General features: G+C 43.8%; 10 protein-coding genes and 1 long non-coding RNA gene across 39 annotated transcripts; 4 read left to right on the top strand and 7 right to left on the bottom strand.

Moving 5' to 3' along the window:
* Positions 1-11,772: 11,772 nt before the first annotated feature.
* Positions 11,773-23,510, bottom strand: LOC110506578 (calretinin-like). The gene is made up of 11 exons (XM_036964393.2): positions 23,175-23,510; positions 18,101-18,177; positions 17,708-17,797; positions 17,411-17,491; positions 16,540-16,596; positions 16,297-16,374; positions 16,143-16,198; positions 15,998-16,037; positions 15,329-15,382; positions 13,467-13,538; positions 11,773-12,471 (listed from the first exon to the last, which is right to left on the bottom strand). The coding sequence occupies exons 1-11, from the start codon at positions 23,266-23,268 to the stop codon at positions 12,355-12,357; spliced, it is 816 nt and encodes a 271-aa protein (XP_036820288.1). The 5' UTR covers positions 23,269-23,510; the 3' UTR covers positions 11,773-12,354.
* A 2,140-nt stretch (positions 23,511-25,650) lies between these two features.
* On the bottom strand, positions 25,651-34,072 carry LOC110506577 (purine nucleoside phosphorylase-like). 2 transcript variants are annotated; one of them, XM_021586304.3, is made up of 6 exons: positions 33,928-34,072; positions 30,615-30,784; positions 29,739-29,842; positions 29,167-29,342; positions 28,512-28,702; positions 25,651-27,319 (listed from the first exon to the last, which is right to left on the bottom strand). In XM_021586304.3, exons 1-6 carry the CDS (start codon positions 33,948-33,950, stop codon positions 27,123-27,125), a joined length of 861 nt encoding a protein of 286 aa, XP_021441979.3. In that variant the 5' UTR covers positions 33,951-34,072; the 3' UTR covers positions 25,651-27,122. The 2 variants fall into 2 exon arrangements, with proteins under 2 accessions (XP_021441979.3, XP_036820369.2); XM_036964474.2 differs by lacking the exons at positions 30,615-30,784; positions 33,928-34,072 and having other exon boundaries at positions 29,739-30,175.
* Positions 34,073-57,829: 23,757 nt separating this feature from the next.
* LOC110506576 (cap-specific mRNA (nucleoside-2'-O-)-methyltransferase 2) lies at positions 57,830-65,062 on the bottom strand. Of its 6 annotated transcripts, none has more exons than XM_021586300.3 (4): positions 62,936-63,173; positions 62,297-62,481; positions 60,327-61,591; positions 57,830-60,031 (listed from the first exon to the last, which is right to left on the bottom strand). In XM_021586300.3, exons 3-4 carry the CDS (start codon positions 61,572-61,574, stop codon positions 58,961-58,963), a joined length of 2,319 nt encoding a protein of 772 aa, XP_021441975.3. In that variant the 5' UTR covers positions 61,575-61,591; positions 62,297-62,481; positions 62,936-63,173; the 3' UTR covers positions 57,830-58,960. The 6 variants fall into 6 exon arrangements, with proteins under 6 accessions (XP_021441975.3, XP_021441977.3, XP_021441978.3 ...); XM_021586302.3 differs by having other exon boundaries at positions 63,059-63,173; XM_021586303.3 differs by lacking the exons at positions 62,297-62,481; positions 62,936-63,173 and adding an exon at positions 64,859-65,062.
* A 9,904-nt stretch (positions 65,063-74,966) lies between these two features.
* Positions 74,967-84,648, bottom strand: LOC110506232 (putative sodium-coupled neutral amino acid transporter 8). Of its 3 annotated transcripts, XM_090222402.1 has the most exons (12): positions 84,526-84,648; positions 82,428-82,541; positions 82,204-82,290; positions 77,252-77,450; positions 76,927-77,083; positions 76,699-76,803; positions 76,489-76,546; positions 76,220-76,334; positions 75,823-75,970; positions 75,532-75,734; positions 75,341-75,392; positions 74,967-75,155 (listed from the first exon to the last, which is right to left on the bottom strand). In XM_090222402.1, the coding sequence occupies exons 1-12, from the start codon at positions 84,631-84,633 to the stop codon at positions 75,053-75,055; spliced, it is 1,449 nt and encodes a 482-aa protein (XP_090078528.1). In that variant the 5' UTR covers positions 84,634-84,648; the 3' UTR covers positions 74,967-75,052. The 3 variants fall into 3 exon arrangements, with proteins under 3 accessions (XP_090078528.1, XP_021441313.2, XP_021441314.2); XM_021585638.3 differs by lacking the exons at positions 82,204-82,290; positions 82,428-82,541; positions 84,526-84,648 and adding an exon at positions 78,501-79,012 and having other exon boundaries at positions 76,687-76,803; XM_021585639.3 differs by lacking the exons at positions 82,204-82,290; positions 82,428-82,541; positions 84,526-84,648 and adding an exon at positions 78,501-79,012.
* A 1,448-nt stretch (positions 84,649-86,096) lies between these two features.
* LOC110506105 (dynein axonemal assembly factor 1) lies at positions 86,097-90,655 on the top strand. Its single transcript, XM_036964323.2, has 10 exons — positions 86,097-86,617; positions 86,724-86,859; positions 86,956-87,047; positions 87,246-87,467; positions 87,804-87,970; positions 88,173-88,294; positions 88,413-88,579; positions 88,779-89,485; positions 89,713-89,778; positions 90,009-90,655. The coding sequence occupies exons 1-10, from the start codon at positions 86,491-86,493 to the stop codon at positions 90,309-90,311; spliced, it is 2,109 nt and encodes a 702-aa protein (XP_036820218.1). The 5' UTR covers positions 86,097-86,490; the 3' UTR covers positions 90,312-90,655.
* A 739-nt stretch (positions 90,656-91,394) lies between these two features.
* Positions 91,395-94,802, bottom strand: LOC110506575 (neuritin-like protein). Its single transcript, XM_090222401.1, has 3 exons — positions 94,534-94,802; positions 93,403-93,550; positions 91,395-93,130 (listed from the first exon to the last, which is right to left on the bottom strand). Exons 1-3 carry the CDS (start codon positions 94,718-94,720, stop codon positions 92,821-92,823), a joined length of 645 nt encoding a protein of 214 aa, XP_090078527.1. The 5' UTR covers positions 94,721-94,802; the 3' UTR covers positions 91,395-92,820.
* A 4,469-nt stretch (positions 94,803-99,271) lies between these two features.
* thap11 (THAP domain containing 11) lies at positions 99,272-100,901 on the bottom strand. The gene has a single exon (XM_021586296.3). The coding sequence runs from the start codon at positions 100,899-100,901 to the stop codon at positions 100,068-100,070; it is 834 nt and encodes a 277-aa protein (XP_021441971.2). The 3' UTR covers positions 99,272-100,067.
* Positions 100,109-112,279, top strand: LOC110506572 (uncharacterized). Of its 19 annotated transcripts, none has more exons than XM_090222393.1 (17): positions 101,276-101,480; positions 101,961-102,064; positions 102,245-102,374; positions 103,085-103,241; positions 103,382-103,475; positions 103,593-103,729; positions 107,176-107,242; positions 107,338-107,489; positions 107,859-107,940; positions 108,036-108,187; positions 108,413-109,245; positions 109,426-109,930; positions 110,106-110,450; positions 110,530-110,629; positions 110,718-110,885; positions 111,113-111,217; positions 111,330-112,279. In XM_090222393.1, the coding sequence occupies exons 2-17, from the start codon at positions 101,976-101,978 to the stop codon at positions 111,460-111,462; spliced, it is 3,249 nt and encodes a 1,082-aa protein (XP_090078519.1). In that variant the 5' UTR covers positions 101,276-101,480; positions 101,961-101,975; the 3' UTR covers positions 111,463-112,279. The 19 variants fall into 19 exon arrangements, with proteins under 19 accessions (XP_090078513.1, XP_090078509.1, XP_090078514.1 ...); XM_090222392.1 differs by having other exon boundaries at positions 109,426-109,939; XM_090222390.1 differs by having other exon boundaries at positions 109,396-109,930.
* A 3,878-nt stretch (positions 112,280-116,157) lies between these two features.
* On the bottom strand, positions 116,158-119,956 carry LOC110506571 (uncharacterized). 2 transcript variants are annotated; one of them, XR_016492278.1, is made up of 2 exons: positions 119,510-119,956; positions 116,158-118,063 (listed from the first exon to the last, which is right to left on the bottom strand). It is a non-coding gene; the product is annotated as an uncharacterized LOC110506571 (long non-coding RNA). The 2 variants fall into 2 exon arrangements; XR_005039847.2 differs by having other exon boundaries at positions 116,158-119,250; positions 119,510-119,786.
* gfod2 (glucose-fructose oxidoreductase domain containing 2) lies at positions 119,774-128,769 on the top strand. Of its 2 annotated transcripts, none has more exons than XM_021586286.3 (3): positions 119,774-120,202; positions 125,522-125,875; positions 126,772-128,769. In XM_021586286.3, the coding sequence occupies exons 2-3, from the start codon at positions 125,623-125,625 to the stop codon at positions 127,692-127,694; spliced, it is 1,176 nt and encodes a 391-aa protein (XP_021441961.3). In that variant the 5' UTR covers positions 119,774-120,202; positions 125,522-125,622; the 3' UTR covers positions 127,695-128,769. The 2 variants fall into 2 exon arrangements, with proteins under 2 accessions (XP_021441961.3, XP_021441962.3); XM_021586287.3 differs by lacking the exon at positions 119,774-120,202 and adding an exon at positions 125,171-125,277.
* A 900-nt stretch (positions 128,770-129,669) lies between these two features.
* On the top strand, positions 129,670-132,981 carry LOC110506569 (uncharacterized). The gene is made up of 3 exons (XM_021586288.3): positions 129,670-130,248; positions 131,691-132,155; positions 132,344-132,981. The coding sequence occupies exons 1-3, from the start codon at positions 130,005-130,007 to the stop codon at positions 132,781-132,783; spliced, it is 1,149 nt and encodes a 382-aa protein (XP_021441963.2). The 5' UTR covers positions 129,670-130,004; the 3' UTR covers positions 132,784-132,981.
* The last annotated feature ends 303 nt before the right edge of the window (positions 132,982-133,284 follow it).

Genomic DNA, 133,284 nt, shown 5'->3' with positions numbered 1-133,284 from the left:
GGGCCTGCTTTTCTTCAGCAGGGACAGGGAAGATGGTTAAAATGGATGGGAAGATGGATGGAGAGAAATACAGGACCATTCTGGAAGAAAACCTGATGGAGTCTGCAAAAGACCTGAGACTGGGACAGAGATTTGTCTTCCAACAAGACAATGATCCAAAACATAAAGCAAAATCTACAATGGAATGGTTCAAAAATGAACATATCCAGGTGTTAGAATGGCCAAGTCAAAGTCCAGACCTGAATCCAATCGAGAATCTGTGGAAAGAACTGAAAACTGCTGTTCACAAATGCTCTCCATCCAACCTCACTGAGCTCGAGCTGTTTTGCAAGGAGGAATGGGAAAAAATTTCAGTCTCTCGATGTGCAAAACTGATAGAGACATACCCCAAGCGACTTACAGCTGTAATCGCAGCAAAAGGTGGCGCTACAAAGTATTAACTTAAGGGGGCTGAATAATTTTGCACACCCAATTTTTCTGTTTTTGATTTGTTAAAAAAGTTTGAAATATCCAATAAATGTTGTTCCACTTCATGATTGTGTCCCACTTGTTGTTGATTCTTCACAAAAAAATACAGTTGTATATCTTTATGTTTGAAGCCTGAAATGTGGCAAAAGGTCGCAAAGTTCAAGGGGGCCGAATACTTTCGCAAGGCACTGTATATACAGTATATTCAAAATTATTCAACAAATACCTTACCATCTAACACTACACTCACAAAAAGTAGTAATAAATACCATAGTCCACTATTTAAATATATTTAGTGCGACTTCAGGCCAACAGCCTGAAAGGATGGGACACCACCACTTAACACACCATGTAATTCTTCTGATGTCATAACTCGCACACCCAAATACCTCTCTACAGCTGCTACCACAATCTCTATTTTGTGCAAATTACATTCTATCCCTGCAGTACAGTGGATAACCATTACTATAAAGGGCAAAAATCCAATCTTACTGAAACATATATCACTTGTTATTTTATTCCTCTGTACTGGTACACATCTACTACTCACACCAGTCCTCTCAGGATCCCTCCCCCTTGACCGCTCTTAACTCTACTTTCTTCACTGCCTCAGCATATGACAACTTCTGCACTACTCTAACCCTGGAAACCTCAACCTGACTCTCTCCCATTGGACAATTCTGATCTCCAGCCCCATGGGCACCCCTGCAATTAACACATACCACTACTTTCCCCAAATGCTACGCATTCCTTTGTCTCATGCACTTCTGCACAATTCTCACACCTAGGAACCTCCCTCCTACACACTGCTGCCACATGCCCATAAGTTGAACACCTGTAACAACGTAATGTAGTCGGCACAAAAGCTAGTACAGGATAACTCATATATCCTAACATCACTTGTCGGGCAAAGACTTAACATCAAAACTCAAAAGTACAGACAATAACTCACTCACACCACGCTGTCTGCGACACACCAAACAACGAGCATCACATACACCGGGAATCTTCCCCTTCAGTTGGTCAGCTTTCACATTTACTGCTACCCCAGAAATCACTACTTTCAATGGCGCCCTTTTCTTGAGAGCAAAACAATTCACATCTCTTGCCCCCATTCGTTTAACGCCTGCTCCCTCTGGCCAGCAGAAGACCACATCTGGTTGCCCTCACCAATTCCACAGCACCCAACTCTGTTTTCACCTACCCTGAAACATCAAATGGATCAGCCAAAAGGCAAGGGTCCACTTTTTCCAAAAACTTCACTCCTACTGTCACAGACTCATCCTTATCCTGACCATCGGTGCAAGCCTCGGGCTCCGAGAACTTCACCACACCTACCACCTCCAATACTTCACCCTCATTCACTTCCATTTCTCCTCCTGTCTTCAGCTCACTCTGCTTACACTTTCTACCATTCTTCTTTAACAAACCATCTCCCTTTTTTCCTCCATTTTTAACCGACTCAGGCTCAACCTCTTCCTCCCTCTCTCTCTTAGACCTCCTCTGGCTCTTTTTTTCCCCTCCATTCCTCCTCCTTATTCCAAGTATAACTCTCCTTATGATAATACTGCACTTCTCCTGACACATCTTGTTATTGCCTTGTCAAGTGACGCCATTTAACCGGCTGTCACAATCTTCATACAATCAGCATGAACTCCTCAGGATGTAGCGCTCAACAGTGCATCCCACTTGTAAAGCCAGGGGGGAAAGTGCTCAGGTTTTCTTCTTCTATGGTATTTTAGCGGTCCGCCAACAAATGTTAGAGTTGTATGCCGCCACCAAATGGACGGGGGTGAATAAATTCAATCGCCACTGTAGAAGAGTAGTGTGTTTAAAGTGGAGGGAGTACATGGCTTAGCATGTCTCTCAAGGAGGCTAAAAAGAGATTCTGGCTTGAAAAAGTTTTATATTTTCAGAAGGAGTCAGGTAATTGGTCAAGGGAGGAGGATTGGAGGTAAAGAGAGAGGAGGTTGAAAAGACTGAGGGTGGCGCAGAGGATGGGCTTGAATCTGTTGAAGCTAGCAATAACAAGGGAGGGGGTATGTCGATGAAGATTGGTGCCAAGTTCAAACAGAGTGAGCCGGACGCCACTTCGAGCTCTGGAGGTGAAATGGTAGGAGTAGAAGGTCATCTGAGAGGCTCGGAGCCTACATTAATGGACATGGTTATGATACGTTTTGTCCAGTGGGAGTGATATTTTTAAAGAGGGCGGAACCAGGCCTTTTGGCTGATCTATGGGAGGTTGCAGGTTGGGTAGAAAAGTTGGTGGGTGCTGTTGAGCTGGTGAAGGTAACCCAAAGTTGACTTTTAATGTTTGTTTATGTTTCATCAGAGGGAATACCTTGGTATATGTTTTTATTTATCACACTTTTCTGTAACCTTTTATGGGGTGGCAGGGTAGCCTATTGGTTAGAGCCTTGGACTAGTAAGCGAAAGGTTGCAAGTTCAAATCCCCAAGCTGAGAAGGTACAAATCTCTCTTTCTGCCCCTGAACAGGCAGTTAAACCCACTGTTCCTAGGCCATCATTGAAAATAAAAATTTGTACTTAACTGACTTGCCTAGTTAAATAAAGGTTAAAAAAAATACAGGGCCAACATACAAGTTCCTTACTATTTTGCCCTTCTACTTGCCTCTTCCATTTTTGTGGTAATGCTGCAATTAGTTGGTTGTAATTTTGGGTAGAGCAGACATTTCCATATGTCTGTGTTAGCTGTGTGACATAACTCAACCTGTCCTATTTATGATATCATTCACTAAAATTATACCTTTTTTAAACATTTCTTAACCCATTTTATAAGAGATTCCCCAAAATGGAAATGTTCTAGGCATTTATATATAAACTCCAGTCGTACTTTATCAAAAGCCTTTTCAAAATCAGCTATGAAAACCAGGCCTGGTGTCCCCGATATTTCATAGTGTTCTATTGTTTCCAGTACTTGTCTTATATTATCTCCAATGTATCGTCCATGTAAAAAACCTGTCTGATTAGGATGAATAATATCTGACAATACTTTTTAAATTCTATGTGCCAAGCATTTTGCTAGGATTTTTGCATCACAACACTGAAGTGTAAGAGGTCTCCAATTTTTTAAATGGACTGGATCTTCATATATACCACATATACCACATATATATAACTGTACTGTTAGTCCTTCAATTTCCTTTGTTAATATGGACTCTTTTGATCTAAATTGCTTTTGTTTTATAGATGAGTACTGAATTGCACTGCCTCCAAAGGCACATTTAAAAGTGTCCCATACAATAAGGGGATCTGCTGTACCTATGTTATGTCTGAAAAAGTCAGTTATAAATTCTTCTGTCCTAGTTCTAAACAATTTATCATCTAGTAGGCTTTGATTAAATTTCCAATATCCTCGCCCACATGGAAATTCTGTAAGAGTAATATATATGCCAATTATGTGATGATCCGACCGCATTCTGTCCCCTATCAACACTTTTGGTGCCAGAGAGAATGGCATAAGAAACTAGTCAAGACAACTAGCTTCATTAAGCCTCCGCCATGTATATCTCATTAGGTCAGGGTATTTAAGTCTCCATATATCCACTAATTCCAATATATCCATGACATTCATGATTTCCTTAAGTGCCTGAGGGTGATAGTTTGTAGTGTGATTTCCTTTCCGATCCATAGAGGTATTTAAGATGTCATTGCTATATTAGTAGATAGACTGTAGCCTATTTACTCAGTGTGTCTTCTGTAAGTCTCTGTGTACTGTGGTGGAAGAATCAGAATTAGTTGTGTAACATAGATAATTAAGATGTCTTATCTGCATAATATGCTTATGTGATAGAGGGGAGAGGTCAGGCTTGTCTTTCACATGTCCCTGGTGCTATGCAGAATATCAGAAGGGAAGAGGACAGGAGGGAACATTGTCTTCATATGTGAATGTGTCTACTTATTCTTATGATTAATGGGGAACCAATTACTTGTCCTGTGCGCCAGTCACTCCCTCCTTTGGCATTGGGGGATGTGTGTGGTAGTGTCTGGAACCATTGTATGTCATCTCTGATGTTGCACTTAACCTGGGGTAGTGTATGACCTAGAGGCTCACTCCCCTCAGTGAGCTTGTCCAGGAGTGAAGGGGTTTTACTTGAGATGGGAGTATCTGGAGTTGACAATTGATTTATGCCATTGGATGAGTTGGTGTTTTTGTGCAATGAAGTACCAGGAACGAGATTGGAACCTCGTCTTAGGGACCAAACTGAACGATCATTTATAGCGAATGCTATCTGGCTACGGGACACTCCTTTCTCATTTAAAAAGTCTCACCTTGTGACCCGTTCAAAACATCTGTGGTTTGTTATGTCGACTAGGGGGTGGATCTTGGCTATAAAAGACCTTTGTACTTTTGTCTCGCCGCTTTCAACAAATCATCAGAGGCGATGATTCGTCGACCAGCCATCGCATGTGGTCATGTGTACGTGCATGATTAATATTTATGCACAATTGTACTGTCCTGTTTAAATTACATACAGTGGGGCAAAAAAGTATTTAGTCAGCCACCACTTTAGTCTGTAAACTATTGTTGGAAAAATTACTTGTGGAGTGGTTGAAAAACTAGTTTTGATGACTCCAACCTAAGTGTATGTAAACTTCCGACTTCAACTGTATACTGTATACACACCATCATACACATATATTTATATTCTGGCATTGCTCGTTCTAATTAATTTAAAATGTTTTGATTTGCGTGTATTGTTTTGTATTGTTAGGTATTACTGTGCTGTTGGAGCTAGGAACATAAGCATTTCGCTACACCCCCAATAACATCTGCTAAATATGTTTACACAACCAATACAATTTGATTTGATTTAAGCTCATTTTTGCATACTGTTTTTATGCATGTAACATCCAAGACTTAGAAGCAGTGGTGGAAAAGTACCCAATTGTCATACTTGAGTAAAAGTAAAGATACCTTACAGTTTTTTTCGATTGCTAAACGACAGTGGGCACAACTGGAGTCACATGTGCAAAACTCTAACTACAGTCTGCACTACCAACAGTCACCTAAGCTAAACAGTTCACATCACCTGCAAAACTCATTCCAAGCAACACAACTCTTAACACATGGCTCAAAACACGCTCAGTGCAGCCAAACACTATGCACAACCCTCACTGAGATAACACACACTGTCAAACACCAATACAGAAAATACACACTTTTCATCTTTACAGTTTGAACAATTTCAGTGACTTCATACAAAGTAATATTTTCTTCAAAGAAAAGAGTGACATTCTTTCACATGATTTATTAAATTTTTTAGAACATAACAATTCTTTAAGGTAAATTAAAATTAGCAGTTTGCTTCAATAGTCTGTAGTAATTTACAGAATTACAGTAATGAGAAAAAAAAGGTAGAAACTAAAAGTACATACTGTAATTCAAACAAATAATTGAGGGGCTAATCCTGCCTCTCTCTATCATCAGGCCACAGGTTTTCTTCAACATCACATCTAATGTTTTCTCTTGCCATGCACCTGGGGAAGAACCTTCTGGAGTGCCTTATCCATCCCTGGCAGTCCTCTGGACTCGTGTCCTCACATCCGGCACGCATGGCTTCCAAAAGAGACATTTGGTCATGTGGGTGGTGACCAAACACTTTCCACCTCCAGGCAGAGAAAAACTCCTCTATTGGGTTGAGGAAGGGTGAATATGCAGGCAGGTACAAAACCATAAATCTGTGATGTGCTGCAAACCAATCTGTGACAGCTGCAGAGTGGTGAAAAGCAACGTTATCGCAAACTATGACAAAAACTTGGGGGTTTCTTACTGGCTCCCCCTGTTCTGCTGGCACTAGCTGAGCATAGAGCTGTTCTAGGAAAGCTATAAGCCTTTCTGTGTTGTATGGGCCAATGAGTGGTGTGTTGAGAAGCAAACCATCATTGGCCATTGCAGCACACATGGTGATATTTCCCCCCCTTTGGCCTGGAACCTCCACAGTGGCCCTTTGACCTATAACATTCCTTCCTCTGCGCCGTGTTTTGGCAAGGTTAAATCCAGCTTCATCGATAAATACAAATGAATGTGGTCTTTCCAGTGCTTCCACCTCCATTACTCTCTGAAAAACAGTAAGTGCACAGTTTTACTGTAGAAATGCTAGTGTTTTTTTTTACTGTAAATATTTTGTATAGCTGTGTACGTAACCTCAGACGTCTTACCTGGACATATTGGTATCTTTGCTCTTTTACCCGTTCACTGTTTCTCTCGAACGGTACAGTGTATAACTGTTTCATTGTAACTTGGTGTTTCTTTAGGACTTGAGCAATAGTTGTTTTTGCTGACAGAATTAACATTTTCAAATATATCATTATCAGCCAGCACTCTATCTTGAATCTCCCGCAGTTTTATTGCATTGTTGACAACAACCATGTCAACAATAGCATTTTCCTGCGCATCTGAAAATATTTTTCCTCTTCCCCCTGTTGGGGGCAGCCTTTGGGTCCTGTTGTAAAAATATATTTTACAGTCAAACTTACTGTAATATATATCTGTGTAAATATTCTATAATTGCAATGCAAAATAGATTCCTGTAATGTTTTCATTTACTGTAAGGATGTAACTCTCACCTGTTTGCATGATGGAAAATTCGCATTACAGATGCCACTGTGGATCTTTGCAGATTGGGTTGCACCCTCAACCCTGCCTCTCTCAATGAGAGACCATGGTTCACGACATGGTCTATAAGTGTAGCCCTTATTTAATCTGAAATAACAGCTCTTTGTCTTCTTTGTCTTCCTCCACGCATCCGCCCTCTCCCTGCCACCCTTCTCCCTCCACGAACCCATCTTCCTTGTTCCATTTCCAAAATGAGTCTTTCTGAGCTCTACCTATATATACTGTAATATGTGTGTGTGTTCACTAACAAGTCTAAAACAAGACACCTGCTTAGCCTTTCAGCTGAAATTGCAATCAGCAGTGTTTGAAAGGCACAAGGCTGAAATCTATTCCGTTTTGAATGTATGGTTCACAGTTTTGACAGCAGTGTGTTAGCATTTGAACAAAGTGCTGTAAATCCACAGTGTTGTGCAGGTTGTGGTTAAAGTCGTGGGATAAGTGTGTAGAGTTTTGAAAACTGTGTTCAAGCAATGAAAAACGAACTAGAGTTTGGTCCACATGAACTGCTGCTGTGCAGACTGTAGTTAGAGTTTTGCACATGTGACTCCAGTTGTGTCCACTGTCGTTTAGCAATCGAAAAAAACTGTAATAGAAAATGACTCAAGTAAAAGTTAAAGTCACCCAGTAAAAATCTACTTGAGTAAAATTCTAAAAGTATTTGGTTGACAATATACTTAAGTATCAAAAGTAAAAGTATAAAAAGTATTTCAAATTCCTTATATTAAGCAAACCAGACGGCACCATTGTCTTGTGTTTTTTTTAATTTACGGATAGCCAGGGGCATGCTCCAACACTCAGGCATCATTTACAAACTAAGCATGTGTGTTTAGTGAGTCCGACCAGATCAGAGGCAGTAGGAATGACCAGGGATGTTCTTTTGATAAGTGCGGGAATTGGACCATTTTCCAGCCCTGCTAAGCATTTGAAATGTAAAGAGTACTTTTGGGTGACAGGGAAAATGTATTGAGTAAAAAGTACATCATTTTCTTTAGGAATGTAGAGAAGTAAAAGTAAAAGTAGTCCAAAATATAAATAGTGAAGTAAAGTACAGATACCCCCCAAAAATGACTTAAGGAGTACTTTAAAGTATTTGTACTTTACACCACTGCTTAGAAGTATGTTGTGGCTGCGTGTATTTGCTCTGGGATGAAAAACACAGTAGTTACAGGAATGGAGGTCTGCTGTAGCAGTTCGTCAGGGGAGAAGCTGATGACAGGACAGGATGGAGAGAGAGAGAAGAGAGGAAATGAGAGGAAGAGAGGAGGAAACAATAAATGAAGAGATGGAGGAGGAGTGACAGAGACAGAGAGAGGGGATAGAAGCAGGAGAAAATGATGAGAGAGCAGTGTTACTGACTGTAATGCTGAATGACATTTGAAAGCCTCCCCTGATTAGGGGTTTCCTTGAGCACCATGTCAGACAGGCTTTCATAAAACCCACAGTGTGTGTGTGTGTGTGTGTGTGTGTGTGTGTGTGTGTGTGTGTGTGTGTGTGTGTGTGTGTGTGTGTGTGTGTGTGTGTGTGTGTGTGTGTGTGTGTGTGTGTGTGTGTGTGTGTGTGTGTGTGTGTGTGTGTGTGTGTGTGTGTGTGTACGTGTGTACGTGTGTGTGTGTGTGTACGTGTGTACGTGTGTGTGTACGTGAGTGTGTGTGTGTATTTGTGTGTGTACGTGTGCAAAGCCAATTGCTTGCAGGGAATGCAGCTGTCAAAAAGGGGAAAGGTAATTATAGGGAAAGATAACAGATCATGTTTTGCCCCCATCCGACACACACACACCCACACACAGACAAACAGTTCCCCATTGTTCCTCCACACCCAGAGGTGCAGTGTTTCTCATGGAGAGATTCAGGCCAGTTTAATTACACTGTAATGCGTTGCTGTGGAAATACTTTTACCGCGGAAATGAGAAGTTGTGGCATTGTAATTGGACAGCCATATGTAAGCACACAAACACAGAAGTGGGCCAGGGAGAGTGGGACACTCTTTTGCAGGAAATCTTGTGTGTGACAAAGAGAGTTGATTGAGAGACTGTGGCTACAGTATATACATTTTTATGGGTGTGTTTCTGTCAGTGTATCCTTGCTAGTGGGGTATTTAAACACATGCATGTATTTTCACAGAGGAAGCACAGCCAATGACAAGCATTTACGACTCCAAAGAATAATAGACAAGCAAAGCAACAGAAGAAGACAACATATTACTACTACTGGTACTGACAGCTGTGAAAAATCATGCATCCATGTGTGTGTGTGTGTGTGTGTGTGTGTGTGTGTGTGTGTGTGTGCGTGTTAGTATCTTTGACTCTCTTCGTCTCACTCATTTTCAGAAATGGAGATTAATTTCTCTGCTGAATAAATGGATTAGAGACAGAAACAATGGAGGGAAAATCCAATGAGTGTTTTTTCTTTTGCCACCATTTCAGAAATCAGGGATTAGTGGCACATTGGGACTGTGCTGAGCAGGAGAGGCCTGTGTTCCAAAACCCATCAGAGATTAGTGGCACATTGGGACTGTGCTGAGCAGGAGAGGCCTGTGTTCCAAAACCCATCAGAGATTAGTGGCACATTGGGACTGTGCTGAGCAGGAGAGGCCTGTGTTCCAAAACCCATCAGAGATTAGTGGCACATTGGGACTGTGCTGAGCAGGAGAGGCCTGTGTTCCAAAACCCATCAGGGATTAGTGGCACATTGGGACTGTGCTGAGCAGGAGAGGCCTGTGTTCCAAAACCCATCAGGGATTAGTGGCACATTGGGACTGTGCTGAGCAGGAGAGGCCTGTGTTCCAAAACCCATCAGGGATTAGTGGCACATTGGGACTGTGCTGAGCAGGAGAGGCCTGTGTTCCAAAACCCATCAGGGATTTGACAGCATCTGTTCCCCTCTCTGCTCCGGCCATGTCCATGACTCACCGAGAAAATTCCTGAAAAGCTTTACAACTGTTTGCCTTATCCAGCCACCGCAGAGCTGTCCAACAACACTTAGTGGTGTGTGTGTGTGTGTGTGTGTGTGCGTGTGCGTGCGTGGCTGTGTCTGTATCTGTACTGGACCAAAAAGACAGCAGACTTTATAAGCCCAAACTCATTTCTAAAAAGACCCAACTTTTCTACTTGGTGTGCCGATAACTCTTTTAAATGTGTTTGTGCTACGAGGCTGCAACCTTGCCTCATCCTCTGACTCAGCTGAAGCTGTTTTGGTGTGTTTGAGACAGAGAAGCATCTGACGTTTTCTGTTATTAACATCTGTTTGTTTGTGCCTAATAATGTTTCTAGCTACATGCACCTCTCGTGTGTCTCTGTGTGTGTGTGTGTGTGTGTGTGTGTGTGTGTGTGTGTGTGTGTGTGTGTGTGTGTGTGTGTGTGTGTATGTGTGTGCTTGCATTCATGCGTGCGTGCGTGTGCACCTATCCCTTTTGTTTGAAGCAATAGCAATTCTACTCAGGGGAGAATAGCTAAATATGGACCCCAATCTTAGCAGCTTGTCTTTCCCCCATCTCTCGCTTCCCTCTCTTCCCTTTTTCTTTCTGAGTGAGGAACCAATGTGGGGGAGGGAATCAGAGCAGACTCTATTTCTCCTGTACTGTTGTCAGGAGAAATAGTGTGTGTACGTGTGTAAGTGCGAGGTTTGGTGTTTTTTTGTGCTTTAAGAAAACTAATGCGAGTTTAATTAAAGATTAAGATTAAGTGCGGATGATTAATTGATAGAAGTCAGACTGTTCCATTTGGTACTAAACCAGGGATGTCCAGACCTCTCCATACAGTGAAACATATGGACAGCTCTAAAAGCTTGTACATACAATTAGATGTATTACCCAAGAAACTGAAGGTTTTCACAAAAATATATATTTAAAAAATATATGTGCAACAACGTAATGATTACTGTGTTGTGTGGTGTTGTTCTTTTAAATCTTTAAAGACCAAAAACAAGCCTTGTGCATATTTGTCATTCTCTTTCAGGACTCTGGACATTCCCATGTATATACTGTATATTACACAGGGAAATGTGTCCACCAACTGGAGTGCCCTAAATTGCTCTGGCTGCAAATTCGGGATGTGCATGTAAGTAGTGAGGCTCAAAGGCTCAGATGGAGCTGCTGAGGCAAAAAAACATCAGGAGTTTTTCTTGTAAGTGACACAGTAAGTAAACAAACTCATTGAGAGTTTCAATTCCCTTGTGATCTCAAAGGGTTGTTAGGCTGTTATGGTAGGACTAGTCGACTAGCAGGTGTTGGAGAATGGCTGTTTAACTCCACTCATATCCCTCCCCTCGGTCACACATCTCCTCCAGCCTTGACCCACTCAGTGTTCGTAGTGTGCCATAGAGACAGATAAGTACCTCTGAAAGTTCTCATCTATGAAAAATGGAGTGTGCAGGCTCCCTTCATCAAGCTGGCTTTCAACTGGAGATTAGAACAGCGAGAGTGGAGTGCTCAGGGAGATAACGCGCCTGCTCCCAACATCTGTATTGGAACTTTTATCTTCACAGGAAACACATTATGCTGGCAAAGAAAAATAGCTCTCCTTTGCCTGGCCAAGATTAAGTCTTCATAGAAACAGATTTAACTATGCATTTATAGAGATGTATAGGCTGATATAGAAGTTTAGCAGACTGAGATCCCATGGTTAGGATAGAGACAGTTTGGCCCTGTGGTTGTGAGTAAGGCAGAGACATAAGTGATCATCAGCTATATTTATTGATGCTCTCAATAATATCTCCACTAAAACAGTACGAGCCTAAACCCAATTCAAAAACAAGGCAACAGACTGAAACGAATAGTGCGGGAGTGGGCATTGAGATTAGAGGTAAATAGAAAAAGAGAGAGAGAGAGATTTACAGGCGAACTGTAAAAAAACAAAGAGTAGGCTAAGGGAGTACAGTATGAAGGACATTCAGGCTAAATGTATATGCATTCAAATAAATAGTCATATCGTATATTCCTTCTATTATTTCCATATGTAATGGTTAACTCACTATAGAATTGCATGTAAAAAAAAAAGAACAAAAAAGCTGCGGACGCTGATGACATCATCAGGTAGCGCCACGCTGCGATAAGGGGGGAGGTGAGGTGGGACATAGTAAGGGACAGGTAGTTAAACAGAGTGGGGCAGTTGGGCTGAGGGTCTTGCTTATGCCTTCAAGTGGACATTCACTTTCACTCTACAGATGTTGGAGTGGAGGAGGGGGGCATACATGCACCTAGTAATGCCAAGATGGGGGCAGTGGGGGGTTGTCAGGGGTCAGAGGTGAAAGATCACAGTGTGGAGTCGCGGCAGAGGACAATCTCCAGCTCGGTGCGGTAGAGCTTCCCCGCGTCGGACAGAGCCATGATGCTCTTCTTATAGCCCACCAGACCGGTCGAGTCCAACTCCTACAGCAAACAGGGAGAGAAACAGACGCGCCTCAACCAATGATATCATTAACTATGGTGTCTACCCTGTAAACAATAATGAGCCATTAGGACGTCCCCAGGACTTCACAAAATGGTCGGCTGAAGTCGTCAGGACATTGTCTCATGGTCCCTTGGAGGTTTTGTCTAGTTCCCGGTTGGTCCCAGGAACGTCCCAATGACCACACACACAGAGAAATCTACCCAGGGCACACGCACACCCTAGTTTCATTGCACATCATCTTTTGATGCTGTTGTCAAGCCTATCAAGGCCCTGATTGGTGAACCACTGATCCAGTCACAGCTGTTTGTATTTTGGCAATGCAAGGGATTTACTTATTTCATGACACAACGTCCCAAGAATTTCCTAAAAACGTCCTTGGGGACATCCCTGGGACAAACTGGGAACTAGACAAAACCTCCAGGGGGCCATGACACAACGTCCCAAGAACGTGCTAAAAACGTCCTTGGGGACAAACAAGGAACTAGAACATTCAGGTGACCTTCAGGGGACCAAGAACATGCTAAAAACATTCCCAGGTCAAGCCGGGAACTATAAAACGGTCCCACAGAGAATGTTCCCTTGGGCCCATCATTCGACGTCCTAAGGACTAGTAAAATGAAAGTCCTGAGAATGTACTGAAAAGGTCCTGACATGGTCCTCAGTGACATCCTGGGAACTAGAACATTCTCAGAACGTCAGTGGGATAACGTTGTGCCTAAACCTTTAAGGGACCTAATGGGAAAGTCGCCAAATATCCTCAGGACGTCCCCTGTTTGCTGGGTATGGCCCTAACAGTCAATGCAACACCACATCCTGATCCAACAAAAACTCAGAAGACCATAACCTGTACCAGACCACAACGTTCTGGCAATCATTCTGATCTTGTAAACACTCCAGGTGCAGTATGACATAATCAACCAATCAACTAATCAAAAGATGAGTCAGTAAATAAGTGAAGTCTCTTGTTCTTTACCATTTTGTTCTTGTCATGGAGGTCCTTCAGCAGTGCATCCAGCTCCTGCTCATCGATGTAACCGTTTCCATCCTAGTGAAACAGTGACAAACAGTGAAACAACAGAAAGGGGCTGGGCATCTTATATCATATTCTCATTAAAAGAACAATCAAACACTCAGATATCCTCCCACTCAGAGTATACACAGATCAATCATTCACAGACCAACTGCCAATTCAGTCATTACAAAGACATTAGTATGAGACTCCTGTACTGTACACATCTTCCCTACTGTACTGTTTTCTTTGTGGAAGGTTCAGTGGCATGTATTCATGGATGCCAAGGGAAGCCAGGCTTCCCCAAAAAGTTGACCAAGAAAAAATACATATTTCGTCGCTCTGTGTTTCATAAATTTCCTTCAATTCACAAGAGGCTGAAATGAATATATCTCACCAGAGAAAGCATCCGAGCAAACCAAACAGCTCCCCTCTGTCTCAGTATGTGTAGAGTATCTATCTGATGCTCTCTGGTCAGAAAGAGTATGACATTGTTGCCACCCATAGCATTGAATTCAAGGGAAGCCAGCGAGCATTTGGCCTCCCTTGATAAAAAATACATTCAATAATTGTCAATCAGCTTTGAGCTATACTGAGTGAGCTCAGCTGTGAATGGTGCTAGCTCACCATAAAAAAAAGTGTCAAGGGAAACCAGTTTGGATTTGGCTTCAGACCAATCACATCACAAGCCAAAGCCAAATGTCATTAATGACATAAAAAAACTTGAATTGTTGCATCTCGTTGTGTTCGGCCCTTTCCTAAATTAGGGATTTGGACTTGTGGTTTTACTTAATTCTCTGTACTGGCCAATGATTATAATGGGGATTCTGATCCATCCATAAATTCATACATTGTGCACCTGACCTGAGAGGATGGAAGTTCAACATGTAGCTAGATGTACACTCTTAGAAAAAAGGGTTCCAGAAGGGTTCTTCGGCTGCCCCCACAAGAGAACTGTGGAAAGGGTTCTACATGAAACCCAAAAGGGTTCTACCTGGAACCAAATAGGTTCTACCTGGAACCAAAAATGTTTCTTCAAAGGGTTCTCCTATGGGGATAGCCGAAGAACCCTTTTAGGTTCTAGATAGCATATTTTTTTCAAAGAGTGTAGTATGCTAATGTTAACTAGCTGGCCTGGTGTATTGTTGTCTATGAAAGGAAGCTAGCGAGCAAGTATTTTAGCAAGATAGCCTAGGACAACAAAAACTAAAAGTGTGTACTGTATGACAGAGTCATAGACCGTTTAGGCACACACACACACACACATAAATCAGTAACATTGACAAGCTGCTCCTGTTTTCTTTGATCTTGCAATAACTCTCTGTGGTTCCAAATCAATAGTTGTTTAGTAGTCCAAAAATGTCGGAAACAATACCTTGCTTGACCATGCTGTAGGTCATGTAACTGTTACATGCAATTTGTTCTGTGGACAGATGTTGCTCTCCGGTTTTGTAATGAAACAAATGTGTGGTTGAATTTATTCTGCCACTGTGTCTTATTATTGTCTCGGCATTAGACCTATATATCATGATGTCAAGGCATGTGAACTAACAGGTTATAGAGCAAACAACGCAGTTATCACAACACATAGGTTGTAATATGGCTTTTTTTTCTGGATTGGCTTCCCCCTTCATTTAACCCATGCACCGCTACTGGGAAGGTTATCAAGGTAACACTAACAAAATAAATGATACAGACGCAGGTGTGTCTGGAGTATTTACCTGTGCAAGTGACCATTTGCATGGAGCTTGTAGCTTGAGTGACAGGGATACAAACAATCTCTCTCACACACCCTCCCTGCAAATATGTCTACTGTGCTCATTTACCTTGTCATAGAAGGTGAATATTATGTTGAACTGCTCTGCTGAAAGCTTGCATCCCTGGAGAGACGGAAAAAACAGTGAAAGGAAAGGAAAAATATAATATCTATTGTACATGATATATATACACTGAGTTTACCAAACATTAGGAACACCTTCCTAATATTGAGTTGTAGCACCCTGGGAATGCCTGCATCTGTTCCTCACAAACTGGAGTCTAACTGGTTTCATTAACGAGCCTGCAGAACTGACAGACAGGTGTGTGTGTGTGTGTGTGTGTGTGTGTGTGTGTGTGTGTGCGTGCGTGTGTGTGTGTGCGTGCGCGTGCGTGCGTGTGTGTGAACATGCGTACTTGAGTGCATTACAAGGACTTTTAAGGGTGTCGATGTGATAGTCTAGCCAGGTGCGGACTCAGTAAACATCTCCTGTGATAAACAGTTTAATCCTCGTACAGTGAAAGCAATAAAGCTGAATTGTACCATAGATCTGCCGACATACATATTGTATGACCTTTACCTTAGGGTTATAGTCAAGACTGCTTTAATTCACATAGTGACCGACTCTTTCACAAATGACTACATTGCCCCAATTCCTAAAGGATTTTGTGTGTGGGGTGGGGTAGGGTGTGGGGGTGGGGTGGGGTGTGTGTGTGTGTGTGTGTGTGTGTGGTCTCACCTCGAACTTGAGCAAGAAATTTTCCTGAACCGGCAGCAGCCTTAAATGAGATAAAAGAAAATCATTCACATTCAGATTCTTTACTTCAAAATGGATTTAACTATAACACAGAGTCTCTCGGTGAACAAGACACACATACACTCACCTGGCCATTTCAGACAGGCCCAGTTTCCCATCACCGTTCAGATCAAACATCTTCAGCTGGAGAGTGAAATGCAACAGTGAGTGGCGTAACATTACTACACGGTGTTAAACCTTTGTGTCTGTGTACACATGTACAGTATGTGTGTCACACTCACGATTGTCTGTGTGTACTCGTTGAGTTTCTTGTCATCGTAGTGTCTGTTGGCCTTCTTCAGAAGATCTGACAGGAAACCCTGAGGAAGACAGATCCTCGTTACCCCACTGGTAACTGGCTCAATGACCCAACATTAAAGTTTAAGGATGAGTGCTCAGGGGTCCTCCTCTGACAACAAGCACAAGTCCTTGGAAATTGACTAATGAAGGTTATGAATGTTTAAAAGCTTGACACATTTGTTTACCTTCAGTTCATTGGCTTCGATGTATCCACTGCGATCAGTGTCATACCTTCGCCATGCCTGTAGACAGAGCATTTTTAACATTTTATTACAACACAGTACACATGCATTTAAACACAGAGATTAAGAACTCTAAAGCCTTAAAACCCTCTTTACTTTAACCACAAGTAGAAAAGTAATGATGCTATAATCGGTAGAGAGAATGTAGCCAGACAGAGATAGAAGAGGATGAGAGTGAGACAGAAAAGTATATAATTTGTGTTATAATGTTATAATCTACCAGCTGACCCGTGTCTAGAGTGAAACCTTATCAAAGATGGATGCCCAAACTACATCACCCCCCCCCCCCCCCCCCCCCCCCCACTCTCCTGCAGTAAGCCTGCAACCAATCCATAATGTATGGCAGACTGAGAATAGCTTCAGTGTTCCCCTCCCCCCTCCACTGTTAACACAGGGTAGCCAGCACACTGGACCACTGCAACACACCTTCCTTCTGTCTATCCTCTCTTCTCCTTACTTTGCGTGTCTCCACCAACAGAGAACAGTTAAAAGGAGCCCCCCGCCCTATCTCTCTTTCTCTCTCTAGTTATTTCTAGATATAAAACACTTTAGACAAGGAGATGCCTGTTTCCCTGATATTTCTAAGCTCTCTTGGAATTGATTCTGTGTGTGTGTGGATGGATGTGTGTTGGTTTTTGTGTATGGAACGAAGTGATCAGACTTAGCAATACACCAAAAAGTTATCTGTATCGGAGAGCAATGATACCAGGATGTACTGTACAGTGCAGTGGGCTTACACACACACACACACACACACACACACACACACACACACACACACACACACACACACACACAGACAGACAAAACTTACCGCCATGAATTCTGCACTGGATCCCACAAATGTTCTGAAACAAAGCAGGAAATTCTCCTCTGTGGGCAGAATCTGAGCTAACTGGAGAGAAAGAGGGAGAGAGAGAGAAAATATAGAGAGAGAGGATTAGTACACTTGGCTACCAACTCAATATTAAAGCGGATTTCAACAACAATACTGTGTACAAAACAAATAACGTACAGTATATGCAGATATAGCATCAGAGGTAAACATAAAAAGTAAGAAGACATTTCAACAGAGGAGTTTGAATGTGCTTGTGTACAGTATGCGTCTTACTTCTGACATCTCGATTCTTCCGTCTGCATTCTTGTCAAATTTCATCATGAATGCCTTCATTTTCTCTCTAAAGGCAGCATGTGTGGGATCCTTGAATAGGCAAACACACACACAAACACACAGAATAAATCAAAAATGACTAAAACAGAGACTTCCTACCTAACGACTCTCTATGATGATGAGTTGTTGTAGCATATAATATATCAAATTGTCTAGTCTATTAGCCTATCTAGAAGCCTAAATATACCATGGATGATGACAGTCAAGTAAAAGTGGACCATTTTCTCATTAAATACAATGTTTAAGGTTGCCTCGACTAGGATGGAGTCAGTCACTCACTTTAAGGCAGGAAGGAAGGAAGGATACATTTTCAAAGTATTCAAATCCACTCACCACGCCTGTTCCTCTCCGCGCAGTCTCTAGCTGCCGGAAGAAGTTCTCCAGCTCCTTTCCCTCGATGTAGCCATTTCCTGTAGAACATACCCAAGGGTTAAAGGTAATTCCTGGGATCAGTGAGATGGGGATTACATTGACTTTTGAACCTGTGGAAAACATAATAGTTACATGGCACTTTCTCAATTTATCTTTCTTGTTTCCTCGCATTCTCTCTCCTCAAATCCTATTGGAGAAAAAAGTAAGGGGAGGGACATTGGACCTTCTTCTCCAATACAGCTGATGTGAATTGAGATAGAACCCTGGTATGTAGTGTGTGTTTCATTATTGTAAAAAAAAACAGGGTTCAATATGGAGGCATTTTTTTAAGCCATTTGCTCAACAAGTAGCTCAATGAAAGTCCAGAACAACGAGTCCACAAGGAGTCCAGAGATTCAAGTGTTGTATAGCACCACCATGACTGTTTGCATACTCTAAATGATATGGAAACATTTTGACAAAAACACTCTCATTATCTAGCCTAATGCTACAGTCACACGATATTGTCCATCTGGCCAACACGACTCCCACAGGAGTACAGTAGCATAACATTGAGTCACATATTTATATCCAACACACACACACACCCTGCTGAGCTCCCAGGTCCTTACTAGGATTAATCTGATATCCCAGCAAAACCATCAGGCCCAGTATCTGATGGGAGGATGAGATTGAGGGAGGAGGAGAGAAATGGAGGGTAGGTCAGAGGGAGGGATCTGAAAAGGCAGGGGCTTAATGTGACTTATTGTGTCATAGCACCATAGGAATAAAATGATAGCTGAATTCACGGGGAAGAAAATGATGGTGAGGGGAAAGAGATTTGATACTTGATAAGTGTGTGGGTGTGTGTGTGTGTGTGTATGTGTGTGTGTGTGTGTGTGTGTGCGTGTGCGTGTGTGTGTGTGCACACTGTAGGGGCAACCCACATGCTGTAGATACTTAAGGCTGATTGAGAATATAACAAGCTCCAAATTGTCTTGGCCGATCACATCTCTAACAGTTTGTACTCTGTGAGTTCCCCCAGGTCTGTGCTCTGTGAGTTCCCCCAGGTCTGTGCTCTGTGAGTTCCCCCATCGGGGAGATGAGAGAAACACTCAGAGGCCATCAAACACACACGGGAGAAAAACACATCACACACCACCCTACAGGCAGATAGAAAAGGAGAAACAGAGAGAGAGAATGGGAAGAGATAGCTAAGAGATGCAGCAATAGAGAGAGGGGGGGTAAAGAGAGGGAACTACATTATTGTAGTTAGCTCAATGTTGGGAGAAGGTAGGGGTTCTGCATTAGTCACATGACCAAAGTACTGCTCGCATCTGGAAACTTTAGGCAGATCAGGGTGGCATTTCCGAATGGGAAGTGTGGAAATTCTCTGGTAATGTTGCCACAGAATGATATTTAAAAACAGGTATCGCCTGCAGCTCAGAAGGCATTAGAAACATATTCACAGTGGAATGGCTTTGTGCCTGGGGGATTGACAGTGGGGGGTCAGGTAGATGTTTATTGGGGCACTAGATATTCTGTAGCAACATTCACAAACATGACAGGCATGTGACTGGCTACGCATGGTGTACAGCAAGTTTGCTGACAACACGATAGTTGTAGGCCTGATAACCAACAATGACTAGTTCACCTATAGGGAGGCGGTAAGTGAACTGGCATTGTGGTGACATCATGACAACAACCTTTCCCTCAATGTCAGCAAAACAAAAGAGTTGACTGTTAACTTCAGGAAGCAGAGGAGGGAACATGCCCTGATCCACATCAACGGGACTGCAGTAGAGAGAGTTACTAGTTTTATGTACCTCAGCATCCACATCACAGAGGACTTTTCTTGGACCAACAACACCACCACTCTTGTCAAAAGGGTGCAACAGCACCTCTCCTTCCTAAGGCAGCTGAAGAAATGTGGCATGTTGCTCCAAATTCTACCGCTGAACCATCAAGAGCGTCCTGAACGGTTGATTCACGGCCTGGTATGGGAATTGCTCCATCCACAACCGCAAAGCCCTCCAGCAGGTGGTGAAGATGGCCGAGTGCATCACTGGGACCATGCTTCCACCCATCCAGGACATCTACTTGAAACTGTGCCTGAGGAAGGCACTCAGCATCATCAAGGACCTCACACACCACAGCCACGAGCTGTTTTCTCCCTTACCTTCAGGCAGACTGTTTCGAAGCATGTGGTCTAATACCAACAGGCTCACTTTTTTGTTTTTATTCTTATTTTTTTTACTGTTTTTTATTGTTGTTGCATTGTAGAAAAGGAACCTGCAAGTAAGCATTTCGTTGGACGATGTCTACAATACGTATCCCGTACAACTAATAAAAGTTTCAACGTAAAACTTTTAACTTTGTGTTTTGTATTTGATAGGTAAATCACCATCTGTGCATCGGCTCGGCTGGTCTTTGAGATGTAAGCAAATCACTGCAGAAACACAAAGCTTTGTGTATGTAAATAAATCAGCCCATCAGATGGAGGGACTGAGGGCTGTCTCCTCTCTATATCAACATGTCATCACTCCACAGAAGCACAACTAAACATATTCCTGTACTGTGTGGGAGGGAAGTGAATGAGTTGGCTGGTTAACTGTGTAAAGAAGTTTCACCAGAGACATGGATATTATGCTAGATATGTGCAGACCATCACAAACAATCCTAATTGCTCTTCCCAATGTGAGGATTTAATGTGAATTATGCCCATGTCTTTACACAGGGCCGGACTTGGGCATGGGCGGTTTGTCTACGTCCCCTGGCCGCTAGGGGGCCCCTGACCCAAAAAGGAACTAATTCTTACTTTTGAGAATTTGAACAGCAGAATACACAGAGCGCAATTTCGAAATGTGGTTGTGCATCAGCAGTTTTCCTCTTGTTATGTCAGTCACCGACAGCACTCAATTAGCCCGAGAAGCTACGCATTTTTAGATTGGTAAATTAAACTAAGGGCATGTGCATAGGGGCCCTGCCCTTTAGGGGGCCCCCATTGATTTTGTTTGCCACTCTCACTCACAAATCAAATTGCATGAAATTAGTTAGACATTTGCTATAGTTTATTTTTCGCCAGTTCTAGTCCCATTTTATCATGTATGAGACTATGGACACAGATTGGCACACGGATTCGGTTTGACAGACTGACACAAACCCGCTTGGCCGCAATATGTTTCTGTTAACCACCTCTGCCTCTCACAGATGGATCACTGGCACGACATCCCTGAAAAGCCTTAGATGCATTCATGTATTCACAGCGAACAGTGAGACCTATTTGTCTCTATTTGTGTGTGTGTGTGTGTGTGTGTGTGTGTGTGTGTGTGTGTGTGTGTGTGTGTGTGTGTGTGTGTGTGTGTGTGTAATTGCACTCATTCCTCATCCCTGGCTCTACTACTTCTAGGTCCATTCCAGCCCAGTGCACGCCAGGGATGCGTATGGCTTAGTTGACCCGGTGGGCGGATTTAACCCTCGGCTGGGGCAGTGGAGTGTTTGAGCCGCTCGGAGAATCCATGCGCTTGCTCAGGTGTGACTGTTTACACGCTCTAGGTGAGAGGCTGCAGAGCTCAGAGTGAGCGCTGTGGGGCGGAAACATGTCAAGCTTGCACAATGTCACAGACTTTTTGACACATCTTTACACACTTCAACAGGCACTTGTTTAGTAGAGCTCTCAGTAAGTCTAAACGGGCCTAGCCCAGCGTTTTGTTGCCAAGCAGAACGTCTCCAACGGCCCTAAGGGACCACCATGGGATGGGGGAGAAGGATTCAACATGCTTTGCGCAGTGCAGAAATGAATGCATGGATGGATTAAAGAAAGAAAACGCAGTGCTATACCATGAAATATATTCAAATCCAAAAACGTAAATGAGAGATACTGAGGGTCATGGGATTTAGCAACTCGTATAGCTGCTGTTATAATCACTGTTTATAACCTTTCATGATCACCTTTGAGTGCTGTGTGACGGAGACCAGCTCTAGCGCACAGTGACGCACACCATACCCGCGACTAGGCCATCGATTTGCAGTCAGTCACACCCATAACCGCCCAGTATCTAGTGCTTGCACTACCCCCCCCCCCCCCCCCCCTCCCGCTCCACTCCTTCCCATTCCCAGACCGGACACGGCAAGCTGCCTGTCAATACACCGCGCCTGGCAGAAGCCCCGTTGATGACAAAGGCTACTGTAGATTCATTCATGGGAGACGCGCGGATCCGGTTGCCTCGTTGGGGTCGCTACAAGCCAGGCACATATATAATTCACAGCGAACAAACAGCGCTAAAAACATTCACTCCGTTTTGCACACACGTCACCACTCTATATAATAAATGATCTAGCAAGAACAACGCATGTTTACTCTCAAAGAATGTAGTGCTGTATTAGACTTTCGTGTTTTACGCACAGAAAATAGTGCCACAAATGTGGTCCAAAGCAGCGCCCTTCTGTTCCACAGCTTGGCGCGGTTTGATGCGTAACTGAGGAACTAAATTAAATTATGAATAGCAAATATGGTTATAGGGGATTATATGTAGCCTACGTGTCGACTGAAATCTCATATAACGCTCGTGTGGGAAAAAATGCACAAACTAAACAATTTGAAAATGCTTTTCTACTTTGCTACTTCAAAATATGTTTCCTTACCTGACAGTTCTGCAACAAATATCTACAAACCCCACAAATGCCCCTTTATACAACTTCAATATGCTAATTGTGCAATTAAAGTTAAAAAGGAGTGTCAAGTTTAAAATCTTTCCATTAGTGCATGATCACGGAACAGGGTACAGGGCACAAGGACCTCTGACTGACAATCACAGCCAAGATTCCCAAGACGCTGTATAAATAACAACCCATATGCTCCTCTGTCCCGCAGTACAACACACAGGACTTCCTACCCTCATCTATCACATCTGCTCACTTTCTCTGTCCCACCAAGCACTAGCCTATCAATTTAATAACTATCCAACCATTCTGAATTTACAACCAGCTTACTCCTATGATATGCCCATAGTCCAGTCCTGCCCAAGTTTAACCCCCTGGCCGTAGCAGTACTGACCGTCTGCGTCGAAATGTTTCCAGATGTCGAGAAACTGCGCCGCGGTGAGCTCTGCCAGGTGGAGATGAGGGGGCTGCTGTGCTTGACTCGCCATCGTTCAGTCGCTGCTGCTTTTTCTTCTTCTTCCCGAGTTAACTTGTTCCCAGTCTGATCCAGAGCCTCTCCAAACTGTCAGCGGCTCGCACTCAGCCGGGGCTTTTAAACCCCCCCGCGGCGCATGCACTTTTCACGCTGACAGAACGGGGGCGCAGCGGCTCTGAACTCGCATGTACTCTGAGCCAAGGAGTGTGAGAGCCTGCAGGAGCTGTACTGATCTGTCACTCCCCCCAGAAGGATGAGAGATACTCAATGGCACTGTCCATGCAGGCTCTGTCCATACAGAATAACACGGGCAGTTCTCTCTGTTGATTGGAATTGTGGAAATATAATCATACAGAGAAAGGCCCCATATACTGGCACTCATGAGCCAAAAATTACATCAAAGCATTCCATCACATAGTCTGTCCCATCAAACAGGCCAACACCTCAGGAAGACAGTAGGAATCCAACTAAGTGTGTGTGTGTGTGTGTGTGTGTGTGTGTGTGTGTGTGTGCGCATGTGTGTGTGTGCGAGTGAGAGTGCGTGTGTGAGTGCGTGTGCTCTGGTAACGAGTATTTATCTCTCTGCTCTACCAAATTCCTCACCATTGATCTTACTGTACTTATCAAGTATCACTTTGAAAAAAGAGTGTACTATCCCCTCTCTCACCATTCCAAATTGACTCCCATTTTATCCCCCCATCCATCAATGCATCCCTCTCTCACTGCCTCATCTCCTGCGCTCTTCTATCTGGTCTGTTTAGATTTAAGTTTCTCCTCAGACTCCTTGGCCATTCAACCTAATAGTTGGCACAAATCATATCACCCAGTAGGACGACTTTATTGTACTGCCACTAAAGTATAATAAAGCGTCTTTAGGCTCTGGTATGGGGGATATCCCCACTCCTCCTTTATCTATTTTCTTCTCACTTTTCTCCCATTCTTTCTATTTGAGGCTCCAGCAGCTTCGATAAAGCCTGAAGGTGCGTGTGAGAGAGAGAGAGAGAGAGAGAGAGAGCGAGAGAGAGAGAGAGAGAGAGAGAGAGAGAGAGAGAGAGAGAGAGAGAGAAATTTCAAGGGGGAAATGGAGAGAGAAAAACATTTTATCTCCACATAGCAGTGTTGTGTATTGATTAGAGTGAAATTAAGAGAGATAGAGAGAGAGCAAGAGAGAGAGTGTGTGTGTGGACCCCTGTTGTGAAATCTATACTGTATGAATAATAATTACAGACCGTGTATATAGGAGTTTTTCCCTCTGCTCTGATCTCTCTGGGGAGAGGAGAGAGAGAGGGGGAGAGGAGAGATAGAGGGGAGAGGGGGGAGAGTAGAGAGAGAGGGGGAGAAGAGAGAGAGAGGGGGGAGAGGAGAGATAGAGGGGGGAGAGGGAGCGATAGAGAGATTGGAAGAGAGAGTAGGGTGTAGTAGTTAGAGTAGATGGACCACTGATCAGCTCTCACGTGAATATGTCCCTTAAATCCTCACGCAAGGTTTACCTGAACACAAAAATATTCCCACACACGCATGTATGCATTCACTAACACACATACTGTACAGTGATCCTCAGACCTACTCCCTTTATTTAACCATCCGGTCATCAGAAAGGCCATTACATTTCATCTGCTGATAAGGTGAGGGTATTATTTTATCTCTCACTGCACCCTCCATGGATCATTTGAAAGTAAATTTTCAATCAGGGTAACGTCCTTAAAAAAAAGTCATCTGCATATTTAGCATTTAAATGTAAATTAGAGTGAGGATGAAATGGCTAGAATGTGATAGATATTAATAAAAAAATGATGTGCATATTTTAACACAATAGGGGACATGGGGGAGGGGGCATAAAGGAGGTGGGCAGGTGTATAACAGGCTTTCAGACCATTTTAATTTCATTTCTGAAATTGATTTTTTTTTAAACTCCATAGCTGGGGTAGAACTACGTGGGATGAGAGTATGCGTGACGTGTGTGTGTCCATTAGGCATGTGTGTGTTTAGGGTGGGTGTTCAGGGAGTTCATCCTAAAGCAAGAGGTCATATTGCTTACAGTAGATCCTGCCTGTCATCCCCTCTATGCAACTGCAATACTCTCCTTTTCTCCCTTCATCATTTCTCTCTAGTTCCTCACTATCTTTCTAACTCCCTCCCTCTCTCCATTTGGTTATTGATCCATGTTATTGATGACAATACCTTTCTTGTCTTCTGTAGTTTCACCAGAACATCTCCTGCTTGGATCAATGAGACTTACTCTAGCATCTTTCCATCTCCCCATTCCCACTCTTCCTCTCTTCCTTCTCTTTCTATGTAGCATGATCAGAGAAGCAATACTGGTTTAACTTACCAAACCATTTGATCAATAGATTGATGAATTTAAAGTAGTTGAACATAGAGGTAACACACATGATTGGAATGGTGCCTTTTATTTCACCAGAGTGTTTCAGAAGAGATGCAGGGTTATAAGCAAGGCAACAACAGCAGAAAGAGGCATTATGTTCATAGAATAAAAACTTTTATATGAATAAATAAAAACTGTCAATACTGTCAGTACAATAACAGATAACAGTACTATAATATAATATATTCATTTATTTTTAGAAAGATAGTTACAAAAAGGACTTTTGACTGAATGGAATATCAGTGTCAGCTTTTTCAAGAAAATAAGATATTACTTAAGAAAGAATAATCAGTTGTGGACAATAATAAGGTGGAGTTGAGTTCCAAGTCCTCTCAATCTCAGGCACATATTAATAACTCACAAATACTGATTTGGAAAACAGGGTGTGGAATCAGATACACTCGTATCTCTCTGATTCAAGCTGTCCTTAGTTTTTATTAAACTGACAGTATTGGATGGTTCTGACTTAGAATATGTGGACAACTACAAATACCTAGGTGTCTGGTTAGACTGTAAACTCTCCTTCCAGACTCACATTAAGCATCTCCAATCCAAAATTACATATAGAATCGGCTTCCTATTTCGCAACAAAGCATCCTTCACTCATGTTGCCAATCATACCCTCGTAAAACTGACCATCCTGCCGATTCTCAACTTTGGCGATGTCATTTACAAAATAGCCTCCAACACTCTACTCAGCAAATTGGATGCAGTCTATCACAGCGCCATCCGTTTTGTCACCAAAGCCCCATATACCACCCACCACTGCGACCTGTGTGCTCTCGTTGGCTGGCCCTCGCTTAATATTCGTCGCTAAACCCACTGGCTCCAGGTCATCTATACGTCTTTGCCAGGTAATGCCCCACCTTATCTCAGCTCACTGGTCACCATAGCAGCACCCACCCGTAGCACGCGCTCCAGCAAGTATATTTCATTGGTCACCCCCAAAGCCAATTCCTCCTTCGGCCGCCTTTCCTTCCAGTTCTCTGCTGCCAATGACTGGAATGAACTGCAAAAATCACTGAAGCTGGAGACTCATATCTCCCTCACTAGCTTTAACCGCCAGCTGTCAGAGCAGCTCACAGATCACTGTACCTGTACATAGCCCATCTGTAAATAGCCCATCCAACTACCTCATCCCCATACTGTATTTATTTATTTATCTTTCTCCTTTGCACCCCAGTATTTCTACTTGCACATTCATCTTCTGCACATCTACCATTCCAGTGTTTAATTGCTATATTGTAATTACTTCGCCACCATGGCCTATTTATTGCCTTACCTCCCGTATCCTACCTCATTTGCCACCACTGTATATAGACTTTTTCTACTGTATTATTGACTGTATGTTTGTTTATTCCATGTTTCTTGGCCAGGTTGCAGTTTTAAATTAGAACTTGTTCTCAACTAACCTACCTGGTTAAATAAAGGTGAAATAAATCAATAAGAAATTGAACATCACTATCAGATAGTGTGTGTATCTATATTCGGGCCAGGAGGTTGATGATGAGTTTCTGCAGGTCCTGTGTGCGTCGCTGGGTGATTTCCAGCACCTCCTCATGGTTAGCGCGGTCCTGGCTGCCATACTCTGACACCACGCGGTTGGTGATGAGAGACAGGCCAAACACACGCAGACCACAGTGACGAGCCACAATCACTTCTGGCACTGTACTCATACCTGAGTGAGAGGGCGCGAGAGACAGGGAGCAAGACAGAGTTAAAAGGGAGAGGTCAGAGGGAGACAGAGGGAGAGAAAGAAAGTGATATAGGAGGGTGTGGGTGTGTAAAGACAGGGGATAAAGAGGGGAAGGGAAAGATAGGGGGAGGGGGAGACCTAGAAAATTAGATATGTCAAAGGATAACATGTACAGCTTCCTCCCTGTCAACCTGTTACCCTCTAACTGACACCACTCGGGGTTCAGATCAATTGAACTGTGACCCCTGAAGCTGACACCATTGGCATAGATACCACACTGGACACAGACGTCAATTCAACGTCTATTCCACGTTGGTTTCATTGAAATTACGTGGAAACAATGTTGATTGTGTGTACCCAGTGGGATGTCACCTGATGTTGTGTGTTAGAGAGAGAGGAGCACCTGACGTTTTCTGTTAACATCCGTTTGTTTGTTCCTAATACTGTTTCTAGCTGCATGCACCTCTTCATGTGTGTGTATGTCTGTGTTTTATTGATGGTGTCATTGGTTAGATAGTATTACAAAATCCAGTGACTGGTATTAGCACCTCACAACCCTGAGCTTCACACTCCACTCCCCATCACCCACAACTGGAGCCTTAGAGTCTAGGGGGCCCCATAAACCTGCCTTTCAAACTCTCCCTGACCTGTGTGAGATGTGCCCTGGTTGGTTGCTAGGGAGGTTAGTAGGTGGCCGGACATTTGCCCATCCTCTTGATGATACAGGTCACACAATACTTGCAGTCTCCCTTAAGCAGGTATCTGCCCATCAACAACTGGACTCAATAATATCTCTGGATTTGTGGGATGGTGCGCATGCCCAAAATCCACTACCATTCCACAACCTCACCCCACTTTTCATCCCCATGTACATCCCCAATATGCATCCCTATATTCATCTTCCTCAGTGTGTTTAAATAAAGTTCCTGTGTGTTCGTTCTTTGGCTGCTTTATTCCCCTCTTCCCGGGGGGCGGTGTCAGTGAGTCACAAACCAGTAAAATATGTAGAGCCGGATCGCTCTCTTTCAGAAGGAGTGCTCTTGGGGAGAGCCTTCTTCATTTCCTCAGTCAGAAGACAGTATACATATCAGATGCCTGATGTGCTCCCTGAAGATACAAGTTTCCCTTTAGCACAGATCTGAAAGCTGACCATAAATCAGTGTTTTGTACTCACCCACAGCGTCTGCCCCCAGGCTCAGCAGTATCTTGCTCTCTGCCACTGTCTCGAAAGCGGGGCCGCCCACATTGCAGTACACCCCCTGTTGGAGGAAAGAGGAACAGCCCTGCTCCTCCGCCACCTCTCGAGCCAAACGGCCCAGGTCTGCATCATACGCATCCGACATGCAGGGGAACCGCACACCAAACCTACACTCGCGCACACACACACACACACACACACACACACACACACACACAGAGCAGTAGACTTAACACACACACTGAACCCTCTAAAACATACACCACAAAACCTCACATGCTAAAGTGTACTTTTTTATAGTCCACACATACCTTCAACAATCAAAGCACCTAATGATGGTAATAAGAGCTCATCACAGCGAAATGACTCATTATCGCCATAACTCCATTTAGGTTATCGACATCTCATTATCAGTGGCTTAGTGATGACTGCTGAGAGGCACTTGAATTGCTAGTTCAGACTCAAACATGACAAATCTCAAATTACACTCTATTCTCAATATAGTACAAAGTGCATAGGACAGATCCCCATAGAATAGGGTGTCATTTATGGTCATTTGGCCTCAGTGTTTGGGTGGCTCACTGATGATCAAAGGGACCTGTTTGACTGTCTCATAGTTTAGGTGTCTCACCTGTCATCGTTGTGTCCCCTCAGAGGGTTGATGCCGGCCAGGCCAGGCATATTGATGTGGTCTCTGATCAACATGATGTCACCAACATTGAACTTAGGGTTCAGTCCTCCTGCAGCGTTGGTCACTATCAACGTCTCCACCCCAAGCAGAGTAGACACACGCACCGGGTACGTCACCTGCACAACACACAGAATATACAGTACTTCAGCAGTCAGAGTGGACCTACACCATTACAATGTCTTGGAGTGACAGAGAGCATCATCACATTAATCAGCTGTCTTTACTTAGGACTCAGCAGCCCCACTGCTGTCCCAACTATAATGTCATCTGCCAGCCCTGTGGTCATAGTCTAGGAGCTTCATGTTGGACAGCGACACAGCAAACTCCAATACAGTACTATGTAACAAGCTCATGTAACTGATACTGTCTAAGCAGGACCTATGTTTACTGCATGTCTTTATTTTACAGCAATTTGTCTTCAAAATACTTTTTATGGGAAGCATAGCAATCACAGCATGGTATGTACTGTATATGTGTTGCCTTGTGTTTCAGAGCGGAAGAGGCAGTCTAACCATGGCGATGCTGTAGCCCTCATAGTAATGGAACCTGCCCTGCATACAAACACAGGCCTTCCCTTGCAGCTCCCCAAACACCAGATTCCCAGCATGGCCTGACACTGATAGAAAGAGGGAGAGAAAACGAGAGCGATACACAAATACGTGCACGGCACAGGAGGCTGCTGAGGGGAGGACGGCTAACAATAATGGCTGGAATGGAGTGAATGGAATGGTATCAACAACATGGAAACCATGTGTTTGATGTGTTTGATACCATTCCATAATTCCGTTCCAGCCATTACTAGGAGTCTGTCCTCCACAATTAAGGTGCCACCGGCAGCTTGTGGTGCACTGGCACATTCACACTAAAATACACCAACTTCCTTGCCAGATTTGGATCCGACGAGGTGTTGCACACACACACGCGCACGCAAACACACACACACATACATACACACGTATGTTACCCTACATGGGATGGGATTAAGGCAGACAGATGAGGACAGGGGGTCAAGTTGCAGGACAAAGCACTAACAGACCAGTCTACCTGGTGTGCAGTATGGTGGAGTTTGGTGTGTGTGTTTAGTAGGTGGGCCTCTCCCTGTGTGTCTCATCAGTGGCAGGGCCAGTTCCCCTAACCCCTGAGGGGTGATTAAGCCCTGTACCCCAGAGCTTACGTCTGAGTAGGAAAACAACCCAGCTACCCCCCACCCCCCCAACTACTCACCATGTTCCCTCATTAATGATGTCACCTGGGACCAATGTTGATGACATGGCGTTAGAACGTTATTATGCAATGTAGTCATGTGAGGTGAAGAAGATGTTAAGCTACAGACTCACAACACAGTGTCAGAGATAAGAAGTCCTCAAGGTTGTGTGTGTGTACTGTACCTGTGCTCTGAGGGAAGTGAGGGATGTCTTTATAAGGGAAGGCTACACTATTCTCCAGTAAGTCTGCCAGCCCTCCCAGTCCAGAACCACAGATGATGGCCACCTTGGGCATGTGCTGCGTACGCTCCAGCAGCCAATCAGCTGTCTCCTTGTACTGCTCATAGGTGTACCTGCGAAGTGGAGAGAGATAGTGAGAAAAAGAGAGAGCGAGAGGGAGAAGAAAGAAAGGGCCAACAATGAAGGGTTAGGGGCAAAGGGAAGGATTTGGGGGGTGTAAATGCAGTTTTGTCCCACTCCTGCAGTGGAGCATTTAGCTCAGGCCCTGGGCAGGGTAACTTGGCAGGATGGTGATGAATCACAGTCTGAGAGGCCTCCATAAGCAAATCCACTGGAGCACAGCAAGCAAGCCGTCCCTTACACACACATCAAAATGCGATACTCAACACAAGCGTGGGTGGTGATGTATGAGTGTGTGTGTGCATACACACACATGCACTTCCAACAAGTGGGCCCTGAAGCCTGATCGGAGGGTTAGAATGCGTAAATAAACCCCCATCCCTCTGGCCCAGTCAGCCAGCAGGGATAAACGCGCTTGTGATAGCCTTGGTCATGGGTGGTGGGCAATTCATCATGCTTGAGCAATTCATCAAATTCAATCAATTCAATTCACTGGGTGAGTAGACATCTCTCACTCTGTCCTGAAGGCAAGGACAGAGAGAGAGAGAGAGAGAGAGAGGGAGACAGACAGACAGACAGACAGACAGACAGACAGACAGACAGACAGACAGACAGACAGACAGACAGACAGACAGACAGATGGTCTGTGGGGATGGAGTTCTCTGACATGAGAAGCCATTGAAGAGAGCAATCAGTGTGGTTAATGCTCTCCCTCTCTCTCGGTGTATAGAGCTCTTAAAGAAGGTAATGGGTCAGTGTGGTTAATAATGCTCTCCCTCTCTCTCAGTGTATAGAGCTCTTAAAGGCAGTAATGAGTCAGTGTGGTTAATGCTCTCCCTCTCTCTCGGTGTACAGAGCTCTTAAAGGCAGTAATGGGTCAGTGTGGTTAATAATGCTCTCCCTCTCTCTCAGTGTATAGAGCTCTTAAAGGCAGTAATGGGTCAGTGTGGTTAATGCTCTCCCTCTCTCTCGGTGTACAGAACTCTTAAAGGCAGTAATGGGTCAGTGTGGTTAATGCTCTCCCTCTCTCTCAGTGTATAGAGCTCTTAAATGCTGTAATGGGTCTGTGTGGTTAATGCTCTCCCTCTCTCTTGGTGTATAGAGCTCTTAAAGGCAGTAATGAGTGAGAGGTTGCAAGAAAAGGTAGCTAGAGGAAGTGCTATAGGAAAGGGAACAATGTTAAGGTGAACTAAACAAGTTAAGGCGAACTAAACAAGCAAAAGAAGCAAGTAGTATATTCTAGTATAGTTCATCCTATAGAATGCAGTAATTGACATTCAGGCCTCAAAGACATTTGCCCATTGGGCAAGTCGGTAATATATTTTTGTTGCCCAAAGATTATGATGACTTGCCGAAAATGTAAAATAGCTATTTTCCACTACACACAGGGAATGCACACACACAAACACACATACACTCACACACATCACCACTCACATGTGTGTTGAACCAGAAAGACCAGACTACAGGAATTCTTTGCATCTAGTTATCAGTAAAAAAAAAATCACCTGCCACATGGGGCTTCCACAGGCTCAACTTGCACGACTGCTCATGTCTGAGAAACCAGAAAAGTACTAAGAAACTAGAAAACAAACAATGAGCACCGAGTGTATTACAGGGTAAACTAGATTGCCCAAGATCGCCCCATGCCTTCCCTCCTACACAGAGCTGTCGAAGGTCCTGACGGTCGCTCTGGAAAAGTCCCTGTCCCTTGCGCTATGAATACAGAAGAAGGACCGACCACAGCACAGCAGCCTCGTTCAGAGCATTTGAATACCAAACAGGCCTAGCCTAATGTAGGCTACAACGAAAAGCCCTGATATACAGTATTTCCTCTCAGGAGCAGCCTAGAGAGGCATGTACTCTGAATTCTAACCTCTCCCTAGCCTAGTCCCTCCTGTAGCTGTGCAGGAAAACAACTCCAGTGACTGATGAGTTTTCAAGTTGGCATCTTGAAATTATGCAGGGGAATTCTGCATGTTTTAGCATTGTTTTTTGTAGGGTGAGCAGCCTCTGTAGTTTGTATGCTAAATAGACAGTTACACTTTAATACGGTCCATATTCAACTATTTATAAGGTATTTACAAAAAGATTGCACACTATTAAGGATTATGGTTAGGTTAGGGTAGGTAAGGGTTCCAAGTAGAACTGTTTCGGCTTCCAGGTAGAACCCGTTCTACAGAGGGTTCGACATGGAACCCAAAATGGTTCTACCTGGAACCAAAAGGGTTTTACTTGGAACCGGCAAGGGACAGTGGTGGGAAAAGTACCCAATTGTCATACTTGAGTAAAAGTAAATATACCTTAATAGAAAATGAGCCAGTAAAATACTACTTGAGTGAAAGTCTACATGTATTTGGTTTTATATATACTTAAGTGTCAAAAGTTAATTTAATTAAAAAATATAAAAATAAAAATATAAAAAGTATAAATAATTTCACATTCCTTATATTAAGCAAACCCGATGGCATCATTTTCTTGTTGATTTTAATTTATGGATAGCCAGGGGTACACTCTAACACTCAGATACCATTCACAAACGAAGCATTTGTGTTTAGTGAGTCTGCCAGATCAGAAGCAGTAGGGATTATCAGGGTGTTCTCTTGATAAGTGTGTGTACTGGACCATTTTAAGTAGTACATTTAAGTATTTTTACTTAAGTACTTTACACCACTGCCTATTGGGTCCCCCGAAGAACACGTTTGAAACCCTTTTTCTAAGAGAATAGGTTTATAGCCTAATATTGTGCCTGCATAGCCTGCAGTGTTTTGGCTGCAGCGTGGTTTTATTGTGTTCAATATAGGTAAACTCTCATCGAATTCAAACTGGCTATCTGTAGTCTATTTCCTTCCATCCACCTTGTATAATATGGGAAGGACGTTTTGGCCATGTTCCTGTCACTTTGACCGGGGCCGTTATGAGAAACGAGAGCTACTGCCGCCACATAATTCTTGCGCTTTCTCACTGAAATCTCAAATTATCTACCAGGAATGATCGCCGTTGCTATGGCAATGATCTGGTTGTGCCCGAGTTAATGGTTAATTCGAATAGGCGAAACATGTTTATAAGAGGTGATAGATTAAGGTTTATTCCTTCTGACCCAGCCTAATATCATGTATTCGTTTATTTATCGTACCTGCTCTCGCTGGTGGATGACATGTCGGCGGCGGTTGAGGAAATTGTTAGATTTATTTCTCTCGCTGTCTTGATGCGAAGTGATACAGCTTTCCGCTTGAAAGATGGGGGTGGAATGATTTGCTCACGGGGTGGATTGACAATAGTGCAGCACGTGGACTGGTTTGAGGGCCATGGCCGGCTTAATGCAAGGGTTTACCGGGGCTGAAGCCCCTTGGCCCAGGCCTGTGGGGGCCCCAAGAGGCCACAAAAAATATAAATAAAATAAGTAAATATATATATGTGTATGTGTCGAACTGCTTTGCTTTATCTTGGCCAGGTCACAGTTGCAAATGACAAGTTGTTCTCAACGAGCCTACCTGGTTAATAAATAAAGGTGAAATAAAAAATTAAATATATATATGGTTCATACACTGCTCTTAGAATGCAGGAAAATACGACTTCACTCAAGAGGATACTACTTAATCAATATTAAAAACACCCTTTTCTCGTCATCGTGACATTAAAATACCCGACAGTGTTCATGTCACGACTTCTGCCGAAGTCCTTGTTCGGGCGGCGTTTGGCGGTCGACGTCACCGGCTTTCTAGCCATCGCCGATCCACCTTTCATTTTTCCATTTGTCTTGTTTTGTTTTCCTGCACACCTGGTTTCAATTCCCTCAGTATTAGACGTGTACATAACCCTCTGTTCCCCCCCATGTCTGTGTGTGGAATTGTTTGTTGTTTCGTGTATGTGCACACTAGGCTGGTTACGCTGGGTTATGTCAACCCATATTGTGTTTAGTGTTCTTAGTGCCGTGTGTTTTGTTCGCGGAAATAAAAGGCTCCTTTGGCTACCCAACTTCTGCTCTCCTACACCTGACTCCCTTACTGCCAGTTACGCATACCTAACAGTTCATCAGTGTGTTGGTATTACCTTTGTTAACTTGTATTTGACTATGCTGTTACTGGAAATGCATTATTTCATTGTAACTGGAGCTAGTACAAGCCGCTTTCAGCGGAGTTGTTCTCCTCCAATCTCTGCTAATTTTACAACTTGGAGATGAGTTTCTAGTTTTTTTTCTGCGGTTTGGACAATTCCTCATCAACCTGATCTATATGTTATTTGAATCTATGGAAGTCCAGCTTTCTATTCCTATCACCCCGATTCGCCAATCTTTTCAGGACATTTTTCTGTGGCAATTTAAAGAGAAGAAGTCGAAAATACACCACGGAATTTGAAGTTCCTGATCGTCGTGTGAGTTATTCTTCAATTGTAGATTGTTTACCTTGTATGTACATATATATTCACCCACAGTCATATTTAATATTCTGCAGATTTCAGATAGAAAATGTACTGTGCCCATTAAACTGCTGCCCTGAAACTCAGAGCTAACAGCTTAGCTAACAAATTAAATTCCAGAGGTGCAGCATTCGAGGATGCTGCCCAGTTTTCGCTTTTAGTGATTAGTGAAGCGTTTTTTACAGTGTTGCAGATGGCGAATATGTAGTAGTTATGTTATTTAGAAAAATTTGTCACGGCGGTCAAATATGAAGAAAGACAACTTTCAGGTGTCTCATCCATCAGGAGAGCTTCCCCTGTTCTGATTTCCCGCCCCTCGTTTCCGCCCCTCGATTCGGCTCACACCCTCAAATCACATACAGTCCTGTGTTGATCGCTGCATTGATTGACAGCGAATTGGATGCGTGTGTTTGAAGAGTAATGTCTTCTTGCACTGTTTTTTGACAATCAACTTTCTGAAATGTTTCCCATTCATTGACCCATTTTTTAAAATAAATGATGGGCTATTTCAGTTTTGCTCCTTCAGAAAGTATTCATACCCCTTGACTTGTTCCACATGTTGTTGTTACAGCCTGAATTTAAAAAAAAATGTCAACACACAGTAACCCATAATGACATTTATTGAAAATTAAAAACATAAATATCTAATTTACATAAGTATTCATACCCCTGAGTCAATACATGTTAGAATCACCTTTGACAGCGATTACAGCTGTGAGTCTTCCTGAGTAAGTCTCTAAGAGCTTTGTACACCTGGATTGTACAATATTTACACATTATTATTTTTTTAATTCTTCAAGCTCTGTCAAATGGGTTGTTGGTCATTGCTAAACGGCCATTTTAAAGTTTTGCCATATATTTTCAAGATGAACTAAGCCGAAACTGTAACTAGGCCAGTCTCTCCAGTGTATATTTGGCCCCTGTGTTTTAGGTTATTGTCTTGCTGAAAGGTGAATTTGTCTCCCAGTGTCTGCTGGAAAGCAGACTAAACCAGGTTTTCCTCTAGGATTTTGCCTGTGGTTAGTTCTATTCCGTTTGTTTTTATCCGAATAAAACTCCCTAGTCCTTGCCGATTACAAGCATACCCATAACATGATGCAGCCACCAACATTCTTGAAAATATGAAGAATGTTACTCAGTGATGTATTCAGGACATAAAGTTAATTTCTTTGCCACATTTTCTTTCTGTACAGGCTTGCTTCTTTTCATACTTTCAATTAGGTTAGTATTGTGGAGTAACTACAATGTTGTTGATATCAAGGCTCAGGAGAAGACCCAGATGCAGACAGTTTCGAAGTAACAAAAGCTTATTACTAAACAGGAGGGCAGGCAAACGACAGGTCAAGGGCAGGCAGAGGTCAGTAATCCAGAGCAGAGTACAAAAGGTACAGGCTCAGGGCAGGCAGGGGTCAGTAATCCAGGGTGGTGTGACAAGGTACAGAACAGCAGGCAGGCTCAGAGTCAGGGCAGGCATTATGGTCAAAACTGGGAAAACTAGAAACAGGAACTAGAGAAAAACTGGAGCACGGGAAAACCACTGGTAGGCTTGACAAAACAAAATGAACTGGCAACAAACAAACAGAGAACACATGGGGAAGGAAGATGGGTAACACCTGGAGGAGACAAGCACAAAGACAAGTGAAACAGGTTAAGGGTTAAGGTGTATTTTTTTTAATACATTACTAACCTTTATTTAACTAGGCAAATCAGTTAAGAACAAATTCCTATTTACTTTTTTTTTGAATTTTACCCCTTTTTCTCCCCAATTTCGTGGTATCCAATTGTTGTAGTAGCTACAACTCCCGTACGGGCTCGGGAGAGACGAAGGCTGAATGTCATGCATCCTCCGATACACAACCCAACCAGCCGTACTGCTTCTTAACACAGCTCGCATCCAACCCGGAAGCACTGTGTCGGAGGCTACACCGTGCACCTGGCAACCTTGGCTAGCACTGCGCCCGGCCCGCCACGCGATGAGACGAGGAGATCCCTACCGACCAATCCCTCCCTAACCCGGACGATGCTAGGCCAATTGTGCGTCGCCCCACGGACCTCCCGGTCGCGGCCGGTTACAACAGAGCCTGGGCGCGAACCCAGGGACTCTGATGGCACAGCTGGCGCTGCAGTACAGCATCCTTAACCACTGCGCCACCCGGGAGACAACACCTAAGACAACAACATAGCAAGGAAGCAACATATGACAACACAGCATGGTAGCAACACAACATGACAACAACATGGTAGCAACACAACATGGTAGCAGCACAAAACATGATACAAACATTATTGGGCACAGACAACAGCACAAAGGGCAAGAAGATAGAGACAACAATGCATCACGCAAAGCAACTACAACTGTCAGTAAGAGTGTCTATGATTGAGTCTTTGAATGAAGAGATTGAGATAAAACTGTCCAGTTTGAATGTTTGTTGCAGCTCGTTCCAGTCGCTAGCTGCAGCAAACTGAAAAGACGAGCAACCCAGGGATGTGTGTGCTTTGGGGACTTTTAACAGAATGAGACTGGCAGAACGGGTGTTATATGTGGAGGATGAGGGCTGTGGTAGATACCTCAGATAGGGGGGAGTGAGGCCTAAGAGGGTTTTATAAATAAGCATCAAAAAGTGGGTCTTGTGACAGGTATACAGAGATGACCAGTTTACAGAGGAGTATAGTGCAGTGATGTGTCCTATAAGGAGCATTGGTGGCAAATCTGATGGCCGAAGGGTAAAGAACATCTAGCCGCTCGAGGTCACCCTTACCTGCCGATCTATAAATGATGTCTCTGTAATCTAGCATGGGTAGGATGGTCTTCTGAATCAGGTTTAGTTTGGCAACTGGGTGAAAGAGGAGCGATCAAGTCTAGATTTAACTTTAGCCTGCAGCTTTGATATGTGCTGAGAGAAGGACAGTGTATTGTCTAGCCATACTCACTCAAGTACTTGTATGAGGTGTAAGAGGTGACTACCTCAAGCTCTTAAGAGAGGGGCATTATTCTTATCAAACCACATAACCTTTGTTTTGGAGGTGTTCAGAACAAGGTTAAGGGTAGAGATAGTTTGTTGGACACTAAGAAAGCTTTGTTTAACACAAAATACAGGGAGGGGCCAGCTGAGTATAAGACTGTATCATCTGCACACAAATGGAGGAGAGAGCTTCCTACTTCCCGAGCTATGTTGTTGATGTAATTGAGAAGAGCATAGGGCCTAGGATTGAGTCTTGGGGTACTCCCTTGGTGACAGGCAGTGGCTGAGACAGCAGCTTTTCTGACTTTATACACGGCACTCTTTGAGAGAAAGCCAGTCAGTTGATTATTGACAAGTTTTTCGAACACTTTTGATAAACAGGGCAAAATGGAAATAGGCCTATAACAGTTAGGATCCGCTTGATTTTCCCCTTTAAATAAAGGACGAACCGTGTCTGCCTTCCAAGCAATGGGAACCTCCCAAGAAAGGAGAGACAGGTTAAAACGGTCAGAGATAGGATTGGCAATGATAAAGGCAGCAAGCAACCTTAAAGAAGAAAGTGTTTAAACCATCTGACCCAGATGTTTTTTGGGGGTCAAGTTTCAGGAGCTCCTTTAGCACCCCGGACTCAGTGACTGCTTGCAGGGAGAAACTTTGTTGCGGGGCAGGGGAAAAAGAGGGAGAAGCATTGGAGATAGTCTCATTAGACGGGGTGGGAGATGAGGAAATGTTGGACAGGCAAGGAGGCATGGCTGAGTCTAATATGAATCCTGACTTAATGAAGTGGTGACTAAAGAGTTCAGCCATGTGCTTCTTGTAAGTAACATCCACATCATAAACTTTAAGGGACATGTGCAGCTGTGAGGAGGAGGGTTTATTCTCCAGGTCTTTAACCGTTTTCCAGAACTTCTTGGGGTTAGACCCACAGAGAGAGAACTGCTCCTTAAAGTAACTTACGGATCGCCTGAGTGCACTTACTTCTCATTTGCCTGAACGAGAGCCAGTCAGCATGAGTGTGCGTGTGCCGAGCCTTTCGCCAAATGCAATTCTTGAGGTGGAGTAACTTTGCAAGATCCCCGTCGAACCAAGGGCTGAACCTGTTTTTAATTCTCGTTTTCTTTATGGGGGTGTGTTTGCTAACAATACCACTGAAAATATAGAAAAGAAGAAGGTCCAAGTGTCTTTGACAGAGGGGATCAAGCTGATTCTATAGCATTTTACAGAGGCCAGTTCATGAAGGAAGGCTTGCTCATTAAAGTTTTTTAGCAAGCATCTATGACAAATCAGGACAGGTCGTTTCACTGAGCAGCCATTACGAACACAGGTCATTACAGAAAACACCAGACTGATACCTATCGGGATTATTTGTGAGGAGTAGCCTTTTCTGGGTGTTTGGAGTAATACCTTGTAGGATCGGTAATAATCTGAGAAAGATTTAGGGAGTCCCATTGCTTTAGGTCTTGGTCAGGTGGTTTAAGCATGTCCCAGTTTAGGTCACCTAGCAGGACGAATTCAGACTTAGTGTAAGGGGCCAGGAGAGAGCTCAGGGCAGGTAGGGTACAGGCCGGTGCTGATGGAGGACAATAGCACCCAGCAACAGTCAACAAAGAGCTATTTTAATACTTAAAACCAGCAAATCAAATTGTTTGGGGACAGACTGAGCACTGAAGGTGATCCTTGGTAAAGATGCCACTCCCCCACCTTTGGAAGATCTGTCATGCCGAAAAAGGTTATAACCAGGAAGGTTAACATCAGTATGAAAAACACTCTTCCTTAAACACGTCTCAGTAATGACCAACACATCTGGATTGGAGCTGGGAACCCACACTTCCAATTGATCTATTTTATGTAATAAGCTTCTAGTGTTAACGTGCAGAAAACTCTGGCTTTTACGAGAGCAGAAATCAGTGCAACAGATATCAGAGCACAAGTCAGAATTGGGGCTAGCAACAGTAGATGGGCCATGGGGTACATGCACATTTCCAGATATCATCAACAGTAATACAATCAGGGCACGGCATAGTACAGGGAGAGCTCTGCAGTATTGATTTATGACATCTGAATGTGCATCAGATGGCAACAAGATCATATTGTACAGCAATTTCATCAGGTAACATGAATGCAAAGCCGGCGAGAGGTGGTTAAAATGGGATGGGAGGCAAAAAATCTGTGGGACTTTACAGATAATTGTGTGTGTGTGGGTTACAGAGACGAGGTAGTCATTCAGAAACCATGTTAAACAATTTTATTGCAAACAGACTGAGTCAATGCAATTTATCATGTGGCTTGTTTTTACTCCTGAACTTATTTAGGCTTGCCATAACAAAGGGGTTGAATACTTATTTCAGCTTTTCATTATTAAAAAAAAAATCACTTTGACATTATGGGGTACTGTGTGTAGGCCAGTGACACAAAATCTCTATTTAATCCATTAATCCATCCATAAATGCAGGCTGTAACACAATAAAATCTGTAAAAAGTCAAGGGGTGTGAAAAGTTTCTGAAGGCACTAAGACATTAAATACTTTTCACATATTAATACAGTTGAAGTGGGAAGTTTACATACACCTTAGCCAAATGCATTTAAACTCAGTTTTCACAATTCCTGACATTTAATCTGAGTAAAAATTCCCTGTCTTTGGTCAGTTAGGATCACCACTTTATTTTAAGAATGTGAAATGTCAGAATAATAGTAGAGAGAATGATTTATTTCAGCTTTTATTTATTTCATCACATTCATAACATTCCCATTCCCAGAAGTTTACATACACTCAATTAGTACTTGGTAGCACTGTCTTTAAACGGTTTAACTTGGGTCAAATGTTTCAGGTAGCTTTCCACAAGCTTCCCACAATAAGTTGGGTGAATTTTGGCCATTCCTCCTGACAGAGCTGGTGTCACTGACTCAGGTTTGTAGGCCTCCTTGCTCGCACACGCTTTTTCAGTTCTGCCCACAAATTTTCTACACGATTGAGGTCAGGGCTTTGTGATGGCCATTCCAATACCTTGACATTGTTGTCCTTAAGCCATTTTGCCACAACTTTGGAAGTATTGCTTGGGGTCATTGTCCATTTGGAAGACCCATTTGCAACCAAGCTTTAACTTCCTGACTGATGTCTTGAGATGTTGCTTCTGTCATGTACTGTCATGTTGTGTCTTGTCTCTGTCCTTTCCCTTCACCCTGTCTCCCTCTGCTGGTCGTTGTTAGGTTACCTTTTCTCCCCCGCTTTCCCCCAGCTGTTCCTTGTCTCCTCTAACTACCCATTCACCCCGTTTCCCACCTGTTCCCTTTTTCCCTCTGATTAGGTCCCTATATCTCTCTCTGTTTCTGTTCCTGTCCTTGTCGGATTCTTGTTTGTTGTGTTTCATGCCTGAGCCAGACTATCGTCATGTTTGCTGTAACCTTGTCCTGTCGGAATCTGCCGGTCTATCTGAGCCTACCTATGTTTGGTTATTAAAGAAGCTCTGTTTAAGTTAGTTCGCTTTTGGGTCCTCATTCACTCACCATAACAGAAGAATCCGACCAAGAATGGACCCAGCGACTTCGGATCCTCTCCACTCAGCCGTCGGGATCCAGGGAGCGATGCTAGGCAGACACGAGCAGGAAGTGTCTGCTGCTCGACATGCCGTTGAGACCCTGGCCACCCAAGTCTCCAACCTCACAGAACAGGTTCACCATCTCCGCCTCGATCCACCGGCCACTTCCAGGGCTTTCGAATCTCCGGAGCCCAGAATCAATAACCCGCCGTGTTACTCTGGGGAGCCCACTGAATGCCGCTCGTTCCTCACCCAGTGTGATATTGTGTTTTCTCTCCAGCCCAACACTTACTCCAGGAGCACTGCTCGTGTCGCCTACGTCATATCTCTCCTTATTGGACGGGCTCGTGAGTGGGGCACGGCAATCTGGGAGGCAAGGGCTGAGTGTACTAACCAGTATCAAGACTTTAAGGAGGAGATGATACGGGTTTTTGATCGATCTGTTTTTGGGGAGGAGGCTTCCAGGGCCCTGTCTTCCCTATGTCAAGGCAATCGATCCATAACAGACTACTCTATTGAGTTTCGCACTCTTGCTGTCTCCAGTGGCTGGAACGAGCCGGCCTTGCTCGCTCGTCTTCTGGAGGGTTTCCGCGCAGAGGTAAAGGATGAGATTCTCTCCCGGGAGGTTCCTTCCAGCGTGGATTCCTTGATTGAACTCGCTATTCACATTGAGCGACGGGTTGATCTTCGTCACCGAGCTCGTGGAAAGGAGCTCGCGCTCTCCGTCGCCTCCCTCTCCGCATCACTACCATCTTCCTCTGCCGGCTCGGGTGCTGAGCCCATGCAGCTGGGAGGTATCCGCATCTCGACTAAGGAGAGGGAACGGAGAATCACCAACCGCCTCTGTCTCTATTGCGGTTCCGCTGGTCATTTTGTCACTTCATGTCCAGTAAAAGGCCAGAGCTCGTCAGTAAGCGGAGGGCTACTGGTGAGCGCTACTACTCCTGTCTCTCCTTCAAGATCCTGCACTACCTTGTCGGTCCATCTACGCTGGACCGGTTCGTCAGCTTCCTGCAGTGCCTTAATAGACTCTGGGGCGGAGGGCTGTTTTATGGACGAGACCTGGGCTCGGGAACATGACATTCCTCTCAGACAGTTAAAGGAGCCCACGGCCTTGTTCGCCCTGGATGGTAGTCCTCTCCCCAGGATTCAGTGTGAGACGCTACCTTTAACACTCACTGTTTCTGGTAATCATAGTGAAACCATTTCTTTTTTAATTTTTCGTTCACCTTTTACACCTGTTGTTTTGGGCCATCCCTGGCTAGTTTGTCATAATCCTTCCATTAATTGGTCTAGTAATTCTATCCTCTCCTGGAACGTCTCTTGTCATGTGAAATGTTTAATGTCTGCTATCCCTCCTGTTTCCTCTGTCTCTTCTTCACAGGAGGAGCCTGGTGATTTGACAGGGGTGCCGGAGGAATATCACGATCTGCGCACGGTGTTCAGTCGGTCCAGGGCCACCTCTCTTCCTCCACACCGGTCGTATGATTGTAGTATTGATCTCCTTCCGGGAACCACCCCCCCCGGGGTAGACTATACTCTCTGTCGGCTCCCGAACGTAAGGCTCTCGAAGATTATTTGTCTGTAGCTCTTGACGCCGGTACCATAGTCCCCTCCTCCTCTCCCGCCGGAGCGGGGTTTTTTTTTGTCAAGAAGAAGGACGGGTCTCTGCGCCCCTGCATAGATTATCGAGGGCTGAATGACATAACAGTGAAGAATCGTTATCCGCTTCCTCTTATGTCTTCAGCCTTCGAGATCCTGCAGGGAGCCAGGTTTTTCACTAAGTTGGACCTTCGTAACGCTTACCATCTCGTGCGCATCAGGGAGGGGGACGAGTGGAAGACGGCGTTTAACACTCCGTTAGGGCACTTTGAATACCGGGTTCTTCCTTTCGGCCTCGCTAACGCTCCAGCTGTCTTTCAGGCATTAGTCAATGATGTCCTGAGAGACATGCTGAACATCTTTGTTTTCGTTTACCTTGACGATATCCTGATTTTTTCACCGTCACTCCAGATTCATGTTCAGCACGTTCGACGTGTCCTCCAGCGCCTTTTAGAGAATTGTCTTTTTGTGAAGGCTGAGAAGTGCACTTTTTATGCCTCCTCCGTCACATTTCTCGGTTCTGTTATTTCCGCTGAAGGCATTAAGATGGATCCCGCTAAGGTCCAAGCTGTCATTGATTGGCCCGTCCCTAAGTCACGCGTCGAGCTGCAGCGCTTTCTCGGCTTCGCGAACTTCTATCGTCGTTTCATCCGTAATTTCGGTCAGGTGGCAGCTCCTCTCACAGCCCTTACTTCTGTCAAGACGTGCTTTAAGTGGTCCGTTTCCGCCCAGGGAGCTTTTGATCTCCTCAAGAATCGTTTTACATCCGCTCCTATCCTTGTTACACCTGACGTCTCTAGACAGTTCGTTGTCGAGGTTGACGCGTCAGAGGTGGGCGTGGGAGCCATCCTTTCTCAGCGCTCCCTCTCTGACGACAAGGTCCACCCATGCGCGTATTTTTCTCATCGCCTGTCGCCGTCGGAACGTAACTATGATGTGGGTAACCGCGAACTGCTCGCCATCCGGTTAGCCCTAGGCGAATGGCGACAGTGGTTGGAGGGGGCGACCGTTCCTTTTGTCGTTTGGACTGACCATAGGAACCTTGAGTACATCCGTTCTGCCAAACGACTTAATGCGCGTCAGGCGCGTTGGGCGCTGTTTTTCGCTCGTTTCGAGTTCGTGATTTCTTATCGTCCGGGCTCTAAGAACACCAAGCCTGATGCTTTGTCTCGTCTCTTCAGTTCTTCAGTAGCCTCCACTGACCCCGAGGGGATTCTCCCTGAGGGGCGTGTTGTCGGGTTGACTGTCTGGGGAATTGAGAGGCAGGTAAAACAAGCGCTCACTCACACTCCGTCGCCGCGCGCTTGTCCTAGGAACCTTCTTTTCGTTCCCGTTCCTACTCGTCTGGCCGTTCTTCAGTGGGCTCACTCTGCCAAGTTAGCCGGCCACCCTGGCGTTCGGGGTACGCTTGCTTCCATTCGCCAGCGTTTTTGGTGGCCCACCCGGGAGCATGACACGCGTCGTTTCGTGGCTGCTTGTTCGGTCTGCGCGCAGACTAAGTCCGGTAACTCTCCTCCTGCCGGCCGTCTCAGGCCGCTTCCTATTCCCTCTCGACCGTGGTCTCACATCGCCTTAGATTTTGTCACCGGACTGCCTTCGTCAGCGGGGAAGACTGTTATTCTTACGGTTGTCGATAGGTTCTCTAAGGCGGCTCATTTCATTCCCCTTGCTAAGCTTCCTTCTGCTAAAGAGATGGCACAAATCATCATCGAGAATGTTTTCAGAATTCATGGCCTTCCGTCAGACGTCGTTTCGGACAGAGGTCCGCAATTCACGTCTCAATTTTGGAGGGAGTTTTGCCGTTTGATTGGGGCTTCCGTCAGTCTCTCTTCCGGCTTTCACCCCCAGTCTAACGGTCAAGCAGAACGGGCCAATCAGACTATTGGTCGCATCTTACGCAGTCTTTCTTTTCGTAACCCTGCGTCTTGGTCAGAACAGCTCCCCTGGGCAGAATACGCCCACAACTCGCTTCCTTCGTCTGCGACCGGGCTATCTCCTTTTCAGAGTAGCCTCGGGTACCAGCCTCCGCTGTTCTCATCTCAGTTCGCCGAGTCCAGCGTCCCCTCCGCTCAGGCTTTTGTCCAACGTTGCGAGCGCACCTGGAAGAGGGTCAGGTCTGCACTTTGCCGTTATAGGACGCAGACTGTGAGGGCTGCTAATAAGCGTAGAACTAAGAGTCCTAGATATTGTCGCGGTCAGAGAGTTTGGCTCTCCACTCAGAACCTTCCCCTTAAGACGGCTTCTCGCAAGTTGACCCCGCGGTTCATTGGTCCGTTCCGTATTTCTCGGGTCATTAATCCTGTCGCAGTTCGACTTCTTCTTCCGCGATACCTTCGTCGCGTCCACCCGGTCTTCCATGTCTCCTGCATCAAGCCCGTCCTTCGCGCCCCCGCTCGTCTTCCCCCCCCCCCCCCCATCCTTGTCGAGGGCGCACCCATCTACAGGGTCCGTAGAATTTTGGACATGCGTCCTCGGGGCCGTGGTCACCAGTACCTCGTAGATTGGGAGGGGTACGGTCCTGAGGAGAGGAGTTGGGTTCCCTCTCGGGACGTGCTGGACCGTGCGCTGATCGAGGATTTCCTCCGTTGCCGCCAGGTTTCCTCCTCGAGTGCGCCAGGAGGCGCTCGGTGAGTGGGGGGGTACTGTCATGTACTGTCATGTTGTGTCTTGTCTCTGTCCTTTCCCTTCACCCTGTCTCCCTCTGCTGGTCGTTGTTAGGTTACCTTTTCTCCCCCGCTTTCCCCCAGCTGTTCCTTGTCTCCTCTAACTACCCATTCACCCCGTTTCCCACCTGTTCCCTTTTTCCCTCTGATTAGGTCCCTATATCTCTCTCTGTTTCTGTTCCTGTCCTTGTCGGATTCTTGTTTGTTGTGTTTCATGCCTGAGCCAGACTATCGTCATGTTTGCTGTAACCTTGTCCTGTCGGAATCTGCCGGTCTATCTGAGCCTACCTATGTTTGGTTATTAAAGAAGCTCTGTTTAAGTTAGTTCGCTTTTGGGTCCTCATTCACTCACCATAACAGCTTCAATAAATCCAGATCATTTTCTTCCCTCATGATGCCATCTATTTTGTGAAGTGCACCAGTCCCTCCTGCAGCAAAGCACCCCCACAACATGATGCTGCCACCCCAGTGCTTCACGTTGGGATGGTGTTCTTCGGCTTGCAAGCTTCCCCCTTTTTTCTCCAAACATAGCGATGGTCATTATTGCCAAACAGTTCTATTTTTGTTTCATCAGAACAGAGGATATTTCTCCAAAAAGTACGATCTATGTCCCCATGTGCAGTTGCAAACCTTTTTTATGGCGGTTTTTGAGCAGTGGTTTCTTCCATGCTGAGCGGCCTTTCAGGTTATGTCGATATAGGACTCGTTTTACTGAAGATATAGATACTTTTGTACCTGTTTCCTCCAGAATCTTCACATGGTCCTATGCTGTTGTTCTGGGATTGATTTGCACTTTTCGCACCAAAGTACATTCATCTCTAGGAGACAGAACGCGTCTTCTTCCTGAGCGGTATGACGGCTGCGTGGTCCCATGGTGTTTATACTTGCGTATTATTGTTTGTACAGATGTACGTGGTACCTTCAGGCATTTGGAAATTGCTCCCAAGGATGAACCAGACTTGTGGAGGTCTACAATTTTGTTCTGATGTCTTGGCTGATTTCTTTTGATTTTCCAAGGATGTTAAGCAAAGAGGCCCTGAGTTTGAAGGTAGGCCTTGAGATACATCCACCAGTACACCTCCAATTGACTCAAATTATGTCAATTAGCCTATCAGAAGCTTCTAAAGCCATGACATAATGTCCTGGAATTTTCCAAGCTGTTTAAAGGCACAGTCAACTTAGTGTATGTAAACTTCTGACCCACTGGAATTGTGATACAGTGAATTATAAGTGAAATAATCTGTCTGTAATCAATTGTTGGAAAAATTACATGTGTCATGCACAAAGTAGAGGTCCTAACCGACTTGCCAAAACTATAGTTTGTTATCGAGAAATTTGGGGAGTTGTTGAAAAACGAGTTTTAATGACTCCAACCTAAGTGTATGTAAACTTCCAACTTCAACTGTATGTCTCATGGACATAAATTATCATGTATTTTTGTCTTATTTATTTTTCCATCTGATACTGTTCCATACAATTCACTCCAACCTTTATGATGATGAACATTTGATTTGCAATTAAACTCTACTTGCTGCCCCTGCATGTCATACACTACGTGGCCAAAAGGATGTGGACACCTGCTCGTCAAACATCTCATTCCAAAATCATGGGCAATAACATGGAGTTTCTCACCCCCTTTACTGCTACAACAGCCTCCACTCTTCTGGGAAGGCTTTCCACTGCATGTTGAACATTGCTGTGGTAACTTGCTTCCATTCAGCCACAAGAGCACTAGTGAGGTCGAGCACTCATGTTAGTCAAATAGGCCTTGCTCACAGTCAGCGTTCCAATTCATCCCAAAGGTGTTCGATGGGGTTTAGGTCAGGGCTCTGTGCAGGCCACGCAAGTTTAGGCCGTCATTGTAAATAAGAATTTGTTCTTAACTGCCTTGTCTAGTTATCTAAAGGTTCAATTTAAAAAAAAAAGTTAGTTCACAACGATCTCAACAAACCATTTCTGTATGGACCTCGTTTTGTGGCCGGTGGCATTGTCATGCTGAAACAGGAAAGGTTATTCCCCAAAGTGTTGCCACAAAGTTGGAAGCACAGAATAATCTAGAATGCCATTAAATGCATTAGTGTTAAGATTTCTCTTCACTGGAATTAAGGAGCCTAGCCCGAACCTTTGTCCCTTTGTCCCAGCCCCAGACCATTGTCCCTCCTCCACCAAAATTTACATTTTGAAACTCACGAAACTCCTGACGAACAGATTTGTGCTGATGTTGCTTCCAGAGGCAGTTTGGAACTCGGTAGTTAGTGAGTGTTGCAACCGAGGACAGATGACTTTTACACGTTACGTGCTTCAGCACTCGGCGGTCCCATTCTGTGAGATTGTGTGACCTACCACTTCGCAGCTGAGCCGTTGTCGCTCCTAGATGTTTCCACTTCACAATAACAGCAATTACAGTTGACCGGGGAAGCTCTAGTAGGGTAGAAATTTAATGAACCGACTTCCTATGATGGTGCCACATTGAAAGTCATTCTACTGCCATTGTTTGTCTATGTACATTGCATGGCTGTGTGCTCAATTTTATACGCCTGTCAGCAACGGGTGCTGAAATAGCCGAATCCACTAAGTTGAACAGGTGTCCACATAATTTGAAGGGTTGTTCACCGGACCTATACGAACCTACCTATCTGGCCGTCCGGATCTATACAAACCTACCTATCTGGGCGTCCGGACCTATACGAACCTACCTATCTGGGCGTCCGGACCTATACGAACCTACCTATCTGGCCGTCCGGATCTATACGAACCTACCTATCTGGCCGTCCGGATCTATACGAACCTACCTATCTGGCCGTCCGGATCTATACGAACCTACCTATCTGGCCGTCCGGATCTATACGAACCTACCTATCTGGGCGTCCGGACCTATACGAACCTACCTATCTGGCCGTCCGGATCTATACGAACCTACCTATCTGGCCGTCCGGATCTATACGAACCTACCTATCTGGCCGTCCGGATCTATACGAACCTACCTATCTGGGCGTCCGGACCTATACGAACCTACCTATCTGGCCGTCCGGATCTATCTATCTGGGTGTCCAGTCGGCCGAACATACCTCTCTGGCCTGCCGGCCAACTTGGCCTACCTATCTGGCCGGCCGGCCGGACTGACCTATCTGGCCAGCCTGACCTATCTGGCCGGACCTACCTATCTGGCTGGCCGCGGACCTACCTATCTGACTGACCCGAACTATCTGGCCGTCCGGCCGGCTGGCCAACCGGACCCTTCTGGCCTGACCTATCTGGCTTGACCTACCTATCCGAAAGGACCTATCTGGCCGGACCTATCTGGCCTGACCTATCTGGCCGGACCTATCTGGCCGGACCTATCTGGCCTGACCTATCTGGCCTGACCTATCTGGCCTGACCTATCTGGCCGGACCTATCTGGCCGGACCTATCTGGCCTGACCTATCTGGCCGGACCTATCTGGCCTGACCTATCTGGCCTGACCTATCTGGCCTGACCTATCTGGCCGGACCTATCTGGCCTGACCTATCTGGCCTGACCTATCTGGCCGGACCTATCTGGCCGGACCTATCTGGCCGGACCTATCTGGCCGGACCTATCTGGCCGGACCTATCTGGCCGGACCTATCTGGCCGGACCTATCTGGCCGGACCTATCTGGCCGGACCTATCTGGCCTGACCTATCTGGCCGGACCTATCTGGCCGGACCTATCTGGCCTGACCTATCTGGCCGGACCTATCTGGCCTGACCTATCTGGCCGGACCTATCTGGCCGGACCTATCTGGCCTGACCTATCTGGCCTGACCTATCTGGCCGGACCTATCTGGCCTGACCTATCTGGCCTGATCTATCTGGCCTGACCTATCTGAATGAAATACACATGTATTTATTGATGTATACTTCATGCTTGTTAAAACACTATGATGAAGTGTATATGTATTTAAGAATGGTTGATTTAATGCTGGAATAGGTTTATTGTGCATTTCATGCCTTTTTAAAAGTGAATTCTACAAGTGATTTCTGATTGGCTGAGAATTGTATAGTCCAGGCGAATGCCATGTTTGAAATGTATTTAAACCTTGTCATTTGTGTCTTGCCAGACAGAGATAAGGTGCCATGCTGGCAGTCTACAGGCATGATTGAGGCCTGGTTAATTTTTTGAGCTCTACTATGTTTAAATGTACTTTCAGTTTTCCCCCAGTTTATGTTACCTGTCCAGTCTATGTCCTGTTTGTTATTTTGTTGTACATACATGTACATAGTGTACAGTCTTTGATTCCGTGATTTCACTTATAAAAGCCCTCATCACGTGCGCTGCACTGGATCCACTTGTATGCCTCCTCACTGAAACGTCCACTGCAAGGGTGACTTCATTTACTCTCTTTTAAAGTTTCAATGGCGGCCATCTTGAAAAATCTGCCATCTTGAATTTTCAACTAGAAATTAATTATCAATTAGAAATAAAAAAAATACACGTGTTAATGTCTGTTTTTATAGTTGTTGCATAATTTAATAACCTACGTTGCTCTCAAGGCTGACTACTATACCCTCCTCCCCTTTATTGAATTATGACGGCCATAATGGATATTAATTGTACAATTTTCACTGTGTTGGTATTTCTGTTTTTTATTTTGAATACATTTGCAAACATTTCTGTTTTCACTTTGTCATTATGGGGTATTGTGTGTAATTTAATCCATTTTAGAATAAGGCTGTAACGTAACAAAATGTAGATAAAGTCAAGGGGTCTGAATACTTTCCGAGTGCACTGTATATTGGACATGTGGCCTGTGCCATTAGATTAGTCATATTCCTGTCATGAAATAACTAACCACGTTTCAGAGTGTATATTCAAGAATTTAGGACAAGTGACGTGCTTAGTAGGCCATAAAGCATAAGCTATAGGGAACTTTACGCATATGCCTATTGAGCGCATTGATCTGTGTGAGCAAGGCCTCACATCAAAGGGGATTACTCACCCCAAACCATTTTTGGATCAGAAAATACCCTCTCTATAAATAGGCGCCTCTGCATAAATGGTAACGATTTCTCATTGTCACGTGCGCTTATAGCAAAGGGCGAGAAGTAAAGAAGTGGGTGTATCAATGCAAGGAAATTAAAAGTGTTGTGGCTCCATGGAAACTGAAGTAGTGTCAATTAATGGAGCCCAATTGGAGCTCTTAAAAGCATTAAAAGCATGAATAAAAGACCCCTCGCATGGGGTCAATGAGCGCACTAATGGCCATACTGTAATGCATGAGAGAGGCTTCATGGCATTAGTTTACACTTTACAGTGACAGGAAGAGAAAAGCGACACAGTGGCCCCGACCCTCACACCCTCACTCTGAGCTGGGCTGGGGCCTATACAATCATCACTCCCCTTACTGCAAGGGGAGTGTAAGGCCGCCACTTACAAAGAGAAATGGAAATACAATCCAGCCATGCAACAACACAATGAACACACACAATACAGATTGGGGAAAGGAAAAATTGGAATTTACAGACACATTATCAAAGCTGCACATTCATCCATTTATCACACACTGACACTGAGTTATGACAGTAAATTGTCATGTGAGAAGGAGGAGCGAGACTGCAATAAAACTGAGAGGGGTGTTTGTGTCAGTTTCTCCAGCTCACAGCACAGAAATCATAAATACAGAAGATTGACCTCAGACCAGTCCCACCAGTACCATTTCTCATCTAATCATATACACAAACACTGAAGCATCTCCATTATGTTGATGGCTGAGAGCTTAAGAGGGATGATTGCAGTAGACTATTAGAGTGTCAGACTATGCAGGCTCCACTGGGTTGTTAAGAGTGTTTGAATTTCATTCCCCAAATATTTGGCTCTGTTCCCAAATACAACCAGGACAGAAGTTCACCTAAGGCACTGTGTGTGTTATGGGACTGCTCTGTGTACCAGCATGCACGCATGCACATACCCAGTCACACAAGTACACACACAGTTGCACACACACTCTCTCTCTCTCTCTCTCTCTCTCTCTCTCTCTCTCTCTCTCTCTCTCTCTCTCTCTCTCTCTCTCTCTCTCTCTCTCTCTCTCTCTCTCTCTCTCTCTCTCTCTCTCTCTCTCTCTCTCTCTCTCTCTCTCTCTCTCTCTCTCTCTCTCTCTCTCTCTCTCTCTCTCTCTCTCTCTCTCTCTCTCTCTCTCTCTCTCTGTGTCTCTCAAACGCACACAGACAACTCGTCACATCAGCACAGATTAGGGGAGAAATGTTAATTAAATCAGTAAACGCTTAATTCAAATCTTTAGGAAACACTAACACACACAGGCCTCATTTGTTCCATACGGCAAATGAAAGACAGAATGTAAATACATTAAGAATGACAGCATTGATGAAGAACACTTTAAAGAGACAAAGGCATAGACCACCTGGAGTCAGCAATACATAGACAGTCTAGCATGATGTACATACTCAGTCCAGAAAACCAGCCGTTCAACTGGAGGGCAGAATGAAATATTTTCAAGTAAAGACAAAGATGGATATTCCAATCCAGACTAGTTGTCAGTGGTTAATTTGTTGTTGTTGTTTATTGATGGAAAACACGTGCCATCCAGAGATTTGTGACCCCTCCATATCCTCACACCCCTTCCCCTTCTCATCTGATTGTTCAGTCTTTGATTTGGCTGGAGACCCCCCCTCTTCCAATCATCGCGACTTTATGAGGCTGGACAAGACTCCTTCGATAATTAATGACATGACAGGGGAACTTACTTCTCATTTACCCAACAAGCTCCTCTTGGTTAATCACATACCGTAAGGCACCTCATTAAGGACTAAAGCCTCCCTTGAGCATTGGCTTTTTAATTACTGCTGTTTGTGGCCTGACCTGATTACCAGTCTTTGCCGTTGATGATTTCTATTATTTTTTATTCTATTCTACATTTATTCCTATTTGCATGTTTACTGTAGAGCGAACAGTACAGTGTCCCAGCTCCTCTCACAGCTGCTCTCACAGTTCTATCTCAGAAGGCTCTGCCTGTAACAAGCATCTGGGGAGAACAACTGCGTCTCACAAACCTCTCCACACGCCTCCCTTTCTTTAAACTCTCTCTCTCCCTCCCTCTCTTCCTGCATCTCCCCTACTTTCATCATCCTTCATTTTCCTCTGTCTCTGTACTCCCTCTCTCTTTCCTGTCTTCGCTCCCTTCCTATGTCTCTTCACTCTTCTCTCTCTCACTTTTTCTACCTGCTTCCTTAGAATCTATTATATCTCTTAACTGAGAAAGTGTAGGAACAAGGAGGGTGACTGCCTCTCTGTCCTGTTGTTGTGTTGCTGCAACAGAAAACAGATTTTCACTGTGCTTCTCTTTGGTGTTTATATCAAGCCTCTGCATCCCAATGTGTCTCAGTGTGATAGTTTGTCTCAGGAGATACCAGCCACAGAACAGAGCTCTCATCCCCACACTCCATCATTCCCAAAATGCAGAACTTCACCAATCCATCATTTCCAAACAGAAACACACTCTGACACGTTTCATTCCAAAAACCCAAACACGCTGATACTGTTATCATTTGAAAACCCTGACACTGTAAACCATTTATGTCTGACACACTGTCACTGTGACATGTCAATGTCAGTCTGTTATTATAGCGAGGGTTGGAGACATCCCATAGAAAGTAAATACAGTGCCTTGCGAAAGTATTCGGCCCCCTTGAACTTTGCGACCTTTTGCCACATTTCAGGCTTCAAACATAAAGATATAAAACTGTATTTTTTTGTGAAGAATCAACAACAAGTGGGACACAATCATGAAGTGGAACGACATTTATTGGATATTTCAAACTTTTTTAACAAATCAAAAACTGAAAAATTGGGCGTGCAAAATTATTCAGCCCCTTTACTTTCAGTGCAGCAAACTCTCTCCAGAAGTTCAGTGAGGATCTCTGAATGATCCATTGTTGACCTAAATGACTAATGATGATAAATACAATCCACCTGTGTGTAATCAAGTCTCCGTATAAATGCACCTGCACTGTGATAGTCTCAGAGGTCCGTTAAAAGCGCAGAGAGCATCATGAAGAACAAGGAACACACCAGGCAGGTCCGAGATACTGTTGTGAAGAAGTTTAAAGCCGGATTTGGATACAAAAAGATTTCCCAAGCTTTAAACATCCCAAGGAGCACTGTGCAAGCGATAATATTGAAATGGAAGGAGTATCAGACCACTGCAAATCTACCAAGACCTGGCCGTCCCTCTAAACTTTCAGCTCATACAAGGAGAAGACTGATCAGAGATGCAGCCAAGAGGCCCATGATCTCTCTGGATGAACTGCAGAGATCTACAGCTGAGGTGGGAGACTCTGTCCATAGGACAACAATCAGTCGTATATTGCACAAATCTGGCCTTTATGGAAAAGTGGCAAGAAGAAAGCCATTTCTTAAAGATATCCATAAAAAGTGTTGTTTAAAGTTTGCCACAAGCCACCTGGGAGACACACCAAACATGTGGAAGAAGGTGCTCTGGTCAGATGAAACCAAAATTGAACTTTTTGGCAACAATGCAAAACGTTATGTTTGGCGTAAAAGCAACACAGCTGAACACACCATCCCCACTGTCAAACATGGTGGTGGCAGCATCATGGTTTGGGCCTGCTTTTCTTCAGCAGGGACAGGGAAGATGGTTAAAATTGATGGGAAGATGGATGGAGCCAAATACAGGACCATTCTGGAAGAAAACCTGATGGAGTCTGCAAAAGACCTGAGACTGGGACGGAGATTTGTCTTCCAACAAGACAATGATCCAAAACATAAAGCAAAATCTACAATGGAATGGTTCAAAAATAAACATATCCAGGTGTTAGAATGGCTAAGTCAAAGTCCAGACCTGAATCCAATCGAGAATCTGTGGAAAGAACTGAAAACTGCTGTTCACAAATGCTCTCCATCCAACCTCACTGAGCTCGAGCTGTTTTGCAAGGAGGAATGGGAAAAAATTTCAGTCTCTCGGTGTGCAAAACTGATAGAGACATACCCCAAGCAACTTACAGCTGTAATCGCAGCAAAAGGTGGCGCTACAAAGTATTAACTTAAGGGGGCTGAATAATTTTGCACGCCCAATTTGTCAGTTTTTGATTTGTTAAAAAAGTTTGAAATATCCAATAAATGTCGTTCCACTTCATGATTGTGTCCCACTTGTTGTTGATTCTTCACAAAAAAATACAGTTTTATATCTTTATGTTTGAAGCCTGAAATGTGGCAAAAGGTTGCAAAGTTCAAGGGGGCCGAATACTTTCGCAAGGCACTGTACCCCCTTTCACACAATGGCTGACATCAACACACAAGTATAACCTGGGCGGCAGACGTGGGGCATGGTGGACAACATCACTGGGACGTAGGGTGGGATTTGCAGTGTAATTTCCCACACAAGCCCCTACATCTTCAATGCAACACGCTCCCCCCATAATTATTAATTATTATTATTATAAGAGGACGGCCTTTCCACTCCATTTACTTCACCTTTGGCCTTTCTCTCTGGTGTTAATTAAGTGATTACATCCCTGATCTATATTTTGATTCACTCCTGGATGGATGGAGGGACATATGGAAGGATAAGCTTTCCACAGATTGTGATGTAGCTAGAATCATGCCACCAGTGTAGACCATCCATCCACAGAAGAGGGGGCAGGGGAATGGGTTCATCCATTCAGTGTGTAAGAGGCAGGGTTCATAGAGAACATCCAGTGTGTGTGTGTGTGTGTGTGTGTGCGTGTTTCAAGTTTAGCGTTTTATTAGTCGTATGTACAGGATGCACATTGTATACACCGTTCAACAAAATGCTTCCTTGCAGGTTCCTTCCCGACAATGCAACAAAGATAAGAATACGAACATAAAGTAAATGGCTCAGTAGAATAGAATAAACTTTTTAGCAGAAGTATAATACAGTAAGGCACAATTTATAGTTCAATATGTACACATGTGCGTATCAGGGAAGGGGGGATTGGGAGGCAAGTTTTTAAATTGTGCATTATTAACAATAGTAATTAAGAGTCTGGTAGTAGCAGTTGTGATATGTGTGTATCATGAATGAGCACGTGTGTGTGTGTGTGTGTGTGTGTGTGTGTGTGTGTGTGTGTGTGTGTGTACAGATTGGGATTGGACAGAGCAGTGACAGAGGAACAAATTGGGAGCACTGAAAAGGGATTACATTTACAGTAAAATGTCACCCAATCACCTGATCAATTTATATATTTTTCACCAACTTAAGCCTATCATAACTCATTGTCATCTACCTCGCTTACCCACACACACTCTCTATTTCACTCTCTGTGACATAAATTAATCTATAATTATTACACAGACAGAAGTTAATCAGTAAACTCACACTGTCACACAGACATAATGTAATCAAATGGATATTGCTTTTCCATGTTCAGTTGATGCCTTTGAAACTCTCAAAGCTATTGTTAGCATGTCTGTGTGCATGTATGTACACATTTGTGTGATTCAAACTGTGATTTATTCAGCAAAGGCAATGTGTGGGTAATGACCTTATACCAGGTCAGTGCTTAAAGTGTGAGAATGTGTGTGTGACCCTGTAGAACATTAGCCATCCATCATAGGGTTCACCATTTAGCCTCATCCACACAGCAAGATTCTGATAAACCAGACATAGAAAAAGACACACTATTCTCTGTTCTGCTGTTGCATCAACACTCTCTCACTCGCACAAACATTCTGATCTGAATGAACCTGCAGGGGGGTGGCTTGTTACCTTCTCCTTTTATCATTTTCTGTTCATCCAGACATCTGCTCAGTCCTTCATTAGTAGTCTCTGGTGTGTGAATTTTGCCAGGGGAGATGCTAGTTGTTCAGATATCACATAAAGCTGCCGACTCGGCTACTCCCCCCCCTCCAAACCCCATCTCTACCCTCACTCACAGATGGTGAGTGGATTTGGTTAATCGAAGCAAAAGCAGGGATTCTATTCGGAATCATTCAATGGTTCCATTAAAACAAATCATTAGATTGCACTCCCATCACTGAAGCCCTCCACAGCTATGGAAATCAACAGAGATGAGTTGGTAGTGGAGGAGTGGGCTGAGAAAGGGGAACAGAGAGCGTGAGAGATAGAGGAAGAATGTGAAAATGACTGTGTTCAACAGCAGTCACAGGGATTGGAAGAAGAGGTCAGCAGCGAAACAATGAGATGTCTAAAAATGCAATCTGAATCTACACCTTCTGAGCTGACAGAGACCCCTTGGCTGTTGAGGCATTTTAAGCCTCACTGTCATCTTCTCTATTACACTGTCCTTCGGATGTTTCCCTCCTGACTGCTACCTAATTAACACACACAGACAGTACAATTATTAATCAGCAAATTAGGGAATGGCTGGTACACTGGGACAAATACAGCTTCTCAAATACTCCCTTTCTCCAAATGGCCTACTGTGATACAAAGATTTGCTCATCACTTAATCTTATACCTCATCTACCTATAACATGTACTGACAGTATATTGGTACTGTATAAACAGGGCTCAGCTCAGAAGTTTCATTTGTGCTTTTGGATGGTTTTATAAAAACAAATATAGAGCATTACAAAGAGAAAGAAGAATCATCTCTCAGTATCTTTATTTACCCTGATTTCAGCAGCTTGTGAATATTACAGGGCACCCCTGGGGGTTCTCACTCGCTTTGGTAAACCTTAAACCTTCTTCCTGAAGTGGAGGCTCTTGCTGAAGTAGACACCAGGATTGTCCTGACAGCTTCTCCTAATGAAGACTTTTCTTGGTTTTCACAAATGGCTGTGTTCCAGACTCTTTGTTGTGAATATCTTGAAAATAAATAAGCTCTCCTCTGTTTCTGTTCACTAAAGAAGACTAAAAGGCAAAACGAGGTAAGAATTCAGTGAAGTCAATATGTTTTTTTATTAAAGGAATACAACCTGCTCCAAAAAAAAAAATCAAATATTCAACAGTACATAAATATAAAAAAGTTTTTTCAAAGGCAAACAAAACCAATACAAAAGTATATATATAAAACATTTCGTGGACACATTGGCTTGCACAGCATGTTCCCAAAACCCAAAGCACAACATTTCGGTCCAACCATTTTTTTCAATAAAGTATCTGACCACATAGACGAGCTGTTCTACTGGATGCATCATTCCAAAGAAAACATAAAAATGCAGGTTAGACTGATATGAGACATTTCAAGGCCAGCTGTGGATATTATCAGATCCTAGATAATCATGAATTCATTTGCAGTTTAACACCAGGTGTAAATGGGGTCTAAGTATAGATGCCGTAGAGGCAAGACTACATTTTCTTCAAACCCCTGCAGAGTGAAACAGTGCATGCACGGCTAGCCTTCACAGCAGTCCCCAGGTAAAAACACAGTCACACAATCTACTGTATTTAGTCACTTCTGGTTAGACAGTGTCAGAAAAATGACACAAAAAGGCTTTTTAACTCCTAACAAACTGCATGATAATATTTTTATTTTAATAGTGAAACTAATATGAAAAGTATTTTTTTACTTTAAATAACTTGAATTAGCAGTACATGAGTTATTGTGCTGTCCTAAAAATACATTAGATCAGAGACCCAGGGAAATGTGACCAAATGTTGTCCTAATTGAAACAGATTAACTGTTGATATTTACAATCATAAAAAAAAATTAAGTCAGTTAGGTCTTCAATGTCTGATCACCACAGCATCAATCAAATTATATCAAATAGATCTACTTCACAGCATTGCTTGCCTCTAATTTTCATCAAAACAGGGACCAAATGTGCCCTTACTAAATATTGAAAGTTGCAAGGTCCAAAAACAACCCCATCCCACTTCTGTGATACAGATCTGAAGGGACCAGATGGGATTAAGTTAAGGGGGAGCTTCCACCCATCCAATTCCTTTACATTTGTCAACACTGATGGGGTAGGGGCTAGAGAAATGATCTAGTCAGTGCTTGTTTTCGGGCCAGGCTATGGTACAATCCACCTGAGACACACAGAGACCCTCTGTTGACCCCAGCTAAGCCTGCATGAGCAGGTGCAGCAGTTGACGGGCGATGGCTGAGTTCATGGTCCACAGGAACTCTATCAGCTCTCCTTTGAGCAGCTCCTCCATGGGAACAAACTGCAGTACCTGTCTCTGGCCAACAGGAGGCAGAATGTCAGCGTCCTCCTCCCCACTGGCCAGGCAGCCCATACGCTCCTGCAGGTCACCGAGGTGGGGAACGAGTCGAGCAGCAGCCTCTGGACAGAACCCCACACATACCAGCACCGCCCCTGAAGCACCTGGAGGAGAAGGACACCTGAAGGTGACAGAGCGGAAGGACAGGTGGAGGCAAAGGACGGTTGCCGCGGTTACGCGGGTAAAGGCAGAGAGAATGGGCAAGAGGAGGGCGTCGCCGGGTCCCATGCGGCGCAGGGAGAGCAAGACACAGTCCAGCAGGTCTCTCTGATACTGTGGCTCCCCGTCATGCAGAGTGGTGTGGGCCGTAGGTGGTAACGAGGGCTCCGAACAGAACTCCAGCACCAACCCCCCAGCCTGCTCCTCACAATCCCCCCAACACGATGCTCTGCCAAAGACAAGGCACTTTCTGTTTCCCTTGCCATTGCAGGGAGTGATGTCACATTGGGCTGCCACCTCTGAGAGGATGGAGGTGGTACCAACCATTGGGCAGGAGCTACAGGGAGGGACCAGAGTCCAGGCAGCTGACCTGTCCATGCCTGAGCCTAGGGCAGCCTGCTCCAAGGCTTCATTGAGGTGGTTCAACAGACCCCCATCACAGAATGGCGAGTTCCTGACTACAGTGAGGGCTGCCCCCACTATCACAAACCAGGTGTCCATATGGCATTCTGCCAGCGGCCCTGCCAGCACACAGCCTGCCCCAGTGCCGTCGGGGCCGTGGCCTTCCACACAGGCAGCGTAGCGGCCCTTCCCAACACGCTCCTTCCAGCCCAGGGCCTGCAGCTCCCTCCGCTGGTTAAAGGAGCCCATCTGATTCTTCTGGCCCAGGGGCCTCCGACCCATTACGCTGCAACACGCTGGGGCCACTGTGTTACGAGACAACCAGCGGGCCCGCGGCAGAGAACTCACCTACACACAGGAATAGGATGAACAGCTCAAGCCTGGCTTGAACATTTTTATGCAGAACTTTGTATTAAACAAGTTACTGATAATAAATGACAGATCCACCAAAAATAAATTCAGGAGGTTTCCATCGGTCACTGAATATCTCATATTATACTCATCAAACATTATTCTTAAATTGTAGATAATTATTATCCTAGCACTTCATAATGTCTAACTAATGGTCAAAGGGAATCAGCAAACTTTTATCGAGCTATAGGCTTCGCTATCTACTTTAACTTTGCATATTTGCCACTCTTACCTGGAAGCGCTGCAGGTACTCCTGAGCAGTGCAGTCCCTGATGTTTTCCAGTCGTTGCCTCTGCTTCTCATTCAGGCCCTCAAACATTCTCAGGTTTTCCCAAATCGTCCCTGTCTGTAGGTCATGGAAGTAGGAGCACACTTGCTCATGTTGCGCCAGGAACGACTGTGGGAGGAGCTGGCTGGGGAATAGGGCCTCACGGGCAGCCAGGTCTGGCCCGAAGTGACGGATCAGCTTGGACAGCAGGGGCCTCACAGCCTTCTTACCATCGTAGTGAAGACAGACGACATACACCTCAGAGTTCCCTGCTTTGCTGGTTGCCGGTTTGAAGACGCTGACGGAGCGGAAGCAGCAGTTTAACAGGTAGAGCAGGCAGACAGAGGAGTGCTCGTACAGAGTGAACATCTTCAGTACAAACGAGCCACCTGGGTCCAGAAGGAGGAGTGCTGCCGCAGCCTCGCAGTAGTGCAGCGATGACACCAGGGCCTCCTGCTCATCAGGGTTCCCCTGACAGTCAAAGCTCCCGTCCGCCGTCACCACGTCAATACTGCGCATGTTACCCACAAAGGTCTGCAGCTCCAACAGGTGCTTCTGACTCATGATGTCTCCTGTGTTGTCCGAGCCAAAGAACCACCAGGGCAGAGTGTTGACGATGAGGCGGTCGTCTGTGATGGTGGTGCCCCCTCCGTTGGCCTCGTGATAGGGGTTGAGTGTGTTGGCTGCCCAACTCCAGTCACAGTAGCACGTGTGCTTGCTGGTTTTGAGATAGTGGTTCAGAGCGGCGATGAAGGCCCCTGGAGCCTCACACAGGTGAACAGTGTTCAGCTCCCCGCTCTGCAACGCATCCTCTGGCAGAAGGTTGAAGGTGCCCAGGATCTCATAGAACTTGCACCAGGCCTGAGTGCAGATTTCGGCATTGGAGGCGGCTCGCACAGTACCAATAACCTTCCCGGCACGGTTGGTGGAATTGGTATGCTGGTGCCAGACTTCCAGATCCTTATCGCTAAGTCGGTTCTTCACCTCATTTAGTGACGTCTTCAGGGTCTGCAGGAAGATGTGGTCCTGGGCCGGGTGTCTCAGTGCTTCGCTGGGGTCAGGGATACACCACTCCCCATTGGCCGGTTTGACGTATGTCCTGACTTTATTGAAGAGTTCTCTGACCTCTGCAACTACTTCCGGGTCAAAGGCTTCCACATCAGTGGGCTGCTGCCTGCCAGCTTTCCTCCTCGCTCCCCGGCCCCAACTCATCCTCTCCACCAGACGCCCTGCAGCAAAACAAAAAAACAACCGATGTGATTTGATGACGTCCACAATGCTATACAATGCATGCCCTGCATAATGTAGATATCAGGAAACTGTATTTTATTTACACTCATATTTGTTGACTTTTTAGTTTATATGCATTAATGCCTAGTCCCAGGTCTGTGTAGCTACTGCCGTCACTCTATATATGCATGGGCAGTGGTTGATTACTGATTTATATGTACACTAGACTAATGGCTGGTACCATAACGAATTCTACCAAGTTATGGTCTCGGAGTCTGAACACACTAATAAAATAGGCCTAACTGAATAAACCTTTCTAAACACATAACCATGCCCGCAATCATTCTGAAAGTCCAGCTACATTGTTGCTATCGTGATTTAACTACGATGGAATAGTAGGCTTTTCCTTATGTTATATGGACATTTGGCAGTGTACATTAATCATTTTCTGCATCTGAATCAACAGGGTGGGTTTGTAAATTCAACCTGGAGTGACAGAGTGTGCTCTGGGCGTTTGTAAATTCAGAGCGTTTCACTCTTGGAGCATTCAGAGCGCTCACTGGACGCTCCGGCCAAAGAAGAGTAGGGTTGATCCGAGCGTTTTGACCTCACAACCGCAGTCAATCACCCAAGCGAACTGGCTAACGTTGGCTAGCTACTTCCAGACACAAATGAGAGAACACCTCACTCTGACCATTACTCACCCTAGCAGAGCAGGTTAGGCTGTTTTCATGTAATTCAGAGCTTTGGTGACTAAATGGGGTGCTGGCAACAAGTTAATCACGTTTTTTTGCAGACGTTTACGGATTCCGGCCATATTGAACGGGTGTTGAGTGTTCGTAACTTCATAACGTTATTCTGCGCTCTTGCATACTCAGACGAGAGTGCTCTGAAATCGGAGTAGATAGACAGAGCGAATTTAGGAACGCACTCACAACAAGCAGGCAGGACAGCTTACTACACCTCTGACTAGCTAGCTAACCAACCTCCTACTAAATAAAGCTAGCCAAACGTCAGGCATTTCATACAATGTGCCTAAAGGCGAAACAAGTAAGCGAAATCATTTATTTACATTTTATTGCTGGCTATAATACATATTTAAGGCATACATAACTTAACTAGTTGTTTAAATGGCCACACATCACACGGGCTATGACATGATTCTGTGAGTTGCTAACAGCATTTGTCCCCCTCTCCTTGCAGGTGCAGCGGCTACGTCTGTGTTGCTAAGCAATAAACTACGGGGTCGACTTTTAGGCCTACACTCATTTCGTTAGCTAACTAAGCTAGTTTCTCTAGCGTTAGGGAACATATCCTAATGAATAACATTAACTCTACTATACCTTGCTTGTTTACTGTACAAACACTTCCATAATAGACACACGTTTACAACGCTTACGGTCGTTAATTTGTGTTTGTAACTTAGGCTTCCCGCCGGTCAAAATGCTAACTTAAAAGGTTCATACCTAGCTAATGCTAGGCCAGCTAACATCCTCTTTCTCTCAGCACAGCTAGCTTCTCAGCAGACATTTATTTTTTTATGAGACAGATGTGCGCCCCCCGAAAAAAATATACTTCTTCGGTGAGGTTTAATGGCGGTTGGCATCCAATATGTTGCATTACCGCCCCCAACTGAACTATAGATCCATTACACTTAAAATACTAAATGGGAATGAGAAAAAAATAAAATACAAATAAATTATTATTACCCTATCAACTAACCCTATACTCATTAAAACCCATCACCTTATTCCACGACTTTAACCCTCTCTGATCCTACCCTAGGCCAACAGCCCGAGAAGATGGGACACCACCGCTCAACACAACCTGTAACTCTTCTGAAGTTAAATCTTGTATACCTAAATACTTCTCTGCAGTTGCCACCACAGCATATATTTAATGTGATTTTACTTCCCATTTCTGCAATACAGTTGACATCTATTACTATGAACACTAAGAAGCCAACCTTACTGAAGCATAACTCACTGATTGGCCTATCCCTCTGTACTGGCACAAATCTAACACTCACTGGGATCCTCACCCTTGACCCATCCTCGTCCACTTACTTCACTGCCTCAGCATATGACACCTTCTGCACTACTCTTACCCTGGCCACCTCAACCTGCCTCTCTAGGCCCATAGACTTCCGATCCCCAGCAACATGAGCACCCTTACAATTGACAAACAACTTTATCCACCGAAACTTCCCAATCCTCTGTCACATGCCCTCCGGCACACTTCCCACATCTTAGAATCTCCCTCTTACACACTGCTGCAACATGAACATAAACATTGCACCTGAAACAGAGCACTGGATTCTGCACAAAAGCTCTAACCAGATAACTGATATATCCTAACATGACTTTGTCTGGTAGAGACTGACAATGACTCTGTTTCACCATGCTCCCCACTGGGTCTGGGTTGCACCAAATGGCAGGCATCACAAACACCAGGAATGTTCAACTTCAATTGCTACACCTCCACACTTAACGCTACCACAGACAGCTAAGAGCAAAGCAAGAAACAGATATTTACCCACGTTGCATGACACAAAGCACCTTCTCCCTCTGGTCATAAGTAACACAAACAAATATCACAAGTCCACTACAGGTTACCTTTAATTGATTTAAGATTCTTTGGGATTGGGTTGGTGGATCGCATTTGACTTAAGGTGAATACACTGCCACCTACTGTACTGGAGTGTGAGGCCAGGCACAGCCAAACTACATAAAATTATGTCCTTAGTCCTGTTCCTCTAAAGAAAGTGAAATAGAGCCTTAAAACACCACTTCCCTCCCCCCTCTGCACCACCAAAACCCCAACCCTGTCCAGCCTCTAACCCTTTTACACAATCTCTCCTTATCTACGCTATATAATTCCCAAAATATCAACACATACTCCACCGTTTCCTCCACTAAACAGTCATCACACTGACCTGTTTCATGTCTCCCTATCACAATGTGGCATTCAAACCTGTGTGCCCAAACCATAGTCTACTCCACACAACTTCCTCTCACCTACATCCCGTACTCCCCACCTCTTCCTTTACTGATCATTGCATGTGAGAAAATTGGCTCCCTTGACTACTAGGATCCCACTTCCTTTGCCAAAAATCAAACCCTTTTGCTCGGATCAAGGACTTGACTTCCCTGCGACCCAGAGGGACCTCAATATATACCCTCTCGCCTAACAGCACTCTTAGCCAACACATCAGCCTTCTCATTACCCTCCACACGCACATGGGTGGGAACCCAGAAAAAGCTTACCACCACTCCCATTAGCAGCACCATCATCTCCAAAAACAAGTCTCCCCTATCTGACCTGCCCATCGTCACATTACTCAACACTGCAGCCGAATCAGAGCTGATCATCACTCTGAATGTTTCATCTCCTCCACCAATTTTAAACCTATTATCAAGCGCATCAACTCGGCCGCATACACTGACACATAATCAGTTAACTGCTTGAATGTGCTAACGTTGTTCTTCTTATTTAAATGTGTATTGGCGGATCGAAACCGTGATGTGCATACACCGCCACCTACTGTACTGGAGTCAAGGCCTCCCTATTCATCTATCCCTCTTATCTTGCTCTGTGTTTCCACCTACTATTCTGGAGTGTGAATTCATTACACTTCGTAGAAAAATTGCAATACCAACTTACCTTATACCCATTAACGCCACCCCAGTTATCACTCCTTTCAACAGCTCCCTGCTCCCTAGGTGCTTGGGAAGAAGCACCCGTTTCCTCTGGGTGGTAGAAATGTAAAAAATCATCACGAGTCCACTTCGAGTTACTTTCACCAACAACAGTCTCCAACCTTTTCTCCACCCAACCTGACACCACATATGGATCTTCCAGAAGGCAAGGAAACATTCTCTTTAGAAATCTCAGTCTCACTGGGCCAGAATCTTTTCTGTTCAAAATAAAACAGATCTGATCCCTACACAGGCTCCAGGTGAACTGGGAGGGCGGGCCGTCTCCCGGCGCCAGTACCCCTTCAAGTCTTCTGATGTAAACACCTGAAGTCTCAAAAACATTTCTGCTGCAGCCACAAGTTTCTTTGACTTCTTTGACCCTTGAGCCATAAAGTTTAGAACTGTGGCGATGAACGCCACAAACTCCACCTTATAACAAACAGGGTATCTTTTGAATGGCAGCAAACATTTACGACAAGCTGTGGTGCATCCACTACCATATCTTCATTAGCTTCACTTGTTTTGTCAACTCTTTTAATTGCCTCCGCATAGGAGATTCGATTGACCGCTCAAACTTTTGCCACCTCAATCTCTTTCACCCTTACAGGACACTCCAGGAACTTGGGATCATGATCCCCACCACAATTGCAACACCGTTGTCCTTCTACACACCGTTCTTCCGTATACTCCATCCGTCTGCACAAACTTGAAACATGGCCAAATCCTTTGTAATTTTTTACAATGCAATGGTTTGGTGAAGAAAGCTCTTACAGCGAATCTTACATAACTAGGTTTCACATTCGTAGGTAGATGCTCTTTATTAATAAATAAAACAGGACGACAGACTTTCTTATTTTTCTCCGTTCACCCAGCGGGTAAGGCGCCGGACACCAACTACACCAGGAATTCTCTTCATGTATTTAATGTTAACATCCCCTGAAATGACTCGGGGCGCTCTGCTCTGAAGTTCAAAGCATGATACTTCTGTTGTATTGATTCTTTTGAGGCATACTGCAACCTTTGTTCTACAGAAACCTAATTAATCAGAATAATAGCACTTCTGGTCACTTTGATAGATTCCACTTTTCCCAGAGTATGTTTCACCATCTTCGACACCTCAAACGGGTCTCCCATGTATGCATCCTTCACATACACAAATATCTATCCTCCATTCCAACTTTAGATCATTTCCTTTTTGTTTCATTCTTTGACACTACTGTTGTCCATTCATCTTCACCAACTTTGCTCAACGCACTGCTCGATTCAACCCCGGCATTCACTTCCACCGTCTTCCTCCTAAACGACCACTTCCCATTTTAGGACTCTTCTTTCCCAGTCCTAGTCATCCCCCCATTATTAGGCTATGTCTAAGTTTACATTTTATCACTCTTTTGCTTCTCCACCAGATCCATATGTATTTTGTGCATTTTATAACCAATAAATCCAGTCTGTGAACCTCATCCAGACAAACATCCACACAAAACCCATAGTTTTAATCCATGTTTGCAACATAACATTTTGAAAAGATTGGATGACAACGACCTTAAGATGCCTGGTTGGAAATGGGCAGTGCTTGACTTGGTCTGAAATAGGTGTCGGTACTATTTCTGGGTCCCGGTACTGTTTGTATTTAGGTGCTGGAACTTTAAGCCAATATTTAAGGTGTTGGAACTCAAGCTGTAGAACATTTGAGGTGCCAGTACAGTTCTTGTGAGCTGGGGCCCGAGTCAAGCACTGGCAATGGGGCCATTAGGGAAATCCCACACTAAATAGAACTGATCCAGAACAAATTAAGTGAAGTCTGACATAAGTCCTTCTCTGACTGCACCGAACCATTGGGAAACCAGCAATCCACAACTTCACCCCCATCACCCAATGTCTCAGCCTGTCGAGTGGAGCTGCGGGTGATGTAATGGCCTTAATTTGACATGATAATGGTTCGTTTATTAGTCTGAGAGAACAACATAAGAACTGTGTGCACTCTACCCATACTGCCTTGAGGCGCGTACATCTGTGCTCTGTCTCACAGTATGTTCCCAAATTACTACTGCTGTAACTGTGATAAGAGTTAGACATCTTAGAAATGACTCCCTTTAGAGACACATGCCAGTAATGACAGAATGGGGTCGAAGAGTTGGAATTATTGTACATTTAAAAAATGTTATTCACTAACCAAAAATATATTGTTTATTTGTGACATGCTTTAGCTTGAGGAAGTCTCAGCCTTTTCTCCACACTTGAGGATGCCATTGTCCTATTCAGACCATTTTAGAAAAGTATTTGTTTAAAATGATTTTATTACCAAAGTAGACCTGTTACAGTTGAAGTTGGAAGTTTGCATACACTTAGGTTGGAGTCATTTTTCCAACAATTGCTTACAGACAGATTATTTCACTTATAATTCACTGTATCACAATTCCAGTGGGTCAGCAGTTTACATACACCAAGTTGACAGTGCCTTTTAAACACCTTGGAAAATTGTAGACCCCCACAAGTCTGGTTCATCCTTGGAGCAATTTCCAAACGCCTGAAGGTACCACGTTCATCTGTACAAACAATAGTACGCAAGTATAAATACCATGGGACCACGCAGCTGTCATACCGCTCAGGAAGGAGATGTGTTCTGTCTCCTAGAGATGAATGTACTTTGGTGCGAAAAGTGCAAATCAATCGCAGAACAACAGCAAAGGACCTTGTGAAGTTGCTGGAGGGACTGGTGCACTTCACAAAATAGATGGCATCATGAGGTAGGAAAATTCTGTGGATATATTGAAGCAACATCTCAAGACGTCAGTCAGGAAGTTAAAGCTTGGTCACAAATGTCAAGGCTGTGGGTAACTGATGAAAGGAGTCAGGCGCAGGAGAGCTGAGATGTGTGGACAAGGTATTTAATTCAAGAAAACACCAGTACAAACACAATACTATGTATAAAACCCAGCAATAATAATACCAGCCATCAGATACAGCCTAACAATAAAACAAACACGCACACAAACATGGGGGAACCCAGAGTGTTAAATAATGAACATGTAAAGGGGAGGAATTGAAACCAGGTGTGTAGAAAACAAAGACAAAACAAATGGAAAATGAAAAGTGGATTGGTGATGGCTAGAAGGCCGGTGACGTCGACTGCTGAACGCCGCCCGAACAAGGATAGGGACCGACTTCGGCGGAAGTCGTGACAGCAAATGGGTCTTCCAAATGGACAATGACCCCAAACATACTTCCAAAGTTGTGGCAGAATGGCTTAAGGACAACAAAGTCAAGGTATTGGAGTGGCCATCACAAAGCCCTGACGTCAATCCCATAGAAAATTTGTGGGCAAAACTGAAAAAGCGTGTATGAGCAAGGAAGCCTACAAACCTGACTCAGTTACACCAGCTCTGTCAGGAGGAATGAGCCAGAATTCACCCAACTTATTGTGGGAAACTTGTGGAAAGCTACCTGAAACATTTGACCCAAGTTAAACAATTTAAAGGCAATGCTACCAAATACTAATTGAGTGTATGTAAACTCCTGACCCACTGGGAATGTGATGAAAGAAATTAAAGCTGAAAAAAATAATTATCTACTATTATTCTGACATTTCACATTCTTAAAATAAAGTGGTGATCCTAACTGACCTAAGACAGGGAATTTTTATTACGATTAAATGTCAGGGATTGTGGAAAAACTGAGTTTAAATGTATTTGGCTAAGGTGTATGAAAACTTCCGACTTAAACTGTATTTGTCTGCCACTTTTTATTTTTCTTACTTTATTGTGTTTCCCTCTCTAGAGAGATGTTTCACTCTTCCTCTATGACAATGTGTGTTGTTTGCAGTTGTCTATGTCAATGATATCAATGTCTCTTCATGATGTCACTATCATTGTGTATGTATGTGTGTATGTGTGTGTGTGTGGTAGAGGGAGCAGTGTGTTGGAACTGTAACACACGAGAACAGAGACACTGCTGCTGAATGCTGGAAACAGGGCGGAACTTTTGATGCCATCATACAACTATACACTACATTACCAAAAGTATGTGGACACCTGCTCGTTGAACATCTCATTCCAAAACCATGGGCATTAATATGGAGTTGGTCCCCCCCTTGCTGCTCTAACAGCCTTCACTCTTCTGGGAAGACTTTCCACTAGATGATGGAACATTGCTACGGGAAATTGCTTCCATTCAGCCACAAAAGCATTTGTGAGGTCGGGCACAGATGTTGGGCGATTAGGCCTGGCTCGCAGTGGGCATTTCAATTCATCCCAAAGGTGTTCGATGGGGTTGAGGTCAGGGCTCTGTGCAGGCCAGTAAAAGTTATTTCACACCAATCTCGATAAACCATTAATGTATGGACCACGCTTTGTGCATGGGGGCATTGTCATGCTGAAACAGGAAAGAGCCTTTCCCAAACTGTTGCCACAAAGTTGGAAGCGCAGAATCGTCTAGAATGTAATTGTATGCTGTAGCGTTAAGATTTAACTTCACTGGAACTAAGGGGCCTGAACCATGAAAAACAGCCCCAGAACATTATTACTCCTCCACCAAACTTTACAGTTGGCACTATACATTCAAGCAGGTAGCTTTGGTGAAATATAATTAATCACCCCAGAGAACGCGTTTCCACCTCTCCAGAGTCCAATGATGGCGAACTTTACACCACTCCAGCTGACACTTGGCATTGCACATGGTGATCTTAGGCTTGTGTGTGGCTGTTCGGCTATGGATACCCATTTCATTAAGCTCCTGACAAACAGTTATTGTGTTGACTTTGCTTCCAGAGGCAGTTTGGAACTCGGTAGTGAGTATTGCAACCGAGAACAGACGATTTTTACTGTCCTATTCTGTGAGCTTGTGTGACCTACCACTTTGCAGCTGAGCCGTTGTTGCTCCTAAACATTTCCACTTCACAATAACAGCCCTTACAGTTGACCGGGACAGCTCTAGCAGAGCAGAAAATTGACGAACTGACTTGTTGGAAAGGTGGCATCTTATGACGGTGTCACATTGAAAGTCACTCAGCTTTTCAGTGTGGCCATTCTACTGCAAATGTTTGTCTATGGAGATTGCATGGCTGTATGCCCGACTTTATAACTGTCAGCAACGAGTGTGGCTGAAATACACTAATTTGAAGGGGTGTCCACATACTTTTGTATATACAGCGTATTTGAATGTAGTGACAACAAGAGACACACACGTTCCTTCTACTCTGCAGTTTTTTTCCCCCAATGATTGTGAACATCCGATTACATCTGATTAGGAAGAACCGAGCTTAAAGTGTCCTCTAACTGTCAACTCAATTACTGAATAACAGCCTGAGATAGGCAGAAGCAGAGGGAGAGAATGATGGAGGGGGAGAGCCAGTTAAAAACACTGCAATATTTTTGTGTAGTTCTAGTACACATTGGTTGTGTGTGATGTCTACATTGTGCTGTACTGTAATTGTGGCCCAGCTGGGCTCATTGGTGTGTTTCACACATTCCCATTAGGTGAGAATTTTGGCTCGGATGCAGAAAGAATTTGAGGCTGTGTGTGTGTGTTTGTGCATGTGAGTGCTTGTATGTATCCATGTGCTGTGAATACATGTGCACTGAGTATACAAAGCATTAGGAACACCGGCTCTCTTCATGAAATAGCCTGACCAGGTGAATCCAGGTAAAAGCTACGATCCCTTATTGATGTCACTTGCTAAATCCACATCAATCATTTGAAGGGGAGGAGACAGGTTGAAGAAGGATTTTTAAGCCTTGAGACAATTGAGACATGTTTTGTGTATGTGTGCCATTCAGAGGGTAAAAAAATGTGAGTGCCTTTGAACAGGGTATGGTAGTAGATGCCAGGCTTTTGTTTCAAGAAATGCAACACTGCTGGGTTTTTCACGCTCAACAGTTTCCCGTGTGTATCAAGAATGGTCCACCACCCAAAGGACATCCCGACATGCTTTTGACACCTTGTAGAGTCCATCCCCCGATGAATTGTGGCTGTCCTGAGGGGGGTTGGAACTCAATATTAGGAAGGTGTTCCTAATGTTTGGTATACTCACTGTATTTCATGCACATACTGTATATTATGTCATTTGTGTTTACCTCCTCTTATCCCAGCTTCCAGTTATTCCATAACTCTTAGAGAAACCCTGATGAGCTTCCTGCAGGGACAGCAATCCCTCTCATTACCAATCAGAGCAGCAGTGAGACGATAATTGCAATATCTGCCACAGATTACAGCGTTAGCATTTTTTCTCTAAATTAACCTATTAACATACAGCCTTCCAAAAGAAAAACACCTAGAAATAGAAGAGAGTTGCTCCTTGATGGTGCCTTCAATTACATAACCAATCTCTTAATCTGTGGTACAGATTAAGAAAATGTACTTTATTTAAGCTCTGATGTGTGTTTTAGATACCTCAGGCAGTATAGAGCATGATTTTGGTTATGATAGCCTGCTTGTGCTTGGATCACAGGGCAATCTGTCAGCTACTAGGGACAGAATTATTGTATATTTGAAACACCTGTACAATCTTCAAATCACACAAATTTATACACACACACACTCACATGCACACTCACATAGACACACATGTTTCAAGTTTTCTCACACAGCCTGACAGCAAGATAACAAAGCAAATGATGTGTGACTAAGAGGATTAAAAGTGTTTCTGATTGATCATCTGAGCAGTGTTTCCCTCTCAGTCACTCCCTGCCAGTAAAGATCTGGGGGGGAAAACGCACAAACCCCAATCTCCTCTCTTTCCATGTGAGCAATAGTAATCATTAACATATTCTACCGTCAGCTTGTGAGCTATCAGAGCTGTGTGTGTTCGTCTGCGTGATCTTGTGCTGCCACTGTCACATTGATTAAATGCTTGGCGGTCTGTTCCATTGTCTTCCTGTTTAATTTACATAATAGTATCCAGTAATTATTAAATTGTCTTCAAATAGTGCCACTTTATTGAATGTAAGGAATTTAATTTGCCAAGGGCAAATTAGGAGGCAGATGTAATGATGTTACACTGTTGTGAATGTGTATAAGGTATAAAGGCTGCATGCGTGTGCGTGTGTGTGTTGTCAGCAGCCTGATCTGTGGTTTCAGCCTATGACTCTCTATGCATAGATACAGTACATCCCTCATTTCCCCACTCTGTCACATAACTCATTCACACACCGACTCACACACATACGCTTCACACTCTGCTAGGGTTCAGTCCGTTATATCTGGAGTATTTCTCCTGTCTTAGCTGGTATCCTGTGTGAATTTAAGCATGCTCTCTAATTCCCTCTCTCTTTTTGTTCTCTCTCTCTCTCTCTCTCTCTGAGGAGGACCTGAGCCCTAGGACCATGCCTCGGGACTACCTGGCCTGATGACTCCTTGCTGTCCCCAGTCCACTTGGTTGTGCTGCTGCTCCAGTTTCAACTGTTCTGCCTGTGGCTATGGAAGCCTGACCTGTTCACTGGACGTGCTACCTTGTCCCAGACCTGCTGTTTTCAACTCTCTAGAGACAGCAGGAGTGGTAGAGATACTCTGAATGATCGGCTATGAAAAGCCAACTGACACTTACTCCTGAGGTGCTGACCTGTTGCACCCTCTACAACCACTGTGATTATTATTATTTGACCATGCTGGACATCTATGAACATTTGAACATCTTGGCCATGTTCTGTTATAATCTCCACCCGGCACAGCCAGAAGAGGACTGGCCACCCCTCATAGCCGTTCCTCTCTAGGTTTCTTCCTAGGTTCCGGCCTTTCTAGAGAGTTTTTCCTAGCCACCGTGCTTATACACCTGCATTGCTTGCTGTTTGGGGTTTTAGGCTGGATTTCTGTACAGCACTTTGCGACATCAGCTGATGTAAGAAGGGTTTTATAAATACATTTGATTGATTGATTGATTGCTATAACTACTGATTCTGATGTTGGTTAACACTTAAACAGTCATATTCAGCATCTCTGCTGTCGGGCTCTACACTGCACCATCACTGATATACCAGTACTCACCGCTGGGATAGAGGGAGGTCAGTGAGGAGGGAGAGGGGGAGAGAAGAAGAGATGCAGAGCAACAAAAAAATAAATACGTATAAAGGGAGAGAAAATTGAAGTGTTTCCATATGTTCTGTCATTTCGAGCTGCAGTCTTTATTTACAATGTCTCATTGTGGAAGAACTCATTCAGTCGTCCTGCCTTCATCCATATGACAGACTGCCCCCTGCCACAGCTCTGCAACATGACACTGCAAGCTGACTGGACTGTAGCTGCATATCTGTTGTGATTAGTTGTGATGGCCACAAAGGAAGAATAATTTATGAATGCACATACATGTCTATGCATACATACATACATACAGTGGGGAGAACAAGCATTAGATACACTGCCGATTCTGCAGGTTTTCCTACTTACAAAGCATGTAGAGGTCTGTAATTTTTATCATAGGTACACTTCAACTGTGAGAGTCCAGAAAATCACATTGTATGATTTTTTAAGTAATTAATTTGCATTTTATTGCATGACATAAGTATTTGATCAGAAAATAGGAACTTAATATTTGGTACAGAAACCTTTGTTTGCAATTACAGAGATCATACGTTTCCTGTAGTTCTTGACCAGGTTTGCACATACTGCAGCAGTGTTTTTGGCCCACTCCTCCATACAGACCTTCTCCAGATCCTTCAGGTTTCGGGGCTGTCGCTGGGCAATACAGACTTTCAGCTCCCTCCAAAGATTTTTTATTGGGTTCAGGTCTGGAGACTGGCTAGGCCACTCCAGGACCTTGAGATGCTAATTACGGAGCCACTCCTTAGTTGCCCTGGCTGTGTGTTTTGGGTCGTTGTCATGCTGTAAGACCCAGCCACGACCCATCTTCAATGCTCTTACTGAGGGAAGGAGGTTGTTGGCCAAGATCTCGCGATACATGGCCTCATCCATCCTCCCCTCAATACAGTGCAGTCGTCCTGTCCCCTTTGCAGAAAAGCATCCCCAAGGCCTCCCGGGTGGCGCAGCTGTGCCATCAGAGTCCCTGGGTTCGCGCCCAGGCTCTGTCGTAACCGGCCGCGACCGAGAGGTCCGTGGGGCGATGCACAATTGGCTTAGCGTCGCCCGGGTTAGGGAGGGCTTGGTCGGTAGAGGTGTCCTTGTCTCATCGTGCACCAGCGACTCCTGTGGCGGGCTGGGCAACCAAGGTGGCATGGTGTTTCCTCCGGCGCATTGGTGCAGCTGGCTTCCGGGTTGGTTGTGTGCTGTGTTAAGAAGCAGTGCGGCTTGGTTGGGTTGTGTATCGGAGGACACATGACATTCAGCCTTCGTCTCTCCCGAGCCCGTACGGGAGTTGTAGCGATGAGACAAGATAGTAGCTACTACAACAATTGGATACCACGAAAAAGGGGTAAAATTCAAAAAAATAAAAACAATTAAAAGAAAAAAAGAAAAGCATCCCCATTTTAGACTCTCACAGTTGAAGTGATATGATAAAAATAAAAATTACAGACCTCTACATAAGTAGAGTAGTTTCCTACATGTAAGTAGGAAAACCTGCAGAATCAGCAGTGTATCAAATACTTGTTCTCCCCACTGTACATAGATCAATTTCCCCATGCAGTGTTGATTTAGCAGCACTACATCAATATGTTATTCTAGACTTGACTTCTGACTCCCATGAACCTCAACTTTAAAAACATGATGAACCTCAAACAGAACCCGGGTACAATCATAATGATGTTGTTTTATTGATAATGACGCTGGCAAAGATGACAGTGCTGGTGATTTTGGTTGTTCTGATGGTGATGGTTATCAGAATTTGTGGAAGATCTCCATAATGGCAATGGTAGTGCTCTGTCCAAAAATGAAGGCTCCAACAATTACAGTAATCACACCCCACACAGTGCACACCACCCTGCAGACAGGGAGAGAGAGAGAGACAGAGGGACAAAAGAGAAAGAAATGGGTGGAATCAGATACATTCATGAATGTTTACAATAGTAATGCAATAGTATGCAATTTAACTCATGTTTTGTGGGCATTTTGTGATTAAATTCAAAACCACCAGGTGATTTCATAACTTCAAACTACTCCACTCACCTGACTCTGGGCGACACAGGCTCTGACTGCATAGTGAATACCAGGCAAAGCCCTGCAACACGCATCTCAATGTTAGTTGACACAAGTTTTACACAAACACAGGATCAGCTCAACACAGGAACGCATGTGAGTCACAAACAACCTCAGACACATGCCTACATACACACACACACACACACTTTGTTTCATACCAGGAAAGATAAAGATGAAGAAGGCACTGATTCCTCCGATAACGCTGATGACCTCACTCATGTCAGGGACGAACATGGCGATGAGGAGGGTGATTGTGATCCAGATGACAGTCAGAATCACTCTGCAGCGGTTCTCAAACGAGTGTGTGACTCCACCGCGCCGATGGCGACGAATTCGCAACATCAGGTCCAGAATGACAGACCTGTGCAATGAACATAAATGTACACACAGACTCAGTTACATGGTAACACACAGAAACAATTGCTTGTGCTGTCCAAGTGGGACCCTACCTTCCCAACAGAAGTATAATTGGATAGATGGTGATGATTGATATTCCAAATAGCAGTCTGGCAATGATCATGACCACATCATTTCCAGGATATGACATCAGAATATCAGCCGCCACTGTGCGCCCAAACGTCAGGAAGCCAAAAATACCTAAGAACAGAGAAAGGAATATGTCTGACAGCCTGACAGCTCCTACAATAGCTCCCACAATGCACTAAACAGCTGGACATCAGGTCCTGTTAGAATACTTCCTTGCATCCTAAAATCCATCCTTCTTTCCTTGAGGTATTCACTGCTCAACGCTAAAACCATCCAACTGCTTTCACCAATCCAACCACTTTTATCAGTAATTTACTTCAAGGAAGGAGGGACCATGCCATGATTGACAGGCCAGCTCACCTGTAAGGGTGTAGATGAGCAGACAGAAGAACATAGAGATCACAGAGATGATCACCCAATGGGAGAGCTTCTTGTTCTCCATGCTGCTGTAGATGGCTATACAGGCCTCATGGCACTGCAACACACAAACACACATTCATATACATACTAATAATACACAAACAGAGTATAGGTGTTGTAGCAGTGTAACACACACACAATCAAAATGCATAACCCTATAGTACAGATACTGTCTCCAGACTTCAAACAGTTAAAAGTTTGTTCTGTACCTGGAAGCCAAAACAGATGGTGGGGACGACGCTGAACATTGAGGCACATGAATCTTTTCTAGAAAACATAGAAGACAGGGGATAACATATTATCACACATATCATATGCACAAGTATACTCAAACTTGCCGAAGAAACACGTGCACACAAACACACATGCACATACATACATACACACACTCATTCAAACCAACTTACACACTCACTGACCCTTCACTGTGCTCTGGGGTAATGACGGCTGAATGTTCGTCCATCATGTAGTATTTGACAATGACAGCCACACAGAGATATGTAGCAGCTAGAGTGCCCAGCACACTGAGTGATGCAGAGAGAGTCAAAGAGTCAAAGAAAGATAGGGGAAATAGGGGGTCTGAATAACCATGTAGTATCCCAATTTTTAACACACACAGGCAAGCACCCCCGCTCCAACCGACACACCTAGTGTATTTCTGGATGCCAATCTCTTTGGGGATGGAGAGAGGGAGGATGAAGATGAGGCACATGATGAAGAGGTGGAACCGTTGGTCCGTGTACCAGTGGTACGGTATCTCGCCCTCTAAGGACCCCGTCACCGTCTCATACAGAGACACACACACTGGAACACATACAGAAAACATTCATAGATACACGTTAAAACATTTTCAGGGCGTTGGTGGCTCTATCGGTATATCAGATAACAGCATCCATTTATAACTGTGGCTATGGGGCCATTGTGGGAACAGCGTGATGCTGTGTCAATGCTGGTCTGGACGTTATCACTCACGTTTGTCTAGCTGGTCCTGCACCACCACCAGGAAGGCCACAGAGATCATGAAGAGGTTGAAGCAGAAGCAGACCTCACACAGCTGGCCGATGGCCCCCCCACACACCTCTCGCACCACGTCCTGATAGGTATTCTTTCTGCTGATGGATGAAGCATAGCCCAGGATGATCAATCCGCTGATCAGGAACACCAGTGATACCTGGGGGTCGGGGTTGAAGGAGAGTGTTTTGCAGTACAGATATCATTATGTCTGAGCACATAAATGGTTCCAGTGCTATTCTCCCTTCCTCCCTGAATTGAATCCCTAAAATTGTTTGGATAAGTGCTAGAAGTTTGACAGGGAGCTCACATTTGGCAATTTAAATGAAAACCATGTTCCCCATCAATGATACAGTGAGATGGAAACCACTAGACTAATTGTTTGTTGTAGCCCTGATGGAGTAAATCATCCACCCATCAGACACATACAGAAAGAACCACAAATACACACACAGGCAGGCCTTGCTGCTATTACAGTATACATGCATGGGCGCCTGCCTGGCTCCTGACCCATGAGCCCTTCATTAGAGTTAGCATGTGAAAAGATGCATCTCATTCACACCAAGGAGAGGAAATTCAACAAAGCAGGCCTAGGCCATGGGTGTATGCGGCCTCACACAGGCAAACACACACACACAGGGGCAGACTGGGACCAGAAATCAGTCCTGACATTTCTAACACACTGACATATTTTTTCCTCAAGGCACCCATTATTAGCCAGTTAATGATCATTTTGAGCAACAAAAAAACAAGCAAAACAGGCCCACTGGGCTAGAAATGGACCAGACCATCTGGCATTTGCCCAGTATGCCAGTTGGCCAGTCCACCATTATGACACACACACAAACTAATATGAGAACATTTAAGTATTAACAGGATGAAGTAAACTAATTTTGACTTTAATGAAGGGTGCAATAAGGTGCGTGCTTCTACACCTGCATTGCTTGCTGTTTGGGGTTTTAGGCTGGGTTTCTGTACAGCACTTTGAGATATCAGCTGATGTAGGAAGGGCTATATAAATACATGTGATTTGATTTGATTTGCTATGACTTCCACATATTTCCCATAGTGTATGTTTGATTGAATTGACACCAAGTTACAGCACATTTCTTGATTGTGTGGACAAAAAAATGTTTTTCTGTTTGATTACTTTACTCTTTTTTTTAGAACAATCCCACTATTTTGGTTCTTGATTTTTGATTGCGCTCACCATTTCAACGCTGATGGCTTTATTGACTCCTCCCGCCTTCTCGAAAGCCCACGGGAAGTTAAGCAATCCCGCGCCTAGGGCAGATTTGAGCATGATGAAGATGGCACCGAACGAACCGAGCCGTGGGGGATCCGCGTGCGAAGCAGATCTCGCCAAAAGGCTGATACTCTCACGAGCAAGTTCTTCCATGTTTGGCCACACAGGTCACCGTCCTTGTCAGTCTTTGCAGTACAGTTTCCTGGAGTCGGGATGGCAGATGTTACGGTTGCGCTTCAAAGCGCTTCTGCCTTCAAGTGCGCCTTGAGCCTCAAATAGCTATAGAGTGTGAGGAGATTAATTTAAGTGTCGCTGAAGTTTCCAGTCCCATAGAGTCCTCAGCGTTATGGCTTCAGAAAGAAAAAGTAGTCTTTCATACATTTGTGCTATATATACTGTATATATAGGCCGACCCTAGGTGGCGGCTCTTTCTGTCCATGAGGCATCCACGCGCATCGCCATGATTACACAAGAGAATCCGAGGTGGACTCAAATAAAACAGCCAACACATTTCACTCTAAGGTGACAAATATGACACCAGGCTGCGACCGTTACTGTGTGTCTGACTGTGTGTGTGTGTGTGACTGGGACACCTGTAATCTCACTGGGTACATACTTAAATTCAATGTAATTTCCACGTTTGTTACACGTGATTTCATTGAAATGACGTGTAACCAACGTTGATTCAACCCGGGATAATATTCCCTATTTCACCCCATACAGAACTACCCCATACAGAACTAATCAGTCGATATAATCGAAAACAATCATCAGAAATCAAGCGATATGAATCAGACAGTGGGGCGCCGTCTGACGCACTAGTTGGTCAGAAGGTTCAAATCATCGTTTCATATCGTAATTTCTGAGTAGGGGGTAATGATCATTTTAATTGTGCTGTAACTGAAACTAGAATATCTTTAGATGTCCTATCCTTTCGTCAAATATACGTACTGGGTTTTTAAAAGTGTTTTTACCCCGGGATAGCCAGCTAATATGACCCATAGTAAGGAAGAACGTGCATTGAGTGCAATTCGATCTACAGTACATCTACACCACGATGTGATATGTTGATTTGAACCTTCTGACCAACTAGTGGGTCTGGCTGCGCCCCATTGTCTGATTCATATCGCTTGATTTCTGATGATAGTTGTAGATTATATCGACAGATTGCATTTGTATCTGGTGACGGTTGAGTGATTATCAGCTCTTTGTCCAGTTATATGAAGAACAGTGGCTGGCAGCCGCTAGTATAGGAACAGAGGAGCGCGGTACATAAAGGCGCATGTGCGTACAATTGATGCGAGCGACATTCGTCTAGAATTCGAGTTAACTCAGACGACACAGAGGCCCACTGAGAGTAAAATATGCTCAAAGGAATTCGGCATGCGCACAGGAATTCGGCACGAGAGTGACTCGTGCCAAAAGCAAACAGTATCACCTGAGCAAATAGGATAACGTGACGAGTGCTGACAGCGAACCTGACAACTGCATGGTTTAATGTGGCTTATTTATGAGGATCTAGTCTCCCGTGGCCATCCTTGCAAAATGAAATGAATTGTATGATCAGCAGGTAAACGTTTGTGATTTACAAGTACAAATGGTCATTTTGACAGATGGAAAACCCTCCTTGTTTGCAATGTGAACTTTAGGATCAGGAGCAGGTCAGGGGTCAGAGGGTCATCTCTCAGGTGGACCTGACAAATAGCATGCAGCAGAGGGCTGTCAGACAATAGAGAATACATTATCTCAGGTTCTTCCTATTTCATTGTGTGTGGTATGCAATGTATCTGAGAGAAAAAGATGCAGGTGCTGTCTGGAGCTTCAACATTCACATCCTCTAGGTCAGGGAGATCATGTGGAGAGTCATGTGACCTTTAGTCAGGGGATAAGGCTTTAAATTAAGGTTAGAATCAAGAGAGGTCTGGGGCAGTCTGTGCTTTTGGATAAGACACTGATGGAGAGGGACAATATTTTTTGCTGATAATGTAAATGAGTACATTAGCAGTTTAAAAAAAAATCACATTACATGTAACTATTTACATGTAATCAGTTACTCTCCAACCCTGCTCTATGATCACCTCAGCTGTCTGAGATTTTGGCTGGCCACATACTGACCACTCAATTCAATTCAATTCAATTCAAGGGCTTTATTGGCATGGGAAACATGTGTTAACATTGCCAAAGCAAGTGAGGTAGATAATATATAAAGTGAATATTTAAAGTGAAAAACAATACAAATTAACAGTAAACATTACACATACAGAAGTTTCAAAACAATAAAGACATTACAAATGTCCTATTATACAGTGCCTTGCGAAAGTATTCGGCCCCCTTGAACTTTGCGACCTTTTGCCACATTTCAGGCTTCAAACATAAAGATATAAAACTGTATTTTTTTGTGAAGAATCAACAACAAGTGGGACACAATCATGAAGTCGAACGACATTTATTGGATATTTCAAACTTTTTTAACAAATCAAAAACTGAAAAATTGGGCGTGCAAAATTATTCAGCCCCCTTAAGTTAATACTTTGTAGCGCCACCTTTTGCTGCGATTACAGCTGTAAGTCGCTTGGGGTATGTCTCTATCAGTTTTGCACATCGAGAGACTGACATTTTTTCCCATTCCTCCTTGCAAAACAGCTCGAGCTCAGTGAGGTTGGATGGAGAGCATTTGTGAACAGCAGTTTTCAGTTCTTTCCACAGATTCTCGATTGGATTCAGGTCTGGACTTTGACTTGGCCATTCTAACACCTGGATATGTTTATTTTTGAACCATTCCATTGTAGATTTTGCTTTATGTTTTGGATCATTGTCTTGTTGGAAGACAAATCTCCGTCCCAGTCTCAGGTATTTTGCAGACTCCATCAGGTTTTCTTCCAGAATGGTCCTGTATTTGGCTCCATCCATCTTCCCATCAATTTTAACCATCTTCCCTGTCCCTGCTGAAGAAAAGCAGGCCCAAACCATGATGCTGCCACCACCATGTTTGACAGTGGGGATGGTGTGTTCAGGGTGATGAGCTGTGTTGCTTTTACGCCAAACATAAAGTCTTGCATTGTTGCCAAAAAGTTCAATTTTGGTTTCATCTGACCAGAGCACCTTCTTCCACATGTTTGGTGTCTCCCAGGTGGCTAAAATAAATAAGAATGCGAATTGGAAACCCTAAGCACTCTCTCTAGCTTCTCTGCTTTTTGTAGTTGCTCTCTCTCGCAATGCTACCATACCTGTAGACTTCCAGTCGTTGTGCTAACACTAGTTAGCATTGACTCACGAAACTACCGCTACTTCATACTGCATGCAGACAAACAAATGGAATCTATGAGTTCATCTGACTCTGGGTATGTAGAACAAGAGCTTAAATGTTGTTATCTTGTAGTATCAGTACTTTATTCTGCTACTGTGCTTATTCTCCCTCTGGCTGACCTCTCGCCCTCTTGTTGCTAGCTCTCTAGCTGATCTCTGTCCAGATCCTGTCTTTCCGGGTGCAAATGTATACGAGTGTGTGTGTATGTGTTTGGCATATATATCCTACAGTGCATAACATTTCACTTTGCATCTTTTATTAAGGTTTGCATTTTTCATTCAACTCTCCAATTTCTGTCTCTAGTGGGATACAGGTCCCTCGGGATCGGAAGAACCCCTTGTTCACCATCTGCACGCGTGCATTCTTCTTGTAGGGAGCCTCCAGGGGTTTGTCTACATGCCAGCCGTACATAGACGATGAGAGGACAGGCACCCGTCTACCCCTTTCCTGGTGCAACAGGACAAAATGCTTAATCAATCATTGACATCAATAATGGGCAGTAAGAGTTCTAAGTGGACTGGCAAAAATGAAGAGACATCTTCAGAAAGATTATGGCCCAGAGAAGAAGCTTTGTAAATACTTACCTCCTTATTAATGTTCAGTGTAAGGTTCACAGCCTTGTCATCACGTGACACTTTGGGTTCATACCCCTCCCTGAGATGGAACACAGCATCATAAACCCTTCCTTGCTCCTCACGCTGTGTATACAAAAAAAACTGTGATTAACAGTTGGCTAATGCCATCATTGGAGGTAGTAGTGTCCCTGGAAGCATATTTTAGAGGAGGTAGTGCCATATAGCTTAACTACAGGAGTCCTGGTTTACAACAAGCCCTGCCCCGGATGTAATCTGCCTAAATGACTACTGCCACGTAGCACTTACGTCAGTAGCCATGAACTGCTTTGAAAGGCTGGTCATGACTCACATGAACACCATCATCCCGGAAACCCTAGACACACTCCAATTCGCATACCAACCCAACAGATCCACAGATGAGGCAATCTCAATCGCACTTTACACTGCCCTTTCCCACCTGGACACTTCCCTTTCCCACCAGCTCAGTGTTCAACACCATAGTGCCCACAAAACTCATCACTAAGCTAAGGACCCTTAGACTAAACACCTCCCACTGCAACTGGATCCTGGACTTCCAAACGGGCCGCCACCAGGTGGTAAGGGTAGGCAACAACACATCTGCCATGCTGTTCCTGAACACCGGGACCCGTCAGGAGTGTGTGCTTAGTCCCCTCTTGTACTCCCTGTTCACCCACGACTGCGTGGCCAAGCACGACTCCAACACCATCATTAAGTTTGCTGATGACACAACAATGGTAGGCCTGATCCCCGACAACAATGAGACAACCTACAGGAAGGAGGTCAGAGACCTGGCAGTGTGGTGCCACGACAACAACCTCCCTCAATGTGAGCAAGACAAAGGAGATGATTATGGACTACAGGAAAAGGAGGGCCGAACAGGCCCCCATTAACATTGACAGGGCTGTAGTGGAGTGGGTCAAGAGTTTCAAGTTCCTTGGTCTCCACATCACCAACAAACTATCATGGTCTAAACACATTAAGACTAACATAATTGCAAAAGGGTTTTCTTATGACCAATTAGCCTTTTAAAATGATAACCTTGGATTAGCTAACACAACATGCCATTGGAACACAGGAGTGATGGTTGCTGATAATGGGCCTCTGTACGCCTATGTAGATATTCCATAAAAAATCTGCCGTTTCCAGCTACAATAGTCATTTACAACATTAACAATGTCTACACTGTATTCCTGATCAATTTTATGTTATTTTAATGGACAAAAAAATGTGTTTTCTTTAAAAAACAAGGACATTTCTAAGTGACTCTAAACTTTTGAACGGTAGTGTATATACTAGGCGGTGTCAGAGGAAGGCCCAAAAAAATTTCAAAAACTCCAGTCACCCAACTCATAGACTGTTCTCTCTGCTACTGCAAGCGGTACTGGAGCGTCAAGTGTAGGTCCAAAAGGCTCCTTAACAGGTTCTATCCTGAGCTCTATAAGACTGCTGAACAATTATTTAAATAGACACCAGGACTATTTACATTGACCCCCCCCCCCCCCCCCCCCTTCCCACTCGCTGCTTATTATTAATGCATATAGACTTTACCCCTACCTACATGTACAAATTACCTCGACTAACTTGTACCCCCACACATTGACTAGTATATAGCCTCCTAATTGTTATGTCATTTTATTGTGTCTTTGGTAAATATTTTCTTAACTCTATTTCTTGAACTGCATTGTTGGTTAAGGGCTATAAGTAAGCATTTCAAGGTCAGGTCTATGTAAGGTCTAAACCTGTTGTATTCGGTACATGTGACGAATACAATTTAATTGATTTGCTGTAGCCTACCCCCTCAGTTGCTACATGGCAGCAGTGAGTTCATCCAGTCTCATAGATCTATGTTAGAAATGTGCTCACTTTTACATTGCGTTTTTTATTTGGTCATGTCTTTAGAGGGGCAATAGACCAGAATCTGTTCATTTTGCCTACAGCCTTTGAGCTTATTGGCACAGAAGTGAGGCTAAGGCACTGTCTTTCCCATGTTTACTGCAACTTATATCAGATGAGAATAATACACTATGGTGCAATTATGTAGGCTTAGGTGGATATGTTATGTTTTATAGCAATGCATTTGATTTACCTCTGGTAACATGCGCTGGAAATAAGAGGAACGGGACACTGCGTCAAGCTCCCTTTGAGTGAAGCTTCGCGCCCGCATGCTCGTGTTGCCCCCTTCTGTCTTGCTCATGTCACTGCACTAGCGTGGAACAACGGGTTGCAACAGTAAGCCTTGATTTCGGTGTCTTCATGGAAAGCTACACTTTCCAAATTGATCCCTCAATTTAACGGTTCACGCACCTCTCACTATGTAGCCTATGACGTCAGTTGTAAAAACATTTTTTTTGTTGATTCTGTCACAAAGGTTGTGTGTTCAAGCATAAAACACATTTCCTGCTGACTGTATTTTAGCCTACAATATATGTAGTTTAGACGATATACTGATTCTCTACACTATACAGGGCGTTGCTTGTTTTGTCACATAAACTGAAATTAAGCAAACTATTAGAATGTTAGCAACCAGGAAATGGCGGAGAGATTTCTGCATATTAAACCGTTAAAGCGGCAATCAGCATTTCAAACAACAACAAACCGCTTTCCCACCCCTGTTTCAGTAAAAAGCTGAGGGAAAGGGCTGGAGAAATGTAATCAATGTCACATTCTTAGACAGAGCTATGGAATCAAGGCTTGAGCATCCATGATATCAACATTATAGTTCTAACCATGTTTATAGGCTATATAGTGTTTATTTACATGTACTTTGTTTCCAAACATTGGATTGAAACAAGCTTGTATTTTGGGTTCTGATGGGGTATGACAGTTGAACTAAACTCATGCAGCATTTATAAGTTATCTTCTTCAAGAATCAATGGGTACATTTAATTTATTCAGATGAATGAAGCAACTTCAGATTTCCCCTTTAAGGTGTTAGTTAGCTTGCTTTGTTTTTGGTAGCCTAATCATCGTTGTAGCCTTGTATAAGCCTACTGTGAGAGTTAGTTCATATAAGTGCATAGAATTACATAACTAGAAATAAAACTAGATGTATAGGATCTCTGCCTTTTTGTGGTCGACAATACATGTATTATTCAGAATAGGATACACTGATTACATACAAGTTTTATTTTGGAATCGCTGTATGCTGTGTAAATATTCATATTTTTGATCTCGGGGAAAAAATAGATTGACTGTCAGTCCTTTTGACCAATGAAAATGTTGAAGTGTAAAGACGGCTTGGCTACATGAGTTTATATCAGAGCCATCTAGGGGGTTCGATTAATCCCTCCGGGCGTTCTTGTTGGTGTGTTTTGCGTTGGCTGAAAGATGATTGTATTTGATTTGGAGGTGGCTCACCTCCTGGGAGTGAGCTAGGCGAAGTCGGCTCAAAGCCCATGGCGAAGTCGGCTCAAAACAAAAGTGACTTAATTAAGCACGTGTAGTAATTACTAGGATTATGTGGTTTCCCATGCTAAAGGGATAAAAACGGGTTATCTGCCTTCCCAATGAAAAATAGTTAGAAAAGTCAAACAATTTTATGGAAAAGAGATGTATATTTCTGGACGGTGCACAATGTTGCCTTGTTGACAAAATGACCGAGCGGCGCAGATTTACTGTTCGATTTGAGAAGGGCGCTCCTCCCTCCCGATATCACCCGATGTCGTAACGTGCCATACCCGGTGCCCCGCGGTTTAGCATAATCGAATCCGCACATTAATACTGACGAATTTCTTAGTTTATTTATAATGTATTTCCTTTTATTTGTGTAATTCAAGGCTCATCTGTAAAATAGAACTTGGTCTCAGTATGACTCCCTGATAAAATCAAGTTTAAATGAAATATGACTCTGGCTCGCACAACCAATCATGAGAGGATGGCAGTCGTCGTTTGGTGTTCACCGTTGCTATGGAAACACAGAAAAGCTTTACCGGAAAATAGCTGATAGGGAGTTTATGACAAGTTATTACAGCTGGCTAATAAGTAAACACAAACTGTTAACTAAACAAGTAAATAGTATATAGAAGTAGTAATCACTGAAAAAAAATCGACGATGCATCCTGAACCCATCGAATCCGGTGAGGTGGAAGAAGAGAGTGGCGAGGACTCCAGTACGACCCTGCAAGCTGGAGATGCAGAAATATTGCTGAACGCAATGTCAACAACTTACAGTAAACTAGGTTAGACAGTTCACCATAATTTAGCATAATAGTCAGCACATGGCAGCATGTTAAATAATCGTATGTGTCTAGCCATGTCTAAAGTTATACTCCTCTCTCACTTCAGAGGAGGCCCCCACGGCGAACTGCAGCCCCCTGCCAAACGATTTCGAAGGAGACCGTTGTGTGTCCTCACATACAGAAGTCGACAAACTCATACAAGCCCAACAACAAGAGAAAAAGGAAAAGGACTCAGGTCCAAGGTAATCTTAAAAGCTAGGAATTGGCTGTCAGTAGCCTTCTAACATTATTGTTCGTTCTGTCTAGCATTCTAACTAGTGACGCTTTATGTTCCTCAGAATGACAAAGACATTTCTGAAGGACCACTGCAAACAAAATAAACTCTACATGACACCTCGATTGAATGACACACTGTATTTGCACTTCAAAGGTATGTGTGGAATTGTTGTTGTTGTTTATGGACGGTTTAGATATATTGTTGCATGAATCATTTATATAAATTAAAATCATAAGCTTTGTGTGGTCTATATAGAATTGTAGGTGGAGTATAACTACGCTGTTAGTGTTCTTGTAGTATTCTAATGTAGTTATTTGTTTTATGTTTTGTTTTATGTTTGCCCCCTCTTAGGCTTCTCCACTATAGAGAATCTGGAGGAGTACACTGGGCTGAAGTGTCTCTGGCTGGAGTGCAACGGGCTGCTGCGCATCCAGAACCTGCATGCCCAAACAGACTTACGCTGCCTCTTCCTCCACCAGAACCTCATACACAATCTGGAGAACTTAGAACCACTCAGCAAGCTCTGCACCCTCAATGTCTGCAACAACTACATACGCACCATCGAAAACATTGGTGAGTCTGTCCTCACTCTACATACCACACCTATCTGGCTATCTCAGTGTGTGTGTGTGTGTGTGTGTGTGTGTAACTGATGTGAAACGGCTAGCTAGTTAGCGGTGGTGCGAGCTAAATAGCGTTTAAATCGGTGACGTCACTTGCTCTGAGACCTTGAAGTAGTGGTTCCCCTTGCTCTGCAAGGGCCGTGGCTTTTGTGGAGCGATGGGTAATGATGCTTCGTGGGTGACTGTGTGCAGAGGGTCCCTGGTTCGCGCCCGGGTATGGGCGAGGACGCGGTCTAAAGTTATACTGTTACAACTCCATCTATCTGATTTGTGAGTATTTTCCCAGCCTGCCTCCCTGATCTGGGCACCCTGCAGATAGCCCATAATAAGCTGCAGACAGTGGGAGACGTGGAGCATCTGAGTCAGTGCCTCTCCCTCAGTGTACTGGACATGTCCCACAACCTGCTGGATGACCCAGACATCCTCACTGTGCTGGAGAGAATGCCTGAACTGGTGAGAAGACATGCTCACACAGATAAACAGTACTGTATGCTAATAGAGAGCATATCATCTTTATTCATTAGTATGCCCATGCGCATGACACACTGACTATAAAATGCAAATACTCTTGCTTCATGCTGATAATATACCCAAGCCGGTGTATGTGTGTGTGTGTGTGTGTGTGATTACACCCTTGTTGTTCCCTCCTCCTCAGCGCGTGCTGAACCTGATGGGAAATGAAGTGATAAAGAAAATCCCATACTACAGGAAGACTATGATCATACGTCTAAAACAGCTCACGTACCTGGATGACCGGCCTGTGTTCCCAAAGGACAGGTGCATTACCAGTTTGTCTCTGTTTGCCTGTGCATGTCAACTTATGGTTGAGTCATTGTGTGCTCTGTGATGTTGGTCCTTGGTTGCTGTATGATTGTCATGTGGTTGCGGTATGAAGGGCATGTGCGGAGGCGTGGGGGACAGCGGGTCCAGAGGGGGAGCGCAGGGAGAGGGAATCATGGCAAACACGAGAGAGAAGGAAGATCCAGGACAGTCTGGACGCCATGGCAACCATCAGAGACCAAGCCAGGGAGAGACTGCGAGTCAGAGAGCTGCAAGAGAGAGGTACGCACACACACTCTCATATTTACACACGCACGTGCCCCCCCCCCCCCCCCCCACACACACACACACACACACACACATACACACACACGCACACACACATGCACACACACACACACACACACACACACACTTGGAACCTCCTACACACACACACAACGTAGAGATGGTTCGATAAGGGTGTGTTGACCTTTTCCAGGGGAGTATGAGACCACTACAACTCCAGAACTTGAGAGCCCCAGTGAAAAGAACCAGAACCAGAATCAGAGCCTGGGCTGGGAGGAGAGGATTCAGGCATTTGTGGAGGACAGTCTGGAGGCCCATGAAGAGTTCCTACAGACACAGAGAGAACAGCCAGAAAAGGAGGAGCTAGGGAATGAACAGCCACTGAAGAAGCAGCTAGACAGAGAACAACCAGAAAGAGAGTATCCGGAGAGAGATCAGCTAGAGAGAAAGCACCAAGAGGGAGATCAGCTAGAGAGAGAAGACCAAGAGGGAGATCAGCTAGAGAGAGAGCACCAAGAGGGAGATCAGCTAGAGAGAGAGCACCAAGAGGGAGATCAGCTAGAGAGAGAGCACCAAGAGGGAGATGAGCTAGAGAGAGAGGACCAAGAGGGAGATCAGCTAGAGAGAGAGGACCAAGAGGGAGAACAGCCAGATGGAGAGCAAGCAGCAGAACAAAGCTTAAAGGAAGAACTGTTAAACCAGTCAAAGAGAGAACAACTACAAAGAAGGCAGCCAAAGAGAGAGAAGTTAGAGAGAGAGCAGTCAGTATGTGGCCAGCCAGAGTCTCAGACAGCTGGGGTGATTGTAGAGCACGGTCCTGGACCAATGGTGACTGAGCTAGAGGAGAGAGAGGACCTGGAGACCATCCACCTGGAGCCACGCCCACCACTTCGTATTGATGTGAGTCAGACTGACCACCACAGCCAAGCATTACCAGTCACTATCACTATAATAGAGTGATTATTACACTGTAATAACTTTTTATTGTTGTTATCTAGTCCCTCTCCATCAGCATCTTATCCAAAAGCACAGACTGCCTCAGACTCATATCATTTAGCTCTTGACTCTAACCTTCATTTAGAGCACTAAAGCCTTGTCCCCTGACTAATGGTCACCTGACTCTACAGGATCTCCCTGATCTGGAGGATGTGAATGTTGAAGATCCAGACAGCACCTGCATCTTCTCCTCTCAGGTACATTACATACCATACACTAGGCTGTAACTTTGATTATCCAAAAGAAAGAATAGAATACCTTTAGAATTTATTGTACAATAGTCAGCATGCATATTCCAAATACACACAATTAGTCTCTAAATTACTCACATACTAATATTTTATTAGGTCAACACAGCATTTAAGTCAGCAGTGTATTCAATTTGGGTCAGCTGTGTTGTGTCTGAATTGACCACCTGTGTTTCCAGCAAGTATTCCGGCCAAAGATAGAGGTAATTTCAGGAGACACCAACGATGTAGATCCAATCATACATCAGAGTGGGACTGTGTGGATCACAGAGACCACACCTACCTCAGATCCAAGCTCATCTTCACTGTTCAGGGTCTGTAACAACACGTCAAACAAATCGCCCACCAATCACCTGGTAGCATTGGACCCAGAGGCGGGGGATGCCCCAGAGCTGGTGATATCAGACCCTCAGGGAGAAGCCAGGCAGAGGCAGAGCCCTGAAGCCAGAAAACCAGGTTGTCTCATTGAGGAGCTGGACTAACTCTGCAGAAGGCTGTGATAGCATTAACAACACTAGGTTTAGGTGTTCAATCTGGGAAAGCCTTGTTTTGCTGAATACAGGTACAATGTAAGCACAGAGAGCTGCTATGGAGCTATTTTGCAGCCACGGGTTTACACCCAACACATTTTCTGCACTAAACAATTTTTTTTGTTTTTTTTTGTTAGTTATTCGTAGCTGTTCTGTTACTGGTTATACTTTATATTCTGTATTCTCAGGCTCAGTGTTCTAAATTAAATGTTCATAAACTCTATTCAAATCCATTCCAAAATAATCCCAGGCAGATTATAGCCAGGGCTCATAAAATAAAACGTTATAGTACAGTATGGGGAATTTGTCTCATTGCTTGTTACACAAATACTTAAAATATACCACTAGGTGGCACTTAAGTACCAAATGTGCGCCTCATATGTGCAATAGACTGGCCCATTCTTACAGAAAATAAAACATAAAAAACAAAAACAAGTTTAGAAAATAGAATAATGATGATGATGATCATGCAGAAATGTGAACCTAACGAACAGTTATTTTGTCAAAGTCTTTGCGAGTTTTAGTAGTAGGATTATTACAGACCTGCTAATTTAAAAACACATAGAATCTCTTCTTTATCATTTAATATACCCTGGACTGGGGGATATACCCAGGGCCAAGTGCTCAGGTCAAATACTGGTCACAGGGAGACTAGAGAATAGATTTTAGTAGATTGGGTCTTTTAAATAAAGGTACCAAAAAGAGGATTAACAAAAAATATATCCACCTGTCTCTTCATCTCTCTCGTCATAGCCACACGCATGCACAAATGGCATTGTCTACTGTTCTCTAAATCTTTGTTTCTGTTCATGACCATGTTCACATCATAATTCACCATCTCTTCATGTTTCCTCCTCCCTATACCCCTCCTCCCTCCCCTACTCTGACACATGGGCTGTCAGGGTGCATCGAGGGATGCTGGGCAGGAACAAAGACAGATTAAATTGATCTGCTCATGACCTTCTGTTATGAAAGGATTTAAGAGCAAACACACACACACACACACATTGCACGTTACATGCTACACCATACATATTCTTGTTAATATATTTTATTACAAATGAATGCATGAATTATTATTCAATCTAACTGTTTGGATCAATCAGATGTGTGTCTGATTTCACATCTTACAATTGAATAAAACAAAGCATGCACCCCTTAAAGCAACTGCTCTGAGCAACCTCACATGAAACTATGAAAACAAACATGTAAGTGAAGTGCAGCTTCTGATATCATTTTTACATTATGATGAATCATTACATAATAAGTCCACAGGCACAATGTGTGTGGTGGCTATTCCGTGCCCAGTGCCCACACAGGCAATGCAAGAATCAATGATTGGGGAATATAGGGATTTAGTCAGCTGGTGGCTGAGTAAAATACATTTTGTACAGGTGAACTCTTATAGCTCATATAAAAACACGAAAGTGGCTGGCCCGCCCCCAAAGTGACTTATCAACTGTATGCAAGGATTCCTCTGTGTTGTCTAAGGAATTCAGAATTATCTGACCAACCCCCATCTCACCAACCCCCATTGTCACACCTCTGGGTAGCAGAGGTTCTGTTGTCTTTACAGGTCTGATATCTGATTGGAAGTTCATTTTACAGTAATGCTACTGATCAACAACTCAGATTCTGAATCCGAACAACTAAAATGTTATAAAAGGTCTTAAATTCATTCTTTCTATTTTTTGTTCCTGAACTGCTGTGGTGAGATACTTCGTCTTTCTTTCTTATTTTCTCCCTCTCCCATGAGCTATGTGCCATGGCTCAAGCTATGGTTTCTTTGTCTCTCTCTCTGACCATGCCTAGAATGCTTGCTAATGCTTTGTAACTTAAGCTTTATGTCTTGTATGTGAATCCATTCATTGCATAAAGTTATTAAGTAATACTTGCTTTGATATTCACTTCTCGTGACAGTTCCTTGATATTAGTCACTTGATTGCACATGGTTTAACTATAGTCTTTTGCATATTGTTATTTATCTTCTGAAGTCAGATAATTCAGTTAATGGGCTTATTGCTTAGTCTTATTTACAAGTTGCATGTGAGGTATATATAATATATGCATACATACGTGTATCAAATATTGCCCCACTACACATCACATATAAAAACAGAGTTCACCCAACATGTAGATTATAGAGCAACTCTGTATCAGTAATGTCAGTACTTCCCTCTTATAAATGATAGGTGGTATACAGACAATTGCACAGAGAGGTTGACATAGAAACTCTATTTTACATAATATGCATAATAATGATGTCCATAACACTTGGGAGTGTTTTCTTGCGTTTCTGTGTGTGTGTGGATGCGTGTTGGAGGAGGTATGCATTTTGGAGTGTGCTTGTGTGTGTGTTGGAGTGAGGGTTTTTTACAAGTGTGTGTTGGTTAATTAGATGCTCAGTCCATTTAAACACAAGGCTCACAGAGAACCTATAGCAGTCTGAGGGAGGCCAGGGCTACATCCTGAGAAGGAGCAGTAGAGAGATGCATGCTGAGAGCAGAAGCGTGGTGTAGGCGGGTCCAAGGTGATGCGTGTACCCTTTTAGAGTTTCTTGATTGGTCTGGTCTGATGTTGGTGGGCTCAGGGAGGGTGGCACGGGCACTGTATTGGGTGCCAGTGTGGTGCGGCTGGCACACATGTCATAGAGGTTTCCAGAAAACTGGGTCTTCCTGGACTCTTGCCTCAGAGACTCCCACACAGCCGCTGCGTCTCCAGGACAACTGGCAAGTGCCGCATTCGCACACACATGGAACGCATCCCATGATCTGTAAGGGGGCAAGGAACTCTAAACTCTAAGGAATTCTGAAGGTTGTGAATGAGGGACATGTAAGGGAGTGAGACGTATGCGTGTTTACAGGTATTGGAGCACATGTTGGGCTACAGTCTGATTCTGTATGAGTGACTGAAAATGTGATTTAGTCAGATGAACATTTACAACAGTTATTTTCGAGAGGAGATGGGAGAATATGCGAGGATAGAAAGAGAGCTGGAGTGATTCAGAGTAGGTGTCAATTTGGAGTGGGAGAGAGAGACTCACCTGCAGATTGTGTCAATGTCCTGTGTGCTCTGCTCTTTCTGTGTGTCACCCAGACTGTCCCCCAGAGTGAGGAGACACTGAGCAAAGCTCTTGTAGATGACGCCACAGGAGCTAGGGAGCGCAGCAGCCCAACACACAGGGACCAGACCTGAGGGAGGGGAGGGAGTGAAGAGTATCAATGTGAATTACAGTAGATAGATAAGCTCTGTTGTCCACTGCTGTTAATAGATTACTTTTCATTTGTTTATTTATGTCTGGGGTTTTAGCATCGGAGTAAGGTCATTCATCAGCCTGCATTATATATTACAGTTACACTGTATGTTACAGTTACATCACGTGTGTGTGTCTGTGTCTTTGTGTGTGTATGTGTGTGTGTGTAAACCACATGTACACACACATTAGCAAACATACAAACAAACAACCACATAATCACACACAAACACACACACATTAGCTCTGAGAGAGGGTGGAGAAGGAACATGAAGATGAGCATCACCACAGGGGGAAGGTTGGGGTGAATGCAACACACTCTACAAATGAATCTCTTGCTCTGGTGTCCTAGCACAACATGCATGATGTCTCTCTCTCAACATAACATTCTTATGGCCTTTAGTAACTCCGTAAACTACAGGAGGTACCGCCCCCATCCTCAGCACTCAGTGGGATAGTATTCTACAGCTGTCCCACAACTCCCTGAGAGACGACAGTGGGAGGCACACACACAAATAAACACACACACACTGCGCTGTTCGGAACAAGCTAGAACAGCATGTATTTCATTAGGATAAGTACTTCGTAAAACCTCTCTCCTTCATTTCCGAATGGATTCAGAAAGAAACACTTTTTCACCCATACCATTGCACTCCTCTCCTGACCAACTTACCATCACTTCATACCAAACCATCACTCCTGCCCTGCTACTTATTCCATCGCTTCAGTTTAAAATATTCTAATAAACAAAAACAATTGAACAGAAAAAATAGAGGAAACTAGTAAGAGCAGAGTGAGATAAAGGCTGCCTATGAAGTGTCACACTGCACTCACCACACTAAAGTAACATCACTACAACACACACAGACAGAGACACATAGATATACAATACATAAATAGATAAGGGAAAGGCGTCCTTACAGAGGTAAAGAGCAACAGGCAGGAGGAAAGTCACGGTGCAGGCATGGGACCTCATACTCAACTGGCCCAACTGAGTCCAGTGGAGCCCCAGCACACAATTAATGGGCTCTGATCTGATGACGTTCACAGCAGTGTTGTAATCCCGGACAGAATTTTGGTGTCTTCTCAGAGTGAGGTGTCCTGTCATTCATTTGTTGAATCATCAGAGCTCAAGAGTAGAGCAGAGCATACAGGCAGATCGTAGTGAGTGTTCACAGGATTAACAGAGCAAAGGGCCGACGTGCTGCATCCAGGGGATGTGTGTGTAGGGGAGGGGTGGAGGGCAAGCTGTGGAAAGCTTGGGGGCAACGGACCAGGGACGTCACATCATAGCACACTGGATTAGAGCATTCTCATTTCAAATCTCAGTATTAAGGGCATTTAGAGAAGGTAAAAAAAACACATAGCACAATTTGGTAGAGAGATAGAAGAGGGAGCAGAGCTCCTGAGAAATATGGGCTTCATATAGTTTGCAAAACAGTTTCTTACAAAATAGGGGAAATACTCCTAACACAGACCTGCAGATTCCAGATGTTTGGAGTTACTATTTCTCAATGAACATAATTTATTCTGGGTTTATTGAGAATTACTCAGTAAATCTGTCCTGTATATTTTGACAGTTTCTGCCTGAGTGGGGCTATGTCTTGTTTTCTAGGGCGGTGAGGTGGGCTGTGCTGGGTTAAATAATCCGATGTTTGGGAAGAAGCGGGCAGATGGCCCGCTTCTGAGGATTAGAGAATCCGGCCCACCTGGGAGAGACAAGCTCGGAATCACAGGATCCTCTGGGAAACTCAGCCCCCAGAGGACAGGGAGGGGGGACCGGGTTCAGGCAACATTAGTTACCCACACACAGATCATATGTGGAGTTTCCATCTGCCCCACATCCAATGCCAGCCCTTCCTGGTTGAGCCTTTGCAATATATTTTACAGACAGTTTAAACAACCCTCTTCCTACCGTATGCCCCCTGCTCCACCCTCCATGCCCCCCAGATGGCTGGCGCTGAGTACATTAATAGATAAGTTCTGTTTCACATCTGTAGACAGTCACACATGGGAGGAACGATATCTCAACAGTAATCTGCGGTTTAATACAACCATTAACTTCTGACTGAATAATCTGACTGCCTGTCTGCCTCTGGAGATACCTGCTATGCCCCTCTGGTGTGTGTGTGTGTGTGTGTGTGTGTGTGTGTGTGTGTGTGTGTGTGTGTGTGTGTGTGTGTGTGTGTGTGTGTGTGTGTGTGTGTGTGTTACCGTCAGAATGACAATCAGAATGACAACTGGAAGCAGGGATTGAGATTAGGACACATGGAATGTATTTTTTGTTCTAAAGACAGGCAACCCCATACTGGTCCTGTACACAATATCCCTGACTATCTGATTTCAGAATAAGGGTCTCAGCATGGCAGGAAGCTGAGAGCCGCAATCGTCACACTTGTGTTTAATCTCCCACAGTTCAATGGATGGCATCTTTATATAGATTTGAGGGTCGGTTTATGTAGATTAAGAAGCAGGGACACTATGGTCAGATAAAGTGTATGTGATTTATCTCTATGGTTGTTCAGAGAATAGAGAAGAACAATATCTAACAATGAAAAGCAAGGACAGTATAGGTTATAGAACCAGAGTACACAGGGGCTAACGAAATCCACAGGGGCAACAGGGGCAAACAAGGCTAAACATAACCAAAGGAAGAAATGTGCCACAAAAGCGAATGTAATATCCTTACAAATAGAGGCAAATCCACTTGGAACGATGCATGGCAGTGTGGTCACTTACACAAGTCACACGATGACCACTGAGAGCTTTGGCATGGGATTGTTTGATAGAGGATTTCATGAATTGTTTGTTTTGTAAAAAATATGAAGGGAGAGTTGTGTAAATTTGATTGACAGGCCTAGATTAAGCCATTACATAACTCTACTGGGACCTGGGTTAGAGAATAAATCCAGATTAGGATCAGGAACCTCCCTCTCTCCATTCATCTCTCTCTCTCGCTCTGTCACACACATAATTCCTGTACCCATGTCAGTTGAACAAATATACACATATTCAAACACTGCATAGTCAGTCTTCCAGTTTACACACATCATTGGTCTTTAAACTCCAAAATAACTAGCAATGCAATGAACACCGAATATTCAAACACACCCATTATACACAGTCTCTAGCAAACATACACACATACAGGTTACCAACCCTGGGAAACAGCTCTTAGCTTTCATGTGAGGCGTCAACCCTCAGACAAACCCTTTGCAAACCAGCAGTGGAGCCTCTTGAGTGGTCTGGTCAGAAGACTGAGGGTGCATATCAATACTCTTACCTGGCCTCCTCGTCTCCTTTCCTTAATCTACACTGTATAATTTGACATCCCTCAAAGTGTTTTTTGACTGTCCAGTGCTTTTAAATCCATACAAATTAAGGAGGTTTCCATTAAACCTTTTTATACTGGTAAAGTACATGTCGGATATGAACATTTCATGACCAGCCTGATGGAAACAGAACATTTTTCGGGAAACATTCCAAATGTTGATGAAACTCAATCCGCTAGGTATAGTGGGATCTTTTTGTGTCAGTAAAATGAATTATGCGAGATATGTCGATTGAAACGCTTTTATGCGCGAATATTGATACAATAACCATCATATGGGAAAAACTTAGGAGTCACGCTATGACATGTGTGGTCCTCCCACTACGATTTGGGAAACCATACAGTTTATTAGGCTACAGATTAAATAAATTATGATGAATTTCACAGGGTGGTGAAAGTGCAAGGTGATGAGCTTGATGCTCCTTTCCAATACATATCGAGGGTCTTGTTATGGTGACATGATGGTCGATGTTTGGCTGCCATTTGACAAATAAATAATAATCTCACTATGTAGGCTATACATGAGCTCTAGTCAACACCGCTAGAGCGCACGTCTCAAGTGGGCACACTCGCTATATAACGCATCATAGTTTGTGAGAAAACCATCAGTAGAGTTGAAAATTCAGTGGAAACCCACTTCTGTTTTTTATACGGCACATGGGAATTGAACCACAAAATGTATTTTTATGTGTACTACGTCATCACGCACAGCATTTTTATCAGCAATAAGTCAATTTGATGGAAACATCTCTGGTGGGAAAATGCGCGTATTGTTTTTATGCGGATTTTAGAATATTCGCATGAAAAACTGTCGCCACGCCTCCTACGTTGCAATGCTAACCACATCTCTCTTTTTTAAAATTGTTTTTATTTAACCTTTATTTAACTATGATAAACGGATTTGAATTAGTCTTTGCTAAAGATAAGTCACTAATACATATAATCTACATCAAAATAATACAATAGAAAATAATACAATAGTTTTCTGATGCTAAGTGACACAGGGCAGGGGTGAGAATGCACAAGGTCCCATATAACAAAGGAAGGTAAGATAGTGGACCATGATCCGCCAAAGGAGATAGAGAAAAGATGACAATAGGGGTGGACACTAGACAGACAGAATAGGGAGGGGAAAGTCCAGTGACATTGATGTCCAAGCTGTAGTGTAATGCCATCTACAGTTTCTCTATAGTGCTGCAGGTCTGGTGAGAGGATTCAAACTTTATTTTAAAAAATGAACTCCCCATACCAGATATTCCTTAATGTGAGCTAATCATTTAATTTGATTTATTAGGATCCCCATTAGCAGATGACAATGGCTACAGCTAGTCTTACTGGGGTCCGATGCATAATGAAAAATACATTACAGGCAAAAGACCTTACCATTTACATTTAAAAACATTACCATGTAGTGTGTGTGTATCTATCAGTTACACATACATGTCAGTAGAAACACAGAATAAGTAGTTCACATGGGGGACAGGCAGTGTCGTAAGCAGGTAGCCCCAAAAATATGACATTTTGTTTAGTGTTGCACACAATTAATATGTTTTTAGACGTATTTGTATATAATGTCGGACTTTTATTATGTTGATAGATGTTTAACTATTGTATCCATTATTACTGCTTTCCAATCAGATGTTGCTTTATTTGTTTTTTGAAAACAGGTTTGCTGTTCACTTGCGCTATATAAGATGGAAGGGAGTTCCGTGCACTCATGGCTCTGTATAATGCTGTACATTTACTGGAATTTGTTCTGGACCTGGGGACTGTGACAAGACCCCTAGCGGCATGTCTGGTGGGGTAAGTGTGTGTGTCAGTGCTGTGTGTAAGTTGACTAAGTAAACAATTAGAAATGTTCAACACATTTCTTATAAAAACAAGAAGTGAAGCAGTCAAGTCTTTCTTCAACTCTTAGCCAAGAGAAACTGGCATTCATAGTATTAATATTAGCCCTCTGATTATAATGAAGAGCAAGACGTGCAGCTCTGTTCTGGGCCAGCTGCAGCTCTGTTCTGGGCCAGCTGCAGCTTAACTAGGTATTTTTTGCAGAACTTGACCATACATACATACGTCAGGCCAATAATCAAGATAAGATTAAGTCATGATTCTAGATCCCTATGGTGTTCACTTTAGTGGATTTCTCTAAGAGAATGTCTGTTTCAATTGAAAAGGGGAATATAAATTATAGACATCAACTGCATGATATGATCCAGGTCACTGCACCAATGTCACTATCCAGCCTACTGAGCTATATCCAAGAAATTAGTAACACTCATAATAACACTCATGCAACAATTTAAACAGATAAAAAAACAACGCAGGATATATTATTTCAAAATGAAATTTACTTCAAATGGATATGGTTTAAGTTTCAGAACAGTCATTGCTGTCAGGTCAAAGTTCAACAGTCAGAGGTTAACATAATATCCATATGTGAGTGCCAACTGCAGATACTGTATCAAACCATTTGGGAGGAGAAGGTTGAGACACCAGTCACAGTGAACCTCTAGGTGGTGTTAAAGTCTTACAACCAGATGGAGCCATGGATCAAGCCAGGTCTCTGGTGGAAATAGGCACCTGATAAACACACATACTTTCATGATGCACAACACATCTTCCCACAGTTACGAGTCACAAAGCAACCTTGTTTAGGAGGATGGCCTCTGAGCTGAAAAGCTGGTGTTTAATATACTGCAAGGAGAATTCAACTGCAGACACTGACATACAAACAGCTTAACAACAAAACAATGGCCTAATAATTTCCCCATCTCCCTTTAAATGTTCTGTCGAAAGTAGGCTATAGAGTTGCAGCCAGGCGATCCACAATAACTCATTCGTCAATGATTTGACACTCTCCTAAAAGGCTGCTTGCACTTAGCAAACACATGGGTGGACTAAACTGGGCAATGTTTTATAGGCAACTATGGGATTATTACTATCAACTAGCTAGCCAAAAATAGCATTAGTAGACCAACAAGTTGCTATCCCTCAATTGAAAATAAATTCTCATCGCTTTCGTAAAAAGAGGGTTTGCTCTGTTCTCCACGGACCCCTTCATCTCACGTTAGAGTCTTAGGTCGCGACGGTCTTTAGTTATCCATCATTTGGGTGGGAATGATGGTCACATTTTCTTTACCGCTGCTCCTGCCGACAGCAAACGGTCCCGCTCGCGCACCTCCTCCTGTAGCTTGGCCTCGGTAACGCGCAGCTGGCGGATGGTTGCCTTCATCTCCTTCATTTTCACTTCCATGAGTGCGATGATGTCCCGCTGCTCGTTCAGCTTCCGAAGCAGTTCAGCCGAGGTGGTCCCGGTGGTCAGCGAGTACGCGTGGTCAAGCGGGTTGCTGACAACGCTGTAGTACTGCACAGTCTGCTGCTGGGCAGTGACCGCGGCGTCTGCAGGGGGATCGTCGCCCCTGGCCAGGTCAGTGGAGCTGGAGACGACTGCAGTAAAACAGGACCCGTCACCCTGCGCGGCTGGATTTACTGGTCCGAGGTATTCGCCGTCCGGACCGATCTGCACCACGATAGGGCCATCAGTAGCAGCTATGTCGGTGACTGCATCGCTCTGAGCGGTCTCAACGGCATCTGGGGCTGTCGAAACAACGTTGGTGATGACAATGCTGCCTGGACTGGGGACTGGAACAGGAGCCGCCGCAGACGCTTTCCTGTTCCTGCCCCTTCGATTCTTGCGTTCATTCACTCCTCTCAGCGGGAAGAGCGTCGGTACTCGAACGGTATAGGTCTTTCTGCCACCGGGAAAGTGTACGCTACAGACGCGGTGTCCCGTAGTGGGTTGGAAGGTACTAAAACAGCCGCTCACCCCGGCCCGGGAGATGTTCTTGAGCCAAATCTCCCTTTGCGTGGTATCCTTTGGAAATGTGTAGAACCGCAGCTCTCTGTCCCGATGAGAGTTGTTGTAGCAGCCAGGGACACAGCAGGTGAATCCAGGCATGTTTATTCCAACGAAAATCTGATAAATTTGTTATTCTATTGAAGTTTTGTCTAATTTATTTTTGTTTCGTTCTTCCTCGCGTTGTTATCAAGCCGATCGGCCTCGAAGCGGAACTACACGTCCCACAATGCTTACAACTTCCTGTTTTGTGTCGTAAGCAGGTAGCCCCAAAAATATGACATTTTGTTTAATGTTGCGCACAATTAATATGTTTTTAGACGTATTTGTATATAATGTCGCAGACTTTTATTATGTTGATAGATGTTTAACTATTGTATCCATTATTACTGCTTCCCAAGCAAGCGTGAATCAGAACTAAGAACTTAAATAAACTACAAGTCCCCTAATGCATTCCATAAACTCTCATCTCGCGAGTTTTCACTTGAATTTTAAACGCGGGAGCTACCCGCTGAAAGGTAAACACTAGCTAGCAAGCTTTTTATTGTATTTATTTGGTTGTATCCTAGCAAGCTTAGAATACTTTCATAAAATAGCACATCAAAACGGTGATTTTCCACATAAAGAGGCGACACGAATCTAACGTATCGTGAACACGACTCGGTAGAATTCCTTGATTGTGTAAGTCAGTGTATGATATATCTAACTTTAGCCTAGCATGGATAGCTAACATAGCATGGATAGCTAACTTAGCTAAGTTTTATTTATTTAATTATTTTATTTAACAATAAGTTAAAGTTAACTTTAACGCGTTAGTCGCCCCACTTACTTTCAGAAGTAGTAAGCTATGTGTTTATTTGCAGGGTAGCCTAGTGGTTAGAGCGTTGGACTAGTAACCGAAAGGTTGCAAGTTCAAATCCCCGAGCTAACTCGGTACAAATCTGTCGTTCTGCCCCTGAACAGGCAGTTAACCCACTGTTCCTAGGCCTTCATTGAAAATAAGAATTTGTTCTTAACTGACTTGCCTAGTTAAATAAAGGTAAAATAAAATAAAAAATGCACGTTAGCTAGCAAGTACTAAACCAGTAGTTAGCTAGCTAATTAAAGATGTCAATTATTTCCAGAATATTGATAAAACGTTGACTTCTTCTGTTTCGACAGACTGAAGGTTATGCCATGGATTCTGTAGACGAGGACGTGTCTGCTCGAGTTCTCCTGCAAAGTGTAATTCATACGGAGTCCTCCAGGTCCCCAATTACCCACAGGTAAATCAACACTGTCGAAAAGTGTCACCCACAGTACCTACTACTATCTATCAACTAAACTTGCTTTGGCAAGCGGTTGTCGAGTGTTAGTTTGAAAGGCTCTCTCTTGTCAACTGTGATATCTCGAGATAAAATGTGTAATTTTAATGGAATAAACCATGTGTGTTATGTCCTCTCTAGTGCCTCCCAGGCTCAGTTCCAGTCCCCGGGGTCCAGAGCCAGATGTAGTATCAGACTAAGGAGGAGTGATGTTGGGGCCCTTACACCACAGGAGGCCCTCAAACAGAGCATCAAAAAGAAGCTTCATAAGGTCCGGTTAAGCCGGGTCTACACTGTGATTTTTGGCCCCAATTTTAGCTGTCTCAGACAAGTTTTTGAGATCGGAGACAAAATCCTCTTGCCTACTCTGGGTGCGCGGCCATCAGCTACGCTTGTTTAATGTAGGCGGGTCAGAGACGCAATCAGAGGGCTCCGATCCTGTCTTTGACGTCCTAATATTTTCAAACATGTTTGATTTTATCTGCACAAAATCTGCAATGTTCTTGTAGTGTGACATATGCAATGACAATATTTGAGAATGGTGATCAGCAATAGCCAATGAGAGCTCTCCTGAGAACGAGCTAGTGAGATGATGACATTGTATCGCATCACCCAGAATGTGTACTCTCAAGCAGGAGCGACGAATACTACTAGTATGTGTTTGTCCTTGCCAAAGTGTGAAATCGTTACAGCTCTTTACACACAATGTTATTCAATAAAAAATGTATTGGTTAGATATTTCAACTCTGTAGGGCAAGCATGAATGTCTGACTGAAAACGTTTGAGGCTGCTTTGAGCCACAGCTCGTTCTAGTTATGGAATCACATCCTTGTCAAGACAGCATGTCTTAGAGAATCCTGTAGTGTCTGCTCAGTGTTACTTTGGAGATCTGTCTTTCTGTTCGTTTGTCTGTGTTGGGCAGAGAAACTGTTTTAAACAAGGCTTGTGTTGAGTTCATCTGCATTTGTCTTTTTCTTACAGAGCACTTCCAGGTTTACCCTGCCAGTGCCACCCAGTAAGAGGCGGACTATATCAGAGGGAGTCAGGAAGATAAACACGCCTGCACCAGCCACAGCCTCACTTCTCTATGATGATGACATCACACCTAGATACCTACTCAGGGGGATCCTGCAGACAGGTGAGTGTTGTCGTCACAGTGTGTGGGTCAGTGCCTTTATTATTGACTAGCGGTAAGATGGATGTGTTATTATATGGGCACATTAGGGCCCGTTGTTCAGTGATCTTTGTTGCTCTTCTGTCTCCTCTCTGATTGGTCAGAGCCGGAGACATCCCTTCTGGTTCAGGACCGGCCAGTCAAGAAGGAGCCAGAGCTGCCCTCCACAAACTCCAGTCTTCACAGCAACCGCCCAAGGTATGCTGACAGACAAGGACGATATCCTCAGAGGTGCACTCAGGACACACAGCCCTCTGCATTATTGGTGTGGTGATGTTTGTGCGTTCACACCTTGTTTTTGTTTGTGCCTCCTAGTACAGGACTGTCTGACTTGGATTTCCCTGACATGACCACCACAGTAAACCTGTCAAATACGGTGAAGGGACTAAGCAGGAAGCGACCACGTCGGAGTCTCAACATAACAGCATTCAACAGGCAGCTTGAACATGAAGGTAAGGTCAGGGTCGGCACTGTACAGTGTGTGCGCATGGTTAAGTTTGTGTGACATCTGTAAATGGAGCATGTTCTGAACGTGTTAGGTGTGATTAAACATACTGGTTAACTGCTCTATATGAGAATAAATTTTCTGTTCCACTCATTTTGACCCACTGACAATTCCACTTTTCATGGGTTCATGTTTAAATTAAATTGTATTTATTACATTCTGCAAATACAACAGGTGTAGACTTTACCATTAAATGCTTGCTTATGAGCTGTATATTAGTATTGTACGTGCATATACACTACCATTCAAAAGTTTGGGGTCACTTAGACATTTCCTTGTTTTTGAAAGAAAAGCAAAAAAATTTGCCCATTAAAATAACATCAAATTGATCAGAAATACAGTGTAGACCTAGTTAATGTTGTAAATGACTATTGTAGCTGGAAACGGCAGATTTCTTTATGGAATATCTACATAGGCATACAGAGGCCCATTATCAGCAACCATCACTCCTGTGTTCCAATGCCACGTGTTAGCTAATCGAAGTTGATCATTTTAAAAGACTAATTGATCATTACAAAACCCTTTTGCAATTATGTTAGCACAGCTGAAAACTGATGTCCTGATTTAAAGAAGCAATAAAACGGGCCTTCTTTAGACTAGTTGAGTATCAGGAGCATCAGCATTTGTGGGTTCGATGACAGGATTAAAATGGCCAGAAACAAATAACTTTCTTCTGAAACTCATCAGTCTATTCTTGTTCTGAGAAATTCCATGTGCGAAATTGCCAAGAAACTGAAGGTCTTGTACAACGCTGTGGATTTATCCCTTCACAGAACAGCGCAAACTGGCCCTAACCAGAATAGAAAGTGGAGTGGGTGGCCCCGGTGCACAACTGAGCAAGAGGACAAGTACATTAGAGGGTCTAGTTTGAGAAACAGACTCCTCACAAGTCCTCAACTGGCAGCTTCATTAAATAGTACCTGCAAAACACCAGTCTCAACTAAAGGTCGACCGATTAATCGGAATGGCCGAAAAATTAGGGCCGATTTCAAGTTTTCATAACAATCGGAAATCTGTATTTTTGGACACCGATTTGGCCGATTTTATTTTTTACACCTTTATTTAATCTTTATTTAACTAGGCAAGTCAGTTAAGAACACATTCTTATTTTCAATGACGGCCTAGGAACGGTGGGTTAACTGCCTCGTTCAGGGGCAGAACGACAGATTTTTTGACCTGCAACCTTACAGTTAACTAGTCCAATGCTCTAACTACCTGCCTCTCATTGCACCCCACGAGGAGACTGCCTGTTACACGAATGCAGTAAGCCAAGGTGAGTTGCTAGCTAGCAATAAACTAATCTTCAAAAATCTATCAATCATAATCACTAGTTAACTACACACGGTTGATAATATTACTTGTTTATCTAGCGTGTCCTGCGTTGCATATAATCAACGTGGTGGGTATCGTTGCTCCAATGTGTACCTAACCATAAACATCAATGCCTTTCTTAAAATCAATACACAGAAGTATATATTTTTAAACCTGCATTTTTAGCTAAAAGAAATCCAGGTTAGCAGGCAATATTAACCAGGTGAAATTGTGTCACTTCTCTTGCGTTCATTGCACGCAGAGTCAGTGTATATGCAACAGTTTGTGCCGCCTAATTTGCCAGAATTTTATGTAATTATGACATAACATTGAAGGTTGTGCAATGTAACAGGAATATTTAGACTGATGGATACCACCCGTTAGATAAAATACGGAACGGTTCCGTATTTCACTGAAAGAATAAACATCTTGTTTTTGAGATGATAGTTTCCGGATCCGACCATATTAATGACCTAAGGCTCGTATTTCTGTGTGTTATCATGTTATAACTATAACTACTAAGTCTATGATTTGATAGATTTGATTTGACAGTCTGACTGAGCGATGGTAGGCACCAACAGGTTCGTAAGCATTAATTCAAACAGCACTTTCGTGCGTTTGCCAGCAGCTGTTTATGACTTCAAGCCTACCAACTCCCGAGATGAGGCTAGTGTAACTGATGTGAAATGGTTAGCGGGGTGCGCGCTAATAGCGTTTCAAACGTCACTCGCTCTGAGACTTGGAGTTGTTGTTCCCCTTGCTCTGCATGGGTAACGCTGCTTCGAGGGTGGCTGTTGTCGTTGTGTTCCTGGTTCGAGCCCAGGTAGGAGCGAGGAGAGGGACGGAAGCTATACTGTTACACTGGCAATACTAAAGTGCCTATAAGAACATCCAATAGTCAAAGGTTAATGAAATACAAATGTAATAGAGAGAAATAGTCCTATAATTCCTATAATAACTATAACCTAAAACTTCTTACCTGGGAATATTGAAGACTCATGTTAAAAGGAACCACCAGCTTTCATATGTTCTCATGTTCTGAGCAAGGAACTTAAATGTTAGCTTACATCTTACATGGCACATATTGCACTTTTACTTTCTTCTCCAACACTTTGTTTTTGCATTATTTAAACCAAATTGAACATGTTTCATTATTTATTTGAGGCTAAATTGATTTTATTGATGTATTATATTAAGTTAAAATAAGTGTTAATTCAATATCGTTGTAATTGTCATTATTACAAAACATTTAAATTGTCCTTTTAATCTGTATTTGCTTTTTTTGGTCCTCCAATAATCGGTATCGGCGTTGAAAAATCATAATCGGTCGACCTCCTAGTCGCAACATCAATAGTGAAGAGGCAACTCCGGGATGCTGGGTACTATTTCATGGGGTGGCGGGTAGCCTAGTGGTTAGAGCGTTGGGCCAGTAACCGAAAGGTTGCTAGATCAAATCCCTGAGCTGATAAGACATGTCGTTCTGCCCCTGAACAAGGCAGTTAACCCAGGCCGTTCCTAGGCCGTCGTTGTAAATAAGAATTTGTTCTTAACTGACTTGCCTAGTTTTTAATAAAGGTTCAATTTAAAAAATGAAAGGCCGGTTTTATTGCTTCTTTAAACAGTTTTCAGTTGTGCTAACATAATTGCAAAAGGGTTTTCTGATGATCAATTAGCCATTTTAAAATGATAAACTTGGATTAGCTAACACAATGTGCCATTGGAACACAGGAGTGATGGTTGCTGATAATGGGCCTCTGTACGCTTATGTAGATATTCCACTAAAATCAGCCTTTTCCAGCTACAATAGTCATTTACAACATTAACAAAAAATTGCTTTTCTTTAAAAAAACAAGGAAATGTCTGAGTGACCCCAAACCTTTGAATAGTAGTGTAGTCAGTGCAAGAACGGATCAATGCATATAATTCATGGCTACATGGACTCACTATTTAATAGTCTTATGCCTATTTAGCAGTATTATGGCCTGGGGGTAGAAGCTGTCTCATAGCATGTTGGTTAGGAGTCTGATGATGGACGTATTCATTTTCTGATAGAATTTTATGTTCAGATTCTTTTTTTTGCAGATGGAGAGGCTGAAGGTGGCAGTGCAACAGAAAAAGACCTCTCATCCCTGTCTTCTGCCTCTCCAAAGTAAAGAGCTGCAAATTGGAAAAACTTCTACTCATTGAATTTCAGTGGTGAATGTCAGAAATGTAACTGAGGCTGTGTTCTCACACATTTTCTAGCTCTACCACCTTCTCCCTGAAAACACCCTTTGTGGATGTTCGGACTGAGAAAAGGGGATTTCAAAGGAAGGTAACATACCGTAAAAAAATTTGCCTTGAGGAGTTTGACGAGGCCCTACAGAATCGACTGCCGGCGATGGGTGGAGACCCTGGTAAGCCCCTTCCTCTGCATCTTATCTCATTTCTTCCCCCCTTATATTTCTGTTTGTCTTTTGTTCGGTGTATTATATTGTTTGATATGTACTTAAATTACCTGGAACAATAGGAAATTGAGACTTATGTAAGACTACATTTTGTGTGAAGAGTAGAACTTAAACCTAGTTCTTCCACCTCTCTTTTCTCTTCCCACGCCCACCTCCCTATCCCTGTTTTTCAGAGCTGAGTGTTAGGGAGGATCAACAGGGTCTCAGTGAGACCGTTCGGTCTGAGGGGTTCACCTTGGGGTAGAAGCTGTCTCATAGCATGTTGGTTAGGAGTCTGATGATGGACGTATTCATTTTCTGATAGAATTTTATGTTCAGATTCTTTTTTTGCAGATGGAGAGGCTGAAGGTGGCAGTGCAACAGAAAAAGACCTCTCATCCCTGTCTTCTGCCTCTCCAAAGTAAAGAGCTGCAAATTCGAAAAACTTCTACTCATTGAATTTCAGTGGTGAATGTCAGAAATGTAACTGAGGCTGTGTTCTCACACATTTTCTAGCTCTACCACCTTCTCCCTGAAAACACCCTTTGTGGATGTTCGGACTGAGAAAAGGGGATTTCAAAGGAAGGTAACATACCGTAAAAAAATTTGCCTTGAGGAGTTTGACGAGGCCCTACAGAATCGACTGCCGGCGATGGGTGGAGACCCTGGTAAGCCCCTTCCTCTGCATCTTATCTAATTTCTTCCCCCCTTATATTTCTGTTTGTCTTTTGTTCGGTGTATTATATTGTTTGATATGTACTTAAATTACCTGGAACAATAGGAAATTGAGACTTATGTAAGACTACATTTTGTGTGAAGAGTAGAACTTAAACCTAGTTCTTCCACCTCTCTTTTTCTCTTCCCACGCCCACCTCCCTATCCCTGTTTTTCAGAGCTGAGTGTTAGGGAGGATCAACAGGGTCTCAGTGAGACCGTTCGGTCTGAGGGGTTCACCTTGGGACAGAGTGACCTCACCGCTCCTGACATCACCCATGACATCATCACCAGCAACACAGCGCTCTACTCCCTGCCTGTTGACACAGCAACAACCTTCACTATCACCACCCAGGACAAAGACACCATCACGGGAACACAGATCCAGCGAGAAATGGGAGGAATGAAGGATGAGGATGAGAAAATGATGGAGGAGGTAGGGGAACAAAATGAGGACAAGATGGAATTAGACAACAAAGATGGAGAGGATTTGGCTGGAGATGCTGGGCAGAGAGAGGACTCAGTGAGACAGAAGGTGTCCAAATCACAGACTATAGAAGCGGTAGCTGACTCCCAGACAGAAGAGGACGAGGTGGCTAAATCTCAGACAGAAGAGGACGAGGTGGCTGAATCTCAGACAGAAGAGGACGAGGTGGCTGAATCTCAGACAGAAGAGGACGAGGTGGCTGAATCTCAGACAGAAGAGGACGAGGTGGCTGAATCTCAGACAGAAGAGGACGAGGTGGCTGAATCTCAGACAGAAGAGGACGAGGTGGCTGAATCTCAGACGGCAGAGGACGAGGTAGCTGACTCCCAGACAGAAGAGGACGAGGTGGCTAAATCTCAGACAGAAGAGGACGAGGTGGCTAAATCTCAGACAGAAGAGGACGAGGTGGCTAAATCTCAGACAGAAGAGGACGAGGTGGCTGAATCTCAGACAGAAGAGGACGAGGTGGCTGAATCTCAGACAGAAGAGGACGAGGTGGCTGAATCTCAGACAGAAGAGGACGAGGTGGCTGAATCTCAGACGGCAGAGGACGAGGTGGCTGAATCTCAGACGGCAGAGGACGAGGTGGCTGAATCTCAGACGGCAGAGGACGAGGTGGCTGAATCTCAGAAGGCAGAGGACGAGGTGGCTGAATCTCAGACAACAGAGGACGAGGTGGCTGAATCTCAGACAGCAGAGGACGAGGTGGCTGAATCTCAGACAGCAGAGGACGAGGTGGCTGAATCTCAGACAGCAGAGGACGAGGTGGCTGAATCTCAGACAGCAGAGGACGAGGTGGCTGAATCTCAGACAGCAGAGGACGAGGTGGCTGAATCTCAGACAGCAGAGGACGAGGTGGCTGAATCTCAGACAGCAGAGGACGAGGTGGCTGAATCTCAGACAGCAGAGGACGAGGTGGCTGAATCTCAGACAGCAGAGTCTCAGAGAGCAGAGGACGATGTGGCTGAATCTCAGACAGCAGAGGACGAGGTGGCTGAATCTCAGACAACAGAAGATGTAGCAGATGAAGGGGGACAGGTAGTGGAAGAAGGGCAGGAAAAAAGATTGATATCACAGAGTTTAACACACAATGCGATGCACATCAGTCGGAGAGCTTATTGCTCAGAGGGTGGCGCCAAGGTTGCTGGAGTGATGGAAGGAGGGAGGGGCTACAAGAGCATGGGAGCAGCGCTCCATCCTACAGAGACTGGTGAGTCAGGTTGGTAATGAGAGCATGATGTGGCATTGTCCAATGTGGACAGTATTTCGCTTGGCTCAAATACTGCTTGTCAACAAGACTGTTCAGTCTTTCAAGTTTGAAAAATAATATTTGTGGGTCTATTCTATTATTTAATGTTTTATTGATGTCTTTGTGTGTTTTGTAGGGTGGGCAGGCAGAAGGTCAGAGGGGGACACGGCTGGTGAGTGGCACAGCGGGCCGGAGGTGGGAGCTAGTGAGAGCGCCCACACCCGCACAGTAACCCTTGGCAGCGTCCCTCCCTCCCCGTTGCCCCAGGAAGATGAGCTGGAAGGTTTGAGTAGAACTGGCACCAGCCTTGGCAATGAGGAGATGGAGAACTCCATCCCCCCTTTAGAGATTACCTTTGAACCTGAGAACAACGCCCCTCACAGCAGCAACTCATCCCTGCACCCCATCACTGCCCAGAGCCCAGCTGAGCATGAGGAGGACTGGGATGATGTGGAAGAGGGGGATGGTATCCAGAGTGAAGGTTGGATCCACAAAATCTGTATTCAGGTGTGTGTGCACATGCGTATATGTTGTGATGACTAACCCCTTCTTTCCTACAGAGCTGTCCATGAAGACTCCTGCGTTTGTCAGAGAGAAGAGGAATGCTCTGCCTATTGACCCCCTGGCCACACCCACTGTTCTCAAAGACCTTCAACCAAGGCAAGTCACACACAAACACATGCAATCATTTTAGTAGTAGTATTGTGTGCTAGTTTGTGACCTAATCTGTTGTCTTTTGGGGCCTCAGTGTTTCGGCTGGTGCTGCAGCTGCGGTGAAGCCCAAAGCGGTGAGGGGAAAGCGGACTGGATCAGCCAAGAAGGATCCTGGTCTCTCTAAGAGCTACGTCATGAGCGTGTTCAAACACTTCGCCAAGACCAAGGTGTCTACAGATGTCTACCCTGTCCTAAAGGAGATGTAAGAATCTACACCCATCTTAGGGAAAAGTGCTTATGTTCATTAACTTGCACATCAAGTGATTTAGTGATGTACCGATCTGTGTAAAGACAGGAAAACATCAGAATGCAACTTTTCTTTTATCGTTGATGTTAAATTCATTGATGTATGTATTAGTGACAGAAGAGAGGACTTTCTTAATTATAACGTATGGATGGATGAATGCATGTGTAACATTTACTTACCAGAATGGAGCACTACTTTGACCGGCTAGCTGATGACTTGGAGACGTTTGCTGCTCACGCCAAGAGGAAGACCATTGAGGTAGAGGACGTAGAGCTGCTGATGCGGAGGTTTGTTTATAGCTGTGGTTCGTCAGGTGTTTAAGTGTACAGTATGTACTATAATCTCCTTCTCGTGTGTGTGAGTGCATTCGTCTTTCTCTAACTCTGTTTTTCTCTCCAGACAGGGGTTTGTGACCGACAGCATGCCAGTAAATGTATTGATTGAGAAATATCTCCCAATGGAATCCCGAAAGCTCCTCATTCCCGTGGCAACAAGTGGTAACTACGTCATTCCCAAACCGAGGAGAAAATGATCAGCCTATACTGAGAATGATCAGCCCAAATGAGGGCTGATGTTGTATATTTGATTGAATATTTATCATTCAAACACAGCCAGGACAAGACCATGTAACCTGGTGTAAATGTGTTGTATTTGTTTGAATATGGCTTTCTTTTATATTTGTTGAATATTACTGCAAAATGTTTTATTTGATTTATTCAGTAGTCTGGCATTTGTACGTACCTTTGGATGAGAAAGGAGACTGGAGTTAAAGCCCTGAGGTTAAGAGTGCCTTGGCTTCCATCAGAGCAACCTGAAAGACACAACCAATACAAGCACTATAGTTTGTAGACATAATCTAATGTCCTCATGCTGCCCCCAGTTTTCAAAATCGACCCAGCTAATCACAGTACAGTCAGAATAAAAAAAGCAATAATTCAAACTTTCGCATTCGATACTTTGGGGTGTAATCATTACTCCAATTCTGTTTAAAAACGTTTTGCAACCAACCATTTACTCCAAACAGAAAATGCATACGACAGTTTCTATTGGACTAATTCAGGTAGGCCCGGTTTCGTTGGCCCTGTTTGCTTTCGTTTGGTTCTTGGTAAACGGTCAGTTTTCAGGCCGTACACACCGACTGTGTATGCGTTTTGGTAGACTAGAAGTACATTAATTTCCAGTGGAACGATTCGTTTGCCTTACAGCATTACGTTGCAGAGGCAGTTGTAATCCGTTGTGTAGTAAATCGAATGTATGCATTAAATTGTATGCGTAGAATGTTGAATTTTTGTTGCACCCATATCCAGTAAAACAAGTGGGATTCCATAATAAAAAGTTGAATTACATAATTTCTTTACATATTTTATTCATTTATTTGCCAAGTAGCATACATATTTATTCGATGAAATCAAAAAATTGTGAGAGCCTATCATTTACCTCAAATGCATAGTTTTGGAGCGAAATGCAATAATAAATAGTCAAGATAGCAGCGTAGGCTCTTTCAACAATGAGACCAACGTTGTGGAAGGTGGTCTTGATCGCGCTGTTGGGCCGGTGTTCGGGGCCAGCCCCGCGGAAAGCGCAGGTCTGTGTGGGTCCAGAAATGGTTGAAGTCCCGAAAGCATGGAGGGGAGTTCCGTATCATTCAAAAGCTTCGATTGGAGAGAAATTTCGAAGTTACTTTCGTCTGGACCGCAGCCAGTTCAATCACCTGCTCCAGATTGTTGGAGCCAGGATCGCCCCGATGGAAACCAACTACCGGAAGTCCATCAGCCCAGTTGAACGCCTGGCGATTTTTCTCCCGTAAGCTAAATTCTAGTACATTTTAAAAGCCTTTGATACCGTAATTGATTGATTGGATATTTTATGTGCAACCTAGCTAGCTGAATGGCTCTTTAGTTAATAGCCCCTATGTGACATCAGATGTACTTTAACAGAATGTTCATTCGGACTATAACTTCCCAAAGTTGGTTTAAAATCCTTTAATGATGCAATGTTACTAAATGAAAAGAAAGTTGGGGTGCTTTCTGCCCTGATGAAGGTAGGCTAGTCTTCTCCAGGACCCCTTGTTGTTCAAGACAGTCATTCATTAAATTATTTTTGGAATTACTTACACTCTTAGGAAAAAAAGGGTTCCAAGAGTGTTCCTATGGGGACAGCCGGAGAACCCTTTTAGGTTCTAGATAGCACCTTTTTTTCTAAGAGTAGAATTGGCCTGGGCTACAGTTTGATACAGCCAGACTGAATTTGTTTCAAGGCATTGTTAATGATGATTGATGACTTACAATATAATTAGAGCATAATAAACTGAGGTAGGTATGAGTAGATATAATATGTGGGTGGAATTTCAAGTTACACACAATATTGATAATTATTTAGAATTAGATTTCAGATTCTTGGGGACGGGTCTCCTACAGAATCATCGGATTCAGCTTCGGAGTTGGGCGGTCCACAGTGGTAGGCATTGTCCCCTCTGTGGCACACGCCATTTGGGACTGTCTGGTTGGTGAATACATGTCTGTCCCCAAGGAGGAAGACTGGAGGGCCATTGCTGCAGAGTTCCTGGAGAGGTGGAATTTCCCCAACAGTCTTGGCTCCATTGCTGGGAAACATGTAGTAATCCAGGCTCCACTGTGCTCTGGTTCGCAATTCTACAACAAGGGTACATATTAAGTTGTACTCTTGGCTGTTGGAGATGCCATCTACTGTTTCCATGTCGTCAATGTTGGTGCTTATGGCAAGGGAAGTGATGGCGGGACCCTCCGGGACTCTGCCTTCGGCCAGGCACTTCAGGATGGAACCCTGGAGATTCCTAGAAGAAAAAGAAACGCACACCTATTTAGGCGAGGTGCTGGCTAGCGGAGTAGAAAACTTGAAAATAAAGGAGAGCTGCACACTCTAGGAGCTCAGATCCAAAATCATACTTTTTTTTTTTTTTTTCATCTGAGCTCCTAGAGTGTGCGGCTCTCCTTTATTTTCAAACCCTGGAGATTCCACCACCTGCATCACTCCCTGGGGCTGAAGACCTGGGACCTGTTCCCCACGTCTTCGTCGGCAACGAGGCCTTTCCTTGAGACCCAACCTCACGAGGCCCTATGCTGGACACCAGCTGCCATTGCCAAAGGCTGTAAGGATCTTTAACAAACGACTATCCAGGTCAAGGTTAGTTGTTGAATGCGTCTTTGGGGGTCTGGCAGCCCGGTGGAGAAATGACGGTTTATTAACCCAACTTTACACAGGCTACTGTTTGGCCGTAGCCCACGCCAAATAAACTAAAGATACCCCACAAGCCAACCGTGACCTTCTCTTGTAAAGGCCAGACGTAAGAGAGAGAACAAAGGCTAAACCTGGTCTTACCTTCCAATGCTCCATCCATCTTAGGGAAAAGTGCTTATGTTCATTAACTTGCACATCAAGTGATTTAGTGATGTACCGATCTGTGTAAAGACAGGAAAACATCAGAATGCAACTTTTCTTTTATCGTTGATGTTAAATTCATTGATGTATGTATTAGTGACAGAAGAGAGGACTTTCTTAATTATAACGTATGGATGGATGAATGCATGTGTAACATTTACTTACCAGAATGGAGCGCTACTTTGACCGGCTAGTTGATGACTTGGAGACGTTTGCTGCTCACGCCAAGAGGAAGACCAACAGCAAACTGTTGTTTTAGGATATTTTCTATCCCAGAAACATTAATCTGAAATACCAATTAGCCTACATGAGTATACTGTAAAAAATTACACTTTACTTCACTGTTTGCAAAACTTATGACACTACCTGTGTAGTGAAGAGAAAAAACGTACCATTGAACTTGTCATCGAATAGCAGCTGAATAATTTTTATCTTAACTGCTGCTTTTCTTTGCTGAGGCAGCCTCTTCAGGGTTGGCAACAGGCAAAGAGTGTCTCTTCATCCTCAATGTGGGGATCAGGTTGGGCTGCCTCCCTCTCGACGGCTTGGAGTAGCCTATGCTGAAATGAGTTGAGTGGATCTGGGAGCTGGTACCTACGATAGCGCCTGTTGTGACATTGTTCCTCTTCATTTTTCCATGTTTGTCTCCACGGCCACATCCTGTTCAAGGTCCTCGGTGGTCATAATAATCTCTGGTGTTCCTAGATCCAGAGGTGCTTGCTCCATTATCATCTTCCATGGCTGCACCGGTGGTGGTTGCACTAGTAGATGACAGAGGGTCTCGCTGCACCGGTGGACTCACTTGTAAATGACAAAGGGTCTTGACGCACCGGTGGCACCCACACTTGTGGATGAAGTAAAGGGTCTGGCTGTAAAATTGCCACTCGTTTCCCTAGGCACAATAAATGGATCCAGAAAATAAAGAATGTGGCAGAAGCACCAATGCTGCTGGCCTGAAGCTGCTGACCCAGACCTCTTATCTTTCTCTGCCCTTCTCTCTCTCTGATACCTGTCCCGGAGTCCTCTCCACTTCCTCCTACAATAGTCTTCTACATAGGCATGAACATGATAAGCCAAACCATTACCTAGCATAACTACAGTTATTAGATAGCTATCATGGACATGTCACCTACTGTACACAAACACACGGTTATCTGACCAAATGATCAGGGGTACAGTAGTATCTACCATTTCTATTACTCTAGCATACACACTCACACTCTTTCAAACATTATTATTTGGTAAAGTTATCAGGGGTAGTAACTAGCATTATTTATTTGACTGACTTTCACACACACACACACCTCATTAGCTAGGTTTTCGGGTGGGACGTTAAAAGGGTGTCCTGACTCTTTGAGGTCATTAAAGATCCCATGGCACTTATCGTAAGAATAGGGGTGTTAACCCCGGTGTCCTGGCTAAATTCCCAATCTGGCCCTCAAACCATCATGGTCACCTAATAATCCCCAGTTTACAATTGGCTCATTCATCCCCCAGATCGTTGCTGCAAATGAGAATGTGTTCTCAGTCAATTTACCTGGTAAAATAACGGGGAAAAAAAACAAGTTAGCTAGCTAACTAACGTTAACTAGCCACATCTAGCAGAAGCTCACTACTAAACTGACCTGGCAATCCTACTATCGTGGACACTTGTCTCCAAGCAGCATTTTTTGTGTTTATGTAGCTGTCAGCAGCTGTGGCAAAAATACACGGTTTTGAGGATACTGCGAAAATTATTCTCTCCATGTGTCCAATGTTAGAGTTGCGTAAATTCGAATCTGGTGTCAGGATAAATATAACAATGAGTCACCGATTGTATACTATGTATTTTTTATTAGCTAAGTAATAAATGGCAAATGCAACTTTCGTATATACGGGCTCACTGTAATACCACGCAGGGCAGAACAGAGAACTGACAAGATGTATATAAACGGTATTCTTTATACTGTGATAGACAGTTCCAACCCGTCTGTTGGCCTATCACAGAGGCTGGGCGTGGTTTAAACTTGCTCAGCCTATTGCAGGCGCTCAGGCGGGTCCCCGCCTCTTGGCGCTTCTGTTGATAGATGTAACTGTTGCTGTGAAGAACATCCATGCGCTCATGCTCCATACCGTTATCTCGCACCTGGTTCCTGTTATCTAACAAAAGACCACTTGTTCTGCAACCCCACGCTCTGAATGTGCCCCCCCCAACTCATTGCACAGTTCTTGTCTTCTGTATTTTTCCATCATGAGAAAGGCCCATGGCCCTGAAGCTTTTAACAATGTTTCAAGTCAGCTATGTTGCATAACACATACATACATCCACACAAGCCAACAGCAGATAATATTCAATCATATATATGGTAATGGCTATAATGTAAAACACAGGATCCAACACCAACCGCATTCGACCGTCTGCAAAAGGTACCTGCATCAGTATAGTTGCCTTGCTGCGCAAAATGTTATGCAGCAGCGATGCAATAACACAGTCGGTGTGTTCGAAGCGTAAGGCAAGTTCTTATTTACAATGACTGGCTAGCCCGAACCAAACCCTAACGACGTTGGACCAATTGTGCGTCACCCTATCATAGCCAGTTGTGATACAGCCTGGAAACTAACCAGGGTCTGTAGCGACGCCATTAGCACTGATATTCAGTGCATTAGAACCCTAAACACCACTCGAAAGCCCAAGGAAAGAGGTTGATAAATGATGTACATATATGTCTGTTTAATAAGCTGAATTGCTGATTATCAGTCTTTTTTTTAAATTTAATTAAAAAATTGTCTATTACCACTAAACTTTTTGGTTTTGAATATATGAATATGTTAATTATCTGCCAATCAGCTGTCCCCTGTGTCTTCCCATCAGGAGATTACTTAAGACTTGTGTGAGAAGAAACTTATTGGAGTGAGAAGTAGGTGAAGGCTCAGTGATTTAATGAAAATAGTTAGAAAATGATTGTCTAGGATTTAATACCCATCATTACAATGGACTTGTATATAATGTAAAATATTACAATAGCTTTTGGTTGATTGACAAGTCGGAGAGCGCTCGCTTGCACATAAGAGGTAATTCACCTCCAAGAGAGTGCTCTCAATAGGCCTACTTGCAGTGGACTTAGTGAATTGGGGGGCCGTTTAAAAAAATCCTTCTGAGGGGCCCCACTAACCCAAAATTCAATAAAAATATGATTGTGGGGGGGTAGAGGCAGTTTATAAGGTAAAGGAGTGAAATTATATGCTGTATGTTATTTTCTTCCAGAATGGATTTTTAAAATTAAGAGTGCTTTCAAAAGGAGTCATAAGGGTGGAGGTGTATATCGAAAGCTATATCAGTGACCTTGATGGGTCATATGACTACAAAAGTCTAAATACACAACCACTTCATTTTTACTGTGAACAACACATGGCAAGAGGAAAATCGACACGGCAGCCACAGGACACCACGGCAAACAACTGTAAAGTCTATGTGTCCATTGACATCAACGATGGGCCCACCTCAAAAGTATGTATCAGAAAGATGCTGGAGCACAAGGGCCATGAGAATTCCCACTGAGAATGTGACAAACCACATCCACCCAGACCTGGTCACATATATTGAGATCTTGTCTCTTCAATGCAAGGCATGCCACGAAATTGCCAACAGTACCATGAACCAAAAAAATAAAATGAAGACCCTGGACAGGCATCATGAAAATGACTCCTGGAGTGTTGACTCGCTTGTGAAACCAGACCTTAAGAGAGGACAATGTCTCAATTAGCCTCTCTGCAGAGCAACAGATGAACAAAAACTGTTGATTATGTTTATGATAATTATGATCATGATCATTATGATAATGCTCTTTTAATGTAAGAGCTGTTTGACAAGACTGCATGGAATTTCATCCTGCTTTGGTGGGATGGAGTTTTGGCCTGACTAGTGACATCACCAGGCAGTAAATTAGTTAACAGACCAATAAGAAATAGAGTTCCAAACATTTCTGCCGATAACAGCTAATTTTCAGTTTTCCCCTCCCCAATCAGACCAGTCCGACAGTCCTAGCTAAATTCTTGCTTGAGAAATCGCTCTTTGCTAAGATTGTTGATTTCTTTTTGACCATTTTAATTGAAAACAATCACAGTAAAAGGTACATCATTTTTCACCAGGCCAGGCCAGAAATGATTTGATATTGAGATACAAATGGCTGCATTGGACCTTTAACCTAACCTTATTTTAACCAATTCGGAAATAGATGATGACTTTACTATTTGTCTGCATAAAATATCCCATATTTTACCACATCCAGCTCAGGTAATATATAGGCCTACTCTGCTAACTTCTCCTGCCCCTCCCTCATCTTCACTGACCTCACTCCCACTTGGACCCTCTACATATGGGAAAACAGAAATGTTGCCAACAGCACAGCCCTGTTACAGCACAGCCCTGTTGCAGCACTCTTGACAAATGGATTCAATATTCAAGTTAAGGTTATTGGAAACACAGAGGGAACTTAATTTGGGGTGTCAGATACATCAAGCACACTTCAAATTAAAAACACACAACAGAGTATTATTACAATCAAAACTATTAACACTATGAAAATAGATATTTGATAAAAGAATACGCTGTTTAATATCATAGCTTTGGCTACATTTTATTATATAATAAGCCCTTTGGGGGGGGGGGGGGGGGGGAGACAAGTATTATAAGATAGGCCTAAAACAACTTTCTTTGTTACTTTGTTCTGTTTTGGGCAGCCCTAGTTGCATTTGCCCAAAACATGGTTAAAACTATAATTTTGATATCATGGATGGTCAGTCCTTGCATCCATAGCGCCATCTATGAATCTGAGATCATTTATATTTCTCCAGGCCCATCCCTCAGCTTTTCACCATACCAGGGTGGGGAGGACACTGTTGGATCTACTGCTGATTGACATGTCTTGGAATGATTAAAAAAAAATACATAAATGTCAAAATGGCATTAATATAATAACTAATACTTTTGTATGCATGCCATGCATCACAATATTTCAGAATTAACATTTACCATTAGTTCGACTTCCTATTACCTTTCATGATACTGGTGGGTGCTGTTTTATATGTAACGACATGCACACGCTATTGAAATAAAAGTGTACAGACATTTTGTAATTTCAGAGTGACACATCATAGACAGATAAATTATAGCAACTAGCTACCTTACTGAGTTGTCTTCACTTTCTTCCAGTGTAGGCTACTGCTCAGTCTGTCAAAGTCGCCAGTTTTTTCCTTGATTTCATGAAGTGCAACGCAGCATACCAATGTGTGTACGTCTTTGACAATGTCAATGATGCAACTTAAGCTCTATTTTTGAATCTGAAAACAAGCAATTCTACTCGTAAACCATATCTAATTTGTTAGCAAGCTTCCTTAATTTACATGTAGCGTAGCATTTAACTCGCTGTCAGTCAATCGAACTAGCTGGTTGGACGCGGCACTGCTGCAGGCAGACTGCTTCTCCTCGAAGGCTCGAACGCGGTGGTGAAGGCATTGCTGAGAGCCCATTGGCTATCGAACGGCCAATGGCGTGGGTCTTGATGGCTTGGGAGCCCTCCTCGGAACCAGTCCGGGCGTTGCTCTGATGAACGTGCCTGGAATTGTGTCTCTCCGACATCACTGCGCAAACTCATCAGGACAACGTCGTGAAGAAAGACGGATGCTGGGCGAACGCGGATGGCCAAAGTGAACCTCGAAAAGTATACTGACGACAGAATACAGAAGTGTGAATAAATTGAGAGTCTTGCTCTGATACCATTAACTTTTGACCTGAATGTGAATGGTGAGTCTCGCTGCCACAGATTAAACGACCACCGGGAGTCTGACCGAGACGGGGGACGTAATCACATCAGCAGGTAACGTTACACGGCATAGCCTCCTAACAATCGGCGGAGCAAAAGTCATCTAGCTAAACCACCAAAATATATCCTAGTCACAAGAGTGGTTATAAAGATCTCATCGATTTTCTAAATCGTAATCCAGAACCCCTGGGTGTCTGTCTCCCCAGCCACTGGATCGTTAATGTTAGCTAACAAGTTAATTTATGTGAACAAAAATAAACGCAACAATTAACGATTTTACCGAGTTACAGTTCATATAAGGAAATCAATCATTTGAAATAAATGTGGACCTAATCTATTAGTTTCACATGACTGGGGATACAGATATGCATCCGTTGGTCACAGATACCTTAAAGAAAAAGGTAAGGGGTGGATCAGAAAACCAGTCGGTATTTGGTGTGATTGCCATTTCCCTCATGCAGCAAGATGCATCACCTTCACATAGAGTTGATGAGGCTGGTGATTGTGGCCTGTGGAATGTTGTCCCACTCTTTTCCGATGGCTGTGCGAAGTTGCTGGATAATGTCGGGAACTGGAACACACTGTCATACACATCAATCCAGAGCATCCCAAACATGCTCAATGGGTGACATGTCTGGTGAGTATGTAGGCCATGTCAGAACTGGAACATTTTCAGCTTCCAGGAATTGTGTTCAGACCCTTTCCAATTATCATGCTGATACATGAGGTGATGTCATCAGGATGAATAGCAGAACAATGGGCTTAAGGATCCTGTCACGGTATCTCTGTGCATTCAAATTGCCATTGATAAAATGCTATTGTGTTTGTTGTCCGTAGCCTATGCCTTCCCATACCATAACCCACCATGGGGCACTCTGTTTACAACGTTGACTTCAGCAAACCGCTTGCCCACACGACTTACCCGTCTTCTGCGGTTGTGAGGCCTGTTGGACGTACTGCCAAATTCTCTAAAATGATGTTGGAGGCGCTTTATGTTAGAGAAATTAACATTACATTTTCTGGCAACAGCTCTGGTGGACATTCCTGCAATCAACATGCCAATTGCATGCTCCCTTAAAACCTCTTTGGGCTGAGATCCCGCTAACGGGATCATGAAAGTGCAGGGTGCCAAATTCAAACAACAGAAATCTCATAATTAAAATTCCTCAAACACACAAGTATTTTACACCATTTTAAAGATACAGTTCTTGTTAATCCCACCACAGTGTCTTATTTCAAATAGGCTTTACGGCGAAAGCACCACAAACGATTATGTTAGGTGAGTGCCTAGTCACAGAAAAACACAGCCATTTTTCCAGCCAAAGAGAGGAGTCACAAAAAGCGGAAATAGAGATAAATGAATCACTAACCTTTGATGATCTTCATCAGATGACTTCATGTTACACAATACATGTATGTTTTGTTCGATAAAGTTCATATTTATATAAAAAAAATCTCAGTATACATTGGCACGTTATGTTCAGTAGTTCCAAAAACATCCAGTGATTTTGCAAAGAGCCACATCAATTTACAGAAATACTCATCATAAATGTTGATGAAAATACAAGTGTTATACATGGAACTTTAGATCCACTTCTCCTTAATGCAACCGCTGTGTCAGATTTCAAAAAAGCTTTATGGAAAAAGCACACCATGCAATAATCAGAGTACAGTGCTCAGAGACCAAAAGAAGCCGTCCATGTTGTGTAGTCAACAGAAGTCAGAAATAGCATTATAAATATTCACTTATCTTTGATGATCTTCATTAGAATGCACTCCCAGGAATCCCAGTTCCACTATAAATGTTTGATTTGTTCGATAAAGTTCATCATTTATGTCCAAATACCTCCTTTTTGTTTGCGCGTTTAGCCCAGTAATCCAAATTCATGACGCGCGAGCAGACAAAGTCAAAAAAGTTCTGTTACAGTCTGTAGAAACATGTCAAACGATGTATAGAATCAATCTTTAGGATATTTTTATCATACATCTTCGATAATGTTCCAACCGGAGAATTCCTTTGTCTGTAGAAATGCAATGGAAAGCAAGCTAACTTTCATGTGAACGGGCGTGGTCAGCTAATGGCACTCTGCATTCTACCTCTGACTCAATCCCCTCTCATTTGCCCCCACTTCACAGTAGAAGCATCAAACAAGGTTCTAAAGACTGTTGACATCTAGTGGAAGCCTTAGGAAGTGCAATATGACCCCATAGACAGTGTATTCAATAGGAAAAGAGTTGAAAAACTACAAACCTCAGATTTCCTACTTCCTGGTTGGATTTTTTTCTCAGGTTTTTGCCTGCCATATGGGTTTTGTTATACTCAGACATCATTCAAACAGTTTTAGAAACTTCATAGTGTTATTATATTGGAAAGGGAGAAATCCTCACTAACAGGGATTTAAACAAATTTGTGCCCAAAATTTGAGAGAAATTAGCTTTTTGTGTGGATGAAAGATTTCTGGCATCTTTTATTTCAGCTCATGAAACATGGGACCAACACTTACAGTGGGGCAAAAAAGTATTTAGGCGGCCACCAATTGTGCAAGTTCTCCCACTTAAAAAGATGAGAGAGGCCTGTAATTTTCATCATAGGTACACTTCAACTATGACAGGCAAAATGAGAAAAAAAATCCAGAAAATCACATTGTAGGATTTTTAATGAATTTATTTGCAAATTACGGTGGAAAATAAGTATTTGGTCAATAACAAAAGTTTATCTCAATACTTTGTTATATACCCTTTGTTGGCAATGACAGAGGTCAAACGTTTTCTGTAAGTCTTCACAAGGTTTTCACACACTGTTGCTGGTATTTTGGCCCATTCCTCCATGCAGATCTCCTCTAGAGCAGTGCTGTTTTGGGGCTGTTGCTGGGCAACACAGACTTTCAACTCCCTCCAAAGATTTTCTATGGGGTTGAGATCTGGAGACTGGCTAGGCCACTCCAGGACCTTGAAATGCTTCTTACGAAGCCACTCCTTCGTTGCCCGGGCGGTGTGTTTGGGATCATTGTCATGCTGAAAGACCCAGCCACGTTTCATCTTCAATGCCCTTGCTGATGGAAGGAGGTTTTCACTCAAAATCTCACGATACATGGCCCCATTCATTCTTTCCTTTACACGGATCAGTCGTCCTGGTCCCTTTGCAGAAAAACAGCCCCAAAAGCATGATGTTTCCACCCCCATGCTTCACAGTAGGTATGGTGTTCTTTGGATGCAACTCAGCATTCTTTGTCCTCCAAACAAGACGAGTTGAGTTTTTACCACAAAGTTCTATTTTGATTTCATCTGAACATATGACATTCTCCCAATCTTCTTCTGGATCATCCAAATGCTCTCTAGCAAACTTCAGACGGGCCTGGACATGTACTGGCTTAAGCAGGGGGACACGTCTGGCATTGCAGGATTTGAGTCCCTGGCGGCGTAGTGTGTTACTGATGGTAGGCTTTGTTACTTTGGTCCCAGCTCTCTGCAGGTCATTCACTAGGTCCCCCCCGTGTGGTTCTGGGATTTTTGCTCACCGTTCTTGTGATCATTTTGACCCCACGGGGTGAGATCTTGCGTGGAGCCCCAGATCGAGGGAGATTATCAGTGGTCTTGTATGTCTTCCATTTCCTAATAATTGCTCCCACAGTTGATTTCTTCAAGCCAAGCTGCTTACCTATTGCAGATTCAGTCTTCCCAGCCTGGTGCAGGTCTACAATTTTGTTTCTGGTGTCCTTTGACAGCTCTTGTGTCTTGGCCATAGTGGAGTTTGGAGTGTGACTGTTTGAGGTTGTGGACAGGTGTCTTTTATACTGATAACAAGTTCAAACAGGTGCCATTAATACAGGTAACGAGTGGAGGACAGAGGAGCCTCTTAAAGAATAAGTTACCGGTCTGTGAGAGCCAGAAATCTTGCTTGTTTGTAGGTGACCAAATACTTATTTTCCACCGTAATTTGCAAATAAATTCATTAAAAATCCTACAATGTGATTTTTTGATTTTTTTTGTTCTCATTTTTTCTGTCATAGTTGAAGTGTACCTATGATGAAAATGACAGGCCTCTCATCTTTTTAAGTGGGAGAACTTGCACAATTGGTGGCTGACTAAATACTTTTTTGCCCCACTGTACATGCACTTATGTTGCGTTTTATATTTTTGTTCAGTCTGGATATGGTTCGGCCTAGCCCTAGGTCATGACTCTCAGTTCCATTACACATAATAAGACTAATTGTACAAAGGCGTCTTCTTTAGAGGGAAGTTTTGTTGAGATCCCCGTCACTCGGTCTGAACATTAACATGTATCGCTTGCAGTAAGGTTTTGGAAGCATATGGACCTTTCATATCAGCAAGAAATAATTTTCAGAAAACAAAAGGTTACGTTTATACACACCTTGATAGGATTAGTGTTCCCACACTGCCGTATCTCAATGTTACATCTCTTGTTTACGGAAAACAGACTGAAGACAAAAGCTGACCACCTGTGCTAATTAGCAATCTAGCATGCTCCGAACACCTGTATGTAAGCATAACTTGAAGTGTAGTTTGATAGGATGGAAGTACCCATAGCTGTATGGAACTGTGCAAAACTGCTACAGTAAGTATCTTCTTTATCTGAAGGATTGTCTCTCGCTGATGAGGGCCGTATCGCAAGCGATGTCTTGACATTTCCAAACGTTAAAACACAGCGTTGCGGTTGTAGTTCACACAAGGCAGTCTGGGGGAAAGATAATGGCTGAGAACTGTAGGGGGTTTGAGAGCTATGGTTCTGCTTAACTCACACATGCATAAGTAGCAGTCTTTGCAGTTCTGTAGTGTAAACTACTTGGTTATCAGCCATAGAACCATAGGTATGAATATCAAATTGTTTTTGAGAATAAGTTTCAACTAACCTGATATTGGCGACACTATCCTCATTCTCGATTCGACAAAACATGTATCTACAAAAATGTCCAGTTGCAAGTGGTGCGTTTGGAATTTCTAAAATGCTCTGATGTTAAAATGAATAAATGCTTCTCTCCATGAAGTAATCTAACAATGTGTACGCTGCCATCTTGTCTATTTCAAATCTTCTCTCACTAATCGAGACATGAGTGTCATCATGACATGCAACACTTTGGGGTGGACCCGTCTATCTCAATCAATACCAGGTTAGTTGAAAAACCTCTGGCAACTTTTTTTATAGGCAAATCTGTAACTCACAGTAATGGATACCAACAATCTTTGGTTAAATCACATCTGGTCTAACAATTTGTAGCTAATGTGTAGATAGTAGGACAGAGGAGCAGGTAGTCGTGGACGTTTATAATCGTACAATACATGTAAAAGTAATTCAACGTTTAGTTTCTCCATTGTAAATAATAATAATTCTAAAACATTTTCCTGTGTTGCCAGGCAACAACAGATACTACCACTGTGAGACAAGAGGACGACGTTGGGATGCTTGCATGTCTGTGTGGTGCAGACCAGACATACAGTGAAGTGGAGTGGCAGCAATGTTGCCTGGTGTTGGTGTGTTTGGCACAGGGAGTACGGCACGGGTGCTAGTTCCTTTACTGCGGGGGGAAGGGTTTGAGGTACACGCGCTCTGGGGGAGGAGCGAGGAGGAGGCAAGCTCCCTGGCGCAGGAGCTGGGCATTCTGTTTCACACCAGCCAATCGGACGATGTCTTATTGCACCCTGATGTTGACCTGGTCTGCATCTACATCTCACCCCCACTCACACGGCAGATTGCAGTCAAAGCCCTGGGTAAGACAACACAAATGCATGCATGCACGCTTGTACACACACACAGTTGGGTTCTATGGTGTCCAGCCCCACCCAGGAAGTGTGGCAGACTTTGGTTCTTTCCTGCCTCTGCCCTGTGGGAGAGCGTGGTTAATCGCTGTAAAAATCCCAGTGTTTACACCACAAACATTGGCACAATGCCTACACAACGCTCAGCCAATACACAGAATACTCTTACTGTGTTTTCATAGCACACAAATACTTGACGAGGCTGTAGGGAAGCAATGCTATGGACTCATACACCCCCCCCCCCCCCCATCTCTCTCCCTCTCCACGGCTGAGGCTCTTTTTTTCCTCTCTCACTACATCCCTTCTCGTAGTCTCTATTGAGCCCTCTCTGTCTTTCACTGTATTCTGATTGATTTACAATAGTTGCCTATAAGCTTTAACTGAATCGTGAGTTCTGAGGTACTAGTAGGTTATGTCAAAGGAGGTGACCGTCTTATCTGGGTGAATTCCTGAGCGTTGACCTCAGCTTCCTGCTTTAGTTTCTGCTTCCTGAGAGTGTCTCAACCAACCGGAAGGGGGAGGGAGGTGTGTGTGTGTGTGTGTGTGTGTGTGTGTGTGTGTGTGTGTGTGTGTGTGTGTGTGTGTGTGTGTGCACGCACGTGCGGCAGAGGGGTCTGGACAGTATGTTCTTCCTCCTACTGAGTCGACCGAATGGTGGAATTCCTGTGTTGGGTGGGGCTTTAAGGTCAGGCCTGAGGTTATATTTGCATATAGACACACACACAGTTAATAAATAGTGCCACAACCTACATACACACATGGTGGTTGTTGAAGCATAGAGGTGTTTTCAAGAACACCGCTCTCTCGCTCTCGCTCGCTCTCTCTCTCTCTCTCTCTCTCTCTCTCAGGGATAGGTAAGAATGTGGTATGTGAGAAGGCTGCTACCACTGTGGACGCGTTCAAGATGGTGACTGCTGCGCAATACTACCCCCAGTTGCTGAGCATTGTGGGTAATGCTCTGCGCTTCCTACCAGCGTTCGTAGCAATGCGGCAGCTGCTGGCAGAGGGATACGTGGGTGAGCTGCAAGTGTGCGACGCCCGTGTCTATGGTCCCAGTCTGCTCGATCAATCATACGGCTGGACCTGCGAGGAGCTGATGGGGGGTGGCGGGCTCCACACGGTTGGCTCTACCCTCGTGGACCTGCTGAGTCACCTGACGGGAGCACGGGCGGTGCGGGTGCACGGCCTTCTCCGGACGTTCGTGGGGCAGAATGGAGCAATCCACGGGATCCGCTGCGTCACCAGCGATGACTTCAGTTTCTTCCAGATGCTGATGGGAGGGTCTGCTTCTGGTAGAGGGGTAGGGACTGGGACTGGGTCAGGAGTGTGCTGCACTGTGACACTGAACTTCAACATGCCGGGGGCCTTTGTCCACGAGGTGATGGTTGTTGGGTCAGCAGGGAGGCTGATTGCCAGGGGGACAGAGCTGTATGGGCAGCGCAATGGAGGGAAAGGGGAGGAGCTGCTGCTAGGGGACAGCGGAGGGACGGGACAAGAGGTCAAGGATGTCCCCCTGCCACACCTGCGGGGGCTAGGGTCTATGGTTACGGCTCTAAAAGATGCTTTCCAGGCACAGGAAGAGCGTCGGTTGTGGGCGCGGGGGCCGGTTGCTATGGCGTCGACATTTGAGGATGGGCTGTACGTGCAGACGGTGGTGGAGGCGGTGAAACGGTCAAGCCGCAGCGGTGAGTGGGAAAGTGTGGAGGTCATGACTCAGGAACCAGATCCCAACCAAAACCTCTGTGAGGTGCTGCTGATAAACAAGAACTGAGTACTCATTTATATACACACACACACACACTAATATAAATGACCTACAGACAGCCTCTATGGCCTGTCCTGACGAGACTGTCCCCTATCAACCATTACCCTGTGTCTGGCGACCTCTTCCGTGCATCAGGGCCACACTCAAAGCCACAGCATCCTGCCCTGCAAGAAGCCACAGGCAGGCAGACTGGTGGGCACACCTTCTACTGGATGTGAACTCTTCTTCTCAGCAGAGTTTTTGTGTGTGTGTTTTCACATTTTCCAGACAATCCGATCCTAGTTCACCTTACCCACACACATTCCTATCAAATCAGTGAACACCTTGAAGGAGGAAGTGTTTAGTATTCATGCTACAGTTTCTCACTGTGCCTCACTACTTCTGCCGATGAAAGAAATGTTTGGAGTTGTTTACATACATGTCACAGATGAAATGTTGGGTTTTCTCTTACACAAATGTGTATTATACACATAAAAAACATAGTTACTTTTAAATAGTAACTTACTAACTCAAGAATTTCATTTAAAAAAATCTAACTTTACAACTTCTCGTAGAGTTTACACGATGATGCGTATCATCATCAGACTGCCATCACAGCAGAGTTACTCATATGCAATCCCCCTTGACTTTCAGTTAATTATTATTTCATGTGTATATTAGTATTTTTTTATTATATTGATTGTTGATCCCATTTTCCATATCAGCATCTCCTGCATTGATAAAATGCTACTACAACCCTGTGCAAGCCTGTGAATAGAATGTGTCTGACCTATATGGTGGAAAGACTGCTGTATTTATTTCATTTTTACTTTTGCGTTTTTACTAAGAAAGGCTGTTTTATTTAATTAGTATGTGTTCAGCTAGTGGAAATGTGTCTGATAAGCTATAAGATGTTTGTTAATGGTGTAATATTCATATGTGTAAACATACTGAATTATAATTGGATGCATTTTACCGCCGTATCATACTGTGCTATGATTGGTTAAGACCACCCAGAGGGTTAGGTCATGGTCAGTTGATCATGGTTGGAGATAAGTGAACATGCAGTTGTAGCTAGCTAATAAAGAGCTACGTTAAGAAATATCCTGTAGTACTGCATTTTATTATTTTGTACAAAGCGTGCAAAACAAGACACATGGATATTTATATTTTGTTTTAAGTTATTTCAGTTTTACTTGGTGTTATCACTGTTCAACACAATACCTGTGATTTTATTTTCAGTGGAGTGGACAGAGGCTGTGAAAACACCGTGCAATCCTGTCAGCTCCCAAGTTAATACATATCCGACTAGTATTGCTGCCTCCGTGCGTGTTTAATTTACTCAGACGTGAGGATTTTCAAAAATTACTGATAAAATGTAAATGTTTTCCGGTAGTGTAAAGTAATCCACACAACACAATGTTAATTGAATGATTGCTCCAATCTTCCCCTATGAATTGGGGTCTCATTCAAATGATGGATGTACAATTAGACTGACCAAAAGTGCACTGCATCACAATGTAGATAATTTAGACGGGCTAGGGTTTTGAATACTCTGCTGCAGGCTTTCGATGAAAACTGCAAATACGATAGGTGCAGCGTTAGTGTCCTTTTCCAGCATTCAAGCAACTCTCAATCACTAAGGTATAATGCAGACACTACGATTTTGCCACAAATTCGTCATGTTTTGCCGTCCCAGACAAGTTGTCATGATCGGGGTAAAATCCTCTGAATTTGGCCTAGGATCATATGAACTTGGGTTAGGATCAGAACAGCCGGGACTCGCGTAGTTTGAGCGGGTCAAGGGCGCACCGATAATGGCTGTTTTGTTCTCTAGACCCCTGTCAGATGTTCTGACATGTCAGCAATTTTGGTTGTGCATCTGGAAGCATAAGCAGTTCTATGACGCGATTGGGCAAGGATTGCTGTCAGTTTTCCGCATGTGACACCAAAATGAAGATAAAAATAAAACAGCTTTTTTTCAAGAGAAATCCCTGATCACACTTGTAGGCGACGTTAGATAGCTAAGCGCATGTGCACAAATACATTATCCGTATAACAGTCGACTCGCGGCGACACTATATAACGTTTCAGAAATGTCGTGACCCGGAAGTACTTATTGGAGTCGCTGATGAGACGTCTATTAGTTACCACAAAGTCAAAAGGGCTACATCGTAGAAATTAATGAAAAAAAATGTGGTCTTCATTTAAGGTTGGCAGTTTGCTTAAGGTTAGGTTTAAAACCACAATTTAATAAGATAAATTATATAAATAGGCGAGCTTTATGACATTGAGGCTGTGGTAACTAGTGACGACCGACGAGACGTTTATGTGAAGATGGCGCCTAGAAAGCGAAGTGTCGTTTGGTCTTTTTTCAGAGCAGTAGACGAGAAGAAAGTGACTTGTCTGCTGTGTTTGGAGACCGTCCTTCATTGCGGCCACACCACGAACATGCTAAGGCATTTGCGAAGCAAACACCTGAACGAGTATAGTAGCGCGGCAGCATCAAAAGATAGGCGGTCTGTGGCGGCGGACGACAACAGTCAACCGATGATGATTAACAGTGAAGACTATTGTGATGGTATGATTTGATATTATGTGAAGTTATCATACTCGAATATCAGGTAATGCGAATGTAAAGTGTATCAAACTTGCATTCGTCAAACCACGTGTGATGCACATACGGTGTTTGGTTATTCAGTCAAATGTTTCCATTGTGTTAGCCCAGATGCTAACTCAACTAGCTAGCACACATTTGTACCCATACTAGGCCGGGCTTGCTATGTTAACGTCCCCCATATCCAAGTGTTACGAGTCTCGGGTCAAAGCGGAAAGACTGGTTGCAAAGTTTGGTTGACTGCCTAATGTGTGTGTCTTTCTGACCCCAGATGCGTAGTTATTTTTGATCATGGCCTAAAGGCAGTGTTTAGCCTATATTAATTTAGCAGCGGTGGGTAATTGTTGCCACCGCTGTCAAAAATGTAATTAGTTTATATAAATATTTCTGCCGAGCCGCCCTTTTAAATGGATAGTCGTTAGCTCAATGGCTGGACATCTATGGGAAGACCTAGTATGCTAGATGAGCCAGTCACACTAAATATAAACGAATGGAATGCTGCTTACCAACTAGCTATATTATGCTGCAGACAATGCTTTGTTTTCACCAAAAGTTAGCTAGCTTGTAACGTTAGCAGCTACGTTGTCTGTGTCCGGAATCAGCTGTTGCTGACCCAACGTTACAATGTAGTGATCGTGGAGAAACATGCTGATCTACGAATTGATTTGTGATAACACTCCTTACGTTTGGGGCGTTAGGTTAATTAAACAAGCCACGCAGTGTTGCCAGGTTTAGTAAAAATGTCTAACCCAATGACCTATGAAAACGTGCCCACAAGGCCAGAAAATTATCCCCAAAATGTTGTTTTGCAGCGTCAGAGGATTTGCCTAATTTATCCATGAAACCCTTTTCCATAACTTTATCGAGCGAATTAAGGAATATCAACGTAGGGTAAGAAGCAATAATTATTATTTTAATGGGAAACCGAATTTAGCAAGTTTAAGAATGTTGCAAGAGAAAATCTAAATCGCCTTTATTAAACTCCAGATTATTTTCTATTAATGGATGTTGATTTTAAATAGTTTTGACTGCTATGATTAAACAATAAGGCCCAAGGAGCTGTGGTATATGGCCAATAAATAGGACTGTTCTTTGGACATATCCCTTAGCTGTGGTATATTGGCCATATATCACATACCATCCTGTGACGGTGCCACTTTGAGTAAGGCCATTCTACTGCCAATGTTTCTCTGGAGATTACATGGCTGTGTGCTAGATTTTATACACCTGTCAGCTATGAGTGTGGCTGAAATAGCTGAATCCACTAATTTGAAGGGATGTCCACATACTTTTGTAATAAGATAGATTAGCTAGCAACACATTTTAGGTGAATGGTTGTCAGACAGTCCTTAGTGGAGTAACTTATTTTTTGTATTTTGTTTTTTGCTGGTCTGTTTGTGTTTCAGTGGAGGTAGCACTAGAGGAGCAGCCCCCAGAGCAGGCAGCCTCGGTGAGTGATGCAGACATCGCAAGCGCCATCAATGGCATCCTGAAGGCAGCAGAGGATCATGCTGTGGTCCGAGACAGCGGGGCTGGGATTGTGGGCCAGGGCAGTGCAGGGGCCACACCATCCGGCCGGAAGTGGAGCTCCGTGTGGACGCACTACGAGCGTTTAGAGGAGCAGAACCGCGCGCTTTGTCTGATCTGCAATGAGAAGATCCAGCACCAGAGCAGCACCAGCAACCTGCTGCGCCACCTCTCCAAGAGACATCCAGATGCCTTTGCTCGCCTGGAGTGCCACATCAAGAAACAGAAGACCAGCGGTGTCCAGAAGACATTGCGCAGAGACGGCGACTCAGGTCCCAAACACACCAACCTGTCAAGGAGAATTGGAGAGGTTGCACTGAAACAAAGCCCAGGGAAATTTCCAGGTCGGTCTGATGACTGTATATATGTGAATGTCGGTGTTGCTCAAATTGATCCCAAAATACTGTATTCTGTATTCGAAGAACTGATGCTCATACGTGTGTTAACTTATGAAATTACATAAGTTAGAGAACCTGAGCTCTTGATTTCATGCTGTCTTTCCTGTCTCCGCTCTCTTTCTCTCACTCTGTAGATGCTTTTGATATGATGGGAGCATGTGAGGGGGAGGTGCGTGTGTTGGAGCGGGAGCGTGAGCTGACGGAGGCCTTGAGGAGTGCTCAGCAGCAGGAGGCACGGGCACTGGAGCAGCAGAGGGAGCTCCTGGAGACACTACGTCGGGCTAACACCAGAGAGACATCTGCAGAGAAAGAGGCCCTGGAGACCTTGAGGAGAAGCCAAGAGCAGGAGGCCCGCTCCTTGCAGAAGGAGAGGGAAGACCTGCAGAGAGAGCGAGTGGAGTTGCAGATGGAGAAGGAAAGGATGCAAAGGGAGAGAGAGGAGCTGGAGTGCTTACGAAGGGAGTATGGGCAAGACAGGAGTCCGGTGCAGACAGTGGACCGTACCACTGGGTTATTCCAGGGGGACGTGGTACAGGAACAGGAGGTGACTATGAGGGAAGAGGTTCTTGGTTAGGGGATGTTTCAGTAAGCCAACAGGACGATTCTGTAATGTTCAGAAGTTGACAACCTATCCCATCACCATGCATTCAGACTCTACCTCAAACACCTCTCTAAAAGGAGCGAGATGGTGGGTGAATGCACTCTGGAGAGGGTTTAGTGATGTAAATACTTAACTCTTTTTTTAAATGAAAATAAACCAGCACCATGTCAATAAGTTGTGGAGTTTTTAGTTCAGGAGTATAGAAAGTCCTCGTGCAGAAGACGACCTACCATTAAATCATTGTACTATAGAACAAAGTGACTAATTTGAGTTAGGGGTATAACATATTTCGTTAAAATTATAATTTTTCATATACAGTACCAGTCAAAAGTTAGGCTACACCTACTCATTCAAGGGTTTTTCTTTATTTTTACTATTTTCTACATTGTAGAAGAATTGTCAAGACCTCAAAACTATGAAATAACACTTGGAATGTAGTAACTAAAAAAGTGTCAAACAAATCAAAATATATTT

The sequence above is a fragment of the Oncorhynchus mykiss genome, chromosome 26 (assembly GCF_057628025.1).
Source record: "Oncorhynchus mykiss isolate SJ-2025 chromosome 26, ASM5762802v1, whole genome shotgun sequence".
NCBI lineage: Eukaryota > Metazoa > Chordata > Actinopteri > Salmoniformes > Salmonidae > Oncorhynchus > Oncorhynchus mykiss.
The sequence above is the reverse complement of the archived record's forward strand: the minus strand, read 5'-3'. Positions and strand labels throughout refer to the sequence as shown.

Coding starts and splice junctions, on each gene's coding strand:
- LOC110506578 (XM_036964393.2), bottom strand. CDS start 23,268: ATGGCGAGTCAAGCACAGCAGCCCCCTCATCTCCACCTGGCAGAGCTC. Junction 17,798..18,100: donor CGCGGAGAGGAACAGGCGTG/GTGAGTGGATTT, acceptor TGCCTATTCAAG/GATCCCACACATGCTGCCTT. Junction 16,199..16,296: donor ACGAGTACACACAGACAATC/GTGAGTGTGACA, acceptor TTCACTCTCCAG/CTGAAGATGTTTGATCTGAA.
- LOC110506577 (XM_036964474.2), bottom strand. CDS start 30,083: ATGTGCCAGTGCACCACAAGCTGCCGGTGGCACCTTAATTGTGGAGGA. Junction 28,703..29,166: donor AGGGGACACAACGATGACAG/GTGAGACACCTA, acceptor GCGCGAGTGTAG/GTTTGGTGTGCGGTTCCCCT. Junction 27,320..28,511: donor CCTGGGGGCAGACGCTGTGG/GTGAGTACAAAA, acceptor CCTCTCACTCAG/GTATGAGTACAGTGCCAGAA.
- LOC110506576 (XM_090222404.1), bottom strand. CDS start 64,167: ATGACCAGAGGGAGAAGGTGCTTTGTGTCATGCAACGTGGGTAAATAT. Junction 61,592..64,070: donor TGGTAGCGTTAAGTGTGGAG/GTGTAGCAATTG, acceptor GTTTTGCTGCAG/GGCGTCTGGTGGAGAGGATG. Junction 60,032..60,326: donor AGTACCTGCAGCGCTTCCAG/GTAAGAGTGGCA, acceptor TCCTGTGTGTAG/GTGAGTTCTCTGCCGCGGGC.
- LOC110506232 (XM_090222402.1), bottom strand. CDS start 84,633: ATGAGCAAGACAGAAGGGGGCAACACGAGCATGCGGGCGCGAAGCTTC. Junction 76,804..76,926: donor GGCATCCAGAAATACACTAG/GTGTGTCGGTTG, acceptor TGCATCACTCAG/TGTGCTGGGCACTCTAGCTG. Junction 75,735..75,822: donor ATTATACTTCTGTTGGGAAG/GTAGGGTCCCAC, acceptor TTCATTGCACAG/GTCTGTCATTCTGGACCTGA.
- LOC110506105 (XM_036964323.2), top strand. CDS start 86,491: ATGCATCCTGAACCCATCGAATCCGGTGAGGTGGAAGAAGAGAGTGGC. Junction 88,295..88,412: donor CCTGTGTTCCCAAAGGACAG/GTGCATTACCAG, acceptor TGCGGTATGAAG/GGCATGTGCGGAGGCGTGGG. Junction 89,486..89,712: donor GCCCACCACTTCGTATTGAT/GTGAGTCAGACT, acceptor CTGACTCTACAG/GATCTCCCTGATCTGGAGGA.
- LOC110506575 (XM_090222401.1), bottom strand. CDS start 94,720: ATGACAGGACACCTCACTCTGAGAAGACACCAAAATTCTGTCCGGGAT. Junction 93,551..94,533: donor GCCTGTTGCTCTTTACCTCT/GTAAGGACGCCT, acceptor CCCCTCCCTCAG/GTCTGGTCCCTGTGTGTTGG. Junction 93,131..93,402: donor GACATTGACACAATCTGCAG/GTGAGTCTCTCT, acceptor GCCCCCTTACAG/ATCATGGGATGCGTTCCATG.
- thap11 (XM_021586296.3), bottom strand. CDS start 100,901: ATGCCTGGATTCACCTGCTGTGTCCCTGGCTGCTACAACAACTCTCAT.
- LOC110506572 (XM_090222383.1), top strand. CDS start 101,976: ATGGATTCTGTAGACGAGGACGTGTCTGCTCGAGTTCTCCTGCAAAGT. Junction 103,730..107,175: donor CAGGCAGCTTGAACATGAAG/GTAAGGTCAGGG, acceptor TTTTTTTTGCAG/ATGGAGAGGCTGAAGGTGGC. Junction 107,490..107,858: donor GGCGATGGGTGGAGACCCTG/GTAAGCCCCTTC, acceptor TTTTATGTTCAG/ATTCTTTTTTTGCAGATGGA.
- gfod2 (XM_021586286.3), top strand. CDS start 125,623: ATGTTGCCTGGTGTTGGTGTGTTTGGCACAGGGAGTACGGCACGGGTG. Junction 125,876..126,771: donor GATTGCAGTCAAAGCCCTGG/GTAAGACAACAC, acceptor TCTCTCTCTCAG/GGATAGGTAAGAATGTGGTA.
- LOC110506569 (XM_021586288.3), top strand. CDS start 130,005: ATGGCGCCTAGAAAGCGAAGTGTCGTTTGGTCTTTTTTCAGAGCAGTA. Junction 130,249..131,690: donor CAGTGAAGACTATTGTGATG/GTATGATTTGAT, acceptor TTTGTGTTTCAG/TGGAGGTAGCACTAGAGGAG. Junction 132,156..132,343: donor AAGCCCAGGGAAATTTCCAG/GTCGGTCTGATG, acceptor CTCACTCTGTAG/ATGCTTTTGATATGATGGGA.